The sequence below is a fragment of the Erigeron canadensis genome, chromosome 8 (assembly GCF_010389155.1).
Source record: "Erigeron canadensis isolate Cc75 chromosome 8, C_canadensis_v1, whole genome shotgun sequence".
Lineage (NCBI taxonomy): Eukaryota > Viridiplantae > Streptophyta > Magnoliopsida > Asterales > Asteraceae > Erigeron > Erigeron canadensis.
Window position 1 is genome coordinate 41,489,177 of NC_057768.1, and position 106,295 is coordinate 41,595,471.

Consider the following 106,295-nt stretch of genomic DNA (forward strand, 5'->3'; position numbering starts at 1 on the left):
GCGTTAAATAAAATTAAACCAATTTAGATTTACTGAAATACGAGTAGTTTTTAATTGTTTTAAAAAGTAAAAAGAATTTATCTCGAGTAATTGAAAATTAACATTTAACAATTTTAACATTAACAAAGCGACAAGACAAGCCTGTCTCTCTATCCTACTTGCAAATGAAATAATCCATTCATTTTTATATTTTTAGTTATCTATATTTATTGATTTCTTTAACCCAAAAAAATCTTCCCTGTACACTTCCGTAATTCCCTATACACCATCACATTTTGATTCTTGGCTCCTTTTTTAGATTCACAAAAATCTCAATTCATTGTAATATTGTATATCCTCACTTTCCTTTTTAATCCAATTCCCCCCAAATTAAATCAAAAAAATAAAAAATCATCAAATTCCTTTTTACTTTCTTTCTTTATTCTTATGAACGCCACCAAGAGAATTCTCATCATGAAGTTGAATTCCAGGCTTTTAATTCAAAGCCGAACTGTTTTGGGTGGTTTCATCAAATCCCCTCAAGTTCGAAACTTTCATCATTCCCAATTTCCTATCAATCATACCCACAAGCAGTTTTCAATTACATTCCCAAATTGGGGCCAAACAAGGGCTTTTCCCGTGACCCTTTGTAATTCCAAGAAAAACAATAATAATGGAAAAATACCCAGAAATTATAGAGATTTTTCAACAAAGTTAGAACCCCATTTGAATGATAAGAATTTTGAAAGTGTATATATACAGGGTGGTGGTAGTGGTGATGTAAAGAATGAAACTTTATTGGAAAATGATGATGGTAATGGGGGAAGGATGGAAAGTGAGGCAGAAAAAGAGGCGTGGCGGTTGTTGAAAGACGCTGTTGTGACGTATTGTGGCAGCCCGGTTGGGACGTTGGCTGCGAATGATCCTCATGATAAAATGCCATTGAATTATGATCAGGTTTTTATTCGGGATTTCGTGCCGTCTGCTTTGGCTTTTTTGTTGAAAGGTGAAGGAGAGATTGTTAGGAACTTTCTTTTGCATACATTGCAGTTGCAGGTACTTTTCAGGTTTTTGAATTTGTATATGGTTATATGTTAGTGTGATTGTGTAGGTGTTAATATGTATGCAAGCAATGTGATTGATTATGGTGATTGTAACTGTAAAGTTTTCGGTTTTGGTAGGCTTTTGTCATGAATTTGTATGTTATATTGATGTGGAATAGTATAATGGTTGTTTATGTATGTAATGTGAAAATATTCTGAAATGATGAATTGTTGTTATTTTTGAAGAGTTGGGAGAAAACTGTTGATTGTTATAGTCCGGGGCAAGGGTTGATGCCCGCAAGTTTTAAAATAAGAACAGTGCCGCTAGATGATACCAAAGTTGAAGAAGTTTTGGACCCAGATTTTGGGGAGTCTGCTATTGGCCGTGTTGCACCGGTGGACTCTGGTAAAAAGTTGGACATTTTTCGTTTGTGAACTATGCTGATTATCTTTTTTTGGGTTATGATATTTGAATTTGTTGTGTGTGCCTTGGCTTGAGTACAGGGTTGTGGTGGATTATCTTGTTGAGAGCCTATACCAAGATTACTGGTGATTTTGCAATGCAAGAAAGAGTTGATGTTCAGACGGGAATCAAATTGATTTTGAACTTGTGTTTGTCTGATGGATTCGATATGTTTCCTTCTCTTCTAGTTACTGATGGCTCGTGTATGATTGATCGAAGAATGGGTATCCATGGCCATCCTTTGGAGATCCAAGTGAGTTCCTTTTTGAGTTATTTTAATGACTTTTTAATTACTAGACTTATCTTTTCCCCTGGTTACAGTCATTATTCTACTCAGCTCTAAGGTGTGCTCGGGAAATGCTTGCTTTAGATGAAGGATCCAAGAATTTGGTGAGGACTATCAATAATAGACTCAGTGCGTTATCTTTCCACATCAGAGAATACTATTGGGTAGATATGAAGAAAATTAATGAAATTTATCGATATAAGACTGAAGAGTATTCCACGGAAGCAACAAACAAGTTCAACATTTACCCGGAACAGATTCCACATTGGTTAATGGAATGGATCCCTGAGGAAGGAGGTTACATGATAGGAAATCTACAGCCTGCACATATGGATTTCAGATTTTTTACACTTGGTAACATTTGGTCAATAGTTTCCTCTTTGAGCACCCCGAAACAAAACAATTCAATACTGAATCTGATAGAATCCAAGTGGGATGATCTTGTTGGTAATATGCCTCTTAAGCTCATCTACCCTGCCTTGGAAAAAGAAGAGTGGCGTATAATCACTGGTAGTGACCCAAAGAACACGTGAGTTTTTCTTTTATGATAGATTAAGTATAGCGTTATTTATGTTATGTTCGATTATAACACGATTTTGACTGATTACAGGCCATGGTCTTATCACAACGGTGGTTCCTGGCCGACTCTTCTATGGCAGGTAAATTTCACTGACTTATCATTGTTTTCTTCTTTTGCAAGCATTTTGTAGATGTGGCAAGTTCAACCCTTTGGTCGATCTGTGTTGACTGTATACTCAATTCGGCTGTAATTGGTCAAAGTAAAACGGATTGCCTGATGGGAAAGAGGTCAAACAGGCTAATTATCCAGAATTTAGATTACTGTTGTAATTATATTGGTTTTTGAATCATAATGAACACAACAATTGTGTATTGAGAATATTGATAAATAGGCAAAACTTGACCCGTTTCAACTTAAATTTGTTACCTAACCCAGTCAACTTGCCCGCGTACATTCGTGATAAATAATTGGTAAATTTTTTGTTTCTTGTGTTTAGTTCACATTGGCTTGCATCAAGATGGGAAGAATAGAACTAGCAAGAAAGGCAGTCGATCTTGCTGAGGATAGATTGTATGCCGATCACTGGCCAGAATATTATGACACCAGAAGTGGAAAGTTCATAGGGAAGCAATCCAGACTTTACCAAACATGGACAATTGCTGGATTCTTGACATCTAAAATGCTCTTGGAAAATCCTGAAAAAGCTTCTCATTTGTTCTGGGAAGAAGACTATGATCTTCTCGAAATATGTGTTTGTGCTCTGAGCGGCAAAACTAGCAGGAAGAAGTGTTCTCGTGGGGCTGCCAAGTCGCAGATCCTCGTGTGATAACTCCATGAGACACAAGATAGAAAGAACACTTGACGGTGCATAGTAATACCAGTATACCACATTATAACTTATAGAAAGCTACAGATAGCAGTATAAAGAACCAAAATACTGCTTTTTTAATTTTTGATATATTTTTTGGGGGGTGGGGATCTCTGATATAATCTTGTTATAAGGGCTAGTTTATCGAGTAACATGTATCATGAATTGCTAACTTATACTCTTGGACGGAATCCGTTTATGTTCTTCTTGGGGTTCTGCTAGACTGCTAGTTCTTGAAGCTGTGACATATATAATACATTCAGAAAGCTGATTAGTACATGACTTAGTTTTATGTTTCGATGCTGTTTTTTCATTTATCTGTATATAACATCCCTACTGTCAGGGTGAATAAGATTTGGCATCGGTTAATAAATCTGTAGTTGTTTACTCATCTGTCAGTGAGTGCTTTATTTTCGCTTATAATAAATCTGTAGTTGTTTACTCATCAATATATGTAATCCCTTTTAAAGTGATTGAATGCCAACATACTCTATAGTTTGCAAAAAATCAACAGTTTTGGGCAATGTGGAAACATAAATGCAGAAAAAAAAACAGTCTGTAACTCACACTAAAGATTGTCTATCCATTCCAACTAAATTTCTAACTTGTAAAACGATTTGCAGATGCGGATTATTGGGGAGAACTGTTTTGTGGTTGCAAAGTTTTCAGAAGCAGGTGAAACCAGTAAAATTTGCAGCAGGTTAGCATATGAACATTCACTTTTCTGCAGTGAGATGCATTCAGTGACCATATCTTGAAAATTATACTAAAATATTAACTTTGATTTCAATATGTGGTAAATGGTCAATCTAAGCTTTACATATAACTTTGGGTCTCATACTTGACATTAGAATTATGAATCAACCACATTTTCATATTGAATCCAATAACAGGTTTACAGATATAATGTAATACTTCCAATTGATCTAACCAATGTGTGCACTAAAGGTGCTACCAAATCAAATAATACATAAAAATGAAATTTTTACCCGAGATTCAATTCGGGTTATAGGATCTGGTCTGAGAGGGGCGGTAGTCGCCGGAAAAAGTTGATGGGCAGAGACGGCATGTCGCCACGGAACCGAGGGTGTCGTATGTAAAAGAATCCCATTCCCAACAGAAAAGCCTTAAACGGCACAATGTAGAACACTAGTGATGCCAATAGACAAACCACCACAAATATAGCTGTGGCTCTTGGGTCTCTCCAATTGCATAACGCCTCTAACCTCTCTCCCTGTGCAGCCATGTCGCCAAGCAGTGTCTGGGCCCGGCCTGCTAGGGATCTTAATCTGTCATACCGGATACGAATCTGGTCCGGTGATCTTGAACTCGGAAACCCATCAAACTCCTCATCGAGCTCATCTGGTCCCACAGAATCGACTTGGGAGAGTCTTGGATCCATTGTGACAGGGGCTCGCATTCGGTATCTGTATCTCAATGCTACAATTATAAAGGCATACAAGCAAACTGTTGGCAGGATTAGATGTGGGCACAAAACGATAGCCAGGAAAAGCACATGGACCAGGACTGTTGTTGGTGGGTGAGCCCATGTGCAAATCGAGTCAAGCCACCTTGCCAAAGTTGCTGCTTTTGACAAGCCATTAACAATTCTAAACCAATTGGACTTGCTTCTTCTCATGCTCCAAGTGTGAGTATCCGAGTCAAGCATAAACTGAACCACTTCCTGGCCCAAAGCTGGCTCAGACCTTGCCAACCTTGCAGTAACAATCTTCATAGCATTATGCCTCAACATATCTTGTTGCATAGGACCCAAAGGGCGCACGTAGTGCATCCGTGGAAGCATAGGAGTCGAGTAAGCCTGAAGTAGACTAATCCACGATGAACACGAGAACCTAACTGCAATTTCAATCTCCCCCATTTTCTTAGCTCCATTAGGAAGCAACACAATAAGAGAATACGAACCCATGTACACCCGATTAGTATCAAGTGTTGAGAGCCGCACCCTAAGCTTCCCAAGACGCACATCTTTACTAGGCTTATCATCCCCCTCCCCTATCTTATACCTCCCATTATCAAACACACCTATTGTTAGCACCGTACACGGATCATAAACATCCCACGTGTACTGCTCATTCCACCGTGGATTAAATCGATCAAGAATTGTACGAGTCCTGACCCATTTCGGCCCATACTTAGCAACCACATAAGAATCTGTCGTGCCACGTGTACCATCCCGCGTCTTAACTGGAAGCAAATTAGCAGCCCCACGAATCCCAACCTCGAGCAACCCAATAGGCGGTTTAGACAGCTGCTTGGCGGTGGGCCGGGTGTCACTAGTCACATGAGCAGCCTCATCAAGCACGTGATAGCCACCTTCTAAACAAACACCAACATGAATTCTACCTGCATAAGGACGATTCTCATCACCAACCAAATTGAACCATCTTGACCCAACTGTTGACCGATCATCTGTCCGCTTGTCTATGCTACCAACATGCACCTTAGCATGTCCAACGGTCTGACCGTTAGATGCATCTTCAACGGTAATCACCAAAAACGGCTCAAACGGCTCTGCTGCCACAAAAACCAAATCTTCATTCCACGTAGGATTAGAAGAAGTACTAGATGGCCCCACTGTTGTCCGGTTTGTTTTAAACAGCTGTGGCCCGAGTTGACCTTTTACAAACAACTCCGGGTTTTTTATTCTAGGCTCGGCTCCTGAACCCGAGCCCAGCTGCAAATCTTGGGTTTGGATAACAGTTAATCTTAAATACCACAGCTTCGGAGACAGGTAAACTTTGGCTCGGGTTTCTGGAATCAACCCTCCAGAATCAGATTGCCACGCCTCTTGAAATGCTTCATCCGCCTGGGTACCTAACCAGACAGCAAGCATAACGTCTGTCGCCGGAGAATTCTCTGGCGAACCTTCTAGAGTATACCACTGAGGAGCTAAGGGGCTGTCTGGTGGTACTCTTTTGGGTATTTCTAGTAGATCAAACGAGACAGTTCCCAAACAACTTTCCGTAATTTCTTCTTTATTTTCCTTACCTTCTTCTACTATAACTTTAGTCTTTTTATCAAAAACAGAAACTTCTAGAGATGTCGAATTCAAACCTTCTTTATCGAATGCGAAAACCTGATCCCAATCTTTGGCTGTACCTTGTGTTTTGGTAGTGATACTATGAGTTCCGATTGCTAGTTTTGCATAGTACACAGTTGAATCATCCGATTCCTTATCTGCTCGTTTCGCTTTCACAACCCTCACGTAGAGAAATGGCATACGATCGACTAGATCAAATGCATTACTTCCACGATGATGGTTTGAAAGCGAAACCTTAGCAACATCAGAATCCAAATTAGAATGATTTCTAGCCAACTGAAGACTCTCTTCACTTTGTTTTGGTTTAGGTGACTGCGCTATAGCAGTATCCTCCACAGGAGGTGGGGGCGGCACAACTGGTGGGCCCGTCTCCACCTCTTTAGTAGGAGTAGCCGCCGGTGGGGCCTCTTCTTTTTTCTCTTTCACCAGCGGCTGCTTTTCTTCTTTCTTCTCTCCTTCCTCTACAGGCTTCACCATCTCTTCCGCTTTTTTCTCCTCCTCCGGCGCCGCTGGAGGAGTTTCAGCCGCTTCAGGCTTCTGTTCTTCAGAAGCCGGAGCGGGTGCAACTTCTTCATCAACATAACAAATTTTGAGCCCGATTTCGCCTTTAATCTGAGAAAAAACACTTCTCTTTTCCAAAGGATAATAAACCAATGCCTCTGACCCGCTAACCGGAAAAACATTCCCGGCAATCTTAACTTTACCGAGAAAAGTACTTCTTTTACCGGTTTTCTTGTTATCATTATAAACATTTAGCTCAAGAATCTCGGTCCCCATTGAGGCAACATCATGAACAAGAAACTCGATCTTTTCGTCCCACTGAGGATTCAAATCTCTCGATATCGTCTTGGTTCGTCTTCTCTGACCATCAAAATCAACGATCGCATAAGCACTTGCTGTCCCTTGACCATCTTTTGGCATCAGGTTTTTGGCATTACAAACCTCAACCAATACTTTTCGACTCCCCATATATTTTTTTCACAACTCAACCAATTGAATCAAATTTATACAAATTGTTTACAAAAATGAATAAAATTTTTTTATAAAAAAATGGGTTTTGGATGGAGAAGAAAGAATGAAGGAACTGTGAATGAAAAAGAGAGAAGTTGTGAAGGGGGTTTAAGAAGGGTGGAAACAAGAAAATGACAGAATAGTAAAGTACAAGGCGCTCATGTGGAAATGACTGGAAATGTGACCGTTATGCTTTTGTTGTGTTTTTTGTTTTTTTTTTCTTCAAATTATATATTCATTTCACCTGCAACCCCACAACATGTTTTCTTTATATTTTCCTTGTAATCTAACTTTATTACGAGTATTATATCCATTTAATATACATACACTCGTCGTAATATGATATACAGTCTATAATTCAATATAAAATGTCAATGTCAATATCAATGTCAAAGTTACAAAATCATGTCATGATCATAAAATGTAAACAATCATTGGAGATAAAGAACGGATGATAAAATATATATGTCTATCAAATACTTATTTTCTTTAATTGAGGTGATATAACTAAAATCTCGAATGAAAAATAATATTCTGTGTAATAAAATTTTGTAATTAAGCTATATTTATTATCAAATCAAAGTAATTAATAATTGTAATTCTTATTTCTCTGTAATTAATTCAACTTTGACTAGAATGATATAAACGGTAGGATCATAAAACTAGCAAATAGCAATAAGTCATTTAATAACTTACTGCTCAAATACAAATTTAAAAAAATGTCTAAAAGCATTTCTTAAGAAGTGGAATTGAACTTTCAAAAAAAGAAAAGAAGTGGAAATGAATTTATAGTTTTAATAATGATAAAAGTAAAAATTTAATGTATAACTAATAAACGTTTGACCAATAAAGTAAGGGAATAACTATTGTTTGGTTTAATTTTTCAAAAATTTTTTTGGTCTGATTGTAAAAATAAATAAATGCCAATATTTACCTATTTTCTAATCTTGCCTTTAGTTGTTGTTTAATTTAGTTTTGTTTATCAGCTGGTATAAAAATTTCATAAATTAAGTGTCTACGATTTTTGACCAATGTTTTTTGAAAAGGATATTATTTTATAACTAGTAAAATTACATATATTTTCAAGTGGGGTACATATGCAATGCCACGCGTGAAACACGTGAGGTGGCAGCGATCATGGCGCCTGCGAGAAGATCCGTTATGTTTAATGTTTTGGGAATTGAAATCTGATTCTCCCACGAACGGTTTGCATGTATACATATTCCAAAAAAATAGAAGTACTAAATGTAGTTAATGAGAAAAGTTAAATTAAGAACATTTTAAATTAGGCAGTAGGCACCGTTAAGAACAAATCTCAATTATTCATTTAATTTTTACCATCTCTGATTCTCTGACCATCACCACTATCACTACTACCATCATTTTCGATCACTACCATTATCTTCCGGCGACGGCAACCACCGCGCACCACAACTTACATATGTGGATGTGTAAGTTATACAACCACCATCACTACCACCACCACCATCATCTACGACCACCACCATGATCCTCCAGCGACGGCGACCACCATCACCACGACTTACACATTAGTAAGTTTAGGATTTATACACATGTGTAAGTTACATGTCTCTTATGGTTTCTAATTTAAAATGTCCCTAGATTAACTCATCTCTGTAGTTGATGACGGTTACAAATTCAACTAAATTTCTAATTGCAGGAAATTACACTATTACTTTTACTTTTAACATGGTATTTGAATTGTAAAAAGTAATTTTAAACACCTTTTACAAATACTCGTATGACTTTTTGTAATTGAAAAGGCAAAGGTTGAGGGAAGATTACACTGAGTTTTTTTTCAAATTAGTGTAATAGGAAAACTTATTTATCAAAATGGTATAATTTCAAAAATATTTATCATTATAGTATAAAACCTAATTAAAATTATATTGATCAAATCTCTATAATAAATAAAAGACAATTGTCTTTAAAAAGTATTTTTAGAAAAAAATATCATGTGGCAAGTCTACAATTTTACTTAAAAAATATTTATTTTAATTATGATGTCATAAATAATTTACAATATTTTTAATTAAAAATAGCTTACTAAATGTTTATTTAAAGTTCTTAATCTTTTATTTTAAACAAATAAATTTAGTTTATATAGTATAATATCCTTTTATGTTTTGTTAATGCAATGAGCACTTTAATTTACAAATTATTGTGTTATTCAATTCACTATCTCCAAATCAATTAATAATATATTAATAAAAAAATTACATGCATATTTTTTAGTTTTATAGTTTTAATGAAAACGCCCGAGTTAAACCCGGGTAAATTCGCTAGTTTAATAATAGAACCAAATTCACCAAGGGGACACACCTTTGGGTTCCAAATTCTTGTGTGTAAATAATACTGATCGACTAGCCAATTTTAAGTTACAAGCCTTCCAATTTCCAAACATGGGAAAATCTTATAAAATTAATTGATATTTGATTTGGCGATTTTAGCAACTTTTTTAAAAAAAAAAAGGTAATTGAATATAACCCTCTGATCTCATGTACCATTTGTTACCCAGCTAGTGTTCAAGTGAATCTCAACCACTTAATAATCCCCTGATTATTTCAAGTGGATCTTTAGAAAGTGACGGCTGGTAGCTACTGGGCTATTACCTAGTGGTTAATTTTAGCAACTTTTTTTAAACTTTATATGGAGTATTAACTAACAAATTTGCGTTGTGCTTGACCAAATCGCAAGTTAAAACTTGTGATCTAAATAGGTTTAACCCAACATATTACATTCGATTTTGTATAACTTGTAGGTTAAAGCTTGCTAGCTGATCAAAGTTTTGGCATGTAATTTGGTCAATAAAATCGTAGAAAAAATACAATAAAGAAACAAATCAAAGGGGTTGCTATTATGTAAAATCCAAAATGTTGGCCTAAATATACGTTGGACTTTTGACTACCTACTTTCTTTCTTTTTTCTTGAGAGAATTTTTTTTATTTTTTTTAAAATCTTGAGACACATATAAACTATGAATTTTTAAAGTCAAATTTCACTTAATAAGTTTGACATGGTCTGTATCAGACCCCCAGACGATGAAGGTTGGTCCAACCCGACAATAGGATGGTATTGGGTGGCCCACCACTTCCGGGCTCCAACCTTGGGGTCTATCGCCTACTAGGGAGGATCGGTTAGTTCAACCATGTGCTGCATCTTATTCCTCATCAATGTAGAATTACTGTAGTTTTAATGGTAACTTCGTCATTCAGCTCCAAATGTCAAACTTGAAATTCGTATATACAAGGGTTCTTAATTCCTTTGATGAGGCTTAAGAATAAGTAATTGTATCAAAGGATATGCGTGGTGCAGTTTGGTCGGTTTTCGCTAAAAATCTCAATCAAACCAAAGTAAACGGTTTAACATTTTTTCAAACCAATCCGTCCAAATTGTTATGTCAAACCAAATCAACCAAAACCAATTAACTGGTTTGGTTTGATTCAGTTAAACGGTTATCATACTTTTGACGTTCATATATAAAAGCTTTTAGTAATACTAAATTGCAAAAGTTTCACTTATACTTAAAATGAAACACAAAGTATTTTGAAAAATATAAATCATATAATATTAATTAGCTTGGTGATGTAGGAATTGTATCTTTGAAAATTTTAAATCTAGAATTTGAATATATTTAACTTTATACCAACTAATAATTTGTTATTTATAATTTATAATATTGAATATTAATATATACATGTGTGTATATATATATATATATATATATAGGGTAAAGTTATTTTGAGTTTTTTTTTTTGCGAGAACCTTTGAAAACTTTTCAAATCAAACTCAACCGATGATTGTTCTTTACATGACAATTGTTTCTTAATTATTTTCTGAATAACTTATGTATAATTTTGAAGTTTATAATTGTGTGGAGCATGGATTATCATCCGTTATACAATTATGTGGAGATTCTGATTCTTAATCACATGTGCACGAATATTGCTATGATCACATATATGCAAGTCGATCACATGTAATCATAGCAATATTCGTGCACATGTGATCAAGAATCCAAATCTCCACATAATTGTATAACGGATGATAATTCATGCCTCCACACAATTATAAACTTCAAAATTACACATAAGTTATTCAGAAAACAATCAAAAAACAATTTTCATGTAAAGAATAAGCATCGGTTGGACTTGATTTTAAAAGTTCTCAAAGGTTCTCGCAAAAAAAAAAGTTCTCAAAATAACTTTTCAATATATATATATATAGTAAACATACCATTGATATAAATGGTCCGGTTTGGTTAAACCGGTTTGATAAAAGTCTACAAACGAACCAAACCATAAGAGCGGTTTATTAAAAAGGCAAACCAACGGTTTAAGTTTTTGATTTTAAACTGACCAATCCGTCCAATTACTTCGGTTTAGCGGGTTTAGACCAAACCGTGCACATCAAGTAGTAGAAGTAATGAGAAAATGAATGATAATTGAAGTCTATACAATAGCTTGGTCTCTATAGTGATGACTTTTTTTAGGATCTTTGTGTACAAAACAAATAGAAGATGAAGCTACTGTGGGTTGTAATGTGGTGATTGCTTTTCCAGATTCTGTTATCATGGCTGTACCTGGGCGTGCTGCTAAAGCTGGGATACAGTTATCAACACTAATAGCTGATTAGATCAGGACGTTTTTTGAGCCGCCCTTGAGGATTAGAAATTTGATGTGAAGGTTAAGCTTGTTCCAGTAAAGGCGGTTTTCACGGGAAGAGGGTGACGCTGGTTGAGATTCAGTTGTCTGAGGGCTACTCTAAGATTGTTCAGTGAATTTCTTTGTATATTGTTCTTAGAATTGTGGAGAATCAAATAACAACATATAAATAAACATGTAACAGATTCAAACAAGAGATGGTAACTTCGATTCATTAACTACTTACACTACATCTGAATTGAAAATTGAAATCACTACATGTTGGGTTTCAAGTAAAAATGAAAATAAATTTCTAAACCCAACTCTAGTGAAGGGTTTAGAGTGTTCCTAATTCGATATCCAATTTTCACATCAAACCACAAAACACTTCCATTAAATACGTAGATCATTCTTTCTATCGCATTCCCATAAACCAAACGCCCATTTAACCTCTACGGGTTTTCAGTTCTAAGATAACCTATAATATCAAATTGAACAAACGAAGAACTAGCTAAAAAGAGTAATATATCGAACGGGTTAAACAAGTTGAAACTCATTTTTTTAGCATCGACATTCCAAATTGCTTTATTCATAATATTCAAATAATATTATTGTAATAGAACAGTTTCTATAATACATTATTATTTATCATAAATAAAAGAAATGAACAAAAAAGTTTTCTTAGGTGAACCCAACGGCACTGATCCATACCTAAATTAGACTTGTTTTGATCTGTTACCAACCTAACCCCATCCAATCAGCATATGTTGCCCTCTACATCTAACCACCCAGCTTGACCTCTTTCGAGATATGCAAAGAACAAACGAATAAAGAAACTTGTCACCAGTATAGCTATGAGTATAAGCATACTTTATAAACCTATCAAAGCCCCAACTGAAACGATCTACTGATTAGACTCGTGGGTAGCTGTTGAACCACCATTTTGTTGTTGAGACTGCTGATGATGTAACTGAAACATTTGAGGATTGATTGATAGCTGAGAAAAGTTAACAGCATCTCCGCTTAGTTCCATCCTCATGATCTTCAAGCGTTGGACCTCAGCAGTTAAAGTATCGTTCAGAGCTGCCAAGTGTCAATTAAGAAAACAAATCCTAAGATGTCAGTTGTGTATATCAATTTCCTTAGTTCTCCCATGTCCCAACTGCCAATAATGTCCCAATTGCCATCTGTATTGGTTTTTATTGGTCTATAAAAACATTTGACTATTATCATATGCATAAAATACTCTCACTAAATCAAATCATTACATAGTACTATTTTCTGCATTTCGAGTGAACAGTCTACAACAATTATTAGTCATACACAACAATGCATGCTTTATACAGTTGTACACCGCACGATTATATATACATTTGTTGTGGATGGCTAAAGGGTATTGTAGATTTATCACTATGCATTTCTAAAAGTTCAGGTGAGCATAGTCTCTTGGTTATATATTATTGCATTGAATATAGAATTCGAGTCATACCATCCCGGAGTTGGGCTTGCTGTTCCATTGCTTGCAGGCGAAACTTTAGCTCGTTATTTTGGCTTGTTAAGCTGCTTGAATCTCTCTGAAAAGCAAGCAGAGAAAATTAATAAAAACAAGATAAAATCATGAAAGGCAAATAAAAAACTTGTACACCGCAACGAATCCCACCTGCAGAGATGTCAGCTGGGCAGACAACGTAGTTGCTTCAGCCTGTAAAGTTTGAACCTTGTTTTCCAATTCTGTGATGTAACGCATCTTTCTCTCTTTGGAACGAGCAGCTGATTGACGATTCGCCAAAATCCTAAGGAAAACAACAATCTTTTAAAGCAGTACTGATTCAACAGCTCTTTTAGCATTCTATTTGGACATACTTCTTATATCAATCATTTCAGACTACAAATTTCTTCCATTACAGTACAAATGATTGATATATAGGAGAATAAAGAGCTATGGATATTATTTCAAAGCCATCATAATATTTCATCATCAATAATATACCTAAATGGAATGGACAACTAGATAAACTCATAGACATTCAAGCTTTAAGGAAGTTAGAATGCAGTAAGGGGGCGACCACTGACTAGTACATGGAGAGAGTTACACACCTTTTGACTCTCTTTGGATCGACCAAAGCCATCTCGGCAAGGTTCTCATTAGCCATGATTTTCTTGAGCTCGGCACTATTAAACACTCCATTTCCAAACTCCAAGCTAAACGTATCTGAATTCGCATCAACTGAATCACTTGACAGCAATCTACCAACTTGGCCACCGGGAGAAGGTGGCAGCTTAAGGGCTTCATCGGCAGCAAAGTTCATTTTTCCCATAACGCTATCCATAGATACACTTCTATAGTGCCTTGTTGTTGGAGCAACATCTCCACCTGCACTCCTTTTGATCCCTTCTCTTTTATCAGAAACCGAACACATTCCCAACCTCTGCATATTATTACCACTTCCAATTACACTACTTGTAGCTTCATTATCACTGCAATCACCTCCATTCGCCTTTGTACCACTTGCTCTACTATCAAGATCTTCACCCGTTTCCACTCTAAAAGAATTCAATCTACCAAGATTGTTCAAGTTCATATAATTAGTAAACATATCATCCACCACTTCACCTTCCGATTTCCTCTCTCCCGTCCCTTCACCATTGCTCTCACCACCAGTTTTCTCCCAAGTCGGCTCCCGTTTCACATACTGCAATGGCATTGCAGACCCATCAAACCCCTTAGAACCCCTTAACGGAATCAAAGGCAGCGACGACTGCAAGATCGTCGAATACCCAAACGGAATATCAGTATTCGACCGCCTATGTGACTTCCTAGGGGGAAGACTCACATCACCCACCACTTGTTCAGACGCAGACCCTGAACCAGAGTCCCTATACGAAGACGGGCTCAAAGGAGGCAAAGAATCACCTGAATAAAACAACGGTTGCGTCAAAGTTCTTAAATTCGTAGACCCGTTCCCTAGACTCAAATTCTGCATCCCCTCAGCTGGCTGCATTTGCGGATGAGCCGGAGGCATTCCAACTCTTTTACCGCCGTTTTCAACATTAAAATTCTGAGAAAACTGTCGGGTTTGGGTACGAAACTGGCTCGCATTCAACTTCTGTGTATCAATATGATCAAAAGAAACACGGGTTTGTACTCTTTGCATACTTTCTTCAGTTTCACTCATTTCTTTCCCCAATTCCCAACACTATCAATCAAATAAATTTTTATTTATTTATAAAAAAAACCCTAAAAAAAAAAAAGCAATGAAGCTAAAACCTTAAACAGACGAGGTTTTCCATGTTCAGGTTATCCGGAGTGGGGGAGTGTTTGGACAAAAATAACAACAAATTGGATACGAATTTTTTTAGTATACTGCTACTACTAAACGGAAATATAACAGAGATAGTATGCGTATATATATAGATAGATATATACCGAATAAACGTAAGAAAAGCAATGACAGGAGAGTGATAACAAGATTTTAGAGAAGGGTTTCTCCGCCAAATGGTGACGGAATGGACGAAGATGGCTTGCCGGCGAGGGTTTGACTGTATGTTTTATTTTGTTTTTTCTTTATATAAAATATATAGATGATAGATATATGGTTTGTGTCTCTATATCGTTGACGATGAATACTACGACTACTAATGCACGGATTTCATGACTGAGATACACACAATATGTGGGTTTTGATACAATTTTTTTGTATTTTCTTTTTTTAAATATATTTTCTGGGTTTTTGAATATTCGAGCCTTTGGAATAAGCTATCTTTGAATAATAAATGGGTTTTGGGTTTTGATGAAAAGGAAATGATTATAAAATTGGTTATGGTTTTGATTATTGTGTTTATAGAAAGTGATTTGTAATGATTTGAGCATATCTAAGTATCTATAAATACTTTTTATTTTTCCAATTTATAATTAAAATATACAAAAACAATATATTCACCTAATAAATAGCGTAAAATTCCTTTAAAAATCTTAAAATATTATAAATATAATTTACTCATTTTCTCTTCTAATATAATACATTAATTCTACAAGCGTCATGATCATATATTTAGATAGAATTTGTACTTTCCATCTTAGCTCAATGGTTGAACACCAGCTTTATATGTTAGAGGTCTCGAGTTCAAGACATGGGGAAGACATTTAAAAGAATTTCAAATAAACTATTTCAGTGAATTAAGTTTGAGTCCTACAGAGGGGGCAGAGTTTTACCTCAATTAAATGTTGTGTCTTTGGACGGTTTAAGTTGGGGGTTTCTCCTCCTACTAGGTATTGAGGGTGAGAGAGCTCTCTAGCGCGGACCCGGTTAAAACAACGTAATCTAGATTTCTGTTGCGAACAAATGATCCACGTCTTTAAAAAAAAAGTGTTAGAAAGAATTTTAATAAGATGGTTTAAAAGAATTTACCATTTTTCTTTTAAAATATAGGATACAAAATAAAAACAAACTCGTTTTTTATGAGAATAATTATAGTAGGTCGATCAAGTATTTAGAGATATGGGTAGTTGAGTTAAACACGAGCTCATTTAAATTTAAGCTCAACTCATTTAGTTTTAGAGATCCCAAGTCTAAATCGTTTCGAGCTTTATTGGTAAAACTCGAGTTCAGGCCATGTGAGTTCTTATAACAAAAATGATACCTCCATATACATTTTGTATCTATCATCATCATTTTCATCAACATTAACCTCATACAATATCTTTTAATAACTAAAAAAACCAACTTAATGAAAGGACCCGACTCGATAAACCGAAAATACAAAATTTTTTTTTTTTACACCCCACTGCGCCGCAGTGGAAAGTCTCGGCAAAGAAAGGGACGAAGCTCCACTGCGCCGCAGTGGGCTTGACACGCCCCCACTGCGCCGCAGTGGGAGAAAACCAAAAATTTTCCGAGGATTCCCACTGCGCCGCAGTGGGAGACCTGACCTGCAACCCTAACATCTTTTTAACACTTGATCCAACTTGCAAACTTCAAATTTCAAAACGAACTTCTCAAAACACATTTCAAAGGTTTCCAACAACAAAGTAGACACATTTCAAACACAATTACAACATAACTTGTTTCACAAATCCAAGAACAACCCTAACGGGTCATTTACTCGTTTTGGCAACAAATTCGCCCAAATGTGACGATACCACTTTCCAAAGACTTTACAACTTGGACATTTACATAAATATTACCGAAACATGACCTCAAACCAAAATATACCATGAGCCAAGAGGTGTGGGACATCTAAGCTTCTATACCAAAAGATCGTCATTCGTCCGAGGATGACCTAATTACCTTCAAGTTTTTCAAAAGATGTCTACAACTTCAAGCTTATCAACACACTTAGTTCCTTTTTCCGAAACTACCTATAAAAGTGTAAACAACTAAAATATAAGCAGAGGCTTAGTGAATATACTTGCATACATTTATGGTTAAGAAGGAAGGCACGTGCAAGGACTTTCACATGTAACCTATGACACCGTCGTGTCACATTCACATGCTCACTTTGCACACTAACAATTACATATATGGATCCATATAAGCTAAACAATCATAACAATCATGTCTATCGGGATTCTTAGGCCCCGGAGGTTCTTAGGCCTCATATCACATCAACTATCGGGTTTCTTAGGCCCCAGAGGTTCTTAGGCCTCATAAACAATGCCCCACATGAGCTTGACGCCAAATCAATTACCATGCTTGGAACATTCACAACTCATGGTAATTGACCCAACGTATACATAAGGGTATGCAACTATACTCACCTCCTCCGCAACAAAGAGAATAACGTTAAACAACAAGCACAAGCAAGCTTCAACCTATAATCATATCGTAAAAATGCATAAGCCTACATTCACCACTATGACTAGTTCAACCTAGTCATACTCAATCACTAGCCTTTCTAGACCCAAAACCCAATCCATTTGTCATTGAGTTTCATTTTCTTTAACAAACACACTAGGTAGTTCAACCTACCATTTTCATCAACAATTTCATAACTAGTAAAAGCTCATCTTTTCTCAAGAACTAAAATTATCACATGAACTTATCATTTTCATAGTCAAACTTAACACATGACTCAATGACAATTAGGTTATCTAAGGAATTGAGAAAACCACCATAATATAATTTCCATCTAAAATCCCCAAATTGGTTCACTCTATGAACCCTAATTCCAAAATGAAAAATGAAAGCTAGGTTAGGGGAAATCAATACCTCACAACAAAAGCAAATTCAAGACTTAATTGGAAAATTCTTCCTCTTCCCTTTTTCCTCTTGAAATTCGGCCACCACCACCAAAACCCACAAACCCTAACTTTTGATTCTTGAATGGAGATTAAAGATGGTGATGATTATTATTTTGTTTTCTATCCTTGAATTTTGGAAGAAATAAACTTTGATTTTGAAAAGAAGAAGAAGAAAATGCATGTAGAAGTGAAGAAGGAAGAGTAGTGGAATATTGACTCAAAGGAAAAGAAGTGTCTGGCACTCCATGGAGATGCCACGACTTACACTCAATTTTGAGGGTATTTACCCGCTATCCACCAAAGTTCCAACTAAATTAACCTCACATTCGAAAATAAAATACTAGGAATTTAATTTAATGTCAAAACTATAGAAAGGGGTTAATTTCTTTTACCTTAAAATCTTTTGGGTGTTACACTCAATTTTTCTTTTTATAAACTAAATAATGTTATCAATTAACAATTATTTCATCAAATCAAAAGTTAAAAACATTAATACTAAGCATACATATTCAAACTTTTCTCAAAGTATCAAGAACAAACCAAATCTGAAAATCACCTTTAGAAAAAATTTATTAAAAAAAATTAAAATAAAAAAAGGAATAACAACACTTATAAACCAGATCCAAACTACTTTACAACCAATAAATTAGTAAAATGTAAACTTAAAAAAAGACTATTTTAAAACCCCATTAATGAATATGTATTTTCAGTAATCAGCCAACAATATCTAACACTTGAAATTGAGCTGATTATCACTTTTAATCATGGAATCAATGGAAATGACAAAAGGTGAAAAAACGGTAAAAAAAAAATTAACGGAAATGACAAAAGGTGAAAAAACGGTAAAAAAAAAAATTAACGGATTTAAACGTGGGAAAAAAATGGCAAAGTTTGATATTTTTTGTAACCTTTTGAATGCGTGTATATGGTTAGTTTGACACCACCCCTGGATATGTCCATCCGCCTCCCGACTTTCACACACATCGTCACATAGTTATTTCCACCGCCATCTTCATTTTCATTACTTCAATTCCATTGCGACGACAGTATGTCACTAGCTGATTTAAACACGACCGTCTCACAAGTATATCTAGCTTATATTTAACAACAATTGGTTCTTGTTAAACATGTTTTAATTTGATCAAAGGTCTAGCTCAAAGTTATACGTACCATATTTGTTGTAAGCGACTTTGGCTCGGAATTGGTTTATGATCGATTGTATTATTACTTAAGCTTGGACGCTAGCATGCAATCCAACTTTAATAAAAATAAAAGTATATATCATAGTCGTTCGAGTAATTAATTGATGACCATTTAGGCATTCATGTTTGTAGTGACGGACCTTGAGGAAAGTCACATAGGGGCCATAAGTTGCGGGGTTAAAAAAATATTAAGAAAAACAATATTTCAAATGAAAAAAAGATAAAATAACACTATATGACGAAAAAAAAAAAACAAAGGGGTCGCGGGTTGCGGGCCCTTAATAAGATCGATGTTCGGATAATTCAACTTAATTGTCCAATGACTTGAATTTTCTATGTACGAAACAATGCCATCCGTGTACACTTGAGGAGCCTTGAATAATTAGTCCACAAGCAATTGTTTGCCACCATAAAAAGACATATTTGATTCAAAAACATGAAGAGGCATGCACGTATTTCCAATTTACTAAAGTGCAATGCTTCCTAAGATTTGTTGATTAGTATGCATTTCTTAAAAAATTAAGATTTGTTATTTTTGTAATGAAATATATTACAAATGGTTTACGGATCACGGAACACACTTTTATTCATTACAAGTAATTAAACATATATAACATATATATTATGTAGACCAACTTATTCATCAGAGAAGGTTCAATTCTAAGTTTGATCAGTTCGAGCAATAACACATTATGGCGCAGTTGTAGACAAAGCTATCAGACTTCTTTCGACCAACTATGGTCCATTCTGGCGGTCCCTCGCTAGGGACCCATGAATATATATCGACATGAGTGTCGGTATGTGTCCTCGGACCACCAACAATGACCACACGCTTACCACATCCTCGAAACGCAATCCCCCACCCATCTATATTGCTTGCCCTTTCAGGCAAGCTTCCGATACTCCACCACAAATTCCTCTTCTTATCATACTTCTTTACTTCCATTGCCGCACAATCAGCTGCATACAACTCATTATCAACCACCGCGAGCAGAGGTGGAGCCGATGAACCCCCACCACCACCGGGTGACATGTTAGGAATAGCTCTCCATTTTTTAGTTGCCAAGTCATACTCTTCTCCACAATCATACGGTTTCATATCATTTCCACCACTCCCTCCAATAACATAGAACTTTCCATCCATATAAACCCCGGAACTCATTTTCCGGGGTTTAAGCAGGCTGGGAAGCGTCTCCCAGGCCCCTGTCTCGCTATCGTAGATCTCAACTGCATCTGTGATCTTCCCATTTCCATCCACCCCACCTGCAAATATAGCAGTCTTGCCGAGACTAGCAGACCCGAACAAGCATCTAGGCTTGTTCATAAGCCGCGCTTCTGACCATGAATTCGTGAACACGTTATATTTGTAGATGATCTGACCTAAAACGTCTTTTCCTAGAACGAGTAGCTGAGTCCCAACTCCCATTGACTCTTTATCCGAAAGCTCAAAGCATTTGTCCGCTTGTATTACGGGTAGATGAGACATCCAAGTTTTTGTGTCCGGGTTAAAAGCTTCCCACTTCAACAAATGGCAAGCAAAATAAACCCAATACTCATGTTCACTTTCACCACTGCTAGGGTTTAGATGATGATCACCAACAATATTAGAGGCATGATAATTCCTAGGGCGGCGGCCGATAAGATCTTGCTTGATCGAGTTTTCTCTACCTATAGCACTAGGTAAAGAATTACTTGCATCCGAATCATGTGATCCCGGTAAAAGGCCAAGATCATCGTCGCTAATTTTCTTGTTGATGATTTCTCTAGATGGTAACTGATCATGATCACCATATGCTAAATTCAGTTCTAGGGCATGATCATCACTAGTACCATCATCTTCCAATAATAATGGCATCTTTTGCAGCTCAGATGCCAGTGTCTCCATCCCAATATTATCATCCTTCATATGACTCGAATTCTTGGATCCTTGGCTATCCGCCTCCTCCAAAGAATTAGAAACACCCTCTGGCATATTAATTATCTTGATTAATTGATTTTTTTTTTTCTCAAACAAACTAGCTAGCTAGCTAGATTATAATCCTTGATTCTGAATTTGATCACTGCAAAATTTAACCGAAAGCTCATTAACATTAACATATTATACATACATATATTAATGTCATATATACTAGCTAGTAATAACTTAAGAAAAAGCTAGCTAACTAGAAACGTGTAATTTTCTATCAACTTCACATAATAAGACTCGTACAACAATTAACACATGTCTATTATTAAATGTTCGTTTACTACAATTTCTACGACAGTTTTGCATAACACCAGTGTGATTAATTAAGGAAAATTAATAGTAACATCATATCATATTGGTTTCAAAATGAAAGAAACTAAAATATAAATATTTAATTAAGTCAAAGCTTTTATGCTATTTAACTTGTCATAATTAAATTTAAGTTTCGCTCCTAATCTTGATGACAGATAGAATAATAGAAGAAAGTTTGATACTCGATTGATGAGGATCTTAGCAATTTTCCTTGATGACTAAATAATTTTTTTTTAAACTATATTAATAGAACAGATCGACCATCTCAATTGAGTTTATTTCTTAGAAAAACGTTAAAACGATTTGAGGGTGTTCAACATGCGCAAACGGATAGGGCCTAATTTTGTTTAGGGCCCAAAAGTTCAAATCTATTTGCTAATGTTAAATAATCATACTATGATATCCAACAATTACAATGTGATATTGTGTTTCTGTTTGGAGTTCCTCATTATAAAAAGGTATTTTGTTATTTTATAAAACAAGAGAATACGTAAATGATATAAGAGAGGTTCTTATAAAAATGCAGCTCAGGGCCTTTAAAATCCATGAGACGGAAACTTAAATGCAACACCTATCATTGAGGTAAAACCTCAGTGATATCTCAGTCTTCGCATGAGGGTCTTGGGCTTGGGGGGAGACCCACGTTCGAATCCTGAGAGGACAAGGTTTACTCCTATTACTTGTCATGTCGTTTGATGGATTAATATGAGGTTTTCCTCCCTCTGTGGCTCCCTGAAAATTCGAATGACATCTTACCTGAAGGACGTAGGGGCCGATAAGTGGGACGAACAGCCTCGGACTATTCGAACTTTCAAAAAAAAAATGCAGCGCCTAAAGTGTTTAAATTTTTTTTATATTTTTCATATTAAAAATTTACTAAATTTTATAATAATTATATACAACTATTTAATGCACCTTAATTATGGCCCTTAAAACTGCATTTAAGAAAACCTTATTTTTTAAATAAAATTAACATGATATATACCAGCGTAATACCTAAAAAGGTTGTTTAATTGGTAGATAGGTAATAACACGACTTGTTATATGTAATTTCTTAAAGGCGGAAAATTTATTCCATAAATTAATTATAAAATAATATCAACTAGTGTTATACCAAGCCTTTGGCCGGGGTAACAACGGAACATAGACTAAAACATATGTTAGAAATTTGAACATGTCAATAATTATCATCAGACTAAAAAAAAACATATGGTTAAACAATACACCAATAAAATTTATAATAAAAAGTCCGGGGTAACAACGGAACATAGACTCTAACATATGTTAGAAATTTGAACATGTCAATAATTACCATCAGACTAAAAAAACCATATGGTTAAACAATACACCAATAAAATTTATAATAAAAAACTTGGTTGGGAAAAATAAATAATAAATGTGAAAGTTTTGATGGGGACAAAATTAAAAAAGTAAACACTTTGACACAAAACTTTAACACCATAATTTTTAAAATATAAAACTTCTAATTGTGAAATTACAAAAATTAAACCCTTATAGTAGGGAGAAAGATAAAAAGCTAAAATATTTGACTCGACGGTCAAATTGTTAAACATAGAGTTTTAGAAGTCAAATAAAAACAAAAACTAAAAAGATTTGGTAATGGAAAAACCAGAAGGTACAAACATTAAAATGCTAGCGAATGCAAAAGTAAAAATTAAAAAATTAGTGATCAAAAATAATAAAGAGAAAAGTTAAATTAAAAAATAATGGGGACTAAACAAATTAAACTTGAAAAATTTTGGTGGTCAAAATAGTAAATGGTAAAACTTTACTATTAACCGAAAATCATATAATATGTAACTTTTTTAAGTATAAAGTCTCGTGAAGAATCGCAATTAACATCATCTTCATATATCATCTATATATCTATACAATTTAATAAAAAAAATTACACTTTTTTTTCTTAAACTTTTAGCTTTTAAAAAACCAAAAATATTTTTTTTATTCACTAATTTAAACATATTCATTTAATAGTCTAATACACCTATAATACATTTAGTAAAATAATTTACAATATAAGTCATTCAACCCTTAAAATAATTAAACTACCACCTTTGACATAAGTTATTTTTACATTCCATATATGTTGCCCTCACCACCGTCCCCACTTCTGCCGCATTGCATGTGCGAACATAAATCTAGTTTATATTTGTACATGAGACTATAAAATTACACAACTACGTATATCAATGTAAACTCAAACATCGATTAGCTCACATATGAACTAAAACTTTTCGACATATAATCAAAATAACCATTTTTGATAAAAACAAGCAAATTAGCCATATATGATAAGAAGTTAAACAATGCAACTTACCAAGTTGATAGAACAAAAATGTAAGTTGAGATTTTCAACCAAATATGGCTACTTACTCACTTTACATATGTGTGCATGATTATCTTCTCTGTGCCTTTTCGAAATATACAATCACAGAGGAGCTTATAGTTATATTCGTGAGGGTTGAGTATTTATTTAATTTAAATTATATAAAAAAGGAATTTGAGTAATAATTAGAACATTTGAGTAATATAATTTATTCACCAACTTCTTAATATCTGCATTTATATATGTGAAAGCTGAAAAGAATATACGAGGTCACGTTAAGCATGATGGTGAAGGGCCCTTACGAGGCCCTACCATAAACTAACCTATTTTCTAACATATCCTTTTTAGATATGCCACTTGTCTCGAGATGGTGGTTAAGAATCACATGTACGTTCAGAATCGGTGATTTGCAATCACATGTTCTGAGACGGTGATTAACAATCACATGTTTTGAGACGGTGACTAGCAATTACATGTCATTTACCGCAACTTTTTTCACTATTCTTTCATTTTAAAACTTTTATAAATCTATTTTTCAAAACCGTGTACGACTTACCTATCTAGGTTGTAATGTTGTATATTGCAAGTATAATGTCTATGTGCGCCCAAGTTACAAAACCGCCCAACTTACAAAACCAACTCACGCACTTTAATTCTTTTCTTGCTTAGTTTAAAAGAATACGACATGTGATACATTGCCATAAAAGTCAAATTTGAAAGAAAAAAGCTCATTTTTATGCTAAAACTAGTATGCTTTAGTTTGAATGAGCATCTTTATACTTTTTCCTTTTTTTTAAAAGTTATCACACTACTATAAAATGAAGGTTCTTAGACCTAAGGCGACATTGACTAATGGAGCCTTGTTAAAGTTTTGCGAGTGTTGCGTTAAGATTCACGCAAAACTTTAACGAACGCAACACACGCAAAACTTTAACGAAGCTCCATTAACCAACGCCGCCTTAGGTCTAAGACGACACTTTTATTTCAATTTGCAACACTTTTTGAAAGTGTTGCTGATATGTAAAAAAGGCAACACTTTTAAATGTAAAACTAAAATTGTAAAGTTATCATAAAACAAAACTAAAATCTAACAAGATAACGTCAATTAAGCATTAAAATTTGGAAAATAAAATGAATAATACATTTTGTGAAGAGAAACTTCTCCAGATGAGATAAAAATGAGGTCTTGATATCTGTGCTTCAAACCATTATAAAATGGAAATTTAAATTAACATAAAAATCAAATTGAAAAAATTGAAAGGTTAATTCGACCTAAAACTAAAAACCAAAAGAAATTTTAATGGACTGAATTGAAAATAGTTAATAATTAAAGAAAATACAAAAAAATTGTGAAAAGTAAATTGTGCTGAAAGTTTAAAGATCAAATTGAAAACGAAATATACATATTTTACTGTATAATATACAAAAATACAAATGATACTACAACTATTCACAATTTTAATGATTGTGAACAAATTATAAAAGTTTATCACGCTTTCATGTATGCAAAACTATCTTGAACTAAAAGTGTGTAGAAAATTATCCACGTTTAAAAAGTGTTAAATATAAAAATTTATAACTTTAAATGTGAATTTTCATATTTAATTTGTCACATCACTTATTGTTATTGTAAAAATCAAAAATAATACCATTATCTTTGTTATTACAAACAAGACTAGTGATAAACGTACAACACAAATTTGTCAACTACAACAATTTATGTTTTAAGTAATTACACATTATGTTGTAACCTTTTTATATTTGTTGTAGATGACAAAAATATATTGTGACTTTATCACTACCTATTACACAAAGCAATAAATTTGACTTTTTTTTTCTTCTAACGAACATTTATCTCGTAACCATTTCGGACAAAAATTACCTAAGATAATTTTGTAAAAGATTTAAGATAATTTAAGAAGCAAAGATTTGTAAGGAGGTTTGGTGTTTTAAGATCTGCAAATAAAGAAAAAGTTTTCTTAAAGGTAACGATGTAAACTAAGAGTTTTTGCTAAAAAAAGTTTTATGAAAATTATTGAGATATAAATACGTTGAGTAAATAAAAAAATTGTTGAAGATAAAGATTAAATACTGAAATGTAATGCTAGGATCTTAATGATAAATACAAAATACAGCGACACTAGAATTTTGTTGACGGAGAAAAACCTTTGATTCAATTAAGAAATATTAGGTAAAAAAACCCCGGGAGGATTCAATCGATCCTACCTGTTGCTCCTTTATTATTATTATTATTATTATTATTATTATTATTATTATTATTCGTGAATGATTACAACGATATGAACAAAAGAAAATGAGAACAGCTAAGAAACCAGTTGTTGTAGGTTTGCTGAGCGAATGAGTTGTATGATTGTGTGTTGAATACTTGTATAATGTATTCTTGTATGATGAAGGCCTGTCCCCTTTTTTCTGAAGAAGATCTCCTCCTATTTATAGAGCTAGACGTTGAACCATATTTCCAAAATATCTGGGATCTTTCTGGACTTGTTCCTTACGCTGAAGAAATGACATAGATGACCGTTGAGAGTTATTATTCACATGGTAAAACTGTTATCAATCCCGATTCTTGTGGCTAAAGTGGTAAACTTTCCGTTGAAACACATTTTATTCATGTTGTAACCTTGAACTCTAATCCTGCAAATGATATCCTTTGTACTAGATATATATTCGTTAGTAGAATCATAGATCCTGACAATATCAAGATCCTGTCATATTGAGATAATAAGATAACGCAACCAGAACAAATTAATTAGATAAAACTAAAGATCCTTCAGAACAGTGTATTGTTATGCAAATATCTTAAAAGGCCAAAAATGTAAATTCTATCAAGATCCTAGTGGTGAAAATTCTACCCCAAACAGTAGCCACCTCAAAAGTGGCCAAATGTTAACATATTGTACCACTTCACATAAGATTTTAGGTCTAAATTTTGTTAGATATGATTAAAAAAAAAGTTTAAAAACGATCACAAAAATAATGAAATATTGTATACAAACTGATCCTCTATATAGACACTAGGGGTGTAAAAAAAAATCTGAATCCGCAATCTGAAATTTTCAAAGTCCGATCCAAAATTATCCGAAAAGTTGGAGATCTAGATTTTCGGATTCGGATGATGAAGTTTTCATAAAATTCAAATATTCGAATCCGAAAATTACATATTTGCATCTTAGGTAGTGGAGAACCAGAGATTGGTATAATCATAAAGATCGGTCCATCTATATGACTAACCAATCTCTAGTTCTCTACTACCTGTGTAGTCTGTATTCCATTTTGATATTGTAAAAAACTATACACAAATACACATCACACATTTATCTATATCCACATATTTTATTCACTTGTTTAACGTTTTATCCTTTATCAAAGATTTAAAGATGTTAATACTTACGTCTTTCACTTGTATGATTTTTCCCTTAGATTAATTTTATATGTTCATATATATAAAAGTGGAGTAGTAGAGTTTGTTTCATCCAAAGTACTCATTGCATTAACTTAAGTTTTTTAAAAATGTATTTTCTAGCTCCTGAGTCCAATACTACTACTACTTAAAGTATTATCATTTAATTTTGAGATAGGATTATAATTAATGTCTAAGACCATACAGAGTATCCCGTTCCAATCATGAGAATGCATGAGAATGCCCCCCATCGGCCTCAGGAGCGTTCTGCTCCATTAATAAAGTGTGCCCCGTTGGAATTTTAATGCTCCAGCCCTTTTGTTTGTATTCTCCATTTGACCGTTCCATACCTTTGGAAAGCTACTTTTAATTTATTTTTTTACTTTTATTTTTTAGAATAAAACAAATTTGGGGCATTGGTATCTACTCCAAGGGAATAGGGGAATGCCCCTCATGTTTAGTAAATGTTATATTGCATGTTTTGAGTGGAGGATAGGCATTCCCATCATCCTCCACTCCTCATAGTCTAAATGTTCCCATCATTGGTGGGCTGCTTGCCTGTTGTCTTTGTTGACCCGATTATGATATGAACTTTTCATACCCACAAAAAGGTTTTAATAGATAACGATTTGGATGAGATGTATCGTATATGAGTGAAGTGATCGTGTGTATATGATATCAATATATGTTTTGATGTTGATCTTGCTCTTCTACTACGATACTTATGTTTAATGTGAGACTAAAAAAGAATAATGCTAAAACACCATTAGTTTATGTGTTTACACTTCACACAAAAAAGTGTTTAGCAAGGACTAAAAGAGACATTTATGTAATAATTGAGGAACTGTTATTAAAATTTATTTTGTGTGAATGGAAGAATATAAGTTTATCTATTTATATAGGGATAATTGCAGAAAATGAACTTTACTTGATTTCATGAAATTAACAATATCCTTTAAAAGCTTTACTTTTTAGAAAGTATGTTCTATTTATTAGGGGAAAAAAAATATATGACTTGGTAATATAATGACGTGTTATTTTTTACGAAATTATCAATATTCTTTTGTTTCAAGTAAATTACAATTTTCGTCCTTATGGGTAATTTGGTACTTTTATGTTTAAAACATCTGGTTGTTCCTCCTCCTCTTCCTTTTCAAATCCACCAACACCATCACCCCCCAACATCATCATCCCCCACCGCCACTCCATCTCGCACTGCCACCACTCCCGTTGACCACACACAAATCCGATAAAAATGTCAATGCACGCAAAAAACAGATTCAGAAGTAACAAGCCAAATAACATTATCTCCAACCAGTTCTCCTCGTCGACCTGATTATTTCGTTCAAAGCCCATCACGTGACTACACGACGGCGAAGAAACCACTAATTCATTCCACTCAACACCTGTTTTGAGTCCAAACGGGTCACCAGGTCTCCACTCACGTTGCACATCCTCTACTCGTTTTACCGGGTCGCTCCGAACCGGATCAAGAAAGGGCAACAATGGCCACCATCAACAACCTCGCAATGGCGATAAAGGTTTTGTTGCAATTGAAGAAGGACTAATTGATGTTGATCATAGACGTGGCATACCACATCGTTGTTATTTCTTGGCATTTGTTGTTGGTTTCTTTGTTTTATTTTCCTTTTATGGGCTGCTGCTAAACCACATAAACCTGAAGTTACAACAAGGGTAAAGCTTCTATCTTTTTGCTATTTTTATAATGATTTTCTATCTTAATTATATGGGTGTAATTATTTTTGGGTGAATTGAAATGGGTATTTTATAAAACGGGTTAATCGAAAGGGATCCATGCTTAGGCTGCTATATAGGGTAAGTAGTCTAGCCGGTATCTTGGTGGCCATTTCTAGACGTGTTTGCTGCCCATTTAAGATCTTTAGCTAGTAAGATCCGAACTTTTGGTTCTAACATGGGTGTTTAAAAAGTTTGGATTTTTTTTTCTTGTAGAGATTTTGGATATATGTGTGTTTAATTTTATATGATTTTGGAGATGGATTCTAGGCTTTGTGGCTTGCTATAATTGTTTATGTTCTTCACTTAATTAGGATTTGCTTCTTGGTCTTTGGTTTGACAATGGGTGTTTGCTTTTGTCGATTTATGTGATTCTTGATTTTGGTGTTGGTGGATCTGAAAAGGAAGAAGAGGATGAAAAAGTGAATGTTTTAGACGTAAAAGTACGGATTACCCACAGGGACGAAAATTGTAATTTACTCAAAACAAAAGATTATTGCTAATTTCGTAAAAACTGACGTCATCAGGTTACCAGGTCATATGTTACGAGTACTTTTTTGCTAATAAATAGATGTTTTCTAAAAAGTAAAACTTTTAAAGGATATTGCTCATTTCGTGAAATCGTATAAAGTTCATTTCTATTTTATGCAGTTATCCCATTTATATATAGTGTCTGTGAGTAACGGTGGAAAACCGTCGTAATGGTGGTGGTGGAGTTGGGTTATTGCAGCATCATCCGTAAATCTCAATTTTGAACATGATCAACAATGATAATCGTACAATCTTTATTTCTCAGGTATATTCTTTTCTTTTCTTCTTTTCATAATAAATTTAGGGCATAGATAGATATAAAAACTATATGTAATATAATGTGTATAAATAAAATTAGAATAGTGTGTTTTACACTAATCCCATATAGAAAGTAACAAACTTTTTTGAATACTGAACCTTCACACTTCAAATTGCTCTTCATTAACATTCCTTTGTTTTGAAAAGAGTGTTTGTTTGTTTGTTTGTTTTGTTTCTTTTTATGTAATTGTTATTATTACTATCTATGGATTGAATACAAATTTATTTCTGTGTGTATGAAGAATGGAAGAGTTGGAGCTGGGACTTGTTTCGTTGATACGAATTGCGTGGATCGCGGCTACTTTACCGATTTTGATTGCTTGTTTGCCAGTTCCAGGGCTTGTTTGGTTTCGGAAAGTTTTGTTGGGGTTTGCCAAGAGAGGCAAGGTTTTACAATCTAATAATGTAAGTGAGATTAAGACTGAACTCATTTAATGTTAGTTATTACGTATGTTTTATAATAATTGGCATTGCGAAAGATGTCATCTTTTTATGCTGTTTTATTGTTCAAGATTGTGTTAACTTGGCGGTTATATAATTTTATGGTTTTGGATTTAGAATGGTAGCGAAAGGGAGACCGGTCTTATACTGTAGTACAGTGATGATAAGTGATAACTAGAGCTGTTGCTATTCTATTTTGTTGTGGTCCTAAAAGTTTTTCTAGCGATACAGGTATGTGCATTGTGAAAAGTTTAAATGATCACTGAAATATCAGCCCAGAATGATTGATATGAGTGGGTATTTTAAATAGATAAGTTACAATGGTCTTCTTTTTCTTCTTCTTATTTTTGAGATAATCAAGGGAAATTTGTAGTTGGATATAACCAAAGGCTTCTTGCCTTAAAAATTATGAATTGTAGTTGCACAATAATCTAGATATGTACCTTTGGATCTGTCAGTTTAATGCTGTAAGTTGTGACATTCATGTTTATTTATTTGTTTTGGTGAAATTTTATTTGAGAGGCCCTGCGATTTCTTATTGTAAAGTGCTTAGTTACTTAAAATATAAGCAAGTAATAACCTGCTTATTTTACAGTGTGTATTCTTTGTACTATAAGTACTTTATCATTGAATGCTTATTATTGCTTATCTGCTATAGGAAATACTAGATTTTAGACCCGTGTCTGACATTGGACACGGGGTTTACGATATTATCAATATTAGATTTTTATACATTTAATTAATTCATAAAAACTTATAATTTTGAAGATATACGATTCTAAGTGTTAATTATACTTTGCAAGTTGTAGTACAATAACCACATGTTCGTCACTGTCATTATTAGCTGATACATATTGATGGGATGTTTGTCGTAGTCATTCCACAAGGCACATGCTACAATAGTTTCTCTATTATATAATTTTTTGAAACCAATTGTACTCGTAATGTGATATTATTATGAAATATTATTAACAATTAAAATATAAACATACTTGTGATCCCGTACTTGACATTCAAGTATACGTGTTTGATCATGATACGGACCATAACATGAATATGTTTATTTTCAACCACTGTCCTATGATAATTAGATAACAATTATGATTGTTTTCATATTGTTTGATAACAATTTAAAATTTTGATTTGAGTGACAATTGTAACATTAAAAAATTAAATATATAAATACTTTTTGTAACGTTTTTAAAAAACTAAAGAAAAAACTGCTCAAATTGATGGCTAAAAATAAATATACATTAAGTATTTAGGGTTAAAAAGTGTAAATTATTGATGGAAAACAAAAAAGTGTAAATTAATGAGACTTATTCTACAAATTAATATAAATACCAATATAATAATATATTTGGATAATGATTATTAGTATTTTTAATTTATAGTTAATCTAAATGATGACATAAGCGAGAGTCAATTTGATAATATTGAGCGATTTGATTGGTTAATAAGTCATTAGTTCAACTGTCTTATAGTATATACTAAGATTAAGATATGAGTATCGAAAGAAGCAATCCCCAGAACCCATTAGTCCTGTACCTGTTGGCCGTGGGTTCTAGACTGCTAGTCTTGTCGACTTGTTGTAGATATAAATATTATAGGTATCAGTTTATGCTTACTATTGATTGAAAAGACACCACGGTTCTAAAAGAATAGCGCTCCCTACTACCATTGAATCTTATCGATCAGCTATTGACTACTCAAAAAATGACTGTTGCATACAGAAAAAGCCTCTAGATATTACTTAGACCCCAGTAGCCCACAATATCTGGATACTTGATTTACAATATTTAAATGATGATGGCCGTTTGTATAATTCCATTCATGCGTTCATTTTGTTAATTTCAGAATTTAACTGTGCCTCAGAGATTTTTCTTTCACTTTTATATGGTGGCCATATTCTGGACGACAATTTTGCTTGTTGCAGTGTGGTCTTATGCAATTAAGACGCTACCATCACTTATCGAACAAGACCTGTTTTCTACTATAACCAGCCACTTGACCGGAGGTTCACATACCTTCTCCTCTCATAAGTCTTTGTCAACAAGAGAGTATGTATACAGGGTTTGGCTATCTGTGTTTATGCTTTTGCTAATGGAAGCTCAAGTTTTGCGACGCTTCTATGAGACAATATATGTATTTAACTACAGTCCATCTGCTCGAATGCACATCCTTGGTTATTTTGCGGGCCTATTGTAAGTGTTTTATTTATTTAATTTTTTATTTTATGTATGCAACTATTATATGATTTTTATGATTGTCTTTTTGGTAAATTTGAGACCTTGGTATGATTTTGTTGGTCAAAATATAACTCGTAAAGTTTAAGCTTTTTGGATATATCTTAAAGCTTTCATCTAGCTATGACCTTTGGTTAAATGAAATATTTGCTACTTTCATCTTTAAAATTATGTGGATCAGTTTTGAATATTCTTTTCTGATATAAATGATCATTTATCATATCAGTTTCTATACGGCAGCGCCACTGTCTCTTTGTTGTACTTTTGCACCTGAGGTTTTCAACTTTGTAAAGAATCTTTTGGTGGAGTTCATTGTGAAGGGAAAGGATCGCATGTCCAGGCCTGAGTTTAATATATGGATGTTTGTGACTCCTTTCTTGAGGCTTCGATGGTATACATGGATAGGTGCAGCTATATTCTTTTGGGGTTGGATACATCAGTTCCGTTGTCATGAAATTCTTGTAAGTCCATCCACTAGCCACTCTTAACTGTTTTATCTGCAGACTCAGCTATATAGTTTGAATAGGTCCAGCTATATTCTTTTGGGATTGGTTACATCAGTGTGTTTCACTTACCACTCACCAAGAATAATAATAACTAGCTTTTTCATTTTCTTGTTTGTTAAGGTGTTAATAAAAAGAGCTCTTTTGATTGCAACCTTTCTCTTACCTTTATGAATCGATATGTCACTTTTGCTGAGAGACTTACAGTATTTGCTAATTTTATATCTTAATTTTTGAATTAGAAGGTCTCTCCTATAGAGGTGACAAAATGGGCCGGGTGGGTGGGGTCATAATGTGGTTGGTCGGAAGGTAGCTTGTATTGACCGGTCAAAACGCATTGGGTTGACCTGAGAACAATCTTTTGTTACATATTTTGAACGTTAGGGATAGTTAATGTATTAACTATGATTAAATAACTATGAGGTATTGATAAATTTTTCATTTAGTATAGAATTATATGTGGCTGCGAGAATTCGAATACACTTTTGACCTACTCGCCCTATTTGGTCCCTTCTGCATAAAGTTAGATTTTGGTGAGCCCTGCTAGATACAAAATATAACCCCAATCTACCCATTTTTAGCAAGAATGTCAAAATGGCGATCTCCACTTTCCCAGGTTAAGTTTCAAGTGTCATATTAGGTTGTGATTCAGAATGAGTTTTGCTGATTTCACATTTTGGTGAACCCTCATGTATGATGGCGTGACTAGTTTTGAAAGAGGCAATTATGGTGTACTATGCCTGAGTTGAAATGGAATTTTAAGTTATTCTTTTCATTACTTTAAGAGGTCATTGCATACATGGAAATGATTTTTTGTTGTACTTTTTTGTTATCCGATCAGCTAACATAATTCTTTTTTAATTTATGATTAGGGTTCCTTACGAGAGAAAAGTGAAAAGCTGGAGGAGTATGTTATTCCTTATGGAGATTGGTTCGAATATGTCTCGTCTCCACACTACTCAGCGGAAATTGTAAGTCTTATGTTTGTTCAACAAACTCACTTATAAATGAAATGGAGCTTTAAATATCTAACCAAATTTTCATTGAAAATGTGCTCATGTAGTATTCTATTAGTAATTGTAATAGTAATAATGATAATATCCTGGGCCAATGATTAAGGACTGCATGTAAAGATGTGAGTCGTCACGTCTTATGAATCTCAAGGTATAAAGTCATAGCTGATTTGAAGTTCTAGAAGTGTTTATAATCAGTTGGATACATTTTCTGAAAGGACCTTCAACTCATGAATTCGTAGAATACAATACATACCTTCACTTGTTTTCTATCTCTTCTGTAAATTTTATTGTGACCCCAACCAGTTACTTCAACCAATATGTCTATGCATCTCACTGTGGTGTTGATTATGAAGGTCATTTACGGTGGTCTTCTGGTGGCCAGTGGTGGTACCGATCTCTCATTGTGGTTACTTTTCGCTTTTGTGGTATGTTTCTCCATTTTTTCCTTTTCGTAATCGGACCATGATTCCAACATTATATTCAAAATTTCTCCTGTATTTCTTTATGCAGGTGGCAAATCTTGTTTTTGCAGCAATGGAAACACAGAGATGGTACCTTAATAAATTTGACGATTACCCTCGTAATCGGTTTGCTATTTTCCCATTTGTTTATTAGAGACCTTTTGCATGAAAGATCCCTGTGTAAAGTTGAGATTGAACCTTTTATTCGTAAATGAAAAGCTTCTGCCCTACTAAGTACTAGCCGGGATCTCCTAGCTTTTTGAGTTCTCTGTGCAAGCTTTGAAGATGATGGCATGTCATGGGATGCGGACGATTCTCTATAAAACAGTTATCCATTGTGGATGCTCTTACTAAACTTCTTGGCACAATAGTGACAACAAAAACTGTCATCTTTCTGTGATTTATACTTGGAATCATGAACAATTACAAAAATAAGAGAATGAAACCCAATGCCAAGGAGGCTATTCAACAATTTGTCGTTTATGGACCTGTAAGAGTCGCTGATCATATTATCGGGTCAACTGTTTTGGAGAGGTGGAATTTTGTTCTTCAATAAACACAATACTGCGGTTTTGGTATTATATATTTAGAAGTTTGGTATTACATCCAATTCGATGCTTTGATTGAAAGTGATCTTATACACCAAAGTAGGCCCCGTTAACATGAAATATCTAAATAAAATAAAATTAGGGTTTTGAGATAACTAGGTTCTCATCCATCGTCGTGTAATCTGATAAATTTGATGGTGGTATAGATTGGTGGTGGTGGCGTTTATGATGTAACTGGCGGGATATAATCTATGACAGTTTGATTTGTTGGTGTATCCTGAGAAGTGAATACATAGACCAGGGAGGGGAGGCATTCATTTGCGATGGTGATGACAGTCGGAGAAAACTTTGGTGACGAAGGCCGAAGAGGGAGGGTTGGAGAGATGGGGACGACGGCGGGAATGGCGGTTTGGGGATATATTGTGTCATGTTTGAAAAGGGTGAAACATGTATGTGTGGTTAGATTAGAGAGTCTAATATTTTCTATGATATTTTTTTGGACACAGTGTATATGTGGATGGGAAATGATAAATCCTTCTAGAATTTCTCCTAATAATCCTTTTAATACTTTAACTATTTGATAAGTGTCATCCATTAATTTTCCCTCTTAATCTCATCGATCAATATTCCCCTGTTTGGATATGTAAAGATGTAAGAAAATGAAGGATAATCTAGTTTTCTTAAGTTTTAAATGGCTTAAAAAAGAGGAGTATAAATGATTTCAATTAGTAAATGTCAAATTTTTTTTTTAAGAACGTTTGAATGGTCAAGCCTGTTCGTCCCACTTATCGGCATCTACATTTTTCGGGCAGGATGTCATTCGAATTTTCAGGGAACCACATAGAGAGGAAAACCTTTTATTAATCCGTCAAACGACATGACGATTAATATGAGTAAACTTTGTCTTCTGAAGACTCAAATCTGGGTCTCTCCAAATCCAATACCCTGATGGGAGGACTGTGATAACACTGAGATTTTGTCTCAATAATGTCAATTGTATCAGTTAAAACCTTAAAAGGGAAATGTGAGTGTACTTAATGTATATTATTACTTTCTAGTTCAAAAAAAAATGTATATTATTACTTTTATTAACGGTTTTTATGGTTGTTATTAACAAAATCAAACTAGATCTATACCCGGTCGTTGACCGGGTTGAAAACAATAAATATATACTTTATATACTTTAACCGTACATCACTAAAGATGCATTAAGGTGTTATACAGCATAATAACGTGAAACATATTTAGTGGTGTACGGTCAAAAACAGATCACCGCCCATACTTAAATGTACATGAAACATGTTCAACTTTATATATAAAGATACAATGAGCACAAACATCCAACTTTTATAAAATATCGTATGTTAAAAGGGTAACTTTAAGCATAAAATATTAATAAATTGTTGAACATGTATACATTCACAATATGAAGCCCTTGAAATGACCTGATTATAATACCTCCTTGTTGTCTAATTAATACACAACAATAACAACAGTAACAGTACCTTTAAGGAGCAAGAGTGTAGTTGACTTTTTTTATCAGTAAAAACCATCGGCTAGCATCGGCACATTGGCAACCCTATATTGGCATGTTTTGACAAGTTTAATCGCATAATTTTGGCTATATATATCGACATGTTTTGGCCAATCCTTGTGAACGTCGGAAACGTGTACTTGTGACCGCTTTTTTGTTCTTGTGCCAATCTTTCGACTTCATCGGAAACCTAACTGGAAAATTTGGGGGTTTTCGATTTTGAGGCTAGAGGTATGTTTTTCTTGGTTTCTATTGCCGGAATACGTGCTGATAAAACTTGCCGATGCTTCTAACGTTATATATCACCCTTTCCGGTGAGATCGGAAACCCCTTTTTTGTGGTTTTTGGTGGTTGTCGGCCAGAATCGTTCACTTTTAACGGCCAAAACTTTGTTTGGCTTGTGCAAGGGTGTAGTTGGCTATTTGACTACTTGTTTGGTTTTTTGGAGACCCCTTTTTTGGGGGTTCCGGTTTAATCGATAGGGTTTCTTGTAGCTTTATTGGATCGGTTTTCCAGCGAGCCCTTTCTTGGGTTTCCGGTTAACTGTTGGTACCGTTGCATGTTGCATCGGTTTTCCGACGAGCCCTTTATTGGGTTTTCCGGTTAACTGCTGCTTATGGCGGCTATGGTTTCCAGCGAGCTCTTTCTTGGGTTTATGGTTACTGCTGCTGCTGCTTACGGCGGTTTGTTTTCCGGCGACAATTTTTTTAGGTTTTCCGGTTAAACTGCTGCTACTTATATGTGTATATATATATATATATTTATCTGTGTACATTGTCGTTAATTGCATGTTTGTGATTAGCTTGGTAGTGTTAACTTAGCGGTAGTGTTGCCGGATTTTGTTTCATTAACGCAATAGGTAGCCGGAAAAAGTAGGTTTAGCCAATGATGGTATCGTTGAACAGTTAGGTTGCCGGTGTTACGTTAAATGGGCGATGATGATACAAATGTTTAAAAATGGGACTTAGATGATCCGAGGCGTATCTAGGCGGGGAAAACCTTCGGGTTAGCAGCCATGACGTTTCCGACTTCCGAAATTCCCGACCCCCAAATTCTAAGCCCAAGTTTTTTTTATAAAAAAAACGACCACGTTTTTATTTTTCCGGCAACTTTAATTATAATTTCGGTTACCTTTGCTATGCTATCAAATTGGCAAGTTTTTGGCTAGTTTTGTTTGCTACACCATGTGTTTTGGAAAGTTTTTGGCAAAGCCACGTGTCGACTTTTCATTCGTCGAAAACTTGCTAATTTGTCAAGGATTTAACACTACACCCTTGCCCCTAATAATTCTCTTTTCTTATAAAACAAAAACACTTATAAGTTCTTACCAATTATCTATCTCATGATTAGTAGCGAACCTTTTGATGTGATTAGTCAGCCCTTTAATACCACCAAATAAACCTTTGTGTTTGGCATTAACAAACGAAGTTATATTTTATATATATAATAAAAAATATATATGAAAAAAATAGAGATAAATAACAACTACTTTATAATCATATAATACAATAACATCCTTTATAAAGAAATATAAAAAAATATGAATATAAAACACATTACTTTTTTCATCTTGATGTTATAGGGAAAGGAGAAAAAAAAAAGAGTTTACACTTTTCTTTTATACTAAAACGTATTAGTTGTGACAATGTTATTTTTTCCTCATCAAAATCCTTAATATCAAAAACCTCAACCGATTTCATCACGCATTCGCTTTCTTTTCAAAGAACCATTAACTTTTTTTTACATTCATCACTCATTGGAAAAGTGATCTTCGCATTCAAGTCGATATCAAGTCAAAAACAACTTCATTTTCCTAGTCATTATTGAAGTGATTGGTGCTTCAAATCCTATAAAAAAACGAATATCAGTTAAATATATTGTTTATTCTTACATAAAAAAAAAAGCAAATGCATATACATACTTTGAATGGAATAAAATAATATGAAGAATATGGAGAAAACATGAGAACATATGAACATAGAACAAATTACTTCTTTTCAACTTTTTGTTTGAAAATTATGGTGTATTGGAAATGAAAAGAAAATGTCTGTTATTTATAATGGTATAGAAAAAGAGGATAATGATAAATCAACCTAATTTGTATGCCTAATAGTAAAATAATATTGTTAATATTTATATGGATTTGTTATTAATTATAAATTTTGACTTTTGTTTATATGTCTTATGTACAATACACCACTTTAGGAAATATTATATCTTTGAACGTAATTTGATAATTGAATTGTAAGAATTTATGGCATGTTGCATTGTGAAATACTTGTTATAGGTACGTTCGAAATGGTTGTCAATATATACATTAGAAGTTTGATTATTTTTAGTTTAAAACAATTTGACTTTGAGTTTAAAGGGTCAAGATTAATTTGATTGTGAATTTAAATGGCCTAGATCATTTTGTCAAGTTGATTTATTTCTCTTAGCTATGATAGCCATATATATAGATAATTAATATAAGAAAAAATTGATTTAAAAGAGAATATTAAATATTTTTATATATATATATTAAAAATCACCCATAAATTTTCACATAACAACATATAACACCCGTTTGTATTTCTTTCGGATAACAACAAATAATCTATCAAAGTCGTTTATATCACCGGCCTAAAATCTATTTTTATATAAAAACTAGTGGAATTGCCTCGGCGTTGCCCGGGGTCGTAGCTTTTGTGTGTTTTTTTTAAGAGTTTATACTCGTTCTAAAGACCCAAACTTAGATGTACGTATTACAAAACAACTACCAGCATCATAATATAAGGATAGTTAATTATTTATCCTCGAAGTTGGTTTCTTTCTTGTCTTACTTAAAATTCGTTAGAAACCAGTAAATATATGTCGTATTTGTATCGTAACCCAATACCAATAAATTAAATGATGTTTAGTGTAACATTTATTTAAGAATAAATGTAAACTACAATATTCGTTCACAAAAAATTTCGTTAACAGAAATATATAATGTCTATTGAAGAATAATTGATTTATCTAAAAATTTATGAAGGTTGATAAAAAATTAAAATTATTATAATTATTATAATATGATTGTTATATAGTAATAAATAGGGATTAGTTTCATGGAATGTAACTATCTTTGACCAAATGTCTATAGTAGGAAATAACTAAAGTTGTGTGTATTGTATGTAAGCAACTTGAAAAAATGTTTATTGTATGTAAGAAAACATACGTGGCAACCATCTACCGGTGCCACTTGTCAGAATTTAATTGGTTGAAACAAAATTCTTACATACAATAAACATTTTTTCGAGTTGCTTACATATAATACACACAACTTTAGTTGTTTCCTACTATAGACATTTGTTCAAAGTTTCTTACATGCCCGGAAACTAATCCCTAATAAATAAGTAAATGTAAAATGATGATTTGTGTAACTTTGATTCAAATTATAACCCCACCTCATGACATCCCCATTCCACATGCTATGCCACCTACTATCCTGCTACCCTCCAAACTCTTGTTGCTTACTCGGACTTTAGTTCTTGATTTTCCAAATATCCTTCCAAAAACATACACACGTATACAGATAGTTACACATGTATGTGTGAGTCTATGACTCATGTTAAAAACACCCACCATTTCAACCACAAATATTCTATCTTTTATCTCATTCCAACCCCCAAAAAAATCATGTAAAAACACCATCCTTATTTGTTTGGCTTAGTTAAGTCCGCCACTGAAGCTGTGCACATTAAAGTATGAAAAAAGGTAAATGATTTTGAAATATACAGATACAAACAAAATTTAAACATGGATTGTGATGCACTCCATCGAAAGTGAGTTATGAAGGAAGAAAAAACTTGTACAGTATTTGATATTTGGCATGCTCCAAAGGTACCAAGTTACAGCAAATTACTACTAATTAACACGCCGACACGGTAACAACCGTCATCGAACAATACCGCTGGCCTGAAACACTTCCGGCGGCTGCTAATGACGACGTCTGCAGGTTAAGGAACCACCAAACAGTTATTAATAGAAGAAGACATCTAGGAAGACAACAACCGTATATTGCCGGCGTAAAACACCTCCAATGGACGCCGACGACTACGACGATGGCGGCAGCTGCGGATTGAAGAGAGACCTTTAAGCATCTTTCAAAAGAAGAAACCAATTAAGTCTGATTGCAGAAGGTAAAAAGTTTATAAAAGATAAAGAGAGAAGATAGAGGGGGCAAAATATAAAGAATTGTTTGTAAATTTGGGCCAAATTTTTTCATTAGCCGACAATGATAAAGACAAACAACTGAAGAAAGCCGATTACAAGCCAACCAAGCCATCTACTATAGCAATCCAAATTTGGATTGTTATATATATAACCAATCCAAATTTGGATTGTTATATATATAACCAGTGGGACTGCCCGGCGTTGCCCGGGAGATTAATGTTAATACTAAGTTGTTACTAATATTTATTAGTAATGAGTACATTATTTGTAGAAGTTATATCAGGATTTAAACAAAATTATAAACAAAAGAGGGATATGACCATTTCAAAAAGCTTCATAATAAAGTTACCAAAAATTTAAAAATTTAAATATAATAGTTTTCTTACTTTATATATTACTATCTTAACTTAATGCATCGATAAAAAAAAGTATGATAACACTTGATTAATTAAAAGTCGATTAATTGAGACACGTGTTATGGAAAGTTGGAAATAAATCAAAAGTAGATCCACGTCCACTGAATTGTGAATACAGTGTGTTATCCTCTTTTCTCCCCCAACCTACCCACTTTTCTTTTTGTAGTTCCAAAAAATCTTTTGGCTTAACATTGAAACATCACCAATAATTTTGACAATTTCATAATCGATGTCATCGATTTTTTTTTCTTCTGAAGAAGATTTTAAATAACGAAATAACAGGGACAATATCACTATTTTCTTTTATTTCATCTTGGCATTCTAATATAAAGAGATGATAATAACGGGATGAAATGACTTTTAAACCACATTGGAGGCAGCATATCAGTTGGGCAACAATATATTTTTGTTTTTTAAGAATTGTTTCCGGAATAGTGGTTCATGAATCAAATCACTTTAATGGTTGGTGCTGTCACATGTCTGCCACGACGTATTCAACGTTGAGTGTGCGATGGTGTTGGGTTCTATCATCACCCACCGGAAAAGAAGATCCGTTGGTATGCTTGGCTATATATAGCGGCCGAGTAAGTGGTTGTTCCGTTGTCAGATGAAGATCCGCTTAAGGTTAACACCAGTAGTTTCTTTTTTTTTGGCCCTTTTCCCTTTTTTTTATAGTTTAGATCTAGGGATGTTTATCAGCTCCGCCGCCGCCGTTGTTTGTTGCGGTGGTTGCTGCCGTTCTAGGGACGTTTATCAGCTTCGCCGGCGCCGTTGTTTGGTGCGATGGTTGCTGCCGGCGGTGGTTAGGAAAGATGAAGTGGGTCTATGTTTTGAAGTTGTACTTCGTGCATCAGAATTTGTAAAGTGTTATTGACTAAATCGGGTTATAGTGCAAACCAAACCGGATATTCTAATTAAACCGGCTACAGTACCAACTGAACGGTACTGTAGCAGTTGAAATTGGGATTGTTATATATATATAATGACAAAGAAAAACCTGAAAATGAACATACGGAAGTAGGTGACAATTTTAAAAGGAGCTCTGGGCCTCTGGCTGTGGCTTTAATAAATCAATGCACCATAAATCTGAATCAACAACCTCATCTTCCGTTTCAAATTAACTCGTACCACCCATATATGCACATGCATATGTATATTTATTAAGTGGAGAGAGGTTGAAATCACTATTTAGGGGCTTAGGGCCACCAGAAGCAGCATGCCAGTTTTAAAAAAAAAAGAGCAGGTATCCCGATCATTTTTTTGGTAATTAAATCAGACTATTTGTAGCGATTATCGCTGCAAATAGTGGTGCTTTTGTCCATATCCAACTATTTACAACGATTACAGACAGAAGGCCCGCTATTTTTTGCCAAATTTGTCATTACAGACAGAGGGGTCGTACTATTTGTAGTGACTATCACTGCAAATAGTGGGTGTGGTCTAGATACCAAAAAAACTTGGTTGAGATATGAATCCGTAGAAAAAATTATAGTGGGAATATATGCTAAAATTGATTGCTACACACCGAACAACTTTTGGTTATAGGTACATTTTGTCATCTTATAAGTTATAACAGGAACAAAAAAAAGTGTACATCTAAATCATGTATCAATGTACGAATTTTACTATTACTATGTACAAATATAGTAGGCAATTAAATGAGGCGGTTGCGTTGAGCTAGATGCATGTTACGTAAAACAGGAAAAGAATAATCGTCAGACTACAACGTAAAAGAACTATATATATAAGTAAATAAACGAACTTCTATTTCTATTTCTAACTTTAAACAGAAATTTTCAGCCGTACATGATCACTTACTACTATTGTCATATATAGCATTATTAATCTAATTACTATATTTAATTTGTTTTATTTGGAAAGGAACAGAATATCGTTTATTCCATTTTAAGTTAAGTGAACACCAATAATTATTTAATCTCACTACTCAACATCTTGAAGTCATGATTAAGAAAAGTTCGAAAACAACCATGGAATAACTACTTCAGTTAGACCGTAAAAAAACAAAAAAAATCGCTCTCCTCGCATAATCCAAGTAAGAAACACACCCACCCTACTCTATTTAGTTATATATAGAAGGTTATGATACGATGTGTTTTATCGTCGGTAGGCTTTTAAAAACCCATTTTCGATTTCACCGACCCTTTTCCCCACCACCACCACCACCGACCTTCTTCCCTTGCCTCCCCCACACGACCACCACCAGGTACCACCACCACCATCGTCAGAAACTGCGATTAAAAGCGGATCAGGCTGAGATTAATAAAGGGTAGCTGGTGGTGGTCATAATTCATAGGGGGTGATCGGTGATGAGGTGATCTACTCGAGGACGGCTCTCCTAACCGTCTTTGCCATGTCGATGAAATTACTGACATACTCCATCCGTCCCACTTTAAATGTCATAGTTTCACGTTTTGGTCTTTTAAATTTGTTTGAGTTTGACCATTAATAATTTTGTTTGTTCTATATAATATTTGATATAAAACATATGAATATATAGTATTTTAAATGTATTTTACATAAAAAAAAAGACTTAACAATCAAGTCAAAATAGGATAAATTGAGATGGTCACATACATCTTAGTTGAAGATGTATATTTCAGTAAGCTATATGTTACTAACATAACATATAACATACTACTAAGATGCATGTTAACTATTAAAATGCATCTTAATCAACACACTGACATACAATAGTGTCGATAGGAAATAAGTTTTAGTTATGTGTTTCCATGTTGACATTGTATGTTAATCGGTATGATTTTAGTTGTATATTAATGCTTCACATGTTAACAATTGATATAGAAAAATATGAGTAAGACTATAAGGTTTATACAGTCTTTTATAAGAGAGGAAAATAAAAAACTACATTGTGAATTATTGTTATTATCTTAGTTAACCGATTATAATTTATAGGAAAAAATATGAGCTAAATAAGGAAACAAATAAATGTTTTTCTTCTTGTCTAAGTTGAGATCTTTTAACAAGGGAAGTGATGACGTGTATTTTGATTCTGTGATTTCTTTCTTTTCTAACACTCTCTCTCAAGTTGAATAGTGCGATTTCCGATATTCAACTTGGATTGGTTTTGAGTTAATTTGACTTGACGATTTTGGTTTTAGCTACCGCCTTATTCAGACATGGTAGTTTTGGTTTGTTCTACCGTCTTCTTCAGACATGGTATATTTTGGTTGTGGACTACCGCCTTTTTCAGACATGGTAGTTTTGGTTTGATCTACCGCCTTCTCCAGACATGGTAGATTTTGGTTTGAACTACCGCTTTTTCAGACATTGTAGTTTTGGTATGATCTACCGCCTTCTTCAGACATGATAGATTTTGGTTTGGACTACCACCTTTTTCAGACATGGTAGTTTTGGTTTGATTTACCGCCTTCTTCAGACATGGTAGATTTTGGTTTGGGCTACCGCCTTCAGATCTTTATATACCTATATCTCCCCTTAAAAAAATATAGGTATATTTGTTTCTTTTGAGATATTCCCCCTCAAACCGGAACGTTTACTTTTCTTGGTCTTCTCTTTTTAAAAGGCAAGAAGCCTTTTTCTTTTGTCTCTTGTGGCTGCTCCTTTCTTCGACGAAAAACAAGAACCCACATGAGGTTTATTTTTTCTTCCGCCAAATACGAGGCTGCTCTCCGATGTAACAAACAAATGCTTTGTAGCTTTTGTCTTGTTGCTGTTACTCACGAACGAATTAAAAAAAAAAAAAAAAGAAAAGGAGAAAAACCTTTTTGACCTTTTTTTCCGGCTACTCTCACCAACAAATCCAATTCTCTTTTTATTCAAATAATTCGGTGCAATTAATTCTCCTCAAATATGATGATATAATTTCGATGTGTGTTGAACAAATTGAAAGCTAGCAAAGGCTCAATTTGACTTTGTGTGTTTTTTTTTAGTGAATTTTGGGTTTTCGACCTTCGACGAAGATGTCGAATGTTTTTTCTATTTTTAGGATGTGTGTTGTGGCTCTGATACCATGTTAACAATTGATATAGAAAAATATGAGTAAGACTTTAAGGCTACATTGTGAATTATTGTTATTATTTTAGTTGAAACAACCGATTACAATTTATAGGAAAAAATATGAGCTAAATAAGGAAACAAATAAATGTTTTTCTTCTTGTATGTCCAAGTTGAGATCTTGTATGTCCAAGTTGAGATCTTCTAATGAAATTTATTTTGATCCCGTGATTTCTTCCTTTTCTAACATCACACACTTCGCACTTTAAGACACTTCACACGGCAATCTACTACCAGTAGTTATATTTGTACTCCTTATTAAAAATTATTCACCAATGTTGAAAGTTTACAAGATTTGGGACATGCAATTTTATGTTTTTGCCATTCCTCACCCTTTTAGTCTTCCCTCTCCCAATAAATATCTTCCAACAGATACAAATACCCTTCATCTAAAGCAGACACATTAAACATTAATATCTGTCTTCTTTATACCCTAAAACACATACAACATATTCATATGGAGTCAGGAATTATGGCGCTACATCGTTTATTAATATGGATCTCGATCAAGCAAAAGTCGTAATTAACGAGATCAAAAGATTTCAAGATCAAGAGGAGGTTCTAATTAACGATATTAAAAGATTTTAAGATTACAATAATCGAAACTCTCTTAATGATATCTGTCGCAACGCGCGGGTAGCATGCTCCTAAATCTATATGTGTGTGTGTGTGTATATAGGGGGAAGGGAATATGAGGCTGTTAGACACCTAAGTTGGGTGAAAAAACCCCTCACATACCTTTTTTTAAACCATAAAAATCATGGGGGGCAAACATTTATTCAAAATATTAAAATATTGGTATGTAAAGAGTTTTTCACCCAAGTTGAATGTATAACAACCCCATACTCACTTTTCTGTATATGTATATATATACATATACATATCAATGATATACTGAGTTAAAAACCTAGCTAGCTTCTTCATATATCTTTTAGGTTTTATTAAGAAATAATTAATGGATCAAGACTATATAGGTGGTGTTGGGCTTGTATCATTGCTAATTTGCTACGAGCAGCAGCATGGTTTGTTTCTGCATTACCGATTGTCGTAGGTTGGGTGCCATTGCCTGGAATCCGTTGGTTACATGAAGTTATGTTGGGGTTTGCCAAGAGAGGCAAGATCGATCTTACAGTCCAATACTGTAAGTGATCGAGATCGTTGTTAATTACCAGTAATTATATATATATATATATATGTTCATATACAATATACGATTTTGTTAACAAGCTACTTAGTTTTGCAATGACCTTAATTATTAGTTTCTCTATTTTACAAATTGATAAAATTAAGTTAATTAATTCAGTTTTGTAAATTTGATTGTGTGATTGTGCGTTGTTTTAGAGATTAATTATCCGTGCCTCAGAAAACTTTCACTCACTTTTATGCGGTGGGCATTCTGTGGACAACAATCTTGCTTGTTGCAGTGTGGTTCTACGCAATCTCACTGCCGGATGATCATCATCCCTCTTCTGCTGTAATAACAAGAGAACATTATGTATACAATGTTTGGCAAACTATATTTATGCTTTTGCTTATGGAAGCTCAAGTTTTGCGACGCTTTTACGAGTCAAACTTTGTTTTTAACTACAGTCCATCTGCTCGATCGAATGCACATTGTTGGTTATTTGGTCGGCATATCGTAAGTAGTTAACTTAATTTGCATCTCCTGATCGATCATCAGCAATATTAATTATATATCTTGATTTTTTTGAATACTTAATATATACTAACTTGGCTGATTTCAAGTGATCATTTGGTTTATTGTATGTAACTAACTCGTTAAATTGAACGACTAATGTAAAAATATATACGTGGCACACCATATGAGCTGCCACGTAGAAGTTTCATATTGGTCAACGTAAAAATTTGGGTTAAATATCTGGAAGTGTAAGTAACTTTTACATTTTTCCTATTGTGTGAATGTAACTTTCATTTGGTTCATTGTATGTAACTAACCCGCTAAATTTGAACGATTAATGTAAAATTTTTACGTTGACCAATAAAAAACTTCTACGTGACAGCTCATATGGTGTGCCACGTATACACTTTTACATTAATCGTTCAATTTAGCGAGTTAGTTACATACAATGAACCAAATGAAAGTTACATTCACACAATAGAAAAACTGTAAAAGTTACTTACACCCTCAGATACTAAACCCTAAAAATTTTACATTAATCGTTCACTTTTTGTGGGTTGGTTACATACTATAAACCAAATGAAAGTTACATTAACACAATAGGAAAAATGTAAAAGTTACTTACACTCCTACATACTTAATCCTTTATAATTTTATTATTTTTAGTTTTTTAAAAATTTAAATTTTTCATGATCGTTAAATTACACAAACAATAAACATAACCAATTGTCAACTTATAATGTAACTGCATCCATAGTAAAGGCATACACGATAATTGGAGTTCCGCGCTAGTTAGAAGATCCTTAAAATATAAATGACACGATTAAAATTGTGGTATAAATTGAACTTTTAAGATTGTTATGTATGTTGAAATAAATTGAAAAAAAAAATGTTATTAAAATAAAAGATAAATGGTAACTCTATATATAACTAAAAGAAGATAATTTTTATCGTATGTGACCCTTTTCTTTTATGCTAACTAGGTTTTTCGCTTAGGTGGTGTTTTTTGGTAATTTTAATGTATTTTTAATATATATGACATTTAAATATATATTTTTTAGTGCTCGTGTGTCACTTCATCATTTTAGCTTTATTATTGAACAATTGAATTTGGCTTCCAAGTCATTGCTTGTTGCGAAAATTATGTATATTGTGTGGCGGTTAATTTAGAAGTTGTGAATAACTTCATTGGGTTTTATAATGGAGCGTAAGATTTCTTCATTGACAAACTTCCAAATCGATCGCCACACAATATACATAATCGTCTCAACATGCAACGATTGGAAGCCGAATTCAGTTGTTCCACAATAGAGCTAAAATAATATGTTTTTTTTTAATAACAAGTTATCCATATCTTTATGACTTAACCTTAATTCATTTTAAAAATAATACTTGTATATATGTTATAATATGACGTAGATAAAAGGCCAAATCTTAAATGTGTTAAAATAGTTAAATAAACTCTTAAAAAACACATAGTCATTAATTTTTGAGAAAAGTACATTTTTGGTATCTGAAGCTTTCAAAGTTTTAATTATAGTCTCTAAGTGAAAAATAATTCATTTTTGATACCCTCACGTGAGGGAGTTAACTGAAAAACAAACGGCGTATGTGTTTGGTATCAAAAATGAAAAAAATAACCAACTTCAAGTACCAAAAATATAATTTTTTCCCTTAGAAACTATAAATGAATTTTTTTTTATAACTTCAGGTATTAAAAATGTCATTTTCTCTAGTTTGGTGTTGGGCTAACTTTTGGGCCAAAATATTTATCGTTGGTGATGGCCTGATCTTTTCGGCTAAATTTGTTTATTTGAACTTCATTAAAAAACAATTTATATAGCGAATATTTAAAGCATGTGTTCTATGACATATTTTTAAATAAGTATATTTTAGAGTGATTTTGATGTTATATTTAAACTACCTAGATTACCTTTATTCCTTATTTACTAATGTAAACATTTCTACCTAATATACTTAATATACCTTTAAATCTAAAACATTCATTTTTTATTTTTTCCTTTTTTTTTCTCCATAAATTATTTTATTCCTCTAATTCCTTCAAAATCTTTTATCTCAAAAACCATATACCCATAAATTATAAAAGTTGTATGAGTGTTCTTGAAATTTTATGTCCGTTCATTAGAGAGGTCATTCGATATAATTTTTAAATCTGAGGACGGAACCCGTACGGCTAAGGCATTCGGCTATCACACTCTATGACTTATTACCTTCCTATTACCTATCACTTCACCATCTCACCGTCGCAAATAAGTAATTGTAATTACTTATACTTAAATGTTGATGGATTTGGTATAATCTACTACTAATATTTTATGGGAAGTGATATCCCTACAACACAATTTAACCATCCACAACATAAGTATATATTTTGTTGTACATTGTACAACTGTATAATACAACGTGATCATTATACGAAGACGACAAGTGTTGGAAGGTGAGAGGAAACAACAGCAACATATTATATCAAATCAAATCAAAAAATAAAAATAAAAATCAACCTCAAAAAAAAAAAAAATTAAATAAATAAATAATTCCCAGATCCTTTTTTCATATATTTCCGATCCCATATTTCTTTAACCCCAATTTCCATCATCAATATCGATTAATAAATGGCAGATTCAACTTTCAGCGGTGACGAAACTGCACCGTTTTTTGGTTTCCTTGGTGCCGCAGCTGCCCTCGTTTTTTCATGTACATTACTCACCTTTTATTATTATCTTCCTTTTTATTTTTATTTTTTTATTTTTTTAAATTTAAGGTGTGAAAGGATACGATTTATTTATGTAAATTTATTTTGTTGCAATATGTTTTTTTATGCCGTAGTTAGTTAACCATCGTACTTATATAACTTGTCTCTAAAGTAGTAACATAAAAGACAGAATGATAAATATGTTGGTTTTTTGATAAATAACCCAATAATTTATTAGGATTTTGTTTTGATTATTATTGAGTTTATATATATATATATGTATGTATAGGTATGGGGGCTGCTTATGGAACAGCAAAGAGTGGAGTAGGAGTGGCATCGATGGGAGTGATGAGACCCGAGTTAGTAATGAAGTCGATTGTTCCGGTTGTTATGGCTGGTGTGCTCGGTATTTATGGTTTGATCATTGCTGTAATTATTAGTACCGGTATCAACCCTAAGGCCAAATCCTATTATCTTTTTGATGGCTATGCACATTTGTCTTCTGGTTTGGCTTGTGGTCTTGCTGGTCTCTCTGCCGGTATGGCTATCGGGATCGTTGGTGATGCTGGTGTTAGGTATTGTTTTTTTCGTCTCATATCTTGATTGATGCTGTATTTAGAGTTTCTTGTGTGTATTTTTTTACGGCAAAATATATATTTAGGAATGTTTTGACCTTTACCATACTTACTACCGTGTGTATCTATCTGAGAATGTTTCTATTGTATGTATCAAACTTTCAAAACCTACCTTTCCTTTATGTATCATGTGACTTAATATAAAAGTAGCTGGTACAATCGTGTATCGTGTCAATTATTTAAAACTTCGTCTTGTATGTATTGTGGCCGGATTTTCTTATGTGACTTCCCGGTTTCAAGTTTCACAATACATACAAATAGACAATAGCAAGTTTTGAAACTTTGCTAAGCGAGATTTTTAGTTTGATGCTTAGTTTCCTTTTTATGATAATAGTAAGGGCAACTTCACACCTGTTTCTATTGTATGTACTATGTATCATGCTTGAAATATTTCTATTGTATATACAAGACTTCCCAAAACTTGTCATCTGTACCTGTGACTCTGATGCACGGAAACGTGGTGGAGGCACCGTCCCCCGTACCAGAAACTCGTCGGGGACGGAAACGTGTACTTTAATGAAATTTTGGGCTGTGTTTTTTGTTAATGGGACATGACCGATATTGGACATACTCAATCAATCAGATACTTATTAGTTATATCATATACAAGTTCCCTATTATACGAGTATTAATATAAGTTTTTAGACAAAAGAGCCATTGATGTTCACATTGTTTAACTAATATGTTGTATTATTACTATTTATAAAGTATGATTATTGTTTACATCAACGTATGAATATATTTTGGGGTTTGTGGTACATTATCTATAATATATATTTATTTTTTTTATGTATTTATTTCCGTACCCGTTTCTTGATTTTTTGAGTTTTGCTGTTTCCCGTACCCGTACCAGTTTCTCGTTCCCGTACCAGTTCCCGTGCAACATAGACCTGTGACCTGTTCCCATCTCACTATAATAGGTGACATGCCATCATTATATGTACATTAAGAATATCTTAACGTTTGATTCATACATCCACGTCCCAACTCCAAAGAAAAAAAGGTGTAAAGTTCAAATACATTTAAAATTAGTTTGCCCCATTTTACAATATGTGAATTGATGTGTGTGCTATCCAAGTTAATGTATTCGGTCATTGATGCTTTCACATTTGCTGTGTTAGTGGGTGTGTGAGCGTGTTTGTGTACTGCATTTCACTATAGAGGAATGAAGATGGTTGGATTTTCAGACAATAAAGAAAAAGAGCAAATATTAGTGAAACATCTGTGTTATTGTGTTATATTTATTAATTCTTTTTTCATTTTAGTATCCTAAAGCAATGTTCGCCTCTTTGCATGATGTGCAATTGACTGACGCAACTTTTTATGAATTTGGAATTTGCTTTTAGCCCTTGATCTAATAATTTAGGAATGAAGCCTTATCGTTGGTATGTGCTGTACATGAGTTTTATTTTCAGTGTTCTAGTGGTAATACGATAGTCGAGGACTGGAGGTGTGATATAAGAAGAAAAAGGGTTATATTTTTATGAAAAATATTGCGTTCTAAGATATGTATTACAACCATACAATGGTGGATGCTTAGTTAATTTAGAAAGAGGGTTATGGATTAAGAAGGTAGAGAGTAGAGACCAAATAATTCTCTTTCATCCGACGGTTTACTACTCTAGGAAAGAAAGTCATGGTTGGTATGTCTTATGCATATCGTCTTTTTGTTTTAGGCTGTACATATTATGTGGATGTGTTATGAATCTTAATTTACACTAAAATATAGCATATATGTTAATGACTTGTCATAATGTGGTCAGCATGGTTGGTCCCCTGACTCTAGGGTCATTGGCTGTGCCTCTTTCTATCGTGAGGCTATAACAGTAAAAAGTGTGTTGATTTTAATATTTTTTTACCGCCTGCTAAAGTGTTTCCTATTTGTCACACAGAGCAAATGCACAACAGCCAAAACTTTTTGTGGGAATGATTCTTATTCTCATCTTTGCTGAAGCTCTGGCCCTATACGGTCTCATTGTGGGAATCATTTTGTCTTCGCGTGCTGGTCAGTCAAGAGCTGATTAAGGAGATGAGAGAGACACACTATATATCGGTATGTAGTTATTCTGAAGTATGAAAATCGATTTTGAATTTTCATGTTCTGCCTTCATTTAGTGTGCCATCTTATGAACCATGCTCTAAATTTTTTACTCAGTAGACATTTCTGGCTCATTTGCATTCTTTTATGGTTGCAGAATAAGAGATAAAAACTTGTCAGTTTTGTACTCTTTTTCGGTCATACTTCAAGTCCTATAGAAACTGTTGCTTGTGTATTTATTAATATTTGAACAGACGGTTCTTGGTCTTGTGCGTCGTTTTGCTCTGTAATTGCGAGTGAACTTAAAATAATATGGTTCTGAACCATCTAAACCAAACCAGACCACATGAAAGGCTGGGCAGAGTTGGGTTTGATTCAGCAGAGTTGCAAATCCATATTACATATTTAGGTTTGTAGAGATACTGCTTTAATATTTGATTCTATAAAAAGTTTTGGTACATCGAAATACTTTTTAGCAAGAACAAATTAAGGAAATTGCATAGACTACAAGTAGGATCATGTGCTCATTAAGCACATATGTAGTGATTAGAAGAAAAACCTCACTTTATATGCTAAATGACTTCAATTTTTCAAAGACATAAGAGGTAAGATCTTCATATTATCACATCCTCAGATTGATACTGTATTATGTTATTGGTTAGCGGCGGTGGTGGTAGTAATGGCGGAGGTGGTGGTGGTGACGTGGGGACGGCAGTGATGGTGGTAAATGTAAAAATAATTGATGTTAAAGGTAGTGGTTTAGTCATTTTAAGTGTTGAGAGATGTACATTGTAAATTATTTAATTAAGGGTATTATAGTTATATTAAATGGAGATGTTTAAATTAGTGAATAAAGGAGAAGGTATTTTTGGTTTTTCATAGGCAGAAAGTTTAAGGAAAATAAAAAGGTGATTTGTTTTATTAGATAGTATAGATATAGATATAGAAGTATAGATATAGATATAATGAAAATGAATATGTGAGAGGCCATTCAACCGGCTGGTATATTACAATCAAGCGATAGCACTTTTTGGTCCATGTTGTGGAGTGTGGACAATCTAGTCATCGAGTTCTGGACATAACTGGATTTCTAAGATAGAAAATTTCATAATCGACTCAAAGCCGAATATTTTTAAGTTTACGTTCAAAGTGCCTAAATAAACATATATTGTTGGATGATTTAATTTAACATTTTTTCTGAAAACTTAGTGACGATTCTTATCTTATTTATGTGACGATGTTCTTATTTTAAGACCAGTTCAAACTTCCTTATTCATTTTACATGTACTCTTACATCGTTCACTATAACAAACGCATAAAACAATATCTTTTTAGTATTAGTTATTTGGTGTAGATGGATTCGTAATTGGACCAGCTCTAATGTATGTAGAGGTGGGCAAAAAACCCAAAACCGAACCCGCTGGTTTGACCAAAGCCGGTTCGCGTTTTGGAAAATCCGACGGGTTGAAACCGGTTTTGATAAGATCTTCATATATTCAGATTGATATCATCGAATGATACCACAGGTGTCGATATTTTTGATGTAAAATCTCGTGGCACACGGAAGAACTCAATTACTAAGTTATGGAGATCAATCTTGTTCATAAGGGACTCTTCTTTGAGACATGCTGATCAACGAGTTTGCTGATGAGCAATCAATTCAGGATCATGTTCCCTTTTTTTAATCAATCAGGGTTCTTGATTACGCCTAAATTGATAATATTAATTTCTGATTTGTCATTAATATTTTTGTAATCACATACAACATAGACTAATTACTCCAACAATTTATCAATATGTTTGGATTAAAAACGTCACAATCTTTACGTGGAAAATTTTTCTGCTAACAGTAGACCCAAATAAATAAGCCGAAAATAACAATCGATTCACAATTTCACATCGGTCATCTCGAGCTGGTGAATGGTGATACAAACAATCACCAGTGTGTCACTCCTTGAGTGATTGTATATAACTTACGGATTAAGATTTCCTCAAGTTATTATAACTTTACCTATAAAATTATTATAACTTTATCTAATCCATAACTTACACATTTGTTATTATTATACGGTTTATTTTCAACACGACATTGTTTTATCATGTGTTCGTTCCTCTTCTTCGGACCGACGCCACACACGATAGACTGCTTTTATTTGTTAAGAGTAATGTTTATCCTATCAAATTGCTTTCATTCATCTCCTTATGACCGACGCCACACACGACAGGCTACATTTATTTGTTAGAGTAATGTTTATCTTATATAGAGTAATGTTTACCCTATCATTGGATGAGCCTTGTTTATTTTATACAAGTGGTAGTTATTGGCTTGGTGATGCCACACAACCCATACCATTTTTTTTTAACATCTTAGTTAACTATTGACAGATGATCACTAAAGTTTCATCGTATCACCTGTTCAATCATATTTTAACAACAGATCTAGAAAAAAAATATACTAACAAATAATCAACTTCTTCATATCCCCTCAAGTCATTTTAACACTAACCGTCGTGGATAGTAATAGAAAATAGAGGCCATGAATACCAAACTCTAATCGAGTAGTTATATACTTATATTAGACGAGACTGAACCATGACACTGGCGAAATGGGTGAAAAGGTGGCCTCCAAGCTAGAGTTTTCAGTTGAGGTTCACATGATGTACACCCAATTAACTACAATTCGACAATATACTAATGTCATCTTCCAAGAAAGACAGGGAAACATTCTGACCCAAATCAACATCATTTTATTTGTAACAAAGATAACATACAAATGAGTTTTGCAACAAAGTTGATATATGAAAAGATAAACAAACCAGGTGAAAGGAAAAGTCATGGAGTAAAAACGTTTTCATCAACACTCGCGCTAATCAAAGCACGTTTGCTAAAATAGGCCGTACCAATGTCTAATTGCCATTTCTGACAGAAACCCATACAAAACATTTGCTGCTCTGAGTCACCTGGCAACAAATGAAAAAAACACAAAGATAAGGAATCTTGTTGGATAAAATCAAGGTCATCAATGATTTGGAAAGATGACTACAGGCAAACAAGGTTCAAACTCCATAACAGACAAAACAAAACAAAAGAATTTATATATGAATTTATCTTTTAGTATGGAGATAAGAACAAGTGCCGATGAAATAAAAAATTCCTAGAGTTATCGAACACGTTGCATTCTCATGAAACAAATCATAAACCCTTTATTTATGGAGTTTAAAGATTTTGCGTGTAGAGTACGGTTTTTGTATGGGATAATCAGTTTGATTCTAACCTTAATTTATTGGCATGAAGTCCATATTACCTTCAGCTAATGATCCTCTCGGCCATAATCGTAAACTATCTCAATCTGCAGCAACCAGAAAATACGGAGCTTAGACACAAAGGCATAAAAATCTTGGTAGTGCAGCCAGATTTAGCATTCACACGATTATACAGCAGCAGTATGCTTCTGGTGGTACCCATTTGTTGCTGGATAATTTTGCATAAACCATAAATTCCAAATTTTCATTTCTAGTAGCTATTAGTAAAAGTGTGTATTTATGGTTGCAATACAGTACTACACAGTTACTATGCACATTCTAACTAGTCTGCATGAAAATGTATTTCATAATTAAGATGCGTAAGTTGTAAAGGTTTTATAGCACAAAGAAAAAAGAGACTTTTGCATAGCAATTCAATGCAGAGAAAACTGGAACCAATAAAATATTCCTGGAACTTCTAACCCACTTACCATGCACTCTTCACTTTCAGGCTAGCAGCTTTACTTACCAGTCATAGATTTACAAAAAAAAAAAAAAAAGCAGAAAAAGTGATACCTCTGGCCCATATGACAAAATATTACTGTCTAACAGAAGACTTTGGTGTTGACTTTCTTACGTAACGATTATGTATTAAAAACAGAAGACGACAATTAGCTAAAGTTACAGTTTCACAATAAATAACCGTTAACTAAAACCTACATCACAGTAAAGATAAGAATATAAGATTACAGTAGGCGTTTACAGAGTCAAAACTACCCAACATTAAAGGTTCATAAAGTCATGCAAATATGAAGTCTATATGCTATTTAAATAGTGTAATGAAAGAAGATGAGAATTACCCCAGAAGGTGGTGTAGGGTTGCGAGTAAATTTGCTGCCGCCAGGAGCCCATGGAACTGTTAATTAAGACAAACAGAAAGCGAGTGAAGTTGTGACCAAATAAGAGAGCACAATTATATTCACAAGCACTTTATTCAAACAGGGAGGAAGTGGAACGCAAATTATCAAGATTCATAATCAATCAAATAGCACTACGTACATATTGAGTTGGATCTAGTTGAGAAAAAAAATTACATTCTACTAGCACTTACCAATGTAAGGATCAGGGTGGCGCCATTTATTATACTGGGCCTCGCCATCAGCAATCATTCTATCAATAGTCTCTACATCTTCCTGTGAAGACAAATAACATAATAATACACATTAAAGGTAAACAAGTTCACTATACATAATTCAAAAGAAGCACGAGTGTCCATCAAAGCTAACCCTTCAGCCAGCTCAATGTTAATTGCTCTAATATCAGATTAACAATATGATTCACTCAAGAGGGAAACATATTCGTAAGTACAAAAAGGTAAATTCATAAAAATGATCTTCACTCTCAAGTTGCAAACATATTGCAGAACCGGGTTATGAACATTGTCCTGGAGTACAATGATCGGGCATACTATCACTGTTCATATAATAACGAGAATGTTCTTTTAACATATTAAAAGAAAAAGCTATGATTTTATATAGTCCCATGAAAAACAAACACAGAGGTACATACGCTTATAGTAGCTGAAACCTATGTCACTTCATTCAAGCAGGAAACACTCACAACCTCTACAAAGACCTAAGGTCTCACGCGGGGCAACGACAACCAACAGGGCTGATAGAGTGATGGTGGGTCAAATAGTTATGATAGACTGATAGAGTAAAGCTATAGAGTCATTTACTGAAAGTAATGAAGATGAAGCTTGCAAATTATCGGTAAGCCGTAATCAGGAGGGAACCCACATTAATAAAACACATAAGGGTTCAGATTTAATGACCTTTCCCAGTTTCCCTTGTCCTGTCCTCAAAGTGATTGAGCTCGTGTCGGTTATAATATATTCAGCTTTCAGGTAATTGTATCTTTCACCTATGTCAGGGAGATCACAGCTAACTAGCTAAGTGATGAGTCCCCCATATTTTTTTCCCCACAATCTCGATCTATCTCCTGTTTTATTCACACAAAGCTTCACATTTTTCCATAAATCTACAAAAACTGTTTCATTATAATATTTAAAAACAACCAAAATCAATGTAATGGCCATCATTTCTGACATCATTACTTCTATCATTCCTTCGTAATGAACAAAGCACACCCTGAGTATTCATTTTATCTTATCATTTTTATCTAAACCGTATCATCTAACACTATAATACTACACATTAACATCAGGTCTCTCATTTATGATCTGGTTACATTCAGATTTTATTTTTTCGCTATACTTTACCCCCTTGTACATTATCCAGTGTGTAACTCAAAAAATGGCAGACTTTAACAAGAATAACTGGCCTGCAAGCTTATCTCTCTAATAACAGTATAAGAGCACATGCCTAAATAACCTATTAATCCCACATCCTCTCTTAGCCCCTCACAAACTGATGTCATATACTGCAAATTCCTTTTAGAGAACATCCTTATATTCTAATGTGGTGCAAAAAAGAGATATCAATAATATGATGGTGCATCAAAATATGCCGTCAATTAAGCAAAAATGAACGCCTTTTAATCTTCTACGAACACTCACCCAAGCTGAAAAAGCTATAATCCTAAACGCTTAACAAATCATAAAAAAAAACCTAGATGACTTTAGACATTTAAGCATATCTATTATGATCGAATACAATTACTTAAAGTTAATTCCCCTGTAACAGATCTTCCATAAAACAGAAGCATCACAGTTCATACCAGTTGACTATTCCCCTGCGGCCCTATTACGAAAATTAATTAGCTTTAAATGCTGTAAGCATGTTGCATAGCCGCAGCTAAATCTAAAAGATGGAATATCGAGTTCAAAAGATTATGTGCACCACCAATTCCATATTCCGACACAATAGTGATCGTAAAAGACAACCGCAGCTAACGATCACACCATCTATATCTTACAAAGAAATTTAATGTTGACATAGAAAATTCCTTCTTCGACTGTCTCATACAAAAACCACTCCACGGGTTACTTAATAAACCTTAACCTACAGGACTACCTCACACAGAGTAACTTCCCAAGATCAGATCTAACGGGAAACATATAAAGTGACTTCTAATGTAATTTCAACTAAATAAACTGAATTTTACAGCTACAATCATAATTTTGATTAAAAAACAGGTGTAGCCACGAAATAGAATGTTTCAAATGAACATTTAGCTAATAATCAAACAGATGTTAGATATAAAACATGCCGCGCCCAGCAATTAAAATCAAAAGGCCAATGAATGCCCAGAATATCAAAAAGTATTTCCTACTACGCATCAGTTATAATTATGGAAAATATAGTTGCAAAGCTTGAAAACTGTCTTGAACATTCTAAGAAGTAATGCAAATAATTATAAGCAAAAAAAGAAGAAGCTATTTGACGATGGTGACCAACAAAATCCTTATGAAATGTGAAACTGTAAGGTAATGATTTTGATAAATAGCCCAAAAGTAGCTTCAGGTTTTATTTCACTCAAATGGAAGCAGTCTCTCTACCTTTGGGTAGAGGTAAGACTGTCTAATGCTCACCTCCCCCATACCCCCACCCAGGGATTGGGTCCCGCTGTTGTTGTAGTCACAAGGGTATGACGGATTTTCAAAAAAAAAAAGGATTATTTTGTGTCAAGTACCTATTTTGTTCATATCGGTAACTGTAACCTTTATGAATGACGAGAGCAATTACCCGCGCGTTGCGGCGGTGAGATGGTGGGGTAATACCTAGGTCATAGAGTATTATAGGTTATAGGAGTTGATATGTCATAGAGTATGATAGTCAAATGCCTTAGCCGTACGGGCTCCGCCCTCAGATTTAAAAATTTGTCGAAAGTATATCGAATGACATCTCTAATGAAAGAGCATGAAATTTTAAGAACACCCATACAATTTTTATAATTTATCGATGTACGGTTTTTGAGATAAAAGATTTTGAATAAATTGGAGGAATAAATGATTTATGGAGGAGAGAGAAAAAAGATGATTGGTTGAGATTTTAGGAGAGAGAAAGAGTATTATAGTTATTTTAGATAAATATAAAATAGATAGGAGGGGCATTTTGGGGAAGTACTTAAAATCAATATTGAAAATTTCAAGTTCAATGTTGAAAATCTAGTGAAAATCTGCTTTATAATATATAGTATAGATATAGATATAGATAACTAATCTTGTTAACATCATAGCATTTTAAAAAAGAAAATCTTGTTAAAACCCTACATTTGGATCAACGTATTACTTATCGATACATAAGATTACCCACATATATGATATACTCCATATTACAGGTTTTTGACCAAGTAACGCTACCCTGACGATGATCTAGTGAGAAACTTACATTTTGTTCCTATTACACTTTTATCATACAAGTATACAACATCCACATCAATAGGTGTTTTAAGCAAATGAAAACCTGCTTCTTTAGGGTTTTATTATTATAATAATAATAAATAATAATTATTATTATATTTATTACTATTTCAGTAAGATAATAAAATAGATGGAAAGCAAAAAACAATTAGGTAAATAGGGATAGAAAAAACGAACCACATTTTTGTTAGCATCGAATCTCTCACGAAGTGCATCTGCCTGTATATAATAATATAATAAATCATATAATTAGATACAAAATGATCAAATCAAACAGATAGATATATTATTTATGGATTGAAGCCCTAATAATAATAAGAATTGAATAAGGAAGGAATACATCGGGGTAAAAGAGATGACGGTGAACGGCCCAATTGAGGGTGTCTTTTAAGGCCCGTCGGTAAAGGATCCGAACTCTCTCTCGCTGACCGGCCCTTCGAGCCAAGTACGATGCTGATGATGATATGCTGTTCATCGCTACCTACTGATGCTTCTCTCTCTCTCTCTCTCTTGTGTTTTGACTGCGTTGGGACGGTGAACACTACTATCTGATGATTTACACGATACCATTTTGTCTGGTCACAAGGGTACTTTCGTCATTTACCTAAATCATCACTAGTTTTTGTTAGATTTTTGTGAAGAAATCAATTTCTCAACTACAGAATTGATAACACGAAACTCCAATATTTAAAATAAAAAAAATGTGAAAAATTTTAACAAAATTTGTGTTGTTGAGTTTCATTTAAGAGAAAAAAAAGTAAGAAAACAAAGAATTTTTTTTTTAAAAGATAATTCAATAAATTTTATTTAACATGTTTTCATGGATGATTTGAAAATGGAGAAATGATGGGAACTGCAATACCCTATTTCTCCTCACATCTTCCCACTTCTCCACATGATTAAATAAATAACCCACAAGGGGTACATGACGGAAGATTGGTGCCCGCAGTACAAATGCTATGTCATTTGAAAATAAATAAAATTCATCATTTTTCTTTCAATCATTTTTTTTTAATGAAGAAAATATATCAAGAAAATAGTGCAAGTCTTATTTCTCACGTGTTTTTTCTCTCCATGTTTCAAAATGTTACAAATTTTATAAAATATAAATTTCAATCTAATCCAACATTTATTTGGTAGGCTTCATTGTCATCGTTGGGAAGAGACACAAAGTCTATGTCCGATTAGTCTATGTATGACCATTTATTTTATGATTCATAGAGTTCTATACCTGCTTCTCTTCAAGAACTCATGACTGAGCAAAGGACCATGACTAATGTAACCCACCTAATACTTTCTTTTTATTGATGTGATGGACCCATTTATTTTTTATCATCAAGAGACAAATCATTGAGTTTAAACATTATAATATCCAACCGCATGAAAAGGGGATAAAAATGCATATTTGAGAATGTGTTTTCAAGTTAAAGGGTGATTTGTAACATGATGAATGAAGTTTTTAGCTGTGAATTCGAACTTTTTGGTATTTTCTGTTTTGTCGAGAGGAAGGATCCAAATACCCCATTAGAAAATAGATTTGTGAAATTTGATGTATAGTTAAACAATAATCTGTTTTTTTTACAATACTATCGTTGAAGACTTGGAAATGATCACGAAAATACGAGGGTCATATATCCACACCAAAACACAAGAAAAAGGCAAATATCTTTTTCGCTAACACCAACAACACAATTTTTTCCATTAATATCACCCACCTTCCCTAAAAAAACTCCACACACTTCCCCACTTTCTCATGTCTTCGTAACATCCGCACTACACAACACATATACAAATAATACTCACATGTCACCTATACATACAAAACCGTGCATATTAGGGTTAGGGTTAGGGTTTTGAATTTCCCAATTTGACCAAATGGAATTCCAACAACAAATTACATCAGTTCACCACCAACCGCCACCGTCACCAACCACAACCACTATATCTAATGAAAATTTATTATTGTTAGAAAGCGATAAAATTAATTATAACGAATTAGGTAAACCAGTATCTGAATCGAATAATCTAGAAACACAATTAGAACAACCGCCTCTTGAAGACGAAATTGCTCCTGCTGACGTGACGGATGTTGAGAAGCCTGGTGGCGAACTCACTGATTCTGTTGCAGGTGCTGACGTGGCAGATGTGGAGAAGAGTGGTGGTGAATTAACTGATTCTGTTGCAGTTTCTGACGTAGCAGGTATTGAGAAGGATGTTGATGGTAGTGAGTTACCGCATTCCGTTGCAGGTGATGACGTGGCAGGTGTGGAGAAGCACGATGGTGGTGACGAGTTAATGGATTCCGTTGCAGGTGATGACGTGGCAGCAATGGAGAAGCAGGATGGTGGTGACGAGTTAATGGATTCTGTTAAAGGTGATGACTTGGCAGGTGTGGAGAAGCAGGATGGTGGCGATGAGTTAACTGATTCTGTTGCAGGCGATGACGTGGCTGGTGTGGAGAAGCATGATGAGGGTAATTGTGATGTATTAACAGATTCTGTTGCAGTTGTTGGTGAGCATCAAGAAGTTATGACTGATTTTGAAAATGTTGAAATGGAGGAAGGTGTTGGGGTTAGAGAAGGTGTGACGGAAAACGAAGAGAAAGAAAAGATGGATAGACATGTGGAGAGTGATGATGATGATGCTGACGAAGTAACCATGTCTGATGATGATGATGATGAGGAGGAGGAGGAGGAGGAGAAAGAGAAAGTGGAGAGAAAAACGCTGGTTAAACGACGTGGCAGGCCGTTGGGGACAAAGAAAAGAGGAGGAAAGACTCCAAAAGCTACACCAAAATCGACTGGTCGTGTGAAGATAGTTAAGGAGGAAGAGGAGGATGTCTGTTTCCTTTGTTATGATGGTGGGGAGCTTGTGTTGTGTGATATGCGGTGAGTGAGTGTTTCTTTTGGTGGTTTACTTGGTTATGAATTGACTAGAATTGTGTTACTGATTGTGGATTTTGTTGTTTTGTGTTTGCAGGAATTGTCCTAAAGCGTATCATCTTTCGTGTATTAACAGGGACGAGGCTTTTTTTCAGACTAAGGGGAAGTGGAATTGTGGTATGTTTTCTGTTGTGTTAAATATGTAGGATTTGTTAACTTTTGTAAGGTGCTTGTGAAGTTTTGCATACTGTTAATAAGTTTCATGTTGCGTGGATTTATTCTTTGTGTGACATATTCAAGTGTAATTTGTGAATGCATTTCAGTTGGTTACTAAAAAAGGATTTTGAAGTGACTTGACTGTGTTTGGGTATTTATTTAACCAAAAGGATCAAGTGTATCTATTTGAATTTGCTTATACATAAATTTGTAAGTATGGCTATAAAGATATGGGACAACGGTTAGCTGTCTAGTTTATCTTATCTATTTGAAAGTTAAGAGTTATTATATTCAACTTGCTTCAAATTCACTGATCATAATGATTGATTTTATTATCCTGTAGTTTTTGGTGCACCATTTTCATACAATGTATAGTGATCATTTGAGTACATCTTTAAGTTTTGATAACAAAAGGTTCTATGTTCTCTGTGGTTTGTATCAATTTTATCCATTTGTCATCCTCGGTATGGTATTTGAATTTTACAGCAATTATTTTTCCTCACATCCTTTATATAGGGGCCACCATTTTTGCTTTCTTACACCCATGTAAGCGTGACTATATAATGTAGACATTAAATGAACAAAATTGATTAATAAGGTTTATTAGGAAACATTTGTAGCTAAGTGATTAATAGGGGCTTTTTGGCAAAGTGAATCACCATTGATTTCTGTTGCTTCTTTTTGGCAAAAAACTTGATTGTATCAAGTAATCTTCCTTGAAGTGAGATTTGTTCTTTTTGGGTAGAACGGTCGTATGGAGCTCGTAATTTATGTAATAAACACCAACTAGGTTTGACCAGTGTTTGACCGTTGGCATGTTGGATATCTAAAAGGATGATGATTTTAGAAGTTTCATGTCTGTTCTGGCCTTTGGTTTATAAGATTCTTTTTTTTTGATCTTTTTGTATGTTATTGATATCTATTTGGTTTGTTCTGAATTATAAGTGTTCACACTGTAAATTCTCTCACAATATATGTGCACACAATGACACAAAGCTTATGGTGCACAATTGCTCTCTCAAATAGTGCCTCTTATGTCTTTGACTAGAGCCCGCTTCACTTCTTTTGTCCTAGGAAAATAAATTGATGTTAAGATTTGATATATAGATAAATTTGATGTAATCAAAAAAGTTTATTCTAAAAATTGGTGGGGTGATACTCGATTATGCTTTGGACGTATTTGCTTGGATCTGATTTACTTCACAATTGTCAGTGTACTCATGAGTTTAGTTAATATACACAAAGAATGATTGATCTTGATACATAGACACTTCTTATGTTTCTAAGCCGCTTGCCTAAATTAGTTGTCAAACTTCTCATTTTATATTTGAAGATCGAGCAAGGAGTCACATCGTTAAGATTTTATGATGAAGGGTAATGCTTTTCTAAACGTTTTTTTTCCGTCTTATGTGGTTTCTTCTTGAGATGGAGAGGGTATGCTATTAAGGCATTTCCTTATGATGAACTGTATAGATCCACCACTTATCAAGTAATTGCATTATCTTGAAGCATTGTAAGGTAATGGTTCTTTCAAGTTATATTTTCTACTGCTGTAAAAGGTTTTGCGAGTTTGGGAGCTAATCTTGCAGCTGTTGGCTCATTACAAATTTTGACAGGGAGGCAACTTCTTCAATATCAAGCTTCTAAATTTGATGGCTTTTGTCCAGTAGGATAGTGTGACTCAACGAATGGTTTATTGAAATGTCCAAAGCAAGCAAGCCTTTATGTGGTAGTGAAGTAGTCAAAGGAAAACTTATGCTCTCTGATAGTTGGACGAATTTAAGAACAATTACCTTTTTCTTGTTGAAGTTGATCAAAGTTGTATATGAAGGAGCGATTGAAATAGTAATAGAGACAAGATTACTAGTTCTCATTGTTCAAAAAGCTAGTAATAGGAATATTTCCACTTCTATCAGGAATGCCTGATCTTTTGATGTAAATTAGTGCATATGTATAATGAAGTTCTTACTGTAAACAAATTCAAGGGCTTGAGGCATGTATTCTACATTTCAGGTACATCGCTAGGATATGTGCAGTGGAGGTTTCTGGGTTTTGAACCCGAGTAAACACTCCTCTTACAATAACATAATGTAGATATTTATTTCTGGAAGTTTGATTTACTTCACAAAAAGTTAGGATAAAACGGTATTCACTTTACCCTTTCTGGATCTACCCTCGGGTATGGGGTTGCTAATACTTGTTTCGAGCATTTGCTGTTATCAATAATTTTGCTAGAGGTACTTGTCCTCTTTTATGCAAAAGAACATGCCAAACATGTGATGTAAATTTTATGGTAATATTATTTGTATGGTTTTTCTTTGCTAGTAATTTGCTGACCTTTCTTCTGCTTCAAACAAAGAAATCAATGTAACGAACAAAAATTGTAATGCAAGTAAAAAAGGAAGAGCGGAATATCTTTCTTCTCTTATAGTGAAGGTAGTATATTAAAGCTGCTTTCTTTATATAATTTAAAGATAAAGATTACAAGTTTATAGCTATTAGTTTGTTTGGTTTGCTGCATATGCAATTCCTAGTGATTTAGTTTCTGATGAACTAGGTTATCAAATTCATTTATGGATCCAAATTTGTTTCTGCTATGCATCTTGTTCAATACATTTTAAAATTGTATGCTACGCTATATAGTTACTCTGAAACTGTGCATCTTATGATTTCTTATTTGCTATATAGTTACTCTGAGTTCATATACTATTTACCTTGAAATATTGTTATAGTATCTCATTGTTAAATCTTACTTTCAGGATGGCACCTGTGTACTATATGTATGAAGAAGGCTGAATATATGTGCTATACATGCTCCTTCTCCTTGTGCAAAACATGTATAAAAAATAATGACATACTGTGCATCCGACAGAAAGAAAAGAAAGGCTTTTGCACGACTTGCATGAAAACCATAATGGCTATTGAAAAACATGCACAGGAAGATCAGGTATGCTCATCATTCTTGTCCTCTAATTGTATTTTGTCATTTATGTCAAGCTAATTATTTGTTGATAATGTCATATAATAAGTAAACGTTTTGGTTCTATCATTACTGGTTCAATTTTGTAGGAAAATATTGACTTCGATGACAAGAATAGCTGGGAATATCTATTCAAAGATTACTGGTTAGATAAAAAATCAAAACTCAATATTTCGTTAGACGAGCTCGTTGAGGCTAAGAACGCTTGGAAGGAACCCGACCCAACTAGCAAAGCCGAACCACCTGCTGGACACTCAGATGGTGGTTCAGGATCAGAACATCCTTCTGAAAACCTAGAAAGTCAAACAACGAAAACCAGAAGAAGAAAGTCAAAGAAGCAGAAGACTCATGATTCTGCTGTCATTGCTTCCGAGGGGACTTCTGTGCCGAAAAACTCTAACTGGGCATCAAAAGAACTTCTTGAATTTGTTATGCACATGGGATGTGACAAATCATCTCAATCTGAATTTGATGTACAAGCTCTTCTGCTTGAATACATTAAAATCAACAAACTCCGTGATGCTCGACGTAAAAGCCAAATTATATGTGATTCAAGACTACAAAGACTTTTTGGTAAACCACGTGTAGGCCATTTCGAGATGTTAAAACTTCTTGAATCTCATTTTCTTATTAAAGAAGATGACGATGTCAAGGGGAATGTCGTTGACACTGAAGGCCCAGCAGACGATGATGATACCGAAACAGTAGCAAAGGGGAGTAAAGATAAGAAGCGTAAAATCCGCAAGAAAGGTGACCGAGAACCTCAATCCAACCGTGAGGATTTTGCTGCAATCGATGCCCATAATATAAACCTGATTTACTTAAAACGGAAGTTGGCAGAGGATTTACTCGATGATGTTGAATTATTTAATAGCAAAGTTGTTGGTACTTTTGTCAGAATAAGGATAACGGGTGCTAATCAAAAGCATGATCTATATAGATTGGTTCAAGTTACAGGTAACCATCAATCTATCTCAGTGAGTAATGACTTTTTGTATGTGACTATTGATTTTTAAATGTCTATGATTTTTTCTTTAATGACTTTGTATATAGGTACTACCAAAGGGGAACCCTACGAGGTTGGGAAAAAGATGACTGATACCATTCTTGAAATATTGAATCTTAATAAAAAGGAATACATAACGATTGATACCATTTCAAATCAAGACTTCATGGAGGTAACTGAGTTTCAAGTTCTTTCTTAAAAAGGCAAATACACACATCCATAGTTCCATACCTATTTCCTATTATTGCATTATCTTAATTTGAATATTTGGGTTGCTGAGATTTCCAGTTTTATTATGTTAGGATGAATGCCGACGTCTTCGACAGAGTATTAAGTGCGGACTTATAAATAGGCTGACCGTGGTATGTGTTTTTTCCATTTTGTTAATGGATTACTGCTTTAAGCCATGTTCCGTTCTTCTAAAAATTTTAGTTTGTAGGGAGACGTTCTGGATAAAGCCATTGAACTTCAAGCAACCAGAGTGAATGATGTGAGTTCAATTGATAATTATATAATTTACAATTACAATGTTGTTAGATTATAAATACATATGCGAATTAAGAATTTGATACCGCACACATTTTGTGTACATAATATTATGTCTATTGTGTAGTGGCTTGAAGGGGAGGTTCTGCGGCTTAGTCATCTTCGTGATCGAGCTAGTGATTTAGGGCGTAAGAAGGAATATCCTTTTATCTAATGCTTATTATTTCATATTATCATATTCCCTCTTATGTATATTTTTTAAGCTGTATACACACCATTTCTGCCTTGCATTTATGTGGATGAGTTATGAGTTCATAACTACCTCATAAATGAGGTTTTGCATACTACTAATAGAATATTCTTCAATTCTATATGCTGATTATGTGGTATCTAAGTTTGGATTGTACTTCTGATCCTTGACTTATAATCACGCTCAGAGAATGCGTAGAGAAATTACAGGTTTTAAAGACACCGGAAGAACGTACCCGCAGGATACAAGATATTCCTGTAGTTCACGATGATCCTACTATGGCTCCAAATTATGAATCTGAAGATAATGCAGATGAAGACAGCAAGAAACAAGGTATCCTGCAGTTTGCCGAATATCTATTATTCGTTACTATGATGTCTTTTTATTCATCTCGTTAAAAATTTGTATGTAGATATTCACAAGAACACTGTCAGTTCCAGTTATAGCAAAAGACGAGACTACCCCTCAAAAGAATCTGGGAGAGGTACAGGTACATCTAGAAGTTCTGGCAAGAACTATGAGTTAAGTCGAAATTTGTCGAGTAACAAATTTTTGAACAAAGCTGAGGATGTTACTTCCCCACGTTTAACACCACATAATGAAAATCGGTGGGATCAAGGAAGAGACAGAAGCGCCCAACCATCGAGTGTCGTAATACCAAGTTCGGCAAATGAAAGAGAGAAAAATGTAGCTTCAACAGAAGATATTTCTGAGAGTGGTCCAAAAGTAAATGAAACAGACAAACTATGGCATTACAGGGATCCAACTGGGAAGATTCAAGGACCTTTTTCAATGGCACAGTTGCGTAAATGGAACAATAGTAATTTCTTTCCTGCGGATTTGAGAATTTGGAGAAAGAGTGAGAAGGAAGATGATGGTATTCTTTTAACTGGTGCATTAGAGGGACAGCTTCATGTAATGATTCCAAAGCCTTCATCTGATGACAGACATGGTTTCACAAACCTTCCTTCTCCTACTCCAAATCAAAGCTTGGGACATTTGGGCTCACCTGTGGGTCCTAAGGCATTGGTGCAGACAGGCCATATGGTTTCAACTCCGGTTATTAATATGCCTCCACAGATGGTTCAATCGCATGCTGCTCAAAATCCTCATAGTTGGGTTGGTGGTCCAACCCACAATCCACAGCCAAGCCCTGTGGCTGGACAACAGCTAACTTATAAACAGTGGGTTAGTGGTCCAAACACTGCCCAGAATTCTGCTGGAAACTTTTTACAGCAGCCACTGGCGCCAACTCAAACAACTGAGAGTTGGCCGATAGTGTCTCAAAATACATCTATGGGACTGGCAGGGACCAGTACAGTAAGTCAAAGCGTGAATTGGGGAAGTCCACAACTAACAGTGAATGTTGATCCTTCATGGGGTTTACAATCAGGTTCTGGTAGTGTTCACCCAGGTTGGGCCCCTACACAACCGGTCCAAGGGGTCACGCCAAATCAAGGCTGGGTTACTGGTGCCAGTTCTGGTCCAACCAACGGACCAATAGTTTCTGGAAATGGAAACTCTAGCTGGGTGGGACCATCTTTTAAGCCTGGTGAAGCGGCATCAGCTGGGAACCAGCTACCTGGTTCAGTTGGCGGACCTTATCAGAGTTCAGGATCTGGGAATTCAAACCAAGGTTGGGGTTCACCAACATCTAGAAATCGATCCAGATGGGATGGAAGTGAACGACATCAACCCTACAACAGAAGCGGGGATTCAGGAGATAAGCGGACTAGAGACTCTCGAGGTGGAAGTTCCGACTCTCGTGATAATAGAAGGCATTATGACGAATCACGATCGTTCAATAGTAGAAGACACTCGAGAGATTCTGACAGATATTATAAGCGTTAACGCGGTGGCCATCTTACCCATGGTATGGAATGGATGCAAGTATTGTACAGCTTTTCTGGGTAGATGTCTTTCAGGTTCTTTTTTAGGCTGTAATTCAAAACCATCTGTCTTGAAACTTGTAGAACATGTGCAGTGTAGCTGTGTAGAAAGTTACCTTAGTGTTGGTTTTCAGGTAAATTAAGTTGGTATGCAGACCCTTGCTGTTATAGTTGGCTATATATTTTACTATAGTTAGAGTGCTCTGGTGAATAAAATTGGTTGATCCAAAATCATGTTCAGACTAAACATTCTGATTTTCAACTGTTCCATTGGCTTTTTTTTTTTTTTTTTATAATTTTGCAAACAAAAAACACTAATGGTTGCAGCAGTCAATTGTGTTTGACTTTGCCTTTGAAGTTAAAACAGCCAATGGACTTTAACTTTTTTCTGCTGTCGCCATAATACCAAGAATTAGTTGAAATATTCGATTTTGGTCCATATAGATACCTCATTGGGATAATAGGGTGGGAAATGCTCTGTTGGTTACAACTTAAGCTTCCTCAGAAAGGATTGTTTGTTTTGGTTTTATAAACTGCTGAACAGACATCATAATAGCTTGGATGCTGATATTCTTCACTTGGTTTCTAAGATCAATATAAGCCTGTAATCAAATTAAAGCATGCTTCTAAAACAACTTCAAACATTCAATTCTCAATTTAGAAAATTTTTGGCATTCTGTCTTCAGTGCAAGAGCGCTTCATGTTAGAACCAAATCAAACTCTGGATGGGCTAATGGGAGGATATTGCTTAAGTTAAAAAAAATATATAAAAGTAAAGATTAGCATATAGTCATTGCTCATTACACAATAGTCCTAGTTTAGGTTATGCCGTGGCCCAATTTGATCTGGACCCAATTTAAACCATCTAAAATGCGTCATGCGTGTTAACGTAATAGCGTGTATCAAAACATCTAATTTGTGAATGTTAAAAAAAAAACCCAATCTAATTTGTGTTGTATATGTCATCTCCAATTAAGCCATCAAAAATGGTGTAATTTAATTTCTATCATCCCAAACTTTTTGTCGTATTATATCATATTCGATACAATAAATATCACCTCAAGACTCACGTTCTAATATCTTTTATTTTAACCTTGTTATACTAAGTCACATGTTTAATCTGATATATTTCCTATACTGTTGTTCGCTAAAAGACCTTAAAGTACTCGGGAGTCCCCTGAAGTGAAACATAACAATATTATGGCAAATAAGTAATTAATTGACCTTTTTCTGATTAGTAGGAAGAAGAGATATCTTTCTTGTTCGAGCAATTGCTTCAAGGGAAGAAAAGGAAGCCAGCTATTGAGTTTCCGGACATTAATAAGATGTTGTTATACCGAATTCAAGACATTGATTATTGCGACTTCTGATAGCAATTTTGGATACAAAAAAGAAAATAGGTAATTAATTCAACCTGTTTTAAAAATAGGTATCTAAAATCTTTCATTTGAATTATGTCACGTGTTTGTAGTCTACATGTAGGCTTTGATTAACCACGATAGTTTGTCACAAAGATGTGGCACCTAACAATGACGGCCCCGAGGATTTAAATACTCAAACGATCAAAAAAGAATGTTTCTAACTGCTAATGAATTCAAATATATAAACAAAAAATTTTATAAATAATAACTAACGTTATATCAATATATATATATATATATATATTTCAAAATTTTGTGCTCCCTTCGAAAATGTGCTCGGACCTGAAATCCCCGGCCTCCCTGGCAACTAAATGCGTACATATATTACTGAATTTAGTTTAGTCAATTCATAAATGAAGTTAGGCTATCTCCAATGCTAAGGACGTCTTTAAGGCATCCTTGAGCTGTCACATCATATCCTTACAAATCCTTATATGAGTACATAGACTATCTTTATAAGTGATTTGTTAGTTTGGTTCACCCAATATAATAATAATACTTCACAAAAGGACAGATTCTTAGCAAACCAACTCACACGATCTGGTCTTCATTTCAAACTAAGATTGAGCTCATGTTCTTTACACATGTCAACTATCTAGTGGATAGTACCAATATAAGATAATAAAGCTATATATATAATTGTATTAATAAAATAAAAAAAATGGTTTAGGTTGGGTTGTGAATGTGAGTAAAATTTGAGTTAGATTGGGTTGTATATGTAGAAGAGAGAGAAATTAGTTTTTAATTAAAGAATGAGTTGGTTTGGTTCACTGATGTGGGTAGTCTTATAAATCCTTCAAATCTTATAATTTTATCTCCAACCATACAAACATCCTTAGATATCCTTACATATCCGTTTACCTTCAACTAAAAACAAAAATATATTAAGTAAGGACAAGTAAGGGCATCCTTAAAAAAAATCCTTAGTTTTGGACAAGCTTTAACGGCAAAGGATATCCAAGGGCATCTAATGACGCCTAAGGACACCCCCATTGGAGATAGCCTAGTAGTATGGTATGTAGGCAATTGTCACATCATCTTTGATACACGTGGGTAGCTGCGTTACTAATTAAGGCTATCTCTAATGCTAAGGACACCCTTAAACGTCCTTGAGCTGCCATATCATATCTTTACAAATCCTTATACATCCTTACAAATCCTTATACAGCCTTACAAATCCTTCAAATCTTATAATTTTATCTCCAACCATACAAACATCCTTACATATCCTTTCACCTCCACTAAAAACAAAAATATATTATGTAAGGACAAGTAAGGGCATCCTTCAAAAAATTCTTAGTTTTGGACAAACTTCAACGGCAAAGGATATCCAAAGGCACCTAAGAACACCCAAGGGCACCCCATTGGAGATAGCCTAATGAAAGTCTATGTATACAAGCACGTACGTTTAGTTAGAACGAAAAAAATAAGAGTGCACTTTTTCGGTGTATTTTTTCGACAAAACTAAATCAATAACATATAACTCAAATACTAGCTAATCAACCTGGATTCAATCCGGACAGTTAAAAACATGTTTTTATTATATATACAAGATAAAAGTATTTGTAACAGGTAGATTTTAATATTAATATTATCGAATTATTAAAACTTTGAACATAACAATCATTTGAAAGATTCAAAATGCCAGTACAAATTGTATATTTGAAACTTTTGAGTACTTGAATTAATACACATATAAAAGTGTTTTTCCATTAAAAAAACAATTGTTAAATTAAAAAAAAAAACCTTTTGGAATATGACATCATCCTTAATAAAAAAAAAAAGGTGTATAGATAATTTTTAGTTTGCCACACCAACTTTTTACTAAAAATATTTTTTAAAACAATCATCTTTTATTTCTAAATTCTAATAGAGATATCTTAAAGTACTTACATCATAGTATCATATATGCTAAATAGATGATTTTCCTCAATTTTAAGAAGCAAATCTATTATACATGTGGTTTTATTAAATACTACTCTAATATATACATATTGATCTTGGCCAAAAGATTTTTTATTTGGGAGATAATTATATGTGTTTACTACTCTATATATTTCATGCATTGTCAATGAGTTCTTGATCTACGGGGTAGATAAAAGACTTTGTCTTTCTGAATGTCACTTATTGAAGTTCGGGTATAAGCGTTCAAATAACTTGGGGAAAACTATTTGTAACCTAAATTTGTCGTTAGAAATAATGAAATAAATATTTCATGCATTGAATTTCCGACCATGGTTAAATTCAATTTGGTATCTAGGCTCATTTCAACGTCATCTCTGTTAAAAAGCCAAATCATTGCCCTTCGCCCTTCCTAAATGCCCTAGATGGCCACCTTCTAAAATAGCATGCGAGTATGTGACATATACACAATACTTTGGAGTTAAATAAACAACAATGGCCTTACATGTCACATATATAAGAGGGTGCCCAATGGACTCGTCTCTCTGCTCGTTCGACATCCCCAGACAAGTCCACACCGTTGGGTGGGACTCGTTCCTGGCTCGTGCGCGGGTCTCGCCCGATGGTCTCGTTCCTGCAGAGACATGCAGGGACGAGAGTGAGTGTTTGGATTTTGATTTTTTTTTTCAAATATAGAGGTAGAAGACAAAAGATAAAACTTTGGAAAGTCGGCAAAACAGACCCCTTCAAGTGTTTGGAAGATTTTTTCCGGCGGCCAGAAGTTGTTGCGAAGAAGAAGATGGGTCGACGGGGGTATAAGGAAGAAGATAAGGTTTTTCACTTTTTTTAGTTGTCTTTTACTGAAACTCAATTGAATGGTGGAGCCGATGGGGGTTAAACTTATCATTATTATTATTATTGTTATTATTATTATTATTATTTTAGAGGGTTAAAAGTGTAAAGTTTAGATAAAATGATGCATTGGGTGCATTTTGAGACAATTAGTCCTTAGAGTGTTTTTTGCTGATGTTGTGCTGACAGGGACTAGTCCTTGAGGGATCAGTCTAACCCATTGGGTAGCCTCTAAATGTATGTATGTTGTCCATTTTAAAATAAGAGGGTAGTATATTGATTTATCAAATACTACGATTTATTTATCAGAATTATGTAAAGTTAGCTTATACAATACGTATATAATCTTATGTATATTTGAAAAGTTGTATATCGATTAATCAAAATTTATGTTAAAATATCATCTCCTTTCTGAAAACATCTCTACCTGGAAATTGGAACTAAAACTGAAGACAAGAACAAGTCGATTCATTTCAAGTGGTAGTTTTGGATATTTTTCATTAGTGTTAGTTACACCTATCAACGTCTTGATTTCTGTGGTCGCAAATATCATAATTATATTAAGTTGCCTATCATTTAATTTGCGTTTCTATAATATATAAATATATTTTTGCCTTTATATATTAAAAACATTTTGTTGTTATCTTTTGAGCTGGCTTTTTTAGAATATTTCACACAAGTTTATACATATATCTTCAATAGAATTTAAATCCACAAAATTCTTCACCGAAACGGGTACGGCAAAGGGTACGAGAATGATACGGGAACGAGAAACGGCAAAACTAAAAAATCCAAGATACGGGTACGACAATAAAAAAAATTATACAAATATAAATTATATCGATTTTTTATAGAGAGAAACTCAAGACTTGAAAGATTATGTATAATTGTATATGTTAACTGTATAATATATGTTTGATCAGTGATCACTCATCGAATATTTAGTGTTTAATAATTGGTTTTGGAATAGAAAAATCTAAATGTTTATCAAATTATATATAATATAGCCCGTTTGGGTTTGGAGATATGTACAATGCAGTCGTATTTTAAAATCCTAATATTAATTAGAAACAACATGAAACTTCAAAGAAAATTTTCGGTATTTATAGAAAATTCAAGGAAACGTTTCATATGTGTTTCGTACACGGAACATTTCTATGAAGTTTTCAAAACGAATACGCCTACCTGTTTGGAGTTTCGGTGCATCATAGGTCTAGGTCCTAACCCAAAAAATGTATTTATGGAAAGATAGATATAACTATAAAACGCATATACTTTATAATTTCATAATAATGATATTGTATTGCTTTTGAAATAATACTAGACTAGATAGACAAGGTTATTGCTCAACACATAATATGTTACTTGTTTGGTGTAAGTATTGTGTTAGTTGGTGTTTACCCACTCTGTCACATGGCATGCTTCAAGTGTACATTACCTTTGCCACTATTTGGTCATGAGGCCAAGACAAAGGTTTGGTAAATACAATTGAGGCCATGGGCCATTCATTTTTTTAGTTGGTGTTAATAATGTTTGGACCCTCCTTCTCTTCCTAATAATAATGATAATAATACAATCAATTGATCATGATATTTATAATCCAATTATGACCGGTCCTATCTGAGAGATGGTTTGGTCAGATGGTGATGATCAGTGTCTCTATTGGTAATACACTAATACATTTTAGTTTTTTTATTTTTTTATTTTTTGAACAGCAAATTAAATGTGATATACATTCATAATAACAAAGCAACCATGTAGAGATCGGGGCAAGGGGGACTAATGTCTCTTTCCAAATTTAGATTTTGTTATGTATTTTTAATTTTTTTTATGAATTTTTAAAATTTTTCTATAGATTTTTAATATTTTGCCCATTTTAGATTTATATTTCATGAATTTTCTAATTTTGCCCCCTCGGGAAAAAAAATTGGGTTCCGCCTCTGCAACCAGGTGATACATTTTAATTACCTAGTTAAGTTTTGTAAAGCTCAATTGTTTTGTACATTTAGAAGATCATAGGACTCAAAATAAGATTGATTATACTTAAATGAGTCCAATTCTTATTTCATGGGACCATAAGTTTATTAAGCCTGTAATAATCATTAAGCCAATACGAAGGCGGTTTTCACATGTGGTTATTTTTATAATTCATTTTATCATCGATCTGAAGTTAATTGTTATCGATTCATCTATAATCTTATGGATGATACATGTTGTCTCAATGTTTACAAAGTTTTCTGGAATCAACTGATCATCAAGGTCAAATTAAAACATGTTAGACATTTGATATAGTCATTGAATAACTAATTAATGCTGGTAACATATTATACATTTGATCATGCGTCATTATCGAATTCAATAAGTTGGTAATTGGTATATTACCATACAAAAGACTGCTAGGCTGAGATGGAAATGGCCATCGCCCCATATATAGGTGATGATCACGCTGAAAGGCTCCTTACTAGCTCTAACAGCGCTTCTTACCATTAATTTCTATTGCTAAGTACTTAAGTTTATATACCCGTGCATGTTTTCATCCCTTTATGGCTTTATGAATGATTTTTCCATCTAAATTCGAGATTAAAATAATAACTTGTTCAAAGTTAATGGTGAAAATACGAAAAATACAGGAAATAAAATGATTACGGGTTCAAAGTTATGGTAAAAGCATTGTGAAAAAAGTAAAAGAAATTTAAAACGATAATGGTCAAAGTCAGGAGATTAAAATGAGTATTAACCTTCTTTTACACTCCTAATTACTGTAATTTTATCTAAACTGTTACCTGTTATATTTAGATGGAAACTGTAAGCAACATCTCTATTTAGGTAAGGTAAGGTCTGCATACATCTTAACCCCAATACACCGTCAAGGTATTGGGGCTCAAAACCCGCAGAAGATGACACTGAGCAGTTTCTTTCTTTCTTTTTCTTTACCGGTTATATTTACTCATGGGAGTCATGGTCTCATGGATCGATAACATTTGGAGGGGATATATAGAAAAATATGATACGAGTTATACATCGTATTATGTTGGAGCAGCTGCCACTGATTGGTAATCAAAATTACTTAAAAGTTGTGACCCCATGGGAAGATATTTCGATTTTATATAAGAACACCATCTAGTCATCGACCACGTGTATTTCCAATTAATATTGTCAACTATATGTTTTTCTCTTTAGCAAGGTTCTAAGGTTATCTCCAATGCTAAGAACGCCCTTAAGCGTTGGCGTCTTTGAACTGTTACATCATATCTTTACAAATTCTTATACATTCTTATAAATCCTCCAAATCTTATAATTTTGTTTCCAACCATACAAACATCCCTACATATCCTTACATATCATTTTACCTCCACCTAAAAACAAAAATATATTAGGTAAGGACAAGCAAGGGTATGCCATTAGGTAAGAACATCCTTCATAAAATCTTTAATTTTGGAAAAGCTTCAACGACAAATGATAGCCAAGGACACCTAAGGTCTCAGCCAACCATGCAGCTCTTCCTGGCTCTTCTTCACTGCCACATCAGTTTTTCTCTTTCCTTAAATCATCTTTTCCTACTCACTACCAATCCTACATTTTCCTCACCTCTTCCTCATCTCTTCCTCACAAAAAAAAATATTATTTAAACACAAAAGTTTTTTTTTAGTTTACAATGCATCCAGGACCACCATACCTCTTCCTCACTCGACAGTGTGGGGAAGAGACAATCAAGGAAGAGCTCAAGAAGAGCAAGGTGCCAATGCAAGAAGAGCATGACCCCCCCCCCCCCCCCCCACACACACACACACGCACACACACCGAGCACCCCATGCCGGGGATGGCTACGGCCTAAAGGCGCTTAAAAACACCTCTATTGGAGATAGCTAAAGTTCCACTATGGGGTTGTGTTCATGGGCCTAAATGCTTGATAGGTGATATTTCACTTGGATCACACTAAAGAAGAGAAAGACGTACAGACCAAAGATCAGGTCATCGTCTATATATAAAAGTTCTCTTAGCTAGGAAAGTGAAAAAGATAAAAGGAGTCCTTGACAAAATGTTACATTTGATTTCTTTATCATAAAGAATTAAGAACGTGATACTCCGCTGATTTTTTAGTTATTTAGTAGTCCTAATACCCATACGATATTACGGTAGCTACATAGATTGTATCATAAAGCAATTCGAATATGCTTTATATATGACTCGTGAGTATGAAATAAATTTTGGTTAAAGTAAATCGATAGTCGGAGCTAAATTATAATAAACAGTAATGATAAATATAATATATGTTTAGTTAGAGTTTTGGATTTACCTTAAATTTTTAGAACCATTCAAAATCAGAACTTGTAAGCATAGTGGATGATGACAAATAGCCTTGTGATTTCGAATCGTAAACTCAAAATTTTGAAGTTTTCATGTTAATAACTTATTATAATTAATATAAGTGATAGGAGTTGAAATTTGAAAAAGAAAAAGAGACAATTTATTAATGAGAAAACGATCAACAAATAAGGTTATAATATCTTTTGTATTAATAAGCCAAGAGTCAGAATTTAATTTTAAATCTGATAAGGAAATTGAATTTGTATACAACTAAAAACAGTTAATTTAATAAAATAAATAAATTAAAATGACACGTGTCAATCAAGGATTACGCCACGTGTCATTTCAAGAACATGACAATCATGTTTTAGTTTATTGGTAGATTATTGAATTTAATTAATATAATTTTACGTAGGCGTTAGATACAAGTTAGGAAATTCTAGTAAACTTAATAAAATTTAGATACCTTAATTTAGATAATAAATTTATTAAACTTATACGAAACATATTTAAATATGGATAGAAAAGATTATTAGAAAAATATTACTAAATATGATTTTTTATTTTTTTTAAAATGAATTTGATTAAAAAAAACTTGTCACATTAATATAACACCATGTGTCGATCAAAGAAGTCTATAATCCTGTTTTAGTTTATCGGTAGATAATTTTTTTAGTTATTTATAATCTTTAACAAAAGATAAAACAAATATTTATAATTAATCTAAAATAAAACGACTCAATTTCTCTTAATTTATTGAGTATAACTTTATAAAAACACATATCATAAAAAGAAAGTTTTATGCTAGCTCTTAATTAATTAATTTATTTATCTTTTTAATTATGCTATACATTTTTGAGTTTCCTCTACAACTAGGATAAACACTTTTCATCAAACGAAGAGTCAAACAATGTCCGACACCACGAAAATAAAATATATCCGTCTATATCTTTTAAGCCTACGGTTTCGATGCTTCATAAAGGTTTTGACGTCCAAAAGAGAAAAAGACACACACATACACATAGTATTATAGAATTTATGACCGGCTGATCAACAACACGTACCTAAATTTAACCAAGAATAGTAAACATACGTCATTAGCAACCACTTGGACAATAAACCAACAAACGAATTTGAATTATTCAAATTTTAATGCCTAAAATTTGAAAATGACATCAAGCTTATCGTTATAGAAATATTTAGCAACGTCTCCACATGCAATATTTAATTTTCTAACCAAAATTACTTGTCCAACATAGAAATACAACTTCTATCGAATAAAGTACCCCTCGATATTACCTAATTAAAAACAACCAAATTCTAACAAAAAAAAAATAAAGTATAAATAACACTACTATAATAAATCTAACCAGGCCTCACTAAATCAACCTACCATTACCAATCTAATAACTAACTAAAGTCTTTAAATCGGCCCACCAAAATTTCAACCGGAACTGGCCTATCCTACTGAACCGGGTTCAGTTATCTAACTAGAGCCTATCTCAATCGGAATGTTCATACCCGTTTCAACTTCTGTTTCCTTTTTCTTTCGTATTTCCAACACTTTTCGGTGGCTGTTTGAGTGAACAGCCCCCAAAAACGTTGGACTACAAGCCGGTCTATACTCAGGATAAAGCCGACCGGACTTGAACCTGACCCCACAAGCGTTACACAATGTTTTCGGACCTAATGGACCGGTTCGCCATTGAGGTGTTTTTTGAACTTGACAATGAGTACACCGCCGTTGACTCAGTGACTCGTTCACCCCCGGTCCGGTTTGGTAACCTGGACTTTTTCTCTGTTTCTTCGCGGCCGGTTTAGTATCAAAAAAATCAATGTAATAAACCGGGTTTCTGAAAAGCATGGGAGACGTTAATGACGACTCATGAGACGATGAGGAACTTGAACACGACTCGGTCAGTGAGCGCGAAGCATTTGACCAAACCCGGCCGGCTTTTCTTGACCTTTTGGTTCGGGACTTTCTTGGAACCTGGTAGGGTAAGCCCAAAACCGTGAAAGTTTGGGTTGTTACCATAACCACGGGTTCAAACCGGTTCAACCCGGTTCTATCCTTCAAATTCACCGCCGGGTTCAAAATTGGATGCTCCGATAAAGAATCATCCACAATTTTTGATAACCATTCAAGGCTTTCCATATCATCCACCTGAAATTTAATTAATTAACCCACAAAAATTATTATAATATCCACAAAAAAGTATCAAATTTATGTAGCATATCTTTAAAAAAGGGATTTAGACAATAAACTTATCCTCTTTAATTTATTTCAAAAAGTTTTTGATAATTAACATGCATGAATATTGTTTTTCAACCACTTACTTACTCCGTATTTTATTAGTCTATAAAATGATAAAAGATATTGGCCATAATTTTAAAGTACAATATAATTCAATTATAGAAATTATTGCTTGCAATATATTGTGTAACTTAATAATTTAGTTTTGGGAAGGGAATATGAGGCTCTTAGGCATCCAAGTTGGGTGAAAAACCTATACTTTTTTTAAAAGGTAAAAATCATAGGGGCCATGTATTTATTTAAAATATTAAAATATTAGTATGCGAAGGGTTTTTCACCCAAGTTGGATGCATAACAGCCTCATATTCACTTTTCCCTTTAGTTTTTTTAGTAATTCTAGTACGCATTAGTTGTCGGGTCAAATTAGTAATAGCGTGTGACATAATTATACAAAAATAAATAAAAACTACTTTAAAGTTTTCTAAATTTCAAACTTTTACTTTTATGCTTATAATTTAAGTAAAAATATTTTCTATATTACAAACAAATTTACATGCAAGATATTAAGGTAAATAGGAGTAATAATTACCGGCGCGGGAAGGTTGTCACCGGTGAGAGAAACAAGTTCGCCGGAGCTAGAAGAATTGGTAGAAAGAATATCAAAATCCGGCGAAGAAACCGAGGAAAAATCTTCTTCAGATGAACCATCACCAGAAATACTAAAATCTTTATCAGAAAGGTCTAAAAGATCGTCGACGGAAAATTCTTCGCCGGAAATATTATTAATTCCGGTAACACACCAAAAATCGTCAAGCTGTTGTTGTTGTTGTTGTTGGGTTGAATTTAGGCCCATAATTTCTGATAGAAAACTTGACTTCAACGCTCTTGCTGCAATACACTCCATGCTAATTATTGATACTTTTTTTTTTGTTATCTATGTAAAAAAAAATATATATTGTAAGTTGTAAGAATAAAAGTTAACAGAGAATTTATATGGAATTTTGGTTATATATATTTATCTATTTATAATAAAAATTATATATATGGAGAGAGAAAAAGATATGTACTATACATATAAATACTGATATATAATAATTGTGTATGTATAGGTTAAATTACCCGAGAAAGAAGAGAGAAAAAGAAATAGTGGGAGAGAGATAAAAAGGGGGGGAATGCGTGAAGATATGTGATATGATGAGATGATGGCTAATGTGTGAAGGTGATGGTGGTGGACTCCATGTTTTACTATTTTTCTTTTTCTCTTTTTAAAGTGTTCTATATATACACACACATATTATTACTTTTATTTTATTATTATATGTGTATGTATATAATATCTATTGTTTTTTACAAAAGGTTTGAATAATTACTACTAGGACATGAAATAATGCCAAATGTCGTGGAAATTTCTTTTAAAAAGAAAATGGTTTTTATTAATAAGAGAAGAGATGCTTATGCCAAATGTCGTGTGAATAGTACGAGTAATATGATTTTTTGGTATTTTAATTTAATTTGAACTGTATCTTGTTTTTTAGTAGTACAATAGTTGTATGACTATGTATGCCAAATGTCGTGTAAATTGATTGATTTATCTGGTTTCATTAAGTATGATTATTATCAATACCTGATACGCACAGTTTTGTTTTGATGTAGTCATAAGTTTTGAAACATAATGGTATGTTCTTAATATACTTTACGATCACATGCAAACAGAGAAAGAAAACACCCATACGTACGTGTTACATTAATATAACGATAAGGGGATCTAGTGATGATAAGTCCTTTTTTTCTCATAAGAGATCTTAATTAAATTCGATCGAATCATGTTCTAATCAGATAATTTGCGGATAGCCAGAGATATATATACTTGGAGTAGACATGCACACACAAAGAAAAATTCAATTATACGGTTACAACTAAATCAAAAAATAGCTCGCAACTCGCAAGTTATTTGAAAAGAAAAAGTTCCCACCAATTTAAGAAGATCAACAGTGTCTCGTTTATACAAATTAACAAAACACATTTTGTAATTATAGATAATATTCGTAAGTGGTGAGTATTCTTTTTGTTGAACAACCAGTCGACATTTGCCATCATTTAAACAAAAAATAATCATTATCTTCTAATGTTTGTACAACCAATCCGGTTACCTAGAAAGGAGGAATGGGGGTGGTTGTGGTTGTTATTTGACGGTTCCTTTCCGGTAAGGCTATGCCTTTTGTACGCCAAGAGTGTGTATATGTGGTTATCCTTTGATCTAGCCATCCTTCCCCCTATTTATAGGGAGTTCGTGACTTATCTCCCAAGTAGAGTTTTATGCGTTATGCATATCACTTCCGGGAATAGGAGATTTAATATGATCTTCTTTCCTAAGATATAGGATTCTTGATAAATATAAATATTTTCCTTGTTTACCGGAAGTGAAGCGTATCCTTTAGGTGGTACTGCTTGTCTACGTCTGGGTGGGTACGTCATCATCTAATATTTACCTTAATTTATAACAATGAGTATTTTCACTATCGATGAGTATTTTCACTAGCGATTTTGAGTCAAAAACTATATTTAGTAATTAAAAACGATATTTACAAAAAACAATGGATGCATCTACAAGTTAAATTGACTTTGTTTGCCAATGAATATTTTCACTAGCGATTTTGAGTCAAAAACGGTATTTCATAAAAAAAAATCCTTTAAACAAAAATTAATCATTATCTTCTAATATTTACCTTAATTTATAACATGAAAGTTTCAAAAATAAGATACTTATCATTTTTATTGATATTCGTTTACGGACAATGTTATATACTTATATATGATATGATATGATATATTAGTACCAATATCGGTATGATATATAGATTGATTTTATATGTTGTATAATTGATTATAAGAATTATATATATTGTTTGTGTACCTTAAAATTAGGTTGAGATCATGATAGAAAAATAACATAAAAGTAGTAGAGATATCATATGTCATATATAATATGATAAAACTAAAACTAAAACGGACATGGACAGGAACTTTTGTAATCAAATATGTGAGTTACAATGGGAAAGTATAACATAAGATAAAAATCCATATTCATCTTGTTATCATCGTTGATTTTTGTTTTGTTCTTGTTTCAATAAAAATAACCTACCTATTTTTTGTTTATCTCTTTTTAATTATTTTACATTTCTATGTTTCAATTAATCTAACTAATCTCCGTTTATATTCTTTTTAACAATATTTGATTGTATGTTTTAATGTTCAAGTTACACGATGATTAGAAAGACAAGTTTGAAAATTCGTTTATTAAAATCACAATACAAAGGTATAATAATAATAAAAGTAAAAACAAATATTGTAAAAATATGTTATTGTTTTTATTATTATATAAAATTTTCATTCCTTATTTTTTAAAAGAGATTAAAAAAAAAAGTTCTTTGATTTTACCACTTTTGGTTTTAAGAATTATTAGGATAACTATTTAGAAGAATTAATCATTCTCTTATAAAAAATTTAGATGTACCGTGACTATTTTTATTTTTTTATAAGTTTATTTACATGATCCGTTCACCTTTTTCTTTAACTCAATTACATCTTATTAATTATATGCATCACTTATTGTCGCCTCCACTACCATTCCCCATCACCAACACAACACTATACTGTCATCTAGGCACATATTATTTTGCGAGCACATCATTACCTTTCCTTTTTATTGTTAATATATGGCTCTTATTTTGAGAATCCATTTTTTTGCAAGAACCGTAAGAACTCCTAAATTTCACATTGGATCACATTTTTTTTTTGTTCATTCACATGTGAAAATAAAAATATATGTTGCATACGAAATTTTTTTTAAAACCTTATATATAGTCGTTTATCACATGTGAACAAAAAACGTGAACAAATTCATTCACAAGTTCACAAAAAGCTATTTTGAAAGATTTATTTAAAAAGTTTATTCTACAACATATATTTTTATATCATTTTATATGTGAATGAAAAAAAAAACATGTGAACACATATATATTTTAACACATATATATTTTAAGAGTTTTCAATATACTAAAAACATGATTGGGGTATTTTTTAATCGATCCATGACGTATTACTTAAATGACAAGTGTCCCTTTTAGTATTCTTAATTGAATCAAATTAAAATTCCTAATTAGTTTCTAGCTACTTACCTTATAATAACAGTTGTTTAATATGGATATTCACATTATATCAAATTTATTCCAATACCAAACAAAAAATACTATTGCTTATATTTTTTTCTAAGTTATCTCCTAAAAGCAAATTATGGTTCTGTATTTATATATGGTTTTTTATTTCAAGTTATCTCCTAAAAGCAAATTATGTCTCTATCTATCAATAAAATAAAACATGATTGATATCTTCTTGAAACGACTCGTGATGTAATCCTTGATCGACATGTGTCATTTTATTCTATTTATTATATTAAATTAGCTTTTTTTAATTGTATATAGATACCATTTTCTTATTAAACTTAGAATTAAACTTTAACTTTTGGCTTATTAATACAAAAGATATTATAACCTTATTTGATTGATCGTTTTCTCTTTAATAAATTGTCTATTCTTCTTTTGCAATTATTCAACTCTTATTACTCATTACCAGTTATAATAAGTTTTTTAACATGAAGACTTCAAAAATTGAGTTTATGATTCGAAATCACAAGGCTATTTTGCCGTCATTCATTATAAATACATGTTCTGATTTGGATATGATTCTTAAAATTTAAGGTAAATCCAAAAATTTAACTAAACATATATTATATTTATCATTACTGTTTATTATAATTTAGCTTCTACCGTCGATTTACTTTAACCACAATTTATTTTCATACTCATGAATCATGTATGAGGCATATTCGAATTTCATTATGATACAATCTATATAACTACCTTACATCGTACAAGTATTATTAGGAGTATGAATTTTTGAATTTAAACTTAGATTAGGTGTCAAGTTTGACTATGAATATATGGGTTTGGTACTTGGGTACGACCAAAATCAAGAGAAAGTCAGAGACGTGGTTTTCCAAATTCGGAAGTTAGATTTTTCATCAATAGTTGACTCAACTAGAAGACTTCAGTTTTAGCCTTTGGTTTTGATATTATATTATTATTATCCCCATATACTAGTATGTGTGTATGTTTTTCTTTCTTGAAATTGAAATATTATATACCGTATAAATTATACTAGATCTCGTTTTGAAGTTTCTCTTTTGATAGCTGGAAACTTAACCCTTTAACAATTTTTTCTAAATGTCTTTTCTAAACCAGCATTATCTAATTGTTTCATCATTTTCTTATTCTTTTAATTTTTTTAAACGGTGTGTTAGCTGTTAGTGTCTTGAACCCTAACAGTGACATCCAAACGGGCAGTATGTTAGAGCAGAGGCGGTACCAAGAAAAAATTTCAAAGGGGGCAAACTTAGAAAACTTATGACAAATAAATCTAAAAGGGGGCAAAATGTTAAAAACCTATAGAAAATTTTAAAAATTTTATGAAAAATTTAAAAATAAATAACAAAATTTAAATTTGGAAGGGGGCATTGGACCCCTTTGCCCCCCCTTTAGTACCGCCCCTATGTTAGAGGTTGAAACCCGAAGACAATCCTGAAGACTATGAGTACTATAACACGGCCTGCACACACCCAAATAAGTAAATGCCCGAACCATAGGGAACTGATCGAGATTCAATCTCTGGTATCAATCCAAGCCAACATTTCCTCTCCCATAAGTCCATAACCCCCAAAAAGAGCCTCAGGTGCCTTTTGATCTAGAGCAAATGGTTAATTATTTCATCATTTTAATTCCCATTAAAACTTACAAACATGTCTCACTTTTTATCAAAATAAGTTTGCTACATGCGTAACATAGAGTTCGTCTGCTTATGTCTTGTGATCAAATCTCGTCGATTACTATGTATTATTAGTAGTGTCGCTTCTATCATAGATCTTATATATTTACCTATATACTAAAAACCAAGTGCATTTTTACAATATCTTATGCATAGTGTACAAAGTGCTTTTTTACAATATCTTATGCATGGTGTACAATAGTATAAACTTTTTTCATCTGTACCAATCTTGTAGTACAACTTTACCAACCTATATCCTCCATCTTTGTTTCTACATGCTTCTCATAGATCGTATCATCCTTCTCTATCGCGCTTTCTTTTTACGCTGCCAAACTTATAGGATTTAGTTAAATCTCAAGGCAATCACTTTCTAATATCATCTTAATGTTTATTTTTCATTGATAATTTATCAACTACTTAAGTATAGATATACTTATTTGTTTGTTTGAATACAAATGGAAATTAAGTTTTTGGGAACTCAATTGGGATGATGAGTTGGTAGTTGATGATAGTGTTTTGTTTATATAGAAACCTATATATAAAAACAGTACGAACATGTTGTTGTAAAATTGGGTATCTATCAAAAACATCTCCACCAACATAGAAATTAAAGAGGCCCCAACTTTTTTATGTAATCCTTACGTTTGGTGTTAAAAAGAATGTAACTTTTAATTATGGCTATGTTTGCTTCAAGTCCACTGATTGATAGAAGTTCTCACTGATTGCAGTTTATGTAATCCTTAATTAAAGAGGCCCCAACTTTTTTATGTAATCCTTAGTTAGATAGTTAAGACTTTAAGGTATTAAACATCAGAGCTAATTGATAGAAGTTCTCACTGATTGCGGTTTATTAGCTTTAGTTCACTTTGTTGTTTGTCCTGGATCTTACATACTGCTCATACAACTAAGTTAGCGAAGTGCGCTATGCCTATAGTCTCATTCCAGGTCAAGCATATAGCAAAGATGTAATTGATTAGTGCTACAAAGAACGAACTGTTTGTTCACTATCTGATCACAAGTTGAAATCAAATAGGCATTTGGCTATATATTAAAAGGTCTAAAAAAGACAAACTTTGTATGGGTAAATGATTCTAAGCTTTTGGTTAAATGCATATAGGGGTAATCTACTGGATTTATAGTTAGAATGCTCATCATATATATTTTGCTAACTGATTCTTAACGTAGACGTACTCTGATTGTTATTGTGTTGTGCAGAAGGGTGGTATCGTGAATGTTGGTGGTGATTAAGGCGAGCGACCTTTTAAATCAAAGCAAAAACAACTTCTCTTGGTGTTTCAAGTTGCTAACCTTTCGTGTCAATAAAGATGAGATTTTGAGTTTAAGCAAAGTTGATTAAAGAACTCCAAAACTTTGTGATGTAAAAATCATGTTCCGCGACAACGCGCGGGTACAAATACTAGTATTAAACTAAAACTCAAATATATGTAGAGGTGCAGGAAGTGGTCAACCAATTTCGATTATTAATTTTAATAACCGGTTTTGGTTATTTTTTGAAATAGTAATTACCGGTTACGGTTAACTTCTACCAGTTAATAACCGGTTTCTAGGTTTTAAAACTGAAACCTAACTAACCAATCTCGATTAATAATAACCGGTTAACTGATACGGGTTAACATGTTCGTTTTTTTTACCACCCATTATAGTATTAAGAAAGTGGTGAACAATGAGGAAAATTGAATAATCATTTCCGACAAGTCTAAGCGACGAACCCATATATAAAAAAAAACCCATATTCCAAATAAACATCATTTCCTAAACACAAAACAAAATTCATCATTCCAAATCTCAAAAACAACTAAAAATTGATGTTGGATCTGATGAAATAATCATTAACCCATATATAGTATATATTGAAAGCTTACAAAATCATTCGATGGTGCGATCTTCCGGTTATATATCAGTGTATGTATATAATATGTGACTAACCGGTTATTATTTGGAATAATTAACCGGTTATAGGTTTTGGTTTTGAAAAGAGTAATCCATTAATAACCGACGGTTTCTAGTAACCTATAATCGGTTAACCGGTTTCGATTATCGGTTACAAGTCAGACCAGTTCGGTTAATTAATTTTCTCTTCCACCTCTAGATATACGTATATCAATATGCATATTTAATTATGGCTAACAATATTCTTGTGTAGCATGAGTGTTCCTTAAGATTGATTGATCCTCAATCATGCTTGAATATTAGGTTTAAAATCTGAACAAACCAACAACTTATTACTTATATATCTATATAGTATATATCTATAAATCATTATAAAGTATTTATACTCTCCCTCCTTTTTTAAAAAGTAAGTGATATTTGTAGTTTTGTACCATTTCTTTTTATAAAAGTATCACATTATGCATTACTTGTTTATACAATAGCTATTCGACTTGTATATTGTGGGTTTGTGGTACACCGTACATCCATCAAAAATGTTTAAAAACAAACATTTCGAAGTTGCCTTCCAACGTATAGTTAAGTATAAATTGACCCACTAATTATAAATGAAATGCTGGTACGTGACCAAGATTTGCAAATGTGAGAAAGAATATATAGAGGGGGTCCACGTGGCGGACCAAATAAAGCAGTGTTTATATGTTGTCCTTCGACTCGTAGCTTTTAAGCAACTCATGCCTTCATCGAACCGAACTATATAATATGCGAGCGAGTTACTTCAAAAAGCCAAAAAGGATGATAAGAAAACCAAACTTGTATATTTGTTATATATATATATATATATATATATATATATATGGGAAAAGTGAGTATGAGACTGTTATACACCCAACTTAGATGAAAAACCCCTCACATACTAATATTTTAATATTTTAAATAAATACATGGCCCCCCATGATTTTTACCTTTAAAAAAAGGTATGTGAGGGGTTTTTCACCCAACTTGGGTGCCTAACAGCCTCATATTCCCTTCCCCCTATATATATATATATATATATTTTGTAAAGTTAGTTTCGATTCAGACGTGTTGGAGACAATTTTAACCAACAAATCGCTGGACCTCCAACCCCTTCCTCATGGAAAATACTTTGAGATGAAAAACCCAAGACTCGAACCCTAAACCTAAAGTCACCTCCAGGGGCCACATAGTGAATTTAAATGATACATCTGTCCAACCCACCTAAGTGAAGTTAGAAGTTTGAATGATTACTATTTGTAAAGAGAATAAAATATGTTCGCTCGTCAAGAGAGCCTCAAATCTTTTAGATTTTATAGTAAATCGTTGCAAATCTGTGCGGGGTATATATGTAAGTACCACTTAATCATAATCTTTATAAAAGAATACGGCAAATTACCGACCTTTTACTTTTGTCTTCTTTGAACATGTCAAAAAATTAAAAGAGATTTTTATAAGTCTAAAGCGACTTGATACTGCTCATTTAGAGAGATTTTGTCGGATTTAATTTAATATGATATGATTATAGGCTTATAGCAACATCGTAATCTAATCTTAACCAACTTTACTTCATGCATCCTGTTGATTCTCTTGTGACATATTTCGTATTTGTTAGGTTGGTTGGTGAACAACCAAACGTTAAGGTTACTTTGGTAATATACCTCTATATACCCTTATAATAATAATAATTGGATGAAAATTCTCTTAAATACTTTGATCTATTAAGTTGATTTTATGAGTCTATTAAAACTACTTAAAGAATGAACCTACCCACAATAAAAATTACACATGTGTTTACACTTACAAACTTCACAACATAATAAGTTAAGTCAAGTTTAGTTATTAACTTGTGAAGAATGAAGATCTTAGATATTGTAATTCATTATCTTTTTTTAAAAAAAAGAATAATGTAACAAATTATGTTTTTTTCCATGCCAAATACCATTAAAGTACTTTTATACTGTGTTCTTTAGTTTTTGTAAGGAAGGAAGAGAAAAGAATCCAAGTGATTTTAAAATAAGTTAGGTTTTTGAGTTTTTTTTAAGGTCGGAAAGAAAATGATTTGATATGAATTGAGAGGAAAGTTTAGTTGTTTTTGTTTAAAAAATTTTCTTTTCATTATTAAGATGATTTGGAAGGATCTTATCTCATATCTTCTTATTGTATCGTATCATATCATTTCTTTTCTTATTAATTTGAACTCAAGAATATAGCGATGGAAAACAAATTTCATGTTAGTCCAACACTGCCTAACAGTCCAATAGCTTCTAAGAGCCCAAAAGCCCTTATCTCCTTCACCAGTTCACTCCCTCACTTGAGGGTAAATTCGTCCACATACACTGTGATTATAAGAACTAGATTCAAAATAAAGAATAAAAATGAAAATTGTAAAATAAAATATATTTATTTATCAGTTAAACAAAAATAATACTCGTATAAAGAGTTCCTGTCATAAGTTAAATAATTAATTGTTAATCAGAAGAAATCTCCGGCGAGAAATGGAAGCGATCAGGAAACAGGCGACTAAGCTCCGGGAACAAGTTGCCAGACAACAACAGGTAAATTTCAATGACAGTAAAATGTACATAAAAATAACTGTCTCGAATTTATATCATTTTTATTTTTCAAAGATCTACTTTTGATCAACTAATTTAAGGGTAACTATGTAGTTTGATCTTTTTTATTTGATGTAATTCAAACTGCTGTTACACTTCACCCTCAGAAATAGTGTGTTTAGAAATATATATTTGAAGCCTTATTTTGTGCCACACATTCTATGTGTTCACAAGGGTCTTAGGTTCGAACTTCACTAGGTAAAACATCATGCCTGGTGGCTAGAGAAAAGGTACGGAAACGGTTATGGTGATACTTCGGTTAGGCTGCATACATCTGAGCCAATCTTGGTAACCTGAACAAGGAAAATTGAAAAAACATCATCTGTTTATCCGTTTACAACTTTACATTTCATATGCGCTACCTTTATTTAATGGAAGATACAAATTTGAGGTTTAACTCCATTACAATTGAAAGTATATAAATGTATCTATAGATGTGTGTACTTGTAAGTTATAACGCTTAGCGTAACTAAGTGAAATATGAGAAAGTGAACTAACACATTGATATAAAGCAAGTTATGTCTATTGGCTTTTGAGCTACATTTTTTTATCGGGTTATTGTGTGGATGTGGAAAGAATGGAAATCTCAAACTTGACATTGTTAGTAATTATTATGGTTTTAATAAAGCTTAACATAATTACTTGACCCAAGTTATTGTGAAAAGTAGCTTGTTCCAAGTTATTGTATTAAGAGATAATGTATCCATTTGTCAAGAAATTACCCCAATATGTATGTTATAATTTTTTTATGTATATCTAGCAATTTGGCTTTGTTTCGGTGACCTTTTTCATATAGGTAATGTATCAAGAGGTTTCTTAAGAATGTGCCACATTTTACTTATTTTTTCACCCATAAGAATTTCACATATCATCCTTACACCATCCACTGCCGGCTACTCGATGATCACCAGAATTCCTGGAATCGCCCAAAAAAACATAAGGTTACCAATATGCTTAGTGTGGCTAGGCTAGGTTTTGTTTAGACTAAAAGGGTTCTATTTAAACTAAAATGTTAAAGGTGGCACCTTTTCATTTGAAAAACTTGTTAAAGTTTTAGAACTGTGACTTGTTTCGTTAAATCCATACTTTGTTACTGCTTTAATTGTATACCACCTTATCACAATAAATCCATACGAAGTAGTCATACTATGTGATCTATATATATATATATATAGGGTGGCAATCAAATGAGAACAGATGAGAACACTTAGAAACTACATTTTAATGCATTAAAAGTCCATAAAACTGACATAGTGCATAACTAATTATCATTATTTAAGTGTTTAACAACACATGGAACCGTCAAAATTGAAAAAAATCACGTTTTTTGTTGGATGCATCATTTTGATAATATGCATCCAACATGGATGCACAAAATAAAAAACGTAATTTTTTTGATTTTGAAGGATCAATGTGTTGTTAAACACTTAAATAATGATAATTAGTTATGCACTATGTTAGTTTTATGGACTTTTAATGCATCAAAATGATGTTTTTAAGTGTTCTCACCGTTCTTATTTTAAAAGTGTTCTCACCGGAGTGTTACCCTATATATATATATATATATATATAAAATAATTCTGTTTTAAATTTCAGGCAGTCTTCAAGCAGTTTGGCGGTGGAGGTTACGGAGGTTCAGATAATATGGTAACTGATGAGGCAGAACTCATGCTTCACCAAAAACTCGAGAGGCTATACATATCTACACGTGCTGCCAAGGTTGCTTTCCTTATGTATACATCGTGTATATCAACATGAAAAGAGTACTTAGATCGAGTACTAATAAGTCAAGAGGAACATATGTCTAGTTGTAATCTTTCAACCAAAAAATAAGAATGATGAACATGATTTTAAGTTTTTTCCTCTGAAAAAGAAAATAACTTTTTTCTAGTTTATGCGATATGATCATTTATGCTTTTCAGCATTTTCAAAGAGACATTGTTCGTGGCGTTGAAGGATATATAGTCACTGGCTCCAAACAAATTGAAATAGGCAAGTTGGTAGTACTCAAGTACTTCTCAATTCTAGTTAAACTTCAGGAATGCATGATTTGAGTTGGCTTCGATGGATTATTTTGGCAGGAACTAAATTGTCAGAAGATAGTAGGAAATATGGAATTGAGAATACATGCACTAGTGGAAATACGCTATCAAGAGCTGCAGTCAACTTTTCACGAGCTCGTGTCCAGATGGAGAAGGAACGAGGAAATCTACTAAAATCTTTTGGCACACAGGTTTGGAATAAAATTTTCCTTCTTCCTTACAAACTGTTTATACATAGTACTATTTTATTGCAATAATTCCTTTGTCTCTAATTGGCGCATTTTACTGCCAATTGTGCAGGTTGCAGAGCCATTAAGAGCAATGGTTATGGGAGCTCCCCTTGAAGATGCTCGACATCTTGCTCAACGTTATGACAGAATGCGCCAAGAGGCTGAAGCACAGGTCTTTAAATTGTAATTTAAAGTGCTGGTTTTATTAAAAATCACTTGTTAGGCATTTTTAAATCATTAAAACTTCGCAGGTCATTGAAGTTACTAAACGGCAAGGAAAAGTGATGGATGGAAGTGGGAATCCAGACCTATTTGCGAGACTTGAAGCATCTGAATCAAAGCTACAAGACTTGAAGTCCAACATGGCAAAATTGGGAAAGGAAGCTGCATCAGCAATGGCTGCAGTTGAAGCTCAGCAGCAAAAAATGACACTACAGAGACTTATATCCATGGTAAAATTTCTCCACTTAACGAATTAAATGAGCTATACATCTGATGATATATCGATATGTTGTCTGAAACACATTTTCCGATAGATCGAATCAGAACGTGCATACCATCAGAAGGTAGTTCAGATTCTTGATAATCTTGCAGGGGAGGTATGTACTCGTCATCGCCCTTCATATCTAGACAAATTTTATATTTGTGGAGTTGTGGTATCTATCACCTTTTGGCATAATAACTAGAACTTAGTAATAACTACTACATTTTAGTATGCTAATCATTGTAATAAAATCCAAGTGAGAAATAGACAAGTATGACCAATATACAGTTAAAAATGGGCTATATATAGATGATACCTGACTTTAGTTTGTACATTTAGAGAGAGTATTTGGGGGTTGTGATTATAGAAAGATAAAAGACTAATAAGAAACAAACTTATAAATGTATAGAGTACTTTTCACTAGTTTATGTTTTTCCAGAATAAACTTGTAAAATTTATAACCTACAGATTTCCTAATTAATAGACAAATTATTACTACTAACTTATAATTCAAGCAATATCAAAGAAAGATGGTATACTAAGTAATGACTATTGCATTCTTTAATATTCCCTTTCTCAATCCCATTGCCATTCATTAACATGAACCAAGTGCCCAAAGTTTGGACTTTTTTCCTCAAAGAAACGAGACTTAAATAATCTTGTACATGTATGGTATCTCAAACCACGTGGTTTCTTTGGCGTCTCTCTTTGAACTATAATAGTATAAGTGTAGCCAATCTAGGGCCCACTTGGTTGAGGCTCATGCCTCTTGGGGGATAAGTACAGGGTTCAATCCCTGACATAGGAGTTTATTGGAGGTAGTTTTGAGAGTAGGACTAGGGTAAGCGTTTCTGTTCAAAATTTTTTTTTGAGTTTCGATTTTCAACATAATGGGAAAGTGAGAATGTGAGATCTAAAAAACCCCTCCAAAGTCATCCCATGTTGATAGCGAGAGCAGATCTCTATATAACTATAACTATAGATTATAGTTATGCATGTCAAGAGGGTCTTCTCTTTCTGAGGTCAGATTTTATGGCTCTTGATTCAATAACTTTTTGTAGCACTTTTAAGTGGCATTGGTAATATGTGAGTAGCATGTTTGTATTTCTGATTCACAACGTACAATTCCTTTTGTTTTCCTTCTGTTTACACAACCCATACTCCAAAAGCTCTAGAAGGCTAGTAAACGTTAAATCTTTAAATCTAACATTTATGTAGTTCGAGAAAGTCTGATAGATTTAGAAAAAAATACACAATAAAGTTGATGCTATCTTTTGAAATGAGGTTTCTAAAATATATTGCCTTAGGGGTGTTGTTTCACTTGGCTGGTGTGCAGCCCACGAAATTTATGCCAAGGATACAGAGTACAGATCATATCTTTATAGAGTGCCTTTGGACATGTATTAGATTTTTCTTTTTGGCTTTAGTTTTGTTTTATGACATTGTTTCCCATTGATAGATGGTAATAGAGCGACAACGAATTGAAGCAGCTCCTCCCCCAACTATGGAAACACCTCCTCCTCCCCCTCCTCCATCATACGAAGAAGTCAATAACACGTCAACGACGCCAATGCAAAATGGTTCAAATGACGGGGTGGATTACTTTTTAGGAGAGGTAAGCATATACATCTCATCTGCATTATTTCTTTGTTTAAATAATGAATTATATTTATATTTTTACTGATAAATCATTTCTAAAAGAGACTTGTAACACTGCTCCCATGGTTCATTTCCCTGTTGTGTTCCAGGCTTTGTTCCCATATAATGCAGAGTCTGATGTGGAGCTTAATTTATCATCTGGTGATTATGTTGTTATCAGAAAGGTATGTAGAAGCTTGAGTTTTGTGTATTATAATTATCTCCATGATTTTTACTCAGCTACTATTTGTGTACTAATTATAATGATTCATTACTCAGCTTCTATTTGTGTATTAATTATGTCAGGTATCAAATAACGGCTGGGCTGAAGGTGAATGCAAAGGAAAAGCTGGCTGGTTCCCTGTTGAATACATTGAAAGACGAGAGCGTGTTCTTGCAAGCAAGGTTACTGAGGTCTTTTAAAGTATGTTTTCTCTACTTTGGGCTTCGGCCGTTGGCCTTCAAAATACCAATTATTTTGTATGTAATTTTAGCATTATTATAAAATATATAGATAGCTTATTTCAATTTTTACAAGACAAAACATATATCTTTTGCCTACTGTTGTTCTGATTGGATATAGTCAGCCCTAGAGCTTTAACTTTATACCCTTTTGTATGTATCATGGTGTTCATTATGTATTGGTTTGTTTGTGTGTCATTCTTTAGTTTAAAGTTTGCACTTGTGTTTATGATCTGTGTATCTTCAGTAAATTGTTTACAATTAATTCTTGCTTTTGATCTTTTGGAGTTGGTTACTTTATTGTAACTCGTACATCTGGAGTGGGACTGGATACATACACTAAACAATTTCCTCATCTGCCCAATCAATTACCATTTTATGGCCTTTACAGTTTTACAAATTACATCGAAGAGTCAAGGCATTCTTTGGTTTACAAAGTTGTTAAAATTCACATGGTTACGTCTAAGTGCTACTACTGATGCTTAAAATGGTTATATATGCTACTATATGTGTCATTTAGTTTTAAGAATTTACCATTGACCTATTTTTAGGGTATTGAAATGAAAAGATCAGTTGATTGCAAAATCAAACTGAAAAGAAAGTTAAAATATATATAGGTCAATTCATGTTTACAAACAAAAAGACTCGCAAAAAGAGTATTAGAAGAAGCCGTTGAAGATAATAATGATAGTTCTATGATCGACTTATTAGCTTTGTTTTTGTTTGTAAACATGGTCTCAAGTAATGGGAAAATAACCAAAATGTAAAATCCACTCATCAGTAGTAAAAAATAACAGAAGCACTAAAATTTGTCTTCAGTGGCGGAAAAACAACTAAACATTCACGAGATGTTATACATAACACTACAGACCAGCATTGTTGCATTTACAGATGAAAATGAAATGAAATGACACATTTTCGTATTCAGGATCATATAGGGTAGTGTGAAATTGACCCATCATCTACTCCCTTCCACGTTCCAAATGTTGAACTTGCGAAGCTGCCACCTCCACTTGTTTCCTGAGCAAAGTTGACCATGTAGAGAAGCAAGTTTAGTAAATAGTATTGCCTCCTAGTTTCTTAAATGAATGAACTTACTGATTTCTTAGTTTCCTGGGTGCTAGATATATTGCCAGAACCGCCACTGTAATGATAAGCAAAGCAATCTGCATGATAATTATGGTAAGATTTTTTGCAACACTTTTTATTATACAATAAACATGTATTTGGTCAACATATACAACTTATCTTCTCCATTAACTCAAAGATCTGATGGAACATTGTTTATTGTTGTCTAAACACAACTTGTCCCGCATTGGAACAAGAAACAATTTCTCCATGTTTATAAACCCAAGTTACAAGCATTATAAGTCTAGGTCAGGCTTTTCTTAAAAAAAGAAATTATTTTTGTTTATATAAAAGGTTTTTCTGGTTTATCTTTTTGAACAGACATGATATTTATGTCTCTACAATTCAAGTCTATAAATATGAAATTTTGACACAGAATTTCATTTAAGAGATTAATCAAAAATCAAAAAGGCCCAAAATAAAAAATCACTTATTGTTCGTCATTATCTTGAAGATTAACCTAGCTAATTTGATAGATTCAAGTTCCACAGTTTGAATTGATTTGTTGTATCCTGTAGACATATGCTATCTACGGGTGAAATTTCAATTTAAGGACATTGCATTCGCAACCTTCAATCAGATGTATACAGTGCCGGCTTAAGCTTTTTGGTAGCCTTAAATGAAACCAATTTTGAAGGTCTATTTTTAAAGTCTTCTATAAAAACCTCCTCATTTATCCGGACTCGAGACCGACAAAAATAACTAAAAGAAACTTTTGAATGACTGATTTATATATTTTTGTTTCGTTTATAGACTTTTATAAGTGAAAAAGAAGTTTCAAATATTTATATGAAGTTTATTTTTCTAGCATTTTTAGAAGCAAATTTTAAAGTCTTAGTCCAAAACGCTAATATAAGCCCAAAACTAAAAATACCCAAGCCCAAAAACTTAAAAAATTAGAGACCTTTAACATGTGGAGGCCTCAAGCGACCGCCTAATCCATTATTATAATTGAGCCGGCTATGGATGTATATAATCTTTGAAATCAATTGTACATATATGTATTCATAAACGAGACAAAGTACCCGCGCGTTGCGGCGGTGAGATGGTGGGGGTTAGGCATGAGCACGGTCAAAAGATCGGACCGGACCGATGTGGACCGAAGACCGGACCGAAAGAAGCTCGGTCGGTCCGGTTCGGTCCCGGGTTTCCTCGGGTCGGTCCCGGTCTATGTAGGGTTGGACCGAAAATGAGAAATGGGCTTGAGATGTTGGACTTGTGTGGCTTTGCTGGGCTCATTTTTGGAGTATTGGACTCTTTTTGGATGTTGGACTATTTTTGTATGTTGGACAGGAGGTTGCAGGTTGGAGTTTTGGACTCAAATGAAGACTAAAGCCCATAATAAACCCATTAAATACTTAAGCCCACAGTCAAAGTCGGGTTTCGGTCTTGGACCGGAATTTTCCGGGTTTTGGACCGAACCGGACTGAAGACCGAAGTTGCAGGAAACCACAGACCGAAGACCGGACCGATTGTGGCTCGGTCGGGCCGGTCCGGGTCGGTCTCGGTCGGGTCTTGGTCGGGCTTCGGGTTTCCGGTCCATATGCTCATGCCTAGTGGGGGTGATAGGTCATAGAGTGTGATAGCCAAATGCCTTAGTCGCCTGGGCTCCGCTGTTAGTGCATGATTCTCAGTGACATGAGCATTCTAGATATGTGAAGTATATTTGTTTATATATTCAAGTCTTGTAATTTTCTTGTAATTAATGTTTATCAATAATATTACCTTGGTATATATTGTTGATCCAATTGGGATCCTTTTATGTTTGTTTATTATTTGTATTTTGCAGGTTTTAGATATAACATGTAAAGAGTCATTAAGTTAATATTGTTTATGCGTTTAACAGCAGTTTTTTTTAATGAAACTGTGAATTTATATATCTGTCCAAAATTTACAAATAGAATAACAGTACCTTGGACAGGCCCAAGTACTACATACCAAGCAAAAACAATACAACCTATCTATAGGAATCAATCACAACTCTATACCACAGACTCAATGCACAAGCTAAACACTTCAAATATTCACTATATATCTAGCTACTATACTCACCAGAAACTCCTAAAAATATCCAAAACTGAACTAAAAAGAACCAGTTCAGCTCCAACATACTTATCCACAGAATACTACAGAAAGCCCAACAATACCAAAATACTTGAATGCACTAGTATAGGACCAAGTAGTCCCATCTTGCATGACTCACTATTCTTATACGCAAGTGCATCCAAATATGCAAATAACAACATCACTCCATTCCATTTCAATATCATCAAGAACTCAGCTAGCTCTTAGAGTATTCCCAGTCCATTTCAGTTCCCAAATATTTGCAATTCTTTCCACATTTCCAGTTCTTCTCACTTTGATGGACATAAGTTGCATTCTAACATTATCTCTTATGATTTTGCATAAGCTCTCTTTATTACTTTCTTGATTCTTGAAAATTCTAGCATTTTTACCTGCCATATATAATATACAGCAACAGCCACAATCAATTTATCCACCACCACACCTAACTTGTTATTACCTTTTTCTCTGGCTAAGATCCTGATCACTTCTTGTAGTTTATCCACCTGCATTGTCTGATTCAATAACTGACTCACAGTCTTCCAAATATCACCGGTAAACTTGCATTTAAAGAACAGATGTTCATGACTGTCTGCAGAATTGTTACAGAACACACACTTGTACTCTGCATCCTTATTCCACCTAGCCATCTTGTCTTGAGTTAGCAATTTTTCCTGAACAGCTAACCACAATATAAATGCATTTCTTGGAATAAATTGTCTGAACCAGATAACATCCTTCCAGTCAACACTTGAACATTCATCTCTCAAGTCCTTCCAAGCTTGCTTCGTAGAGAAATCTACTTTTTGATTTTCTTTAGTAACCCACATTACTTTATCCTTTGCCCCAATGTGAATATTTGGAACATCAGTTCCTCTAAGAACTGGATACTTATCCATCCATCCAACTGGCCATCTCCAGAAACCATCTAAAATCATATTAGCAACAGAAATGTTCTCTTCTATTCTAGCATCATACAAAACTCTTCTGTTGAGAAATGCACTTAAAGGCCCTTCCTCACACCATCTATCATACCACATTGAGGTCTTCTGCCCATCTCCTATATTCACAAACACATGTTGTTTAACTAAATCTCTAATTTCCATCATGGTCTTCCATCCCCAACTATCTGTCTTATCAATTTGATAATTCCAAATACTCTTGTTCTTTAACTTCACAACATTTACCCATTTGGCCCATAAAGAATCTTTATTATCTAAAATTTTCTAAAACTGCCTGATAATCAAGACTTCATTCCATTTCCTAACATCCTTCAAACCCAGCCCACCTTGTTCCTTTGGCTTACAAGCATCTTTCCAGGCTATTCTAGCTCTTCCTTTAGCTGAATCACCAGCATTCCAAAGAAATCTTTTAAAAATCTTTTCCAAATCTTTTATGACAGATGTGGGAAGCATAAAAACAGAGGCCCAATACACTTGCATAGAAGCCAATACAGAAGCAATTAACTGTACTCTTCCTGCATAAGAAAGTTTTTTATTCTTCCAACACTCAATTCTACTTCTGACTTTATCAATCAAAACTTTACAGTCTTTAATCCCAAGCTTTTTTGCAAGCAATGGAACACCTAGATATCTTACAGGGAGAACTCCACACTTAAATGGTAGAATGCTGAGTAGATCATTCTGTTCCTTTTCATTTAGACTACCAAAAAATATTGTACTTTTGCCCAGATTTGGGTTTAAACCAGAAACTTGACTAAATTCTCCCAACACCTTTTTCACAAGCTTGAGAGAACCAACACTACCTTTTCATACCACCAGCAGGTCATCAACAAAGCACATGTGGGACAGTTTTAAATCCTTACACCTATAGTGATACCCAAAATCAGAAGACTCCTCAATGTTCTTTCTCATAATGAGGCTAAAAACCTCCATTACCAGAGTGAATAGGTAAGGGGAAAGAGGGTCACCCTGCCTTAATCCTCTACCCCCTTTAAAATATCCATGTACTTCCCCATTAAGACAAATAGAAAACTTGGTAGAAGATACACATGCCATGATCCAGTTTAACAGCAGTTGAGATATTAACTTAATGTACTTCTAAAGGGAAGTTAAGATAATTGTGTTTCTGCGTATTAACAGCAGGATAAACATTATCTTATATACACACTTCCAATAGGTAATATAGACGACGTTGTTTCTGCGTATATTATGTTGAACAGTTAAGTCACAACTTGATGAGTGTGTCTCAGATTTGTGATAAAGGAAATCCTGTTCACTTCACCAAGGAGGAAGCACTTATCCTAAAACCTGGATATGTGATTCATGAGGAGTGGATTCTGTTAAGGGCTCCAAGGAAAAGAGATATATATGCAATGGCATTAGGTATCTCTAATCCAGAGATTGAGACCACATGTCTTTTGTCTCAGGCCTTAGAATCAGACTCATTACTTTGGCATAGAAAAATGGCTCATCTTCATTATCGAAAAATGAATTTCATCACCAAAATGGTTTGGTGGAAGGTGTTCCATTGAAGAGATATGGTAGTGAGGATAAATGTGTTCCATGCAAAAAGGGCAAACAACACAAGATCAATCACAAACCCAAGTCTCTGAATTCTACTGTCGCTCCTTTTGAACTTCTTCACATGGACTTAATTGGTCCAGTGAACGTGAGAAGTATCGGGGGAATGTATTACTGTTTAGTGGTCACGGATGATTTCTCAAGATTCTCATGGGTGTTTTTCCTTACATCTAAGGATGAGACATATCAAATACTGGTGCACTTCTTTGCAAAAGTTGAAAATGTCTATAACACAAGAATCAAGAGAATTCGTAGTGATAACGGAACAGAGTTTAAGAATAGGTTGACGGAGTTTTACTGTCTCAGCAAGGGCATTGATCAGCAATTTAGTGCTTCGTATCAACCTCATCAAAATGGAGTTGCTGAGAGGAAGAATAGAACGCTAATTGAAGCTACAAGAACAATGTTGGCTAACTCTAAACTTCCCACCATATTCTGGGGTGAAGCTATAAACACCGCTTGCTATGTACTTAACAGTGTTCTGATTGTGACGAGGTTTAACAAAACTTGTTATGAGCTGATACACAATAGAAAACCTAGCTTGAGTCATTTGCAACCATTTGGTGTACCATGTACCTTCTTAAAAGTTAAACCAAACTTAGCAAAGTTTGATGAAAAGGTTTATGAAAGATATTTTCTTGGATATGTTCCATGAACACCAAATCGTTGTGTTTATAACAAAGTAACTGGTAAAGTTGATATTGCATACAATGTTGAGATTACCAGCTGCTCACCCGGTATTCATTCAGGTCCTGAGAAAATGTTTAATTATGAAGATATCTTCAGTTTTCTTAATCCATCTATGATAGAGTTGCATAATTCAGATGATATCGTGGTGGTCCGTGATGATGATATCTTTGCATCACCATCTTACGGAGGACCCATATCAAATGCAGTCTCTGAGGATAGAAGAAGACATCAGGATTCCAAACAAAAAGTTATCTCAAGAAGATCTGATGAACCAATGGGTCCAGACACTTCAATTGAGAATACTTCAGAACATGTTGTGACAGAGGAACATCCCTCAATTCAGATTGAGGAAGAGATATTTACCAATATGGGTGGGAATCTTGATGTTGATCGAGTCACACATAAGCACCTTACTAAGGCTCATCCTGTAGAAAACATCTTGGGAGACCCTAGTGTTGGTGTTAGAACTAGGAGCAGTCTCCAGGAAAGCACAAGTCTCTTTGCTAGCATCAAAGATACAGGGATACTGGAAACATGCAAGTACAGTTGCTTTATCTCTCAAGTGGAACCTAAAAATGAGCAAATGGCACTAAAGGAGCCATCTTGGGTGGATGCCATGCAGGAAGAGCTAGACCAATTCAGAAAATTGAAAGTCTGGGAATTGGTAGATGTGCCTACTGATATCAATCCTTTAGATGGGTATTCAGGTGTAAAGGGGATGATAAAGGGATTGTTACTAGGAACAAGGCTCGCCTAGTTGTTCAAGGATTTGCACAACAAGATGGATTAGACTATACCGAAGTTTTTACACCAGTAGCTAGGATTGAGGCAATTAGGCTTTTTCTAGCTTTTGCATCTTTTAAGGGCATTAAAGTGTACCAATTGGATGTAAAAAGTGCATTTCTCTACGGTAAAGTACAGGAATTGGTCTATGTGTCTCAACCTCCTGGGTTTATTGATCCTGACTATCCTGATAGAGCTTATAAATTGGATAAAGCTCTATATGGTCTTCATCAAGAAGCCAGAGCCTGGTACGATACATTATTTGCACATTTGGTGGAAAATGGGTTCGTAAGAGGCGAGATTGATAGCACATTGTTTACAAAATGGAAAGGTGATGATTTCTTACTTGTACAATTTTACGTAGATGACATCATTTTTGGAGCATCATACGAGAACATGTGCAAAGAATTCGAAGATATCATGAAGAGCAAATTTGAAATGAGTGCAATGGGTGAAATGAATTTTTTTTCTTGGTCTGCAAGTTGAACAGAGAAAGGAAGGAATTTTTATTCATCAGACCAATTATGTCCATGACATTATTGAAAAATTTGGTATGGATGACTCTTCACCCATAGGGACTCCAATACAAGTAAATCACTTGTTGGGAGCCGTAAACAGCATGGATCAAGATGTTGATCCAACATTATATAGGTCAATGATAGGATCATTAATGTATCTTACTTCATCAAGACCGGATATTATGTTTGCTGTTTGCTTATGTGCTCGATTTCAATCCTGTCCGAAAGAGTCACACTTGAAAGGAGTAAAAAGGATTCTTCGATACCTCAAAGGACAACCATTACTTGGATTATGGTACCCAAGAGGAGGAGAGTTTGATCTGTATTCATATACAGACTCTAATTATGGTGGATGTAACTTTGATAGAAAATCTACTTCGGGAGGATGTCAATTTTTAGGAGACAGACTAGTGTCATGGCAGTGCAAAAAGCAAACATCTGTTGCCAATTCTACATGTGAAGCAGAGTACATGGCCGCTGGAAGTTGCTGCTCACAAGTGTGACTATGGTTGGAATTTCTCTAACACTCCTATTAAAATTGATAATAAATCTGCTATTTCCATTACCAATAATCCTGTTAAGCACAGTAAGACGAAGCATATTGATATTAGATATCATTTTATTCGTGATTGTGCTGAAAAGAAGCTAATTCATCTTGAAAAAGTGTTGTCCGATGATAACTTAGCTGATTTTTACACTAAGGCCTTTGATCGATCACGTTTTGAGTTTTTAGTCCAGTTGACTGGAATGAGAAACTCTTAGTTTCTATCTCTCAAGAACCATCAGTTATTCAGAAAATGCAACACAAAAATAGAATAATGGTTAAAGGGGGAGTCGTTACTACAAGAGAAATGACTACTAAATATGGCATTTAAGTTTACTCGTTTGCTATATCCGATCTCTTCTGTAGTAATTGTTCCTTCTAGAACCTACTCATTTCAGAAAAACAGAAAAGACAACACAAACATATAATAATGGTTTAAGGGGGGAGTTGTTACTGCAAGAGAAATGACGAAAATATATGGCATTTAAATTTACTCATTTGCTATACCTGATCTCTTCTGTAGTAATTATTCCTTCTAGAGCCTATCGCAAGGACAATATTAAACATGACTGTTACCAGATTTGTTAGAGTAATTTTGAACTAAAATTACTGTGATCGATTGACAGTCGAAGATTCTTTGATGAAATACCTAGACGGGTACGAGCAAGCTAGGGATCCAGTTGGAAATGAACAAAGTATAGTTTCTCCAGTTGTTGAGACAAGTGCAGAAGCAGGGGTTCCATCAGGAGTTGAACAAAGTATGGTTCCTCCAATTGTTGAGCCAAGTACAGAAGTAGGGGCTCCATCAAGAGTTGAACTAAGTATGGTTCCTCCAGCCGTTGAGCCAAGTGCAGAAGTAGGGGTTCCTGAAAAGGAAGGTCAAAGGGTTGATCTTCTTGCAGCTGTTGAGCCAAGTACTTCAGTACCAGTAACTCAGACTAACGTTCCCGATGACAGGGCTTTTGGCCACCACTTAGGATGACAAACGAATACTTGAAGGCCATATCTAGATGCTGATGTCAAGGGGGAGACTGTTAGTGCATGATTCTCAGTGACATGAGCATTCTAGATATGTGAAGTATATTTGTTTATATATTCAAGTCTTGTAATTTTCTTGTAATTACTGTCTGTCAATAATATTACCTTGGCATATATTGTTGATCCAATTGGGATCCTTTTATGTTTATTTGTTTGTTTATTATTTGTATTTTGCAGGTTTTAGACATAACATGAAAAAAGTCATTAAGTTAATATTTCTTTCTGTGATTAACAACAGTTGAGATATTAACTTAATATACTTCCAAAAGGAAGTTAAGATAATTGTGTTTCTGCGTATTAACAGCAGATAAACATTATCTTATGTACACACTTCCAATAGGTAATATAGACGACGTTGTTTCTGTGTATTCACAGCAGTAAAAATGTTGTCGAAAGCTAATGTTGTTTCTGCATATATTTACAGCAGTTGAAACATTAGTATGTTAATGTCGGTTCTGCGTCTTGACAGCAGTAAAGACATTAACTCAACATATCCTAAGTGTTATTTGAGGGTTCTTAGGAACGAGCAAAAATATGCTGGTTCAAATAAGAACACTCAAATGGTCATTTAAGAGTTTCTATGGAAACAAGCAAAAGTATGCTTAACCACAAGAACTCTCAAACGGTTTTGTGTGTTCAGGGAAACATGCAAACGGCCAAAACCCTAATGGGCCTTGGCCAAAAAACACGCAAGCCCACAAACTTTTGCGTGTTTCTGGGCGTGCCTATATATATGGGTGTGTGTTCATGCGTGTTTCAACAAGAGTGTAGAGAGAGAAACGAGCAAATCCTAGAGAGAGAAAACTAAGGACACGCATAGTCTTGTCTTGTGGGTGATTCTTGTCTCGTGCATGAACCGCAAACACACACCCGACCCCCGAACGGCTCGTAGATTGCAGATTACCACGTGTTTGGTTAGGTGTGTCTGGAGAGTCGTTCCCCCGACGCACCTCGACATATCCTTAAGTCAATCTCGGTTCAATAGAAGTACAAGACTCGAGGGACTTACATCCGCCCTCGGATATAAAAATTCGTCGAAAGTATATCGAATGACATCTCTAATGAAAGATCATGAAATTTTAAGAACACCCATATAATTTTTATAATTTATCGATGTATGATTTTTAAGATAAAAGATTTTGAATGAATTAGAAGAATAAAATGATTTATGGAGGAGAAAGAAAAGCAAGTGGTTGAGATTTGAGGAGAA

The 106,295-nt window shown here is 33.8% G+C and overlaps 10 protein-coding genes across 12 annotated transcripts; 5 read left to right on the forward strand and 5 right to left on the reverse strand.

Moving 5' to 3' along the window:
* Window positions 1–303: 303 nt before the first annotated feature.
* On the forward strand, window positions 304–3,550 carry LOC122578282 (alkaline/neutral invertase A, mitochondrial-like). The gene is made up of 6 exons (XM_043750206.1): window positions 304–1,035; window positions 1,269–1,428; window positions 1,527–1,738; window positions 1,807–2,300; window positions 2,382–2,430; window positions 2,788–3,550. The coding sequence occupies exons 1-6, from the start codon at window positions 427–429 to the stop codon at window positions 3,115–3,117; spliced, it is 1,854 nt and encodes a 617-aa protein (XP_043606141.1). The 5' UTR covers window positions 304–426; the 3' UTR covers window positions 3,118–3,550.
* Window positions 3,551–4,012: 462 nt separating this feature from the next.
* LOC122579674 (FT-interacting protein 7) lies at window positions 4,013–7,218 on the reverse strand. Its single transcript, XM_043751892.1, has one exon. It carries the CDS (start codon window positions 7,187–7,189, stop codon window positions 4,166–4,168), a length of 3,024 nt encoding a protein of 1,007 aa, XP_043607827.1. The 5' UTR covers window positions 7,190–7,218; the 3' UTR covers window positions 4,013–4,165.
* Window positions 7,219–12,520: 5,302 nt separating this feature from the next.
* LOC122579766 (bZIP transcription factor 29-like) lies at window positions 12,521–15,182 on the reverse strand. Its single transcript, XM_043751993.1, has 4 exons — window positions 13,993–15,182; window positions 13,556–13,688; window positions 13,385–13,469; window positions 12,521–12,978 (listed from the first exon to the last, which is right to left on the reverse strand). The coding sequence occupies exons 1-4, from the start codon at window positions 15,069–15,071 to the stop codon at window positions 12,800–12,802; spliced, it is 1,476 nt and encodes a 491-aa protein (XP_043607928.1). The 5' UTR covers window positions 15,072–15,182; the 3' UTR covers window positions 12,521–12,799.
* Window positions 15,183–20,008: 4,826 nt separating this feature from the next.
* Window positions 20,009–21,310, reverse strand: LOC122610868 (F-box/kelch-repeat protein SKIP11-like). Its single transcript, XM_043783826.1, has one exon. It carries the CDS (start codon window positions 21,308–21,310, stop codon window positions 20,009–20,011), a length of 1,302 nt encoding a protein of 433 aa, XP_043639761.1.
* A 7,236-nt stretch (window positions 21,311–28,546) lies between these two features.
* LOC122579113 (polyprenol reductase 2-like) lies at window positions 28,547–35,756 on the forward strand. Its single transcript, XM_043751220.1, has 8 exons — window positions 28,547–29,079; window positions 29,791–29,935; window positions 30,231–30,393; window positions 32,287–32,633; window positions 32,902–33,136; window positions 34,051–34,149; window positions 34,548–34,619; window positions 34,705–35,756. Exons 2-8 carry the CDS (start codon window positions 29,907–29,909, stop codon window positions 34,807–34,809), a joined length of 1,050 nt encoding a protein of 349 aa, XP_043607155.1. The 5' UTR covers window positions 28,547–29,079; window positions 29,791–29,906; the 3' UTR covers window positions 34,810–35,756.
* Window positions 35,757–49,570: 13,814 nt separating this feature from the next.
* Window positions 49,571–52,809, forward strand: LOC122611268 (V-type proton ATPase subunit c1-like). Its single transcript, XM_043784268.1, has 3 exons — window positions 49,571–49,760; window positions 50,048–50,333; window positions 52,286–52,809. The coding sequence occupies exons 1-3, from the start codon at window positions 49,679–49,681 to the stop codon at window positions 52,416–52,418; spliced, it is 501 nt and encodes a 166-aa protein (XP_043640203.1). The 5' UTR covers window positions 49,571–49,678; the 3' UTR covers window positions 52,419–52,809.
* Window positions 52,810–55,158: 2,349 nt separating this feature from the next.
* On the reverse strand, window positions 55,159–60,562 carry LOC122578486 (NADH dehydrogenase [ubiquinone] 1 beta subcomplex subunit 9). 2 transcript variants are annotated; one of them, XM_043750460.1, is made up of 6 exons: window positions 60,398–60,562; window positions 60,235–60,276; window positions 56,785–56,866; window positions 56,534–56,589; window positions 55,736–55,780; window positions 55,159–55,391 (listed from the first exon to the last, which is right to left on the reverse strand). In XM_043750460.1, the coding sequence occupies exons 1-5, from the start codon at window positions 60,530–60,532 to the stop codon at window positions 55,742–55,744; spliced, it is 354 nt and encodes a 117-aa protein (XP_043606395.1). In that variant the 5' UTR covers window positions 60,533–60,562; the 3' UTR covers window positions 55,159–55,391; window positions 55,736–55,741. The 2 variants fall into 2 exon arrangements, with proteins under 2 accessions (XP_043606395.1, XP_043606394.1); XM_043750459.1 differs by having other exon boundaries at window positions 55,706–55,780.
* A 1,182-nt stretch (window positions 60,563–61,744) lies between these two features.
* On the forward strand, window positions 61,745–69,982 carry LOC122609790 (zinc finger CCCH domain-containing protein 19-like). The gene is made up of 10 exons (XM_043782734.1): window positions 61,745–62,945; window positions 63,037–63,116; window positions 65,915–66,102; window positions 66,225–67,092; window positions 67,189–67,313; window positions 67,444–67,503; window positions 67,581–67,631; window positions 67,755–67,825; window positions 68,059–68,210; window positions 68,290–69,982. Exons 1-10 carry the CDS (start codon window positions 61,933–61,935, stop codon window positions 69,726–69,728), a joined length of 4,047 nt encoding a protein of 1,348 aa, XP_043638669.1. The 5' UTR covers window positions 61,745–61,932; the 3' UTR covers window positions 69,729–69,982.
* A 9,465-nt stretch (window positions 69,983–79,447) lies between these two features.
* LOC122578142 (GATA transcription factor 7-like) lies at window positions 79,448–81,715 on the reverse strand. Of its 2 annotated transcripts, XM_043750037.1 has the most exons (3): window positions 81,623–81,715; window positions 81,093–81,437; window positions 79,448–80,413 (listed from the first exon to the last, which is right to left on the reverse strand). In XM_043750037.1, the coding sequence occupies exons 2-3, from the start codon at window positions 81,405–81,407 to the stop codon at window positions 79,736–79,738; spliced, it is 993 nt and encodes a 330-aa protein (XP_043605972.1). In that variant the 5' UTR covers window positions 81,408–81,437; window positions 81,623–81,715; the 3' UTR covers window positions 79,448–79,735. The 2 variants fall into 2 exon arrangements, with proteins under 2 accessions (XP_043605972.1, XP_043605971.1); XM_043750036.1 differs by lacking the exon at window positions 81,623–81,715 and having other exon boundaries at window positions 81,093–81,527.
* Window positions 81,716–90,712: 8,997 nt separating this feature from the next.
* LOC122578649 (SH3 domain-containing protein 2-like) lies at window positions 90,713–95,992 on the forward strand. The gene is made up of 10 exons (XM_043750657.1): window positions 90,713–90,864; window positions 92,518–92,640; window positions 92,844–92,913; window positions 93,003–93,154; window positions 93,264–93,365; window positions 93,445–93,645; window positions 93,730–93,792; window positions 95,137–95,292; window positions 95,426–95,500; window positions 95,622–95,992. The coding sequence occupies exons 1-10, from the start codon at window positions 90,805–90,807 to the stop codon at window positions 95,736–95,738; spliced, it is 1,119 nt and encodes a 372-aa protein (XP_043606592.1). The 5' UTR covers window positions 90,713–90,804; the 3' UTR covers window positions 95,739–95,992.
* The last annotated feature ends 10,303 nt before the right edge of the window (window positions 95,993–106,295 follow it).

Bases quoted from the DNA above. Each gene is read 5' to 3' on its own strand.
- LOC122578282 (XM_043750206.1), top strand. From the start codon at position 427: ATGAACGCCACCAAGAGAATTCTCATCATGAAGTTGAATTCCAGGCTT. The intron at 1,429-1,526 runs GTAAAAAGTTGG...GCTTGAGTACAG, and splicing joins TGTTGCACCGGTGGACTCTG to GGTTGTGGTGGATTATCTTG. The intron at 1,739-1,806 runs GTGAGTTCCTTT...CCCTGGTTACAG, and splicing joins GCCATCCTTTGGAGATCCAA to TCATTATTCTACTCAGCTCT.
- LOC122579674 (XM_043751892.1), bottom strand. From the start codon at position 7,189: ATGGGGAGTCGAAAAGTATTGGTTGAGGTTTGTAATGCCAAAAACCTG.
- LOC122579766 (XM_043751993.1), bottom strand. From the start codon at position 15,071: ATGAGTGAAACTGAAGAAAGTATGCAAAGAGTACAAACCCGTGTTTCT. The intron at 13,470-13,555 runs GTGGGATTCGTT...CTTGCTTTTCAG, and splicing joins CCCAGCTGACATCTCTGCAG to AGAGATTCAAGCAGCTTAAC. The intron at 12,979-13,384 runs GTATGACTCGAA...GACACTTGGCAG, and splicing joins GCAAGCCCAACTCCGGGATG to CTCTGAACGATACTTTAACT.
- LOC122610868 (XM_043783826.1), bottom strand. From the start codon at position 21,310: ATGCCAGAGGGTGTTTCTAATTCTTTGGAGGAGGCGGATAGCCAAGGA.
- LOC122579113 (XM_043751220.1), top strand. From the start codon at position 29,907: ATGATAATCGTACAATCTTTATTTCTCAG. The intron at 30,394-32,286 runs GTAAGTGAGATT...TGTTAATTTCAG, and splicing joins AGGTTTTACAATCTAATAAT to AATTTAACTGTGCCTCAGAG. The intron at 32,634-32,901 runs GTAAGTGTTTTA...TTATCATATCAG, and splicing joins GGTTATTTTGCGGGCCTATT to TTTCTATACGGCAGCGCCAC.
- LOC122611268 (XM_043784268.1), top strand. From the start codon at position 49,679: ATGGCAGATTCAACTTTCAGCGGTGACGAAACTGCACCGTTTTTTGGT. The intron at 49,761-50,047 runs GTACATTACTCA...ATGTATGTATAG, and splicing joins AGCTGCCCTCGTTTTTTCAT to GTATGGGGGCTGCTTATGGA. The intron at 50,334-52,285 runs GTATTGTTTTTT...TTTGTCACACAG, and splicing joins GTTGGTGATGCTGGTGTTAG to AGCAAATGCACAACAGCCAA.
- LOC122578486 (XM_043750460.1), bottom strand. From the start codon at position 60,532: ATGAACAGCATATCATCATCAGCATCGTACTTGGCTCGAAGGGCCGGT. The intron at 60,277-60,397 runs GTATTCCTTCCT...TATTATATACAG, and splicing joins GTCATCTCTTTTACCCCGAT to GCAGATGCACTTCGTGAGAG. The intron at 56,867-60,234 runs GTTCGTTTTTTC...TTGTCTTCACAG, and splicing joins TCGATGCTAACAAAAATGTG to GAAGATGTAGAGACTATTGA.
- LOC122609790 (XM_043782734.1), top strand. From the start codon at position 61,933: ATGGAATTCCAACAACAAATTACATCAGTTCACCACCAACCGCCACCG. The intron at 63,117-65,914 runs GTATGTTTTCTG...TCTTACTTTCAG, and splicing joins TAAGGGGAAGTGGAATTGTG to GATGGCACCTGTGTACTATA. The intron at 67,632-67,754 runs GTGAGTTCAATT...TCTATTGTGTAG, and splicing joins AAGCAACCAGAGTGAATGAT to TGGCTTGAAGGGGAGGTTCT.
- LOC122578142 (XM_043750037.1), bottom strand. From the start codon at position 81,407: ATGGAGTGTATTGCAGCAAGAGCGTTGAAGTCAAGTTTTCTATCAGAA. The intron at 80,414-81,092 runs GTAATTATTACT...ATTAAATTTCAG, and splicing joins GTGACAACCTTCCCGCGCCG to GTGGATGATATGGAAAGCCT.
- LOC122578649 (XM_043750657.1), top strand. From the start codon at position 90,805: ATGGAAGCGATCAGGAAACAGGCGACTAAGCTCCGGGAACAAGTTGCC. The intron at 92,641-92,843 runs GTTGCTTTCCTT...TATGCTTTTCAG, and splicing joins TATCTACACGTGCTGCCAAG to CATTTTCAAAGAGACATTGT. The intron at 92,914-93,002 runs GCAAGTTGGTAG...TTATTTTGGCAG, and splicing joins CTCCAAACAAATTGAAATAG to GAACTAAATTGTCAGAAGAT.